The 144,179-nt window shown below is 35.1% G+C and overlaps 3 protein-coding genes and 1 long non-coding RNA gene across 7 annotated transcripts; 2 read left to right on the forward strand and 2 right to left on the reverse strand.

Moving 5' to 3' along the window:
• The first annotated feature begins 3,674 nt into the window (after window positions 1-3,674).
• On the forward strand, window positions 3,675-38,193 carry LOC121408212 (ras-related protein Rab-35-like). Of its 2 annotated transcripts, none has more exons than XM_041599599.1 (6): window positions 3,675-3,861; window positions 26,895-26,945; window positions 27,726-27,849; window positions 30,859-30,983; window positions 32,000-32,124; window positions 37,017-38,193. In XM_041599599.1, the coding sequence occupies exons 1-6, from the start codon at window positions 3,810-3,812 to the stop codon at window positions 37,149-37,151; spliced, it is 612 nt and encodes a 203-aa protein (XP_041455533.1). In that variant the 5' UTR covers window positions 3,675-3,809; the 3' UTR covers window positions 37,152-38,193. The 2 variants fall into 2 exon arrangements, with proteins under 2 accessions (XP_041455533.1, XP_041455532.1); XM_041599598.1 differs by lacking the exon at window positions 37,017-38,193 and adding an exon at window positions 34,592-36,250 and having other exon boundaries at window positions 3,679-3,861.
• A 5,125-nt stretch (window positions 38,194-43,318) lies between these two features.
• Window positions 43,319-46,277, reverse strand: LOC121408214. Its single transcript, XR_005969015.1, has 2 exons — window positions 45,533-46,277; window positions 43,319-44,928 (listed from the first exon to the last, which is right to left on the reverse strand). It is a non-coding gene; the product is annotated as an uncharacterized LOC121408214 (long non-coding RNA).
• Window positions 46,278-47,163: 886 nt separating this feature from the next.
• Window positions 47,164-63,766, reverse strand: LOC121408215 (trichoplein keratin filament-binding protein-like). Of its 3 annotated transcripts, none has more exons than XM_041599603.1 (11): window positions 63,668-63,766; window positions 57,747-57,967; window positions 56,554-56,764; window positions 55,298-55,354; window positions 54,487-54,729; window positions 53,930-54,109; window positions 52,840-53,012; window positions 52,089-52,170; window positions 49,618-49,803; window positions 48,282-48,425; window positions 47,164-48,006 (listed from the first exon to the last, which is right to left on the reverse strand). In XM_041599603.1, the coding sequence occupies exons 2-11, from the start codon at window positions 57,938-57,940 to the stop codon at window positions 47,791-47,793; spliced, it is 1,686 nt and encodes a 561-aa protein (XP_041455537.1). In that variant the 5' UTR covers window positions 57,941-57,967; window positions 63,668-63,766; the 3' UTR covers window positions 47,164-47,790. The 3 variants fall into 3 exon arrangements, with proteins under 3 accessions (XP_041455537.1, XP_041455535.1, XP_041455534.1); XM_041599601.1 differs by having other exon boundaries at window positions 57,747-57,990; window positions 63,668-63,764; XM_041599600.1 differs by having other exon boundaries at window positions 57,747-58,001; window positions 63,668-63,760.
• Window positions 63,767-121,567: 57,801 nt separating this feature from the next.
• Window positions 121,568-135,598, forward strand: LOC121408216 (glycolipid transfer protein-like). Its single transcript, XM_041599604.1, has 5 exons — window positions 121,568-121,735; window positions 124,319-124,377; window positions 126,664-126,794; window positions 128,938-129,079; window positions 130,709-135,598. Exons 1-5 carry the CDS (start codon window positions 121,624-121,626, stop codon window positions 130,886-130,888), a joined length of 624 nt encoding a protein of 207 aa, XP_041455538.1. The 5' UTR covers window positions 121,568-121,623; the 3' UTR covers window positions 130,889-135,598.
• Window positions 135,599-144,179: the final 8,581 nt, after the last annotated feature.

The following is a 144,179-nucleotide window of genomic DNA, read 5'->3' on the forward strand; positions in this document are numbered from 1 at the left end:
GGTCTCATCTATCCAATGAAAGTAAAAGTTTTGACAGAATGTTACACTTGAGTGAGCACTGTCCATTTTTGTGAAGCTCGCAGAAATCTGTTTGCGCAGATATGCTCGTTTTCACGCTGTGTCATGGGGAAAGGGCGAAATCAAACTTACCCTGCGAAACATTTCTCATACATTTCCCTTGCACTTTTAGTCAACTGAAATAATAACGGATACATTCAAGCATTTTTGAACAATTTTGCCACCTAAATTGAAATTTCAATACTTAGTAAGCACAACCTTTACCCTTATTGTGCCATCTGGAGGATTATCTCAGACATCTCAAGCATTTTTTCACTAAGTTTTTATCAATTAAAGTGGGTTTACATTTCATATTTTTATTACTTGTTTCTCCACACTTATCCCAAACTTGACAATGATTAACCAAATGAAAATCAAGCCTAAGCTGTTTCATGTAAATCACAGCTCAGTGTAAAGGAAATATCGTCACGATGGCATCGGTGTGTGGGGGAGTAGGGTGGGGCGCAATGCACTCTTCAAAGTGTTTTGGGCAAGGAAACAAGTTTAAAAAGGTAAAAGATATCTTCAAATAAATTTTACTAGCTAAATTCCACGTGTTCTTCATGATTAAGGTATACTTTTATTAGCATAATAAAGGCATTTAATTTTAAATCAGTGGTGGACTGGGGCGCAATCAACGTAACATTTAAATCATAGAGGGCGCTATACCATCTGATAAGCACATCTCTGATGATAACCCCACTGATCTGGGGAGCGTTTCATCAATATTTTCATCCGACAAGTTGTCAGATCTGACATCATTCCATGATTTTGATTGGCTGAGAGGCACTGTTCCTATGGTAACTGTCGGATAAAATGGGACTTGTCGGATAATACGTCCTACAAGTCCTTTCATGAAACGCCCCCTGGATTTAATTAGCTTTCACATTTACTCAGGATAACCATAGGTCCATGGGATAACTCGGGAAAAACTTTCTACAACACAATTCCTTGGAAAGTACATTTCCTTGTAGGCCCTAATCAGGATGGGTATAAATAAACAATATAAATAAATTTATTTATTTATTTATTTATTTATTCATTTAGTTTTTATTCATTTTTATTTTCAATTCAAATTTATTTATTTATTTATTTATTCATTTATTTATTTATTTATTTATTCATTTATTTATTTATTCATTTATTTGTTTATTTATTTATTTATTTATTTTTATCTATTTATTTGTTTATTTATTTTTTTATTTCACTTCTTCCTTTTCTCTCCTCTCCTTCGAAATCATCCTTTTTTATTTTCCCTTCATAATCTATTTATTTGGTTTAAGAGGAGGTCAGCCGTCGATCAGAATATGGTAAAACGGTCTAACTCGAAAATTTTGACTTATTGAAGTAAATTTACATTCCTGGTAATGTGAGGGCGCTCTTTCCAGTCTTGTTTTAGAGATAATTTCCGCTATCTTATTACTCCCCCCCCCCCCCTGCTCCCCCCCCCCCTTCTGCTTTGATGGTAAAACTGTTTATCTTTTAGGTAACCAGGTAAAACGTGATATGTTTACGTAAACCTTTTATTAGTCTTCTTAACTGAGATTTTTTTCCGTTAATCATGATCGCTGTCAGATTGTAAACTTGGATATCTTTGAGTTTACTAGTAGACCACCTATTAAGTAGGTTATAAGTTAGGCCATTGTCGGTAATATTGTTTGGAGGTAAAACGAGCTATCTTGCTAATGCTAAATAAACATTTAGGCCATTTTGCATGTAAACACTTTATACATAGGCGGATCCGGGGGCGAGGGGCCCGGCCTCCCCCCCCCCCCCATTGACGGAGCAAAAAAAAGAAAGTGGGGAGAAAGAAAAAAGAGGGGGAAAGAGGGGAGAAAAAGAGGAGGAACAGAAGACGATTTAACAAAATAAGGAAAGGGGAAGACTTGGAATTTCCAATGTATCTCATTATCGGAAAATGCGAGCGAAAACTTTATATATTTATAGTGTCATGAAAGATTTTTTTTTCAAAATGAAAAGCCCAAATCTTTTACGACACTTCATAAAGTTTTCACTCGCATTTTCGATGAGATACATATCTCGCTCAATAGGCTGATATTTTTTGAAGTTGTACAAAAAATGTTTCAGCTCGGCCGGACAGCGAACTTTAATTATTTTGTTTACAAATTGATTTATAAAAATACTTTGTAAAACTCCGTTTTATGTTCTGAATATGAACATTTTTAGCTCGCGCTACGCGCTCGCGTTATTTGATTTGCCAGGTACCTTATTGTCTTCATGATTTCCTTCAAATTCTAAAAATATCCCTTTTTAGGTCTGATTTTCCAAACGTATCAGCTAGCTGCGCAATCTCATTTTGATTGGTAAGTTATGTATCTCTATTTTGATTTTATAACAAACTATTGAAAATCCCCTTTTCATGACACCAGTTAATAAAAAATTTCGGATCGCAATTTGCGCTCAATGCATATCAATAAATATTGTGCTGTCCAGTGGTTAGAGCGTTGGACTCAAATCGCAAGGTTGTGTGTTCAAATCCCCACTACTCTGCCATTGTCTCCACTTTGGTAAAAAGGTCCCAAAGTAAAATCTATCGTCAATAAGATCAGCGACTAAGACTGATTTACCTAGACGTAAAATGTTTTCTAAGTAATTGGTTCTATACCAGCTTTGCGTTTACTAGCAAAATGCTGTCCTGCCGAGTTGCTACGAGAGTTAACAGAAACTAGAGAACAGAAACAGAAAAATATATTAACAAATGCATCCTATTCGTAATTACAAAAGTGCTTAAAATGTCCAGTTTTTGGGCCTTAATATCACAAAATTTCGCACTCGCAATCGTCAAGTCTACATCCTGCGGGGGACAACATCTCGGATCTCATGTCTACATGCATCCTGTGGGAGAGATGATCAGATGACAAGATCTTGGATTCCGTCATGTCTGCATCCTGTATACATGTGGGGTATGTGGGAGAGATGAAGATCTGGATCTCACCATGTTTACATCCTGTCGGGGAGAGATGATCATATGACAAGATCTTGGATCCGAGATCTTTCCATTCATCTTTTCTTCTGTAAGATGTATATGACGAGATCCAAGGTCTTGTCATCTGATCATCTCTTCCAGGCGGATGTAGACATGACGAGATCTCGTCATCTTATCCTTTTCCCTAAGAGATGTATTCATGACGAGATGGAACATCTGGGTGGCACTTTTAAGCTTCCATAGTAATTACTTCTTACTTCCTGTCTTCCCTTCCCTCCTCCTGTATATTTATTCAGTTATAGCTTTTATTCATTCATTTATTTCATTAATTAATTAATTGATTTATTTTTATCTATTTATTTCATTTCATCTATTCTTATTTTATTGATTATTTATTTATTATTTATATTATCATTTTTTTTTTTTTGGGGGGGGGGGGGCAGGGCCTTTTCGACTCCTGGCCCACATAAATCCGAATCAATGAAAACAACGGCAACAATTAACACCACCACCACTAGTCGAAAGAAAAAGAAGAAGAACAACAACAGCGACACCAACAACGACAACGTTACTACAATTAACTCCAACTCGCATGCCGTCGCATCGCCGCCATCGAGTTGACGCGACGTCTTCGAGCTCGCATTCAATGGAGCATCATTGTAGCTGGGTGACGTCATTGCTTAGGAGGGGCAATTTCTCTATTTCGTGTGTCACTGTTTCCGGAGTCGCGGTGAAGAATCCCGGCAAGTTGACAAAAACACACCAGATTTTTCAGTTTGTTCGGGAATTATAAACATATCCCAGCATGGCGAGGGAATATGACCACTTATTTAAACTACTTATTATAGGTGATAGTGGTAAGTTTGTGAATTTTGTGTTATATTTCGAGTTATAATTGCGATGACAGTGCTGTCAGTGAGACATGTTAATCGCCATGGCTTTGACTAAACTTCAGTCCCACATATTCCGTAATTTGTTAGTATTCTTAGCCTAAGTCATAGTTGAGAAATATTCTTGATTTTATAAGTTTGACTGTAAAAGTTTTATAATATTAAGAAATACAAATGAAAGTGAATGCATCTTGGAAATTACCATCGAGATATTTGTGTCAATCAGCTGTAGATCTTGTTCTATCACAATGACTTGATTGGATCATTGGTGTTATTGATCAATCATTTAAATTTTTAAAATTTAATCATAATTTATTCATTCACATCGTGTTCATGATGTTGTTGAAGTTAAATATGAATCTCTCAAAGAAATATTGTTGATGTTAACTTTTCACGAGAATAATGATGAATTAGCCAATGAAAAGATCTTTAGCCTCCATGGTCTGATAATATGCTTTTTTTATTGTGTAGGCCTATAGAAAAAAAAGGATTGATGAAAAGTTGATATTAAAGGAGAATGAAACCATTGGATCAAGATACCGGTAGCTTGTGTAAAAACAGAAAAATCAAAGAAACAGATCAACGAAAGTTTGAGAAAAATCGGACAAATAATGAGAAAGTTATGACAGGGCTCCACATTAACTTTTTTTGGTGGTGGCCCGTTCGGGCCACCAAAACCTTCAAATAATTTTTTTTGGTGGCCCATTAGTAAAGTTTGGTGGCCCGAAAAATATAAAGAAAAACATTAATTAAAAATGAATAAAACAAACTAAAATATTCTGCAGTCACTACCACGTACCACTATTCTTTGTGCATCTTGTATGTAAATCGTGCTTGCTATTATTTTACTTTGCTTATTTTGTGGTAATATATAAATTGTTCTATCATTGTGAATATGAAATGATTGAAAGAGAATAAAAGAATTGTATTGCTCCCAGGTTGTGTGGACTTTTAATCTCTGTATAGACACACACTCATAATGGTAAAGTAAATAAATAGTGCATATAGCAAACTCAGATTGATTTACAAAACAATGATTTTTCCTTCCTTTTTGATCGTAAAACCTAGATTATGCAGGCCCCAAATCCAGTTTATTTTCTCTTTTCCAGCATATTATTATAGCAGGAGAAAATCACAGAAGATATGCTGCAGAATTAGAACAATGTATGAAAGGGGGAAATAAACAAAAATAATTTTTAGAATAGTATATTGAAAAAAAATGGAAAAATGAATAAGTGAAATAAGACAAATAAAAAAATGAAGGAAGAAAAGACAAAGAACAAGAAAAAAATTGAGAAAAAAACAAAAGAAAATGTAAGAAAAATGAATAAGACAAAATTATCAGAAAAAATGGGGAAAATTATTATTATTATTCAGTAGAAACATGTTCTTTAATCAGCCATATTCAATGGGAAGGGGTATGAATGGTTTAATCACTGTAAAAAAAAATGACAGAAAAAAATAAGAAAACGGCAAGTTATCTGGAAAAAACAGTGAGAAAATTCCTTCCCTATATTTGACAAAATGATGGAAAAAAATCACATTTCATATCAATAAAATACCTTCCCAAAGTATTTACTTCCTTAAAGAGTGGTTTAAGAAGTCATAAACAAGAAAGAAAGAAGCTGTCTATTCAAGACAGCTTCGAAAATAAACCAAATATCAACATACATACAAATTCACATGTGGGACTGTGATGTACTCACCTATGTGTTTTATGTGTATTAATGCATTTGGAAATCGGTCTTTTTGAGTCAAAAGAGAGGTCATAATTCCTCCTTTTAATGCTTGCAAAATATCAGGTTTCAGTAATATGGACTGTAGAAGGGCATTTCATTGATGTAAAATGTGACTCTGACGTAGATTTTCAAAGTTCTGGGGAAGATTTCTTAGCAGTAACATTTCGCATCGCAGCTCCCTGAGTCTGAATAGTCTGCTAGCGCACAGCCAGCTGCAGTGGTTTCACGCATGCAAAGCTCAGCCAGACAGCCGGCACGGCCGGCTGAATAATAGTGTACCGTACTGTATGCTAGCGGTAGGCCTACATACTGTCATGACTGTGCAATCTTTGTGTGTGTGTATTTGTGTGTAGATTACCAAAAAAGGCGCATGACGAATTGACTTGCTATTTGAACTGTAGAAAGTTGATAAATGCATGCAAAATCGGGAGAAAAATTGTGCTACTTTGAAAATTATTGGTTGCCCGATTCGGGCCACCAAAACTTAACATTTTTTCAATAATGGTTGCCCGAGATGAATTTTAGGTGGCCCCGGGCCACCGCTAATGTCGAGCCTTGCTTAAAGTCAATAAGAATGCAAGTTGATGTCATTTCTCATATCCCCAATCATGAATTTTACATGAAATTTTGTTTATTAAACTTTATTTGTTTGGAAAATGAATATGAACACTGCTTCAAAGATCATCATGACCATACACATGTTTGCAAGTAATGTTGAAACATATACCAGTTCACGGTAAAACCAGAAAAAAGGGGGGAAGGAGGTGATAGGAGTTGGCATCGTAAGTATATATGGTGGCATGTAGGCATAACTGTTTTCAAAATAATGCAGTGTTCACTTTATTCAATTCATTTAATTATCTGTCTTACAAATCTTCCATTGAAGAATTCTGTTACTTTTCGTAAAAAATTATTGGAATTAAAAGTCTTCCCATCTTCTTTCATTCTTTTAACTCTAGAGTTGGGGTATCCCTTTAATAATTCAATCTACATGTACATGTAGGTCTATTTAAAAACACTTGATCTATAAAAATGGAGACAAGTTTTATGTAAAACATGCAAGAAATATTTACATTGTCACTATCAGTGCCCTTGGCACTGTTCGTGAATAGTTCAAACATTAGCGCTAATGTTAGCTTCTGTGAGGCCTTGTATAAATGTTAGTCTAACAGCGTGCAGCACTACCTACTACCTAGTGATTCGGCTTACATGCTTCTGTGCACCTCGCTAACGGTGCAAAGTGCTCTTTTAGTGATAACAAATATTCTGCACGGCCGGTACAGGACTACAGTACAGGTCACTTTCACACATGTGAGCACTAAAAAAATGGAGGCATACTTTATATGCACACTGAATTTGGGGGGAAAAAAACTTTAATAGGCTGTAGGGCTGTAGCAGAGCTGCCAAAATTATGACATGTATGGTAGACAAAAGAATCCAGATTTTGTGTGAATGGACGATCTTGCAAGAGAATGAGTGACAAGGCGGAATAGAGAATGGTATCCCCCCCCTCCCATCCTCTTCTATGGTACTATACAAAGCTTTATTTTAAAGGGGAATCCAACCCAAATAAAAACTTGCTTTTATAAAAAAAAGAAAAATCAGACAAGTCGATAGGTGAAAGTTTGATCAATATTGGACAAACAACAAAAAAGTTATGAATTTTTAAATGTTGTAAATATTAGTAATCACTATACCCATGGAGACTTCAAATTGGCCGCATATGGGATGTCATAGTGATGTAAGGCAAGGACTACTCTTCCATGTACTCCAATACATATTATGGCTAAAATGTCATTTTTCCAAAAAGTTTTATTTTAAATTGTATTTTTCGTTCATGAAAACATAAAACAATATACTACCTGGATTATAATTAGATTACTGCCCCAGGGGAATGGGTACTTAGGAGAAAACCACAAGTCCCTGATAATAAAGTACATGGCCTATGGGAAAGTTGTCCTTGCCCCTTGTCATAATTTACTTACCCAGTTGCCAATTTGAAAATCTACATTCTATTAGTGATCTCAATTTTAAAGCAGCTATAACTTTCTTATTGCTTGTCCGATTTCTTTCAAACTTTCGCCATTCTATTTAATTTATTTTTCGCCTTCCCAACACAACATTTTATGGCCAAGGCTGGTATGCTGCATATGCATATCAAAGTGAATTTTTTAATCTTTGACAATTGACATACACTACAACAACCAATTGTTCAAATGGTGGAACAAACATCTTTCCATTCAGTACCATGCTTTCCAATTGGTTACAGTACATCTTTGTAAAATTAGAAACATTAAATTATAAATTAATTTTCTGAAATAGTCTCTGTGATTTTAAGGGGAATGAAACCTTTGAAACAAATAGACTTGTGTAGAAACAGAAAAATCAAAGAATAAGAATAAAGAAAGTTTGAGAAAAATCGGACAAATAATGAGAAAGTTATGAGCATTTGAATATTGCAATCACTAATGCTATGGAGATCCTCACATTGGCAATGCGACAAGGATGTGTGATGTTACTGATGAACAACTTTCCCTTTGGTGGACTACAAAATACCCTCAAAATGTCTCTTTTTGCTTTTTCTTATGATGATACAAACTCTTTATCCATGATGTATTCTTAAAAAATATGCATTACATGCCCTCATGTAGACAGAACACATTATTTATGGATAGATGTGATAAAAGAGGCAATTCTAGTGAAATACATGTATATACTAAAGTAATGGGGAGAGTTGTTCACAAGTGACATCACACATCTTTGTCGCATTGCCAATTTGCTATCTCCATAGCATTACTAGTGATCGCAATATTCAAATGCTCATAATGTACACCTCCATAGACGGAAGTTATTCATCCACTGTGTACTAGGTGTCTACATGTACATGTAGGAACCTACATCAAACAGTTATTGTTTTTTTGCGATTGATAGAACATTTTTTTTGTGAAATTAAGGTCTGAATTGTATTTGAATGATTATAATTCAGGAAGTACATTGTAATACTGGAGTACAATTTCATCACAAAGTAAGAATCAATGTACTAAATCTGAGCCCTGGTTTAATTGGAATAATACATTCAGCCTTTTAGATACATGTAAAGGCATCTCACTTTTTATCTATCCATACATAGATCACTTGTACAGTACTCTATGGCTCAAACCCACTTTTGCTTTTCACACTGCACTTTTTTTTCCTTAGCCAACTCTTTTTTCACACTACGTTTTAGCAAAATGGGCTAGCTCAGTAATTTGTACGGTACTATCTGGCCCTGCAAAAAAGGCAGGGTTAGCCGGCTTATTGTGGTGCCAGCACGACAGTTGTGATGCTAAGAGATGCAGTGTGAAACAAAACTGGGCACAGGAAATGTGGGGCTAAGCATTAGCAAAGCACAGAAGTCAAAATTGCATGTTAGTAGTGCTCTTTATGGTGAAATCATCAATATTCATGAGCTGTGTGATACAGTAGTCTAGAGTTAGGCGTTAACCCCAGCTAAGCAAATAGTATAGGGTTAAGAAAGATAGTGAGAATTCAAAAATAGATGGGGTTAATGCTAGTCCGGGGTTAAGGAAATACAGTGTGAAAAGCATATAACAACATTTGCGTCTATCAGCTCTTTCCGTGCGATCATTCTGCTCATGAATGGTGTTAGTGACTGGTTTTCAGTTCATTGGGCCCGAAGGTCCAGATGAGCTTATGCCATGGCGTGGCGTCCGTCGTCTGTCCGTCCACAATTTCAAAATGTTTCTTTGTCGCCATTTCAAGTCCGATTTCAACACTAGGTGTGGGATTCAAAACTTCTACGCAGAATTTTGAAACTCGTAAAATATGCTAATTCATGCGCATATTTCAAAATTCACATAAAATGCTTCTTCTTTATTTGTTGACCAATTTTGATTTTTGTTCTTCCATCTGGTAGAGCTTCATGGGGTTCATCAAATCTACACAGAATTTTTAAGTTTGGAGTAGAAAATTATTTATACTAGTTTATGCAAAATTCATAAATCACAGAAAATGCCTTTTCTTTATTTGTTGACTGAATTTCAAAATGCTTCTCCTTCATCATTTCAAGTCTGATTTCAATTCTGTTTGATATGATAGCATTAGGTGGGGGGTTCAAAACTTTTACACATAATTTTGAAACTCATGAAATATGCTGATTTTGTGTATTTTTTAAAAATTTACATCAAATTCTTCTTCTTTAATTGTTGACCGATTTTGATTTTTTTTCCATCTGGTAAAACTTCATGGGGTTCACCAAAATTTTATGCAGAATTTGGAAATTTTCAGTAGATTATTATTTATGCTAATTTATGCGAAATTTATTCAAAAATCACAGAAAATGCCTCTTCTTTATTTGTTGACTGATTTTGATTTTTTTTTCTTCCATCTGGTAGGGCTGCTTAAGGTTCACCAAACTTGTACACAAAATTTTTTAATTTTGTCTAGGAAAATATTTATGCTACTTTATGCAAAATGTACATGTATGTCACAAAAATGTATTTTCTTCTTCATTTGTTGATCAATTTCAATTTTGTTTGCTTTATATGATAGCTTGAGGTGGTGATACAAAATTTCAACTCAGAATTTTGAAACTCATTAAATATTTTTTTTCTATCATATATATTCAAAACTCACAAAAAATGCTTATTTATTTGTTGATTGATTTTGATTATTTTTGTTCCATCTCAGAGCTACATGAGGTTCACCAAGGGTCTACACAGAGTTTAGAAATTTTTGACTAGAAAATTATTTATGCTTTTTTTATGTAAAATTCATAGATCACAAAAAATGCTTGTATGTCATTTCTTCATCAATTTCAATTCTATTTCCTCAATTTAGGTCACCAATATAATTCACTACAGTGTCAACTGTGCTGAAATTAAAATTGTGTTAAATTTTGTTGTGAGATGCCGGATGAGCTCCATATCATTGATGTGCAAGTTTAGTGCCTTGATAGCGCTAACAGCACTGCCACTAACAGCGTTTCTGTGCGGCCGTTACTGGATAAAAAAAGCAAATTTATATTTTATGTTATTGTGAAAAGTGCCTATCGTTCACTTTTGCAATGAATGGACAAAAATATGTGTGTCATCGATAATTTGATATATAATTTTCAGATTAACATCATGATCAAGGTCAAAGGTCAACAGGGTTAATGGACTTAATACCACATGTCTGTTGTGGTATCAATATCAAAACTCTACCAAGGTTTGAGATTTTGAATGACCTTTTTGAAAGTTTAAATCCCTATTCTGGTGTCAGCAATTTGGTGAATTTGATATTGGGTCACTTGGTCAGGAGGTCAAGTGGGGTCAATACTGGTTTCAAATAAACAAAGAACATCGTCAAATTTTAAGCTGTTGTAGACTGTAGAATGTATGATTTCGCTAGTATAACGTACGGCTTCGCGTACATGTTTTACAACATACAGTGTAGACTTATGTGGACTCAGTCTCCAAAAGGTTTAAGATTTTCAATTTTATGTAATTCTGAAATTAAAGTCCCTATTCAATTATAAACTTGGATATAAAATATGCATCATCAATTACACGAGTACATGTATATCTTAAAGATCACTGGCTCAAGCCAGGTCAAAGTAGTTTCAGATCATGAAATGATGAAAGTATAAAACTATTAATATTGTTCAATCATATCAAATATGAAACTTTATAGTGTGAGATGGTTTATGTAAATGTAGGCCTCACCTGCGTACAGTACATGTATTCACACTTTCCAAAAGTACATGTAGGTCTAGATTTTTTTTAGTAGACCTGTGCATGTGGGGGTACATAATAACTTTTCAAACTTCTGAGATCTTTTGCAGCCCTGATTTCTCCAAGGTTGTGGAAGTTTTTTAGTATATATTGAGAGCTTTTTTTTTGTCTGAACATGAAAAAGTGCATTTTCCTTACAATGTGGATGTCTAGAACTTTGCAAACATACATGTATGGACCATGGGCATGTACATTTGTTTATACAGACTTTTACATTAGTTGTGGATGCATTCAAATTATTTGTAGTCTGAACAAATTTTCATCAATTTCATCAAGTTGTCATAAAGTTTTCATAAATTTGCAAAGGGTACAATGTATATTTTCAAATGGGTAGGCCGTGTATTTTTTTCTTTCCAAGAGGCAGGTGTGAATATGGCTACTGTGTACATTGTGTGCTTGGTAAAAAAAAATCAATTCTATACAACACATTCTCCTCAATTACACACAGTGTTTACATTGATTGCTTTTCAAGTTGTAGTCTAGTCAACCCTATGACTCACCATAAATTCTCAGCACAAAGTTTATGCAAACTATTATACATGTACATGTATGCAGTATCATGCACTGTTTCCCCTTTTTAAGGCTTTCTTTTTGTATGAATCATAATTTGATAGATGTTTGTATTAAAAGAGGGCCATTCTCTGAATAGACTATAAATTGAAAACCACATTATTGTTCTCGGGCCTGCAGTTGACTCTCTATATAGTTCGCCCCTATGATTCATGTTTCTTGGCTATTGTATTGTGTACAACCATGGATCTACATATACTACCATAAGTCAGGCATGACAGACACATTATGCATGCACTGTACATACTATCATATGTGCATTGACTGTTTTACTTGTCATGCCTTCAGGTCCATGTCAATTACATTCCACACATGTATTCACATTTGTATGAATGGAGGCCTACATTATCATGTATGTGCTGTGTTCAGACTTCAGTAGCATGTACAGTTGTACATTTATGCTTTTCACACTGTACAGATTTTCCTTAACCCCAGGAAATTGGTAGGGCTAAGGGGGAAGGGGGGGGGGGAGGTCTCACCACAATTTCGGTTTTAAGAGATGCAGTGTGAAACGAAACCGGGCTATTAAAGCAAAAGTGGGGCTAAGCATAAAATAGCGAATCACAAGTCAAAATTGCACGTTCATCACGCCCTGTTATCAATATTCATGGGCTGTGCGATAGTCCGGGGTTAAGGCGTCAACCCTGGCTAAAAGCAAATAGTATTGCATGTAATTAGTACATGTATGGGGTTAAGAAAGACAGTGTGAAACTAAAAAAAAGATAGTACTATGGGGTTAAGGATACATGTAGTCCAGGGTAAGGATAGTATGGGGTTATTAAGGAAATGCAGTGTGAAAAGCATATTATAGGCCTACAATGTGTACTTGCACTTGTACTTGTATCTGTGTATACATGTATTTACTGACTATCTACATGTACCCTTTTTCACATACATGCAGAATGTTTAACAGAGACTCCAGTTTTATGCCATATGTACTGGAATAAAAATCACAGAAATCAGGGAGAACACAGAAATCATAGAATTTCACAGAAAACAAAAAATTTAAGCCCCCCACAAAAAATGAAACAAAAAAATGAAAAAAAAGGGAACAGAATTTCAAATAAAAACAATTTCTCTTCTGTTTTGCATAATTCAGCCTGTACATGTATGTAGACTGTGATTGGCTCATTATCTCCATGCAAACTTATATTTTTTCTAATATTTTCACTATATTTACATTGTACAATATCTTTTGTAGAAGTTTTGTACATTGAATCTGATGTTTACACAGAAGAACACAGTAGCGTTAGGCCTATTTTTAAAAAAATGGAAAAGTGGGGTCTCTAGCAAGCTAGCCTACAGCAATACTGCAATTAGCGTCACTGTACTTTTCAAAACCCCTGGCCCGAGTCCAGTGCATACTGTAGCAAGTACACTTGTACTGCTGCTTTGCAATACATGCATTCTATGTATCTTGGGTGTAGTGGAGGGGGGGGGGGGGGGAGCACAATCTGTACCCCTTTTCTCTGTAAAAAAAAAACCTTAACTTTATGAAAACATGTGGGAAAATAATAATACCTATAAAGGTAAACTACACTGTACATGTAGCAAGTATAAAGAGAAACAAAATCACATTTAAATACTCAGCTTATTTCATAATTTTTGTTTTAATTGATGTAGCTTCATGTACAGTGCCCAAGAGACTCATTTTGCTTCATGGAAATGGGGGTAAAATGGACCCCTTATCAAAACCATACTGTGCAATTGATTAAGCTGAAGCAAACTTTCATATACACTATACATGTACATGTAGTGTCAGGGTGACCAGATTTCACAGAATGAAATACGGGACAATCGACAAAAAAGATTAACAAAGAAGGCTACACACTGTTACACCTGTGACAAATTATAAAGAATTGGAAGGGTGAACGAATTAAGAATGAAGGAGAGAAAGAAAAGAGGTGAATTGAGAAGAAAGAAAAAAAAATTAAGGGAAAAATGAAGGAGAAAAAAGAATAGACAGAATAAAATGATGAAAGAAAGAATAAAAGAGAGAAAATGTTTCCGTCATTCTTTAAATTGAATACAGAAAGAAAGAAAGAAAAAAGGAATGGAAGAAGAATACATGTGTGAAAGACAAAATAAAGGAGAGAAAAAAAGTAAGAAAAAGGAGGAGGAAAGAAAGAATGAAGGAAAGAAAACTGCTTCCTTCATTCTTTGAAAGAAAGAAACAAAGAATAAGGGAAAGAATTAGAAGGAAAAGTAAAATAAAGAATGAAAGAAATGAGGAGAGGAAGAATGAAGTGAGGAGGGAATGAAAACATAATGGAAGAAGAGAAAGAAATAAAAGAAAAAGGATAGGAAGGGAGGGGGAGAAAAAAGTTTTTAAGAAAAAAGAATAAAGGAAATATAAAAAAAGGAAATTTAATAAAGAAGACAGGTAAGAAAAAGGGAGGAAAGAAAGAAAATGAGCACACAGAGAGAGAAAGGATTAGGAAAGACAAATAGGAAATAAAGATAGATGGAACAAAAACAAGCAAGCAGAAAGGATATAAGGATGAAGAAAGGATAGAAAAGAAAGAAAAAGGAAAAGAGTTCAAACTTCAAGCACAAAAATCTAATCATCTAAAAAATCATAATGAAATTTGGTGTTTTTCAAATATATTTTTAAAATAAAAAAAAATGTTTTAGAAATGAATAAAATTTCAAAGTGTTTTTTTTTTACTTAAAAATTAAATGAAACATCGCGGCATCATACACAACAAGACTCAAAACGAAAGCTGAAACAACTAAATCTAGGTATGAAATCTCAATGACTTGTTCCTCCGATTACATCTCCAAATCAGTAATCTGAGAACTATGGAAGCTTAAAAGTGCCACCGAGATGTTGAGATAATTATCTTGGGAAGTCGACATCATGATAGCAAAAGATCAGATGACGAGATCCCGGATCTCGTCATGTCGACATCTTGTAGAAGAGATGATCAGATGACAAGATCTTCTATCTCGACATGTCTACATCCAGTGGAAGAGATGATCAGATGACATGATCATGGATCGAAGATCTTGTCATCTGATCATCTCTTCTAAAGGATGTCGACATGATGAGATCCGGGATCTTGTCATCTGATCATCTCTTCTACAAGATGTCAACATGACGAGATCCGGGATCTTGTCATCTGATCATCTCTTCTACAAGATGTCGAAATGACGAGTTCCGGGATCTCGTCATCTGATCTTTTGCTATCATGATGTCGACTTCCCAAGATAATTATCTCAACATCTCGGTGGCACTTTTAAGCTTCCATAGAGAACCCATAATATAATCATACAAATTTCCCGCCGATTTTGTGATTATTTTGGCATGTTTGGTGGAGAGAATCTGCTCCGATCCTACATGCCTAGCTAGTAGCCTGCCACACAATGGCAGGAGGCCAGTTCGTTAATTGCGATGTATTGGGTTAGCAAGAAAATCACCGCAGAACTTTGAAAAGTTTATCGATATTATTGTTGTCTCTGCTTCGTCATCTATTGGTTATTTTGATGAAAAATCGTCACTTTTAAATACATTTTGTTCAATATTCTGAAATACGGGACAAATAGGCGTCCCGGGAAGGGTTTGTTGGGACGCCGGGACAAAGAAGCAAAATACGGGACAATCCCGGGAAATACGGGACGTCTGGTCACCCTGTGTAGTGTGCTCCCCTCATAGTTCTGAAGTACATGTGATGCATTCTGTAAGTACAGGCCTTCTCATGTATATGGCTACTTAACATGAACCAAACAAAGGAATTTATTCAAGTGACAGGGTTGATGGATTCCCCCACCCCCTTCTCATGTGGAAAAACCACTTATGAAATGAAATTCACTCATCCGACTCTCACATGTACATGTATTTGTTAATTGCTCCTCCTTGCAAAGTGCTAATTGAAAGTACATGTACACAGTGTACTGCAACTTCTCATCGTGAATTGTAATAGAGTTATAAAGAAAATAGACACTCAGTGCCAATGCTAACATACCACTCTCCACTCATCTAGCAGTCAGTTTGGCCTAATTTGAACAGTGAGCAAAACTTCTCAAGCCAGGGGGTTCAAATTGCCCTCCCCCCATCTCCCCTACATGTACATGTACACAGGGTAATCCTGAGTACAGCCAATTCACATAATGAATAAAAAAAATATGAGCATTATTCATACATGTACAGTATGTCACAAAGCAAATAATTTTGCAATATAAAATCAGAGCTACCAAGTCTCACGCATTGTGCGTGAGACTCACGCATTCAGGGTTCGTCTCACGATCTCACGCATGGCATCCATTTTTCTCACGCATCGGGACCCGACAGAAAAAAAGAGAAAAAGTAGCATTATTCGCCAGATTATACGACTGGCCGACCGCCTTCGCGTCTAGCCCGGCACACGAGACTAGGCCCGTTTCGGGTACACGTGTACACGTGTACACGCACGGTCAAGTCAGTGCACGTGTACTAAATTCCATCACCGTGTACACGGTAGCATCTGCATAAACAAGCTCACAGCCTCACATTAAATCTTAGTTCTCAGACACTGCACATGTTTTAATTACTAATATGTCAACATATTTCAATTAATCCAGAGTGAGTTCACTTCCAAACTCGCCAATTTAATCCACATTCTTTCTGGAGACTCACGTTTTTGTACCACGAAATCGGCACGAAATGGGTCTGCTCCGGTCTCAAAAGCTCGAAAGCGTTGCTCAATCACACTCAGAGTCAATTTGAGAATCACCAATTGCGATAGCGATCATCGCTACAACTTACGTGTTATACGCTCGCACACAAGCCTACAAACAAACGCTCTTCAAATTGGCAACATAATAATGAAAATTAATCGATAACTTCAGTTACACTTATTCTGCAGCGATCTGTGCATGCATGTACGGTACAGTATACAAAATGCGCATCCACCGAGCGTCGGCGATAGCTAGGGCCCTGCACTGATTTTCTTTTGCATTCTTTATTAATTTAATGCGCTGCTAAGCCGAGTAAACTTTTAATTTGCACCAATTTTTTGTGGATTGATACTTCAAACTTCTCAGGTAAGCTTTAAAACCGTGACTTAGGCTATATAGACCCCTTTTTATGACATATTGATGCGGGTCCGTGTCGACATGAAAACAGAACTCGCTCTCACAGTGTTTACAACGTGTACACGACCGAAAAACACGCCGTGTACACGTGCATCAAAAATGGACTTTCAAAACGGGCCTACACGAGACGAATCAAAAGTGCAGTTAGCGCACGGCTAGTACATGTACGTGATACGATGAATGGCGTGCGTGCATCGCATGGTTTTGAACGTTTTGAAGCCCATATCTCATGCGCGTGCACCTTTTCGCAACGTACGAGTGTAAGTACTGGCCGCGCGCGCACAGAGACGTCGAGTCATAAAAATCTCACGCATTACATTTTTTTGAACTTGGCATCTCTGTAAAATCAGTACTCACAAATATACACATACATGTGCATGTAAGAGTGAGAGATGAGAGTGATTGTAATAAAGAAAATGCTGTGCTAAAATTGAACCCTTCTTTAAGTTCTTGCCACAAAGTATCTCGATAGACTTTTATGATAAAGAGAAACTGGAGTGAAATTGATTAAATTGAAGAGAAAATGTAATATCTGAAACAAAATGTAGAACTACATAAAATGTACATTTATTCTTAAACATATCCTGTTTAGGCCTGTCTAGCTACTACAGTTCACATGGACTTCCTTGACCTACATATACATGTACATGTACATGTATGCCTTTACATGCAATACATGTATTGGACTTTAAGCAAGGAAAGTTGAATTTTGTCATAAATTATTATTGATAAAAGTAAAGTTTTGTTTGCTTTGTTTAAAAAGCTATACATGCACCTCGTCACTGAAATTTGCAAACTTTTGCAAGATGATGAAGTACATGTATGTATATAGGCCCACATGTACATGAACTACACACATACCGCTAATTTGTAAAACTGTCATAAACCACAAATGCAGATGCTATTCCAAGACCATAGGCCTACACGTGGACAATATGTGGACAAGTTTATTGTGTTTGTATATTTTTATAAGAATTATATCATACCCCAATATTGATTTATTTATTTCATTTGGTACAGAGTAGCCCCATCAGTAGTCTTGCACTATTTTCCAGGGGTCCTGGAATAGCTTATAGAAAAATACTTGTACGTAACATTGTACTGTAACTCTCACTCCTTTTTTGTTTTTTGGGAGGGGGGGGGGGTGCTGGCTTGATGATACATGTACAATGTACATACATACACGTGCATGTTCCCATTTATTTTTTTTTACTGCAGCATGAGCATCCTATATTTTAGTTTTTATTTGTGTGAATTGACTCTGCTCAATTACCTCTCCCCAGAGGGTATACATGTACATGTACATGTAGAGATGTCCTGCTTTATAGGCTTGAGTGATTAGTACTAAAGCTCTATTGTTCCCAGGAGAATTACAGTAAGTCAAGGGTCTGAAGGTGATAATAATCTGTTTACACTAAAAAAAGGGAAATTGACTTTTTAAAATCATTACCAATACCATGTGTGTATTGCCTGACATTTACAGGCTATACGTACATGTACATTGCGTACATGTACATGCAGATGCAGATCCCACATTCTACGTGCATTATGAAACATGAAAATTGTTATGAACAGAGTCAAGTTGAAATATTTTAACATAGTACATACACATGTATGGGAAGTTTGTGACCGCGACATAGTTGAATTTGATAAAAGCAGAAAAATGTTTACGTGTGCATTTTGTTAGAAGATTTTGCAAAAGCTGCCAAAAACTAATAATGAGTATAGTAGGCCCGGGAATTTCTGGGATTTTTGTCTTCGGGTACCTGCGGTAATTTTCGGGCAGGTACCTGGATACCCGAAAATCATGTCCCATGAAAAAGACTGGTGGAACAACCCCCATATTAAACACAGTGGCATGGGTGACATCATCCAGCCACTGCTGCAAGCCTACATGTATTTATGAATGAAAGTACATGTATAGTAAGCATGTACAGTGCAAGCCTCCTGTGCCCTATGCAGTATTTCATCAGAACAAGTCTGCAATACTATATCACCTTGTACCTAAAAATCGACCTAGAATTCCACTTTCCAATTTTTATATGAATTATGAAAGCTTTTCTTTGAAGATCTGTTTTCTCACTGATATCACTCGGGTAAGCAAATTTTGATTAATTCTTGCTTTTCCATCAAAATTTTACGAAGTAGCGTCGTATTGCGTCGTGTTCGTGAGTTTGTAGAATCTTATCGCTACGTGCACAAAGTCAAATGATTTCCTGGTTTTGGAGCGTCGAATGCGCCAGCCAATCAAAACCGTGTTACCATTTTCGGTTAGTGATGACCTGAAAACGGTAACAGGAACGTGATTGTTTGGCGCTTTGTATGCTCAAGCTGCAAAACAAACATGGCGATGAATGAATGATCTCAGTCACAACTTGAGAAACTTGTTGATTTATAGATATTCTGAGGGTAATTGGTGAGATTCAAAATGAGACTTGTGTACCCGGGTTAAGTCCCAGCCCTAGAGTACAGTGTTATATATTTCGAAATTCTCATTTTGTGATGTCACATGCATGCATATGATAGGGCCTACATATTCCATAACGAAATATTTTCTCATAAAATTTAAAACAATTTCACCAACTGTCCCATTAATTCAATCAGTCAGATATGCTTGCATTATTTGTGTCATTCTTCTACAGTAATGGAAAAAAATTTTCTTCATTGTGAGCCATCTTGAGAGATTTGATTTGATTTTATTTTACATATTTCACAAGTACAAACAAAATTATGAAAACAATATTGATCAGAAAACTTGTGAGAATACAAATCAGACAAGGCATAACAATTAATTCAAATTAAAGAGAATAGCGATTTGGAATTAAAGACAAACTAAAGGAGTGAAATATGAGGGAACCTGCATAAAAAAGCAAGGCTTGTTAAGTTTGCAGGATCCAGAAAAATATTCGGTCTTAATGAGGAGAGGACAGGTAAGAAATTGATTATAACAAAGTAATGCCAAAATGTGACGATTGTGTAAGAAAAGAGATAGAAATTTATGGATTTTATATTCCTTTTTTTTATTTTGCCTGTTCATACTCCATCAGAGTAGGGACCTGTGCTATTTTTTTCCGCACTGTGCTGGCATTTACTAAATTTTGTGGGCTACATGTATTTCTTTAATTTTCAAGGGCCTCTGTTTGTGCAGCAAGCAATGATGCATTTCCCATTCTGTTGTATTTTGATTTTCTGAACTTTCTTGAATATTGTTTGAGTAAAACATGACCCTCATGTATTTCATACACTGTACTCCATTCATGAAAAAATACAGTAGGCCATATGTCTACGTCAAATTTCTGTTTCTGTTTCTGTTTGTGATAACTCCCGTAGGAACTCGGCAGGACTGCAATTTGCTGGTAAACGCCAAGCTGGTATATAACCAATTACCTAAGAAACATTTACGGTACATCAGGATACATTATAGTATCCACAATCCAGGTTGTGCTCTTTCCATATTTTGATGCCAGGGAGATTTTTTTATGTATTGTGTAGTTGCCTGTGAGATAACATTTTAAAAGTGTTTTATTTTTTCTTCCCCTTTTATACATTCTTTTGTCTTTGTGAATTTCTGCATCCTCTGAAAGTGGCGCTCTGGGCATCTTCCTGCCGCTCCCTCCCCCCCCGGCCAGGGTGAACACTATGTAATTGCAATATTATGAGAAGACCGTGACACCGTTCTCATTATACATGTACATTTACTTTCTAAAACTGGTTTACTGAAAAACCGATTCAGGAAACCAGTTCGGAAGATCGCTTTGCAAGCGTTTCCATTTGGTCACCGGAAAGTGGTTTACAAAACCACTTCACGTAAAGCGGTCTTGTTGCTATGGGTACACTCTCAGTAGGGTGACATGTTTTATGCTAATTTTGAAACTGCAGCATAGGCATTCTACACACTGTGTATGGATTAGTGCACTCGAAATGTGCGAAGATTGCTTCCCTATAAAGAATGGTTGTGTCCTCACTTTAATACAATAAAACCATTTCAATACAATAAAACCATTTCAAAGGACAAGTCTACCCCAACAAAAACTTGATTTGAATAAAAAGAGAAAACTTCAACAAGCATACATATGTAACACTGATAATTTCATCAAAATCGGATGAAAATAAGAAAGTTATGGCATTTTAAAGTTTTCCTTCATTTCACAAAACAGTTGTATGCACATCTCGGTTGGTATGCAAATGAGGAACTGATGACATGACTCACTATTTCTTTTGTATTTTATTATATGAAATATGTTTATTTTCTCGTCATTGTCATGTGAAATGAAGTCTCATTCCTCCCTGAACATGTGGAATTCCATTATTTTAACATTTTGTGCTTCAGGCATGGAGGTCCTAATCGTCAAATTCGTAAAAATTGAAATATTCTATCATTCAAACAAAAAACAAAAGAAATAGTGAGTGGTATCATCGACTCTCTCATTTGGATGTAACTGACTCGTTCATAAGCGAAACTTTGAAATGTCATAACTTTCTTATTTTACATCCGATTTTGATGAAATTTTCAGCATTGTGTTTGTCTGATTTTTCTCTATTGATTCAAATTAACATTCTGAGGTGGACTTGACCTTTAATGAGGCAAAGCGATCTTCAAAACTACATCGCAAGGTGGCTTTCTTTATATTAAACCAGTTTAGAAGATGGCTTCCAGGACTGCTCCAACAATGATTCTCATTACACGTTAAACTAGTTTCCAGTATAAAACTAATTTTAGGACGGTAGTGAGAACGGTGTCAGTAGTAACGTGTCAGTGTTTATGGTGTGGGTCATGATCAATTTAGTGTCATAGGGAAATCACCGGTGACAGAATATCCTCATTCTCCCTCCGATGGCCATAAATAACTCAATGCTGCGCTTCACATTATACCCTTCTCTCTGGAGGCTTGCTAACTGCTTGCCAGACATTAAAGGAAGTGTTTGAAGTTGGAGGAGTATTTACATGTACAGGATGTACATCTATTTAAATGTCAGATTCCTAGAAAAATCCACAGCTGACTGAGAGTTTAGGCCTACATTTTGTTACTTGCATGAAACTGTATGGTGATGATGATGATGATAATGATGATAATGTGAATGATAATAATAATGATAATTTGATAATATTACAGGTGATGATAATTCTATTTTCAAGAATAAAATCAACAAATTAAAAAAAACATGTCAGCCTACATGTAGATCTACATACTTGTAGCGTTTGACTGCTTCATACACTGCATTTTAGAAATAAAGTTTTATATGTGTGTATAAACACTTTTTTTTAGCTATTAATATTGTATATTATTCACCAAATACAAATTATAACATTATGTGACATTTGCATTTTTTGCCAGATATTTTTTAAGTCTGTGCCTTTTAATATTTTTACATCATGGTGCCATAATAACAGAGTTCCTAATTATTTCACTAGTCATAAAGGTATAGCAATTCATGACCCAATTTGTCATTCTCATATCCCCCCAAAAAAAAAGTCATGCTGGATGGGCACTAAATGGAGCAGTAAAGTGCACATTTGTATTAATCATGTGCACAGCTCACTATGAAACCTGCTTCATGTACTCTCTTAGATTTTTCTATTAAACTACATGTATACGGTAATTGTCCGAAGTGTTTGGTATTAGTTTTTACATGTACATATAAAAGTGCATGGCGGAAACAAAAAGTGGACTCCCTACATTTTAAAGGGGGGGGGGGGTGAACTGTGTGTGGTCATTCATTGAATGTGTTTTATACATAGTCTTAAATTATATACGTTTTCAGATATCTGCTAACACTACAGAGAATAAATGGACCTATAATTCTATTTGTATAGAGAAATTAAAATGTTTTGAGAGGAAAAATAATTGTTTTGCTACACTGTACTTTGTAACATAATTATTGCGGTATACATGTACATGTAAATGTATTGAGTGGCTAAAGGACAAGTCCACCCCAACAAAAAGTTGATTTGAATAAAAAGAGAAAAATCCAACAAGCAAAACACTGACAACTTCATCAAAATCGGATGTAAAATAAGAAAGTTATGCAATTTTGAAGTTACATGTACATGTATACGCACATCCTTGTCGGTATGCAAATGAGGAGACTGATGACGTCATCCACTCACTATTTCTTTTGTATTCTATTATAAATATTCTAATTTTCTCCTCATTGTCAAGTGAAACAACGCTTGATTCCTCCATGAACAGTTGGACCTACATGTAGCATTGCTTAAAACTATATGATTCAGTCGAGTTGGTTCCAATTGTCAAATCTGTAAAAAATGAAATATTGTATAATTCAAACAAAAAAACAAAAGAAATAGTGAATGATGGACATCATTGACCATCACATTTGCATGTCGCTGAGTTGTGCATATCTGATTAAGTGAAACTTACATTGTAAAAATGTCATAACTTTCTTATTTTACATGTACATCTGATTTTGATGAAATTTTCAGCGTTATGCTAGTTTGATTTTTCTCTATTTATTCAAATCAACATTTTTCTGGAGTGGACTCGACCTTTAATTATTATCACATGTTATCATTCAAGTGGGTCTATATCGCTAGACTACACTAGCATTATGGGTCAGGAAACTGGCCAGGTATGAATAGTTAATGACTCAAGATGGCGCTATTGCCTATTGGTTCATATCTGCTTTAAAGGTCAAGTCCACCTCAGAAAAATGTTGATTTGAATCAATAGAGAAAAATCAAACAAGCACAATGCTGAAAATTTCATCAAAATCGGATGTAAAATAAGAAAGTTATGACATTTCAAAGTTTGGCTTATTTTTAACAAAATAGTTATATGAACGAGCCAGTTACATCCAAATGAGAGAGTCGATGATATCACTCACTCACTATTTCTTTTGTTTTTATTGTTTGAATTATACAATATTTCAATTTTTACGAATTTGACGATTAGGACCTCCTTGCCTAGGCACAAAATGTTAAAATAATGGAATTCCACGTGTTCAGGGAGGAATGAGACTTCATTTCACATGACAATGACGAGAAAATAAAAATATTTCTTATTTCATATAATAAAATACAAAAGAAATATTGAGTGATGTCATCAGTTCCTCATTGCATACCGACCTAGATGTGCATACAACTGTTTTGAGAATTGAAGTGAAACTTTAAAATACCATAACTTTCTTATTTTACATCCGATTTTGATGAAATTTATAGAATGGCAACATTATTATTATAGGCATGAGTCTTTGGGCACATGTACATGTAGGACCTGTATGTACATGTAATAGTGACTTGGCAACTGCACAATATTCCAGTGTGTTGTACAATATAAATAAATGCAATGAAGTTCCTACATAAATATACAGTACATGCCACACAAGCTTATGTGCTGCATGAAGATTTACTGTTATTTTCATGTAGGCTGACTTGTATTTCCTTTAGCATGTATGTTAATTTCCCATTCATTCTACATGTATCACCCTGTATCTTTTCATATACATGTACTGTACATACATGTACATGTATAGGCCTATGTATTCCCATAAAGCCCCCCCCCATTTCCCTCTCCCGGTTTATTTCTTTGTTTTTCCTTCAATCTTTTAATGTCCCCTTTCTTGATTTTTATTTTTTCATTTATTTTTTATTCATTTTTATTTTCAATTCAAATTTATTTATTTATTTATTCATTTATTTATTTATTTATTTTTATTTTTTATTTATTTATTTATTTTTTTATTTATTTATTTATTTAATTTATCTAAATAGATAAATAATGATTAAATAAATAAATAAATGAATGAATGAATGAATAAATAAATGAATAAATCAAATGTCTCATTGCCATATCGACATATTTTGCATGCAAGCCTATAGACAGATCTATTTTGCATAAGCAAAATTGTGAAATATCAATTATTTATTTATTTGGGCATTTTCAAGACTATGTTGTTTAATTTTCTCTTGTTAGATGAGATGTCCATCTAATGTGATTTGGGTGTTTCCAAGTCCAACATGACACACCCCATACATGTACATGTACATGTATCTGAGTATTATTAAAGTTACATGTACAACTGCTAATTCCTGTATGCCCATTTTGCTGCATTTGTAATTGATTTCAGCGAAAGTGCCACTAGTTGATATTTGGCAGTTTATCAAGGCTACTTTGCTATTAACAGCCAAGTACTTCTTAAATGTCATAGTTATAGCCAATCTGTTCAAAATTTGAGAAAATAATGAAATTAACTTGCTGCACCTCTAAAGTTTGTGGAGGAGGTTCAAATCCATTGAAAACATGTTCAACTTTCAAGTTTCACTGTACATGTACTTGGCTCTGCATTATTAGAATTAAACAGAAAATTATGATGCTGGAATCCTGGAACCCAAAAGTGTGTGCCTGATGTTACTGTTCATTCAATCAATAAATGTATTCTTGTGACCCTTCAACTAGGGGGTTCCCCTGCCTTAATGCTACATGTAACTATTAATTTCATGATTATTATTATATTTAGAATTAGGAGGTACATGTAGATGTCCTAAATTTATTCATGAACACAAATTAGACATACATGTATATACTGTGGAAATTCTCACTCTTTAATTACAGTACATCCATGTAGGTCTACATGTAGAAGCCTACATGTACATTGTACATGCTCAGTAGTGTAGCATATTGAGAGAGATAGATCTACCATGGAACTATCTGTTAATAGCTCTATGGATCTACACATGTGTGTAGCTACGGTGCAAAAGATTTATTGCCCTGTCCACCATAGATTACAGCTGCACTATACTTTTGTTTCGTATTGTTGGGATAAGTCGGGTATCAAAGAAGTCTTAAAGGACGAGTCCACCCCAACCAAAACATTATTTTAATAAAAAGAGAAAAATCCAACGATCATAACACTGAAAATTGCATCAAAATCGGATGTAAGAAAGTTATGACATTTTAAATTTTTTGCTTAATTTTACAGAATATTTGTTTATATGCACATCCCGGTCAGTATGCAAGTGACATCACTCACTCACTTTTTCTTCTGTATTTTGTTATAAGAAATATAAAATATTCTAATTTTCTCCTCTTTGTCCTGTGAAACAAAGTTTTATTTCTCACTGAACATGTGGAATTACCATTGTTTAACATTATATGGTTCAGTCAAGTTGGTCTTTATTGTCAAATCTTTAAAAATTGAAATATTGTATAATTCAAACAATAGAATTAAAAATCAAAAGAAATAGTGAGTGAGGGACATCATCATTGCATGTGATAAATTGTGAATATGCCCTATAACTACATGTATGTATTTTGTGAAAAATAAGCGAAAATTCAAGATGTCATAACTTTCTTATTTTACGTCCAATTTTGATGAAATTTTCAGCATTATGCTTGTCTGATTTTGTCTTTTGATTCAAATCAACATTTTAATGAGGTGGACTTGACCTTTAACAGGCACTACATGTACATGTAAAGTCAGCAGCTGAGCTGAGTATTAGTGAACCCAATCCTGTGTAGTTGATTCAGCCACAGATCATTGTACTTTATATATATATCATGGTTTAAATTTGTTGGAAAAGTATTTATACTGAACTGTGGAGTAAAGCAAATTTAGGGTTGCTTTGTCAGATGACATTATCATTGATGATACTATTGGTCAATTAATCTAAAGAGCTGTGCCTTTATTATGTAGCCCCTAATTTGACATGACATGTTTCTTTTTTCTAACTCGTTCCCACAACTTTCTCTGGCTTGATCCCCTGACTTATAAATTATTACATCTATTAAATAACTTGTTCTCTTGAAATATACTCTTTCCCTCATGAATTATTGTATTACTCCACTTTAATAAAACTGCATTTTTTATCTGTGTTTTCTGATCGCAGGTGTAGGAAAGAGTAGTCTTCTTTTGAGATTTGCAGACAATACATTTTCAGGTAAGTTGGATACCGGGTATATCACTTGTACACATGCAAAAGTGTAACCATGGTTTTCTTTGGCAGGAGGGGGGGGGGGTGGGTGGTCAGTATGGGACATTCCTAAATATATTTAATTTGATAAAGGTAAAAAATAAACCTCCACCTCTTAGGAAGATCAAATAAATTATCAAAGAAGAAAAATGTGCAAAAGATGTAGTTTGTATGTTCAGGTATCAATATAATCCTGTTCTATACTTCTTTTGGAGTGCCTTTTAAAAACAGATTATAAAATGTGATTATGATTGCATTTTTGTTGATATTTACCTCCTTTCCTCTCATATGTGTAAAGATTTGTCAGAAAAAGTTTTCTTTTCTCATAGGCTACACACATTCTATCTAAACATGTATCTTCCTGGGTTTTTTTTCTCCCCTTCCCTATTCTTGCCCAAATTTGGCAGAATGATTTTTTTTATCTGGCTTTATGTTTGTCTCTTATTCTTATTTATTAAATCTCTCTCTTGGAAATTGCATGTACACAGTGTCTTTTCTATTTTTTTTAAATAATAAATTTCCAAATTCGTAAAAAAATTAGGCTATTATACTTTTTAGAGGTATGGTTACTGGTGTGATGTGTTCTAGTAGCAATAAACTGATAGTTTGCATAAGTGTGTACCACTATCGAGTTTGCTTTTTTATGCATATCCAGTTTCCTTTCGTAGTTTCGATTATCCCCTCAACAGTCATTTCATTGATTCATTCATACAATCTATGTAATTTTTCCTCCTTTTGTTTTTCCAGGTTCCTATATTACAACAATTGGTGTAGATTTCAAAATCAGGACGATCGATGTCAAAGGTGAAAAGGTCAAGTTACAGATCTGGGACACGGCGGGACAAGAGCGATTCAGAACCATCACATCAACGTAAGGGTTTCCCCCACAGTTGTGGCAATTGTAGGCTGGGACCAGTATTCAGTTCAATACTTAAAGGTCAAGTCCACCCAAGAAAAAGTGTTGATTTGAATAAATAGAGAAAAATCAAACTAGCATAACACTGAAAATTTCATCAAACTTGGATGTAAAATAAAGTTATGGCGTTTTAAAATCTCGCTTATTTTTCGCAAAACAGTGATATACACAACTCAGTGACATGCAAATGAGACAGTCGATGATGTTCCTCACTCACTATTTCTTTTGTTTTTTATTGTTTGAATTATACAATATTTCATTTTTTTTACAGATTTGACAATAAGGACCAACTTGACTGAACTGTATAGTATTAAACAATACTAATTCCACATGTTCGGGAGGAATTAATTGTTGTTTCACTTGACAATGAGGAGAAAATTAGAATATTTCATATAATAAAATACAAAGGAGATAGTGAGTGGATGATGTCATCAGTCTCCTCATTTGCATACCAGCCAGGATATGCGTATAACAATTTTGTGAAACTAGGAGAAACTATAAAATGTCACAACTTTCTCATTTTACATCTGATTTTGATGAAATTTTCAGTTTAATGCTTGTTGGATTTTTCTTTTTTCATTCAAATCAACTTTTTGTTGGGGTGGACTTGTCATTTAAGTATTTTACTTGAGCAGTATCCTGCTTTTAAAAGTTAAATTCCATTTGCTATTCAATTGCCCTTTTTGGCCAAGTATTCTAAATCTGTCAGCCCCATACCAGGCTTAAAGTTTGGCTAGCATGCAGTTTACAAAAGTACATACTCTGTACACATTGTCACCCATGCTGCTTAGTCTGCTGTGCAAACCCTTCACTCGAGAATAAGGTTCTGAATGTGCACCCTACTCATGCCTTGTGTACTGAAGGCCCTCTCGCTCAGGATTGAAACAGCAAGTATTGTATGTGCTAGTCTTTGCATGGAGACACTCTTGCTGATCAAAATTTCAATCAGGGTCTGTGCGTGCAGACTATGTGCTGCTCACAGGCGGATACATACACGTATGTACATTTTGTATAATTAGCTGTGATAGTTTGATGTTACAATGCTTTGTATGTCTTGATAGAGTAAAAATACTCTATCTGAGTACATGTACAAGTATTTACGGATGCTCTAATATCCAAGTAAAATGCTACTGTAAGTAAAATAAAAATCAGTAAACTGACTTGAATACCGGCCTGGGTTTTCTCTGGGTCATGTTTCACATAAATTGATATCAATGTCAAATCTCAAGATAATCTTATAACTAGCCATTGAAATCAGGGTAATTGCCCGGGGGGGGGGGGGGGCAGTCAAATGTATTGTTGTACACATGCTTGACTAAATTATTTCCAAGCACCCCTAAACAAGTTTTTTTCTCTGTGTGCAAAAACCCCTAAACAAGTTTTTCGCAGACTTCATTTTTACACAATTTGGCCCCTAAACAAATTGTCGCCAGAATATGACCTCGGGGGAAAAAACAAACCCTAAACACGTTTGGCTAGTCTTATAAAAAACACTTTGGAAAATAAAATACCCTAAATACGTTTGACCCTGCAATTGACCATTGACCAGTCTTTCAAAATCACCCTTTTTCTTGAAAATAAGTGTTTTTGATACCATTAATGAGTGCACGCTCACAACTCGCGTCCAAAAGTGAAAAAAGCACCCCTTTAAACACATTTTTGTGGTCATGCATGTGTACAGCAATATATTTGACTCCCCCCGCTGTAATTGATTGGATGAGAGCAAGTTGTGTACTCATATCAACTTTTATGTAACAAGAGGTTCTTATGTCATTTGTATACGGTTTATGCTTGAGTTATAAAGGATATCTTCTGACATGATCAGTGAAAAGTGGTTCTTTAGGTCAAGTGAATTGCTAGCATGAGTCAACATATCAATATTCAATGAAATACACTCTGCTATTAAAACATCATGTCATTTGGGACACTCAACTGCATGCATACATTGTACGTGTAAATTCATGTACTGATGGCATTGAAACTGTATTATGGGGAAGACATTGCAAAGAGGAGCTGCCTCCTCCACTTCTATAAAGGAAATAAAAGTTAAAAAGAAAATTGTGATGATGCTTATGATAATGAGAAGTAAGACTTCATAAAGTTATTAATTCTGGTGCAGGTTTGGTTCAGCTGTGGCATATGGCTGTACCTGTTTATTTGAATAGTGGGAGAGTAAGGGCAAGATATATGAGAGCGACGGCATGGGGGAAAAGTCGGGAATTATTTAGATAACTCCCATGGAAAGATGTGGAGAATGTTGAAAGTCAACATTTCAATCTCATATTCTCTCTTCTCCATCTCAAAATACATGTACTCTGTAGAGGGTTGTGTTTGGATTGGGTACACTATGATGCTGAACCTAAAAGTGCACTCACATTTCTGGTTATTTTTTCTTTAAATTCATTATCATTATCAAGATGGATGAATGACAAAATTACTTTATTTGTTCTACCAGAATCTTCTGTACATTACATTCAAGGATACAACTTAAGACTAAAATCGTAATTCCTATTTTTTCCAATAAATAAACACCTTATTTCTGTTATTGTGTGTACAATAGGCCCATTCTTGATAGTTTACCCCACCTATTGTCATTGATTGTGGCATCTGTGAACATTTCATTTGGTCTTGGTGTAAAAAATAAATTTTATAGTAATCACTGTTTTTTTTTTGCCTCAGATACATATTAACTTGAAACTCATCCTTAACCATTGAACCAATCACAATGGCCGTGTGCTTGTCAAAATACTGTTAAGTCTAAATAGAGCAATGCAATGCGTACATGTATCGATTGCCTGAAAATACAATATATGGAGAATATCCAATTTATTGTATTAATTAGCATGTATCTGAGTTTGAATGGTTTATTTTAATGATATATTTTCATAGATTTTGTATCTTGTTTGAAATGAACGAACTGGCATTATATAATGATGTTTATATTGATGATGTGACTGTTTGCAGGTATTACAGAGGGACACATGGAGTGATAGTAGTCTATGATGTATGTAGTGCAGAATCATTTGTCAACGTGAAGAGATGGCTCTATGAAATAGATCAGAATTGTGAAGACGTCAGTAGGATATTAGGTAAGTATGACACTTTACTTACAGAGGGGGTGTCACACCTTGGCCGCGTCGAGTTACGATTGATCCGATCAACCACAACTATGGAAAGCCAGCAATGCCAACATCTAAAAGACACGTTTGTTCAAAATATTATCTATATGCTGTATATTCTTACATTCATTGTTTTTTTAAGTCCTTCATGTGTGCATTGTTTTCAAAGGACATTGTGTAAAATTCCAGAAGAAAAAAACATGGCATTGATGGATTTCCATACATTTGAGGCTGGTGAGTTTAATCTTAACTCTTTGTATAATAAAGACAGGGCCCTGCATGATTTAGCCAGCGTATGCAAGAACGCCCGTAGCAAAACATTTTGTGCACTTCATGGGTGCAGAAACGCCCTCGTGCAATGCCTTTATGCATGCTGCTAAGGGCATTTTTATGCACATGTGATACACAAAAGTGTTGTGTTAAGGGCGTCCGTGTACCGACACGACAAATTAATCCAGGTATGACTGCCCCTTTGAAGATAAGCGATATTAAGATTACCACTGGTGAAGTTAGGACAAATTATCTCTCTTGATAGCAATGAATCATTCTAAAGAGAGGTTGAACTTCAATCATATTTTGTTCTTCCTTTCTGTTTGACAGTTGCGTACATGTATTAAACATTTCTTTTTTGTGTGTTTCTATTGAAACTATTGTAATAGGACAGACTTCCCATTCCATAGGTCCCTGGGAATGAATGGTCCAACTATAAAAAAGCACTTGATAACCATTCATTGTATTAAGTTCCGAATCACTGCTGTTATGCTTACTTTTGACACGAGTACCATCTATCCAAGCCAAACTAAAAAGTATCAAGGACAGGATTTGAATTAAAAATGGATTATTTAGCTGGCGATAATAATAGTAATAACACAACCACAATGATAATAAATATAACTAATGATAATCATCCTTGTTGTATTGGGCTTGACGTATGCAGTGTACATAGTACTCAGTTATTCTTTGCATCATTTGTCTGTCTTCCTCAGTTGGCAATAAGAACGATGCACCAGACAGGAAAGTGGTTGAGACAGAAGACGCCCAGAAGTTTGCAGAACAGATGAATATTCAACTCTATGAAACTAGTGCAAAGGAAAACATTAATGTAGAAGAGGTATGCTATATCAGAAAAAGCTTCAAACACATGTCTATACACTAATAAGCTGTATAATAGTCTCCATTTGTATATAATCATTCATGTAAAACCCTGCATGCAAATATTGTATATTCATATAGACGTAATTTATACATGTAACGGTAGTTGCCTTGTTTGATTTGTTAGGTATAAAGTAATTGTTAATAAAAAATTACAGCATCAGTTTTTTTTTAGTTTTTTTTTTGCGAAACCCAGTGAGAGGGAGGGAGCAGGGTGAGTGAAGTTTATGGAAATAGGATAATTCTCAAATTTAAAATATATGTATTTTTTAAAGTATGGTATTTCAGTCCATTAGTTTTTTTTAAGCTAGGGATTAGGAGAGAATTAAGTTTTTAGTTATTTTACTGTAGTATATGGACTTTATTTTTAAATTTTAGTTCGCTATTTTGCTTTTCACACTGCATTTCCTTAACTCCATACTATCCTTAACCGGGACTATCCTTAACCCCATACTATCTTGATTTTGGTTTCACACTGTCTTTCTCAACCCCATACTATTTGCTTGGCTGAGGTTAACGCCTTAACCCCGGACTATCGTACAGCTCATGAATATTGATGATTTTTGCCACACAGAGCGTGATTAATGTGCAATTTCGACTTCTGTGATTGGCTAATGCTTAGCCCCACTTTTCCTTAGCCCGGTTTCATTTCACACTGTATCTCTAAGCTCCGCAATAAAGCCTGCTAACCCTGCTTTTTGCAGGGCCAGATAGTACTGTACTATTTACCGTGCTAGCCCACTTTGCTAAAACATAGTGTGAAACTAAAGCTTAACCCTGGGAAATTAATGAGGCTGAGACCCCCCTTTTTTACATAGGGTTAAGGAAAATATGTGCAGTGTGAAAAGCATATATTTTTAAAGATACCTTCTAAGGATGAAGAAAAATATCTACATCATTCAAAACAACTTAAGTAGGTTACATTTAGGTGGGAGCGAGTAGAAAGTATTGTATGAAGCATTTTTTGGACTGGATGAACATTATTGTTGTGACTGTCAAAAAAGGTTAGTAGTTTAAAGTGGAGAAAGGCACAATACCATCATCTTTCAAGAAATCTGGGCAAAATAAGAGGTAATATATTCATTTTATCTTGAAGATATCATATTTGGTTGAAATTGGTAGGTTCTATTTCTTAGCCAAAATTAGCCAAACATTCTTTGAAGCATCAAAGGAATCTGATGTCTTAGATTTATATTGTCAATATTATGTTCATAAAAGATTTCACAATGATCAAGGGTCTAAATTCATTTTTAAATGATATTTTTCAAGGAATTAAAGAAATAGCTTTTCTTAATAACATGTCAAACTGCAATCTGATGTGATAATAAAGTTTAGTTTTAGTTTCAGTTGTAGTAGATAGCTCTCTTCTGTTGATATTTATCCTGAGTCAATCAGGCTGCATTCATACAAATTTATAAGCTGCAAAATGCAAACATGATAAAAAAAAAAATCACCATTCCTACTGGGCAGTGTTCATATGCGCTTTGTGCATCGCCCTGTTATTAAAAGAATATTTTATTTAAAAAAAAGCAATGAGGGCTCTTGCAAGTGATGATCATCGCTCAATGCATGCTTCCCTAATCTTTTTAGCATAGTGCATAGTTTTGATATTCTGAACCATGTACTGTAGATCACTTTTGGTGTTTTCATTTCATGGCAGTGCATAATGATTACAATCTGTATTGAGTTTTTCATTCCATCAATTCTGGTAAGCTTAATATTGAGCTTCAAATACATTTTTAGTCATTTTAAATGAAAAAAATTGTATGAATGCTGTATTAAAGTCATTGTCTTTCCAAACCCTGAGCCTGGGCAGAATGATAATTATTTAAAAAGCTTGCTCATAGGGAATATTAACTGGGAGTATTCTTTGATGCTCTAACAAATCAATCAGGACACTTTTGCGTGTTTGCTCTTTCTAAGTTTTCATATATGTATTAGGATAATTCTTTATTAATGTTTAAAAATTATTGTATGTCTTTGGTCTGATTCAGATTATGAATAAACCGTAATGTTATTAATAGTACATTAGAAGTAGAATCTAAGCTGTATTATGCATGATAAGATTCACATAATTCTTTAAGTAGTTATAGCATGTACTTGTAATTAATATCATGTTTTGCATGTGTAAATGTAACATATATATTTCAAAATTATGATAGCCATTATTTTAAATTATAATTTTGATTTTATAACAATTGAGTTCGTTATGATTCAAACTTTTTTTTTCTGTTTTATTGCATCATTTATCTAACTCCTGGTTACATTCGTCATCAATAATAGCATTAATTTCAGAGAAATTATATATCTCGTAACAATAGTCGGGGAATCGAGTAATGTGCTTAACTTACTTTCATTTGATCTTAAACAGACTTACTGAATCCATTGCTTCCCTTCCTGTTGTTTTCTTTTCTCTGCCTCTCTAGATGTTTAATGGAATCACTGCATTAGTCTTAAAGCAAAAACTTGAAAATCAAGCAAAGCTGAATGCTCCAAATGACAACGGCAAGGTTGATCTAGTTAAGAGGGGGAAGGGCAAGAAAGGAAAATGCTGTGGTAAATGAAAGCAGCTTGGACCTCCTAGATATATACCGCCCCCATCATACTCTTTACGTTTTTGCCAGTCTGTGTCGAAACTTTACCTACGAACAAGAAATCTTTGATTGAGGTGTCCACCCACCCGCTCTGCGTTGCATCAGTGAAAGCCCCGTCGGATGAAGCCATGATCACATGAGCCTTAAAGAGCTATGATAGAGATCGGCGTCTGTGCGATTGTGTAGGTTGCAAGGTGCTTTTAGGATTAAACACAGTGTGCGTGTATGTTCGTGTTCAGCCCATCCAAGGAATGGAGTCAATAGAGGATGTCCTCGAGAGCTGAAGACAACAGTTCAACCTGAGATCAATGACTGCAGGTGAACCCTTTCCTCTACATGCTTGATACTTTGAAGTATGCTCACCCTAGCATGATATGCAATTTGTTTTCTTCAAGGAATGTGCCAGGCTGCAAGCAAGATCTTAATCCTGAACACGTCAACGAGGCCTTCAAAGTCTATTCCCCTCAAAGTTTATCTAGTGGAGTCCGAATATATTATCTTTCATAGGTCTGAAGGATTGCTTATCAGTGTAAATGTACACTATTGGGATGTGCTGGGAATGGTTGAGAGTGAAATGTAGTGGATTCTTTACATGCAATCTCTGTATATCAGCAGGGTAGACTTTATTTCATTTGACTAATGTGATTCATTCTCTTAGATATCATTTGCATAAATATTTACATGCCATATGAAAAGACCAATAACATTCAGTTTATGTAACAGCATTTTCTTTTCTTTTTATTTGCAAATTTTACATAATTCACTTCAGTATGTATTTTCAACATCATTTACATGTATGTAACTTTTCTCTCAAGACTAAAACAATAACTCATGGCAAAATATTGATGCTTCTTTGGTTCGTTTAATTGTAGCAAGAAACTTGCTTTGCTTTCATTTTTCCAAAGTTCATGTATATACATTTTAAATAAAATGCCATTGTTGAATGTATTGAAATCATCCTGAAGGATATTTGGTAACATGTTGTAATATCTTCAGTGCGCCACATGTTCTGGAAGTATTCTTAATATTCAAAATAAATTTTATAAGAATTACACTGGTGGAAACGGGTCAAATCAGAAAGCAGAATGGCAAAAATGTGAGAGATATCAGACAGCAATTTAAAAAACCTGGCAATTAAAAAAAATGTACCAGGAATCATTTTTGTACAGGCATTGTACTTTAAAAGCAAGTTCAGGTACATCTTTTGCTGTGGCCATTGGCAACTTTCCCCATTTGTTGCAGTGAAAACACAAAAGACTTTATACTAAAATAAGAGTCCTCAAACTTTTGCCACTTCAGAGGGTGTACTCCTTTTCAGGAACATGCTGAATGCCAAGAGTTATCGGAATAAAGTCATATTTGATTGGCCAGACATGTTGTGTTCTTCAAATATTGATAGCTTTCTTATTATTGGTCCGGTTCCTTTCAAATTTTTGCCAGTCTCTAAAATGTATGCGGTTCCATGAATGATTACCTCTAATTGCAGTGTTATCCAGACAAAATTCCTCCTGTAAACAATGTGAACTCATTTTCAATGAAATTGCAGAAAGACTTTATTTTACAGAATAACCAAAAGTCATTGTAAAGTTAACATGAATGTGCATGTAAGAGTCCAATATTTTTTTTTCTTATTTTTGAAGAAATACTGTTTTTTTTTCAAATCCTGTATGATGGAAACAAATTAAGAGACCTTTAATATTAATAGTGATTTTTATAAACCACTGATAATCTCAAATGAATGATCGATTCTTATATTAAATTATTATGAACTTGTACAATGATCATTATAGAACTATTTTCATGGTGTGGGACATTAGATTATATGAAAAATCTTAGACAAATGGCACTTTTTGTGATTGAGAAATTGCTCTTTGAGTTAATAGCTAAAAACAATTTAATGAAATGGATATCTCAGTGTACAAATGATAAAATTCTACTTTTATCTAGCATTCTCATTATGGCAGATGAGAAATAGGGTAAGGCATCAATTTACAGTGTTCCACTCTCCACCCAGGTGTTGAATAGTTTCCTGGTACAGTGTAATCACCAATGTTGTATCAATTTGACCGTCTTGACTGTTCTTTGCTGGTATACTCCTAAGGAAGGGGAGATTGTGTCACGCATAACACTCTATGGTAAAAACCAGAATCCGGCTGCAATGACAAAGCGCTTATAGTGCTGTAGAAAAGCAGATCACTTTCATTATTTTATTGTATGATATGAATAGCATTATTTCTATGCATGTATTTCTGTTCAGATGTTCAGCGCTGTCACAACATTGGTGTTACTGGATAAGAAAGAGAAGAACCTTGCTCGCCAGAACTCTCAGCACGAGGGCAACGTCTTGAAGATCAAAGAGGGGGGCAGGTCGCGGAAAGGGGGCTGTTGTTAGTGCTTTTTTTGTGTTTTGAATCTTCACATCTTCCAAGAATCGGGCTCAGCAGGGCTCCGTATGGTTTTCAGATTTTTTGTTTTTACAAGTTGACTTTTGAGACCTGGGCTAGGATACAGTATCAAAGGTTTCTTTTTAAAGAATATATCTATGTATAAGTGTCTGTTTTTTTATATAGAGAATCGTATTTTGGCAATTGGCTAGAGAGAAATATATCATGAAACAATTCTTCTTTATATTGAAAATACAAAGTGAGTCTACCAGTAATGAAAGTAGGTTAACGAATAGTCGAATGAATTGTAAATTTGCATTTTATTGTAGACCGTGATGAAGAAATATAAAATGATTTTGCTATTATTTTCAAATGTATATTTATTGCAATTCCACAAATATGTAGGTTGCATGTATACCTTGGCACTAATTGAATGAATATCAAGATGAAGAAGAAATTAGTGAAAGGATGGGTCTTGTTATTAAACCAAGAACCATAAGATTTTCTGTCCGAGAATCACTTGGGAATCACATGAATAAAGAATGAGAGTATTCCAATGAGGTGTCAATTTTGTCTTTGAATGAAAAAATATGATATGAAATGAAAGCAAAAAAATTATTTGACATCTGGCCTTGTTAGAATGTTACAGCACATGGATTATGCGGTCGGCTGTGCGTTTCAGCATGCACAACTTTAGCCCGCAAATAGAAGAAAAATTATTTCTTGGTATATTTCTGTTTTCTTAACTCATTCATTGCCAAACTACTATTAGATTTCTTAATTGGAAACACACAGTGGGAACTTTCTCTCTTGTATTGTGAACTTCTGTATATGCACACTATATTAGAAAAAAATATACATTTCTATTCCAACAGGATTGCATCATCGCATTTGTGGGATCAGTAAAGGATTGCTTGAAAAGGACTTTTACGATTGATTATGCAACTTTTTTGCAACAATTGAACTCAGTTGTGATAATTTGTCGGATCAGTAAATGATTGCTTGAAAAAGACTTTTACGATTGATTATGCAACTTTTTTGCAACTGTTGAACTGTTGCAAAAAACTAAAAGTCTTTTTTCAAGCAATCCTTTACTGATCCGACGAATGTGCTGATCACAACTGAGTTGTGATCGTGTCCACAATATATTGCAACCAAGTGGATGCCAAATATTGAATGACCAAAGCGATGACATCATTTGCCGTGGTGTCATAGCGGCCTGGTTCTAAACAAATGAACCTGCTGAATGATAGCATGTGTTTCTCATAGGAGAAAATGGCTGCTATCGTAATTGCCTGCCTCCTATTTTTTCAGACAAGCCGAAGTCATTTGTAAATACAAATGCGTACAGCTGCGACTCTGTTTAGAACCAGCCCGCCATGACACCATGGCAACTGACATCACACTCCGGTACTCTATTACAAAATCCCTAGTAGATCCACAAGTAGTGAATTTCAGAAATGCCTTTGATCATGGTGCACAAATGCAATGCATGGTAGTGTCGTGCTGGTAACCAGGGGGCGGATCTGGCCATTGCAGACTCAGGACTGTGGATTGGCCCACCATTGTCTTCAGACGATGTGGCCAGTGAAATGGTAGCGTATCATACCCGGCTTGATACGCCAATGCCTTGAATATTTCTACTCTGAAAAGTTTTTATCGCATGTAGTGTGAAATATATTCATGCTCAAAATAGTGTATAGACTAACGAGTTGGTATAATGGTACATTTTGTCTTAATAATTGCTGTGTGATAGGACTTGCACATCAACCTGTTGAAAATAATGCTGCATTAATATCCATAAAGATATGTTAATTAGTCTTTGTTTATAATTACATAGATATTTGGAGTATTTGAGAAGTAAAGATAAGATGTATCTTAAAGTTTAATCATTTATTCAGAAAGCCCCTTTATCATGGACCAACTTTTTGTGCATTCCTTTCAATTTGATAACTATTTCATAATCTCACCCAAGTGATATTTCTTTAAAAATCAGTACCCCCAAAAAATGAATTAAAAAGGAGAAAAATGTGCTTTATTTGAACATGTTACGATTCATAATAAACCTGTGTGTGACTTCATTCAAATTAAAGTTTTAAGTATATAAAGGGCGTACTGGGTTTATATGCATTTGCCTTTGGTAAAGCTGACCATCAGATCATTGTTTTAAAATTTCACCCTTAGTTATGGATTCATTTCCAGATTCAATGGGTCTTTGCACTTTCTATCAATCTGGGGATGTTTTTTCAATGCCAAGTCCATTCCAACAGCAAGTTGATTTTAATCAACAAATGCAAATCAAACAAGCATAAAATTGAAAATTTTATCAAAATTAGTTTTAGAATGAGGAAATAACTTTAAATACAGTTATATGCACAACACAGATAAACTGCTAATGGGAGAGTAAATTAAAACATGCACAAACTATTTTTTGTATTACCACGTTATATTTCAGATTTTGTAGATAAATTGGAACACATGTTTTTGTAATAGTTTCACCATGTTTCCATTATGGGAGAAAGGAAATTGAATTCTTTCATGTAATAAATAAAAAAAGAAGTGTATGACTGTGACATTAATCTTCTCTACTCGCATATTAATTTTTGTAGAGTTGTATGACTTTATATTTGACCAAGTGGAATTTAGCAGGGGAAGTGGGTCGCTCATTTTTTTTTTTTTGCATCTGTTAAAGATAAATTCTTCAATTAACAATGTCATGTATGTTAGGGTTCAGGAAATTATTTCTTGCTATGATCCAAATGAAATTGTTTGATACACCATCATTGGTAACCCTTTTGTTGTTCAAATTTCCCATACTACTATATTCCGGCCATTGATTAAATAGTTATACTTGACTTTCAGACAACCTTCATACAACACGTCTCTTCTTTCATAATGTTGAATGTCTTTTGACTGGATTTACGTTTATTTTTGCTTTAAAAAATCAAATTTCAGTTAATCACAAATATTAAAAAATGTCAGTTTTGTAGAGAGTATTTCTAAACTGTCACATCTAGTGTTCAGCCATCTTTATGTGTGGGTGTGTGTGAGGGCGTGTTTGTGTGTGTGTGTGTGTGTGTGCAGGGGGGGGGGGGGTGGGAGATAGGTTGGCAGTATCACAGGGTTATTCGTTCATCCAATTACATAATCATCTTATTTCATCCCTGCAATTATTTTGTGTCCGTTTCAACCTTCCCACTGTGTGTTGACAGTTCACTGTGTTTATTGTATATGTATAATAATAAATGTGTATCATAATATGTATGTATTATTGAGAAATATAATGTATTAACCTAAAGTTTGATAAATGTATCAATGAAAATATTATTGCTCGTAATAATTGATCATGTTATTAAGGGAAAGGAAGAGGCAAGTCGACTGACATTTTGGAAGTATTTTGCAACTAACTTTTGAATATTTGTACAGTGCACAATAGAATGTCATTTGATACTCAATGTTTATATATATAAATTTGAATGTATAGAAGGTCAGTCCGTGGTGATCTCTTTTTTCATTATTATTTTATACTTATTGATAGTTAGAATCTATAGTATATTCTTGTATGTGGAAGATGGTACACAGATGGGTTGGGGGGGGGGGGGAACAAGATACTATTTGGAATATATGATTGTACATGCATGTGCAAATAGGTCAATATTTATTTATTTTCTCCTTCCCTCGTTTGCAATGTAAGTGAAGCAAAATGTAGCCTCTTGTCCAGCTATCAGGAAAAATGCAATCTACCTTTGAAACTTATTTCGCACTTAATGAAAGGCAAAAGTTTTGATTTTTTTTAAATTTTGATTATGTGACATCACAAATGAGCAGCCCCTCTGTGTGTCATGTGGCATAAACTATAAAGATAGAAAGAATTTTCTGAAAATTTTGAAAGTGATTGTAGAATTGCAGTGGATATATCATCAAACACATCATTTCATATCCCTTTCTATAAGAACAATATTTCATTCATCATATTATATTAAAACTGGAATCTATGGAATTTATATTACATATGATGGAGCTACTTGCTTATGACAAATTCAAAATTTGGACAATTTGTAATTTCTCATTCTTAGGATTCCATTAAATTTGACCAACATCTTCCTCTTTTTTTGTTTTGTTTTTTGCTTTCATTAAATCCAACTTGTCAGGGTGATCTTCCCCTTGAATATTCATCAACTTTTGCCAGTGCCACACCCTTCCCCACCTCCGTGCTGTTTCTTCTTGTGAATTTTCATCAACTATTCAGGTTCACAAAAAGAAGTCTGTCTGACATAACATAAATATATGGGCATGTGCTTTGGGAAGTACATATAAATACGTGTGAAGTTTTTGTATTTATTGAAGCAATGGGTACATAATTTCCAAAATGATTGTTTACTTTTGACCGAGAATTGTAATTGTAATGTATACTTTCATGTTTTTGATATGTATAGAAAAAGTTTAAAACAGGAAGGGGTGTACATTATATTGGGAAGGGGAGACCTATTTTTATGCTGTACAAAAAATGGTACTTTTTGTGTCTATCAAAACGTAATTCTTTGTCTTTGTTAATGAAGTCCTTATGATTATACTGTATTTTGGGAAAGTTGACTAAACTTTTATTACATTCTTGTGAGGTAGAATTTAGTTTCAGTTTACATTCTCTTTCTCTGCAATCCATTCAATTATTTTCTGTTTGTGATTGGAGGATTGTCTCTCAGATTGTAGATCAAATGTGCTTGCCTCATACAAATAAAATATTCAATGCATACTTCTGAATGAAAACGACTATCGTATGATTGCCTCGTTGTTTTTTGTGCACACCGTTTATATTTGTGAGAGAGGGAAGGTGGGCGGGGCAAATAATCATACTGTAGTTCACAGCTGCAACCACAAGCTTTCTTGACTCAATGATGCTCTATTTGCAAGTTTTCCTGATTTAAAAAATTTCCCATAAAAAAATTAATTTTACATGTCATGAAAACCAGACCATCATTTCAGGGTTCCCAGGGAAATCAGGGAAAATTATTTTATTTTTTTCCAGTCAGGGAAAAACCAAGGAATTTGATTTAAAAATACCTAAATTCAGGGAAAATGCCTCAAATGAGGGGAAAAGTTAGGAATTTTGATCAGCCCAAAGGTCGAATGCATGGTAGTCAGACTCTGTTATATTTTGTTGTATATCAAAACAGCATCCATTGAAAGACTGATTCTGATGGTACTAATTAGTTTTACATTATTTTATACTGAAAATACATGTAATTCACTGCAAGAACTTAGAAAACATGCAAAACTAGGAAACTTCATCAGGAAAAAATCAGGGAATTTTGTTTTCCTTAAAAGCTGGGAACACTTGATTATTTTGGGGGAGAAAAAAAGATATCTAAAAAACATATTTTGTGTGTTTCCTTTTTTAACCAGAAATCACATATTCTTACGTACACCGATACTAAATGGCCTCCTGGAACACTTACATGTACACCCTAAATGAGGTAATAGAAAAGGAGTGTTGAATGGTTTAAAGGGGAAGTTCACCCCGACAAGTTAATTGTAAAAATAGCAGAAAAATGATAAAAATATTGGCAAAGGTTTGAGAAAAATCCATTAAATAAAAAAGTTTTTAGAATATTAATTACTCGATTTGAGCAGCTTTCCTACATATCAAATGGTAAAAAATCAAATGCCATTTTCTTTGAAAATTGAACATAGTCTTTCCTGTACCTTCAGTATATCAATAGACAAATTATTTCACACCTGTTCCGAGGAAGAAGAAAATTAGTCATCACGAACCATTAAAAATTTGAAATGCATTTTATATCACATAACATATGGGGCAGCTGCTCGTTTATGACGTCATAGATCCAAAACTTAGAATTCTGATAACTTAATCTTTGATGGAATTTCCTCAAACCTTCACCAATATTTTTTTATTATTTTTTCTGCAATTTCACAACAAATTTTTCTTCAGGGTGAACTTCTCCTTTTATAACTTCCATACATATCACACAGGGAAACATGATTCCACATCTACCCCCATCCCCTCAGTCTTTCCTATCCCCCTTTTTGTCTCTCTATTTGTTCTAAACTTTTGATCACTTATCTCCCTTTTCATCTCTCTCCTTCCCTATCTCTATATTAAATAAGAAATTGTAAAAACAATATAATTGCAATTAGAAATACACAACAATCTTTATGTTTATATATATTTCTATAATTTGTTATTGCCACACAATACAGTACAATATGAATAACGATAGTAAGAAATATAAACACATCCATTCATATCTACAAAGAACAGGATAGCGGTCTATAGGCCCTATACATTTCATAGCAACAAATACAATTTATATACAAGAATGTTGACATGAATTACATGTAAGTACCGGTAGCTTTATCAACAGTAATAAAAAGATAATCCAAGGGCCTCTTTCAAATATTGCAAGATTAGTATACACCTTTTGTAAACCAAATACACATGTTCTTTATGAAAAATTCACAAATACTAAATGTAAGTGTATTTCAATGGGATGTCTTTGAACTCAGCATTAGGATATTAATGGGAATTGGGTCATCATGAAATCCAGACAGGAATTGAAAGAATTTTCCAACACATGATCCAATCAAATGAATAGCTAAGTGTTATACTTATGGTGTTAGTTTAAAACCCAATGGTGTTATAGCACATTGTATGTTTTCGACACTATGTAGTATGTTCAAAGTCTATAGTGTATTTTAACACCCGAGTGTCTGGTCCTCTCAGAATATTGATCTTCTAAACACCGTTGGGCTGAGTGAGTAAGCACGAGTCATATCTACCACAAGTTCCACAAGAGATGAAACATTGCCTTTCATGCTACACAACTGACAATCGGTGTACAATCAACCTTGCACATAAGTCATCGGTTGTAAAATAAAAATGATTGTCTGATCAGGGTTCCTTCTTTATAAAGAGTTTTGATTGATCCAATCAAGTTAGAATATGGCAAGCCATGGATGTCACCATTCTTTATCCAAGAGGTCTATAAAATGCCACTTTGGAAAAAAAAACACGCATTTTCTATATCATGATGTGAGTAACTTTCCATTATTGAGGATGATTGGATCAATCAAGTGTTTCTCAGAAGGGGTCCTGGATGTAAAATAAAAACTGAATTTTTGCCCATCACAGCAATTCTACAATTATGCGATAAACTCAACGTACGTCAGCAGGTTGGGTGAACATGTATTATTAAAAAAGACCCTACATCTATAAAATATTTTTAAAAATTGTTGTTAAGCATTACATATTAGAAGGTGCATAGTCCTGTTAATGAAGAAAAGTACTGTTATACAAATGCATAAAGCGAGTCAAGAGAAAAATCTTACTGCTCACTGAGCCAAGCCATTAATTCATCAACATCAACACTACCATACGTAAAATCGTCATATAGCCTTCATTTACAACTCACTGAATTGACAGAATCACAACTTTCACAAAATTTTAGTTGCAGATCACCTGCGTTACCACATCTCATTTGAAATAGAGAATAATCAAATTATGTACATTCAAGGTTTTGTAGTCTGGAGATATAAGTTCATACAAATAGATGTAGTATCAATTGCAACATTTTCATTAGACTCGTACAAAAATTTCACATCAAGTGGGTCCTAACAAGAATCTACACAAGCTATTCTACAAACTTAATGTAATTATAAATAAATTATGCAGCTTGCAAGTACAAGACCTAAAAAATGCTGAAATTCCATTGCATTGTACAATACTAAGTCATAGTAGTACATGTAACTTTGCAATTATTACTACATCTTTAAAGGACAAGTCCACCCCAACAAAAACTTGATTTGAATAAAAAGAGAAAAATTCAACAATCATAACACTGAAAATTTCATCAAAATCGGATTTAAAATAAGAAAGTTATGGCATTTTAAAGTTTTGCTTAATTTCAACAAAATAGTTATATGAACGAGCCAGTTACCTCCAAATGAGAGAGTTAATGACAACACTCACTATTTCTTTTGTATTTTATTATATGAAATATGAAATATTGTTATTTTCTCGTCATTGTCATGTGAAATGAAGTTTCATTCCTCCTGAACACGTGGAATTCCATTATTTTAACATCTTGTGCTTCAGGCAAGGAGATCCTAATCGTCAAATTTGTAAAAATTGAAATATTGTATAATTCAAACAATAAAAAAACAAAAGAAATAGTGAGTGAGTGACATCATCGACTCTCTCATTTAGATGTAACTGGTTCGTTCATACAACTATTTTGTTGAAAATAAGCGAAACTTTGAAAATGTCATAACTTTCTTATTTTACATCCGATTTTGATGAAATTTTCAGCATTGTGCTTGTCTGATTTTTCTCTATTGATTCAAATCAACATTTTTCTGAGGTGGACTTGACCTTTAAAAAATCGATTTCATTGATTAATCAATTGCCCTTTAGGTCCGTTTCATGCAGATTGAATTACTACAAATTACAAACAACGGTTTCAAATTTGACTTTGATGATAGCATGTTAAGTAGCCCTGGGCCCTATTCCATAAACCTATATATTATTAATTCCAAGAGCCAAAATCTGATAATTTAAGTTCAACCGATCACTTTATCAGATGTATTGCGTGTCAATACTTCTGAGATCAACGCAAATTTGTATCTTTATTCCGGAACTTCACAGAATTTGCCATCTTTGCCTTTCGTATATTGAATCAAGCGTTTACACAATACAGCAAAGTTAGGAAGTTCAAGTGTTGATAAGTTAATTCTGTACTATTTTTGGAATTTTTAAAAATTAAAAATTAATTTTCTAAAAATTAATTCTTCATAAATCATATGAAAAGAACCTGAAAAGAACCTTAAATCTTTCAATCAATGCTGTCACTTTTCTCACAACCAGAAGTCCCTTTCACCATGATTACCATAGCAATAACTAAGGTACATCAAATGGGTTATTAATCTATATTCAACACCACACCTACCCTGTTAAATCGGCAAACATACAAAGTACTCTAAAATGCAATATTAACAATGCGAAAATAATATCTTACAATCCACTCAAATATGAAGTGATCGGGGCCCCGTCTTGCAAAGAGTTACGATTGATTGATCCGATCAATCACAACTATGGATGGCCAGCAATGTCAATATCTAAACTGCAAATTTGTTCCAAATATTTTGTAGATATGATGCATATTCATTAATTCATCGTTCTCTTGAAGATTTAGTGTGATTTTCTTTGTTTACCAAGGAGATTGAGCAAATTTCCTGTTAAAAAAATATATGGATGGACGTCCATATAGTTGAGATTGATTGGACCAATCGTAACTCTTTGTGTAAGACGGTCCAGTACCATGGATCAAAATTTACCAGGGTTTCGAGCGTCACGATCCAATGATGGGTGACCAGAATTAAATGCCCAGTTGTTTTATCTGTAGTCTCCAAAGAAACGGACAAACATGAAGGAAAAGGCTTTGTGTAATGAAGGCTTAAAGGACTAGTCCACCCCAACAAAAAGCTAATTTGAATAGAAAGAGAAAAATCAAACAAGCAAAACACTGAAAATTTCATAAAAATCGGATGTAAAATAAGAAAGTTATAACATTTTTAGGTTTTGCCTAATTTCTTAGAACAGTTATATGCAAATCCTGTTAGGTACGCAAATGAAGGGACCAATAACATCATCCACTCACTATTTCATTTGTATTTTATCATATGAAATATTTCGATTTTCTCGTCACTGTCATGTGAAAATAAAAATCAATCTCTCCCCCAAAACAAGGAATTCCATTATTTTAACATTTTGTGGTTCAAGCAAGGGGCTCCTAATCGTCAAATTCGTAAATATTGAAATATTGTATAATTCAAACAATAAAAAACAAAAGAAATAATGAGTGACATCACCAACTCTCCTATTTGCATATCACTGAGTTGAGCACAGATCTGCTTTGTGAAGAATAAGCGAAACTTTAAAATGTCATAACTTTCTTATATTACATTTTATTACGATTTTCATGAAGTTTTCAGCATTATTCATGTCTGATTTTTCTCTATTTATTCAAATCAACTTTTTCTGGGGTGGACTTGACCTTTAAAAATCAATCTGTCTAAGCTAGCTTTCATGGAGGGTTGATTAAATTCATTGTCACCAATCTCTGGAAATACCTGTATACATCTTCTTGGGTCAGACAATTATACTGTCTATATATACAAATTTTTTTAGCCTATGTGCACCTTGGGCATTGTCGAGCTGGGAAATATAACCGTATAACCGTAACCAATGAAACCCAGAAGATACCTGTTTCATAAGGCTGTTCGTAAGCTAAGAGTGACTTCAAAAACGACTGGTGATCCGTTCTTGTGGTAAATCATATCCACCATTAAATGTTCATTGGTGATTAATTTAGCGCGTAGGAAAGGATCACCAGTCATTCTTAAAGTCCCTCTTAACTCACTAACAGCTTTATGAAACGGCCCCAGATTAGATGATGGGTGGAATAAAGGGAGCATCATTTAGCATATAATGGTCATTGAATTTACATTCTACTCTGGATGATAGACAACACCTGCTAATGGACAAACCCCCAACGGAGTAGAATTCCCCATGTAAGCTGTTTTAGAGATACAATACACAGAATCACTAGATCAGATGACATCTCCGCGCTCTCATTCCCAAGCCGGTATAGGTCCCGGTCTTCGCCAACCACTGGGTGCTGCTCCAGGTCCTGGACTAGGGCCAGACTTTGGTCCTGCTCTCGAGCCTGGCCTTGAATTGGGTCTGGACCCTCCAGGAAATGGTATAGTAGATCCTGGTCTAGAGGACATTGGTGGAATGGTGGATTCTGGACGACTACTCAATCTAGATGTGGTGCGTGGATACGACTATAACACAAAAAGGAAGAAATGGCAAATACTATTTTGACAGTGGCATACTGAAATAAATAGTTTTTAATTTACTGGGGCTTTTTCAAATGTTTACTGGGGTTGGGTAAAATTAAGTGGACAAAAAAAGGTGGGAAATGGTTTATGGATTGTAACACATTGGCATGAAGAACTTTGACATTAACCCGATTTTAGCTGGGCTTTTTTAGGACTAGTTATACGGAAGGGGGGGAATTGGATACCCCTTCCCCTCCCCACCCCTTGTGAAAACCTACCTTTGGCTCATAATCTTCAAGAGCTAGGCGAGATGCCTCTTCTCTAAGCATCTCCTCATAATCTTCTTCTGCCTGTCTCTCAGCATCAAGCTCTTCCTGGAATCTCAGCTTTGCCTCCTTCTTTCTCGAATCCCTCTCCGTCATCTGAAATTAAAAAAAAGGTATTGTTGCATTCATGATGAAAAACTTCCATTTGAGAACACTATACCCCAGTTCCCCTTCTCATCAATTCTCTTCTCCAGCCGTAACTGCCTCAAGAAAGCAATTTAAGTATCAAAACACCTGTTTCTTGACGTTGGTCCGAAGATAAAACAACAGCCTGGCATATACAGTCACAGTAGGGGGCCACACACGATGGGATGCATGCGCAGCGCTGAGTGCGGTCCCTGTAAGCATGCCGTCATTTTTATTCGCTTACTTTCCTTATTCCGAGGTCTATTTTCTTCGTTCGAAATTGAAACTGGACTAACATTGGGTTACTGAATACAATATGCCTTTGAAAACGTGATTAAATATGGAATACAATAATTTAATTCCGAAGGTCCTACTACAGGCAGAGAAGTCTTACGTAATAGCGCAGCTGCATTTTTGTTTATCTTTTCGTCCTTTGCTCAACGCTCATATACTGGCCTGTGGGGGTGAAATTGAGACAGTGGGGATTACCCCTGGATTACTTGGCCAAGCGCGGTTGATAAGGGCTTGGAAATAAGTTTTAGGAGATCCAAATGGAAAATGGGGTACAACACCGCAGTTCGCAATCCGAACTGCGGTATTGTTTCAAAGGGAAGTTTGACGTAATGGTATCGTTTCTGGATTTCCTACTCTTCCTATCCTTTGGTACATCTTGCACTGCCATCTTACTTCTTTTTTCTACCACATGAGGATAGCAAAAATCCTGTTTTTATTCATTTTTCGTTCGTTCTCACCGTATTTCAAACACTGCCTATTCACTTTCTCCTCACCACTTCTATAACTACATTTCCATTTCCTTAATCTTCTCCTGCATCTTATTTGATATTTTTTTCTCAAGTGCATTTCTTTCTTTCTTTCTGTTTGAACTTTCAGGCAATCTCTCTCTTGCTCTCTCTTTCTTTCCTTCTTCATCATTGATCAATAGAGCATTAAAACTTTCTCTTAATTTCAGTGTAATTTGATTGCTCTCCTGAGTTTATAGCATCTGGGCTTTCTCCTTGTCTATAACTTAAGGAGCCAATCAACCATCACCCCCTCTCTCCTTCCTGTCTCCCTCTCCATTTGTATGTCTCTTTCCCTGTATATGTCTGTATGTTTCTCTCTTACTCGCTCTCCATATCTCTCTCTCTCTCTCTATCCTTACCTGAGATTCAAACTGTCTTCTTGTGGATGCCTTTCTTCTCTCTTCCTCTTCTTTCTCTCTCTGAGTGAGCTGTTGTGCAATCTCCATATCTCTGAGGAGTTCTTCTCGTCTTTGTAACGATTCTTCTTGTCTCTTCCTGTTTGCCTCCACCTGATCTTGTAGCTGACCTTGCCGTTCTTGTAGAACCTACACGAAAACAAAATATACATAGAAGAAGCTTTGTATAGTATATCATAAACCCCTCAAAAAAAGTAACGCAACTCAAGTTTGAGGGAGGATAACTTTTTTATCATTAATCTATAAAAGGTGAGAGTGGTGTCATTGAAAAGCTCCATTATTCCTCTTACAATGATTACAATGATTGTCCTGATTATGCAATCGTGGGATGTTCAGTACACCTGACAATGAGGCAAAGTCAGAAGTGAAATGTTGCAAAATGCATCATTTTTCAACCAAAGTCTGCATTTCTTTTGAATCTGCACATGGGTTTACATTTTGCCCCTTTGAATATTGTTGTTTTTTCAGAAATGTTTATGTGATTGTGTTCTTACTTAAATAATAAAATGCGTTTGAATGCTGTCCAGGTTGTAATTGATGAAGTAAAAAAACATGAATCATGTGTGTTAAGATTTACTATTGGTTTGTGTGAGATAAACCTGTGGTGTGTTTTTTGTGGTTGCTTGAAAAAGGTTTCCATACACCCGCTTATCAAATGTCCTTAGGGCCCAAGCAATTGGCCAACTCCAAGCAGGGGTATCCCAAAACGATGTTGCAATCCGGTTTGGTGTGAGCAAAAGCACCATCTCAAGATTGAGTGCCAAATTCATTGAATCTGGGGAAGTTAAAGACAGGCACCTTTTATGGGCGTCCAAAGCAGACAACACCAGAGGAAGATCGCTATATCACCCTCTCTGCATTAAGGAATCGAAGGCTATCGGCAAGAAATCTCGAAGAAAGGTTTGCACGCAGATACGGCAGAAGACTGTCTGATCACACGATCAGAAACCGGCTCCACGCAACCAACTTGAGCGCCCGTAAAGCTGCAAGAAGACCTGCAATGACTGCCCTTCACTGTCGTAACCATATGCGCTGGTGCCGTGACCATTTACAATGGAACCAGGCGATGTGGAGATCTGTCCTTTTTTCTAATGAGTCAAGATTCTGTCTCAGGAAGCTTGACGGCAGGATCAAGGTCTGGCGACGTCCTGGTGAGCGATTGTTGCGTCGACAGAGTGACAGCATTAATGGTTTGGGGAGGCATCTTCATGATGATGAAAACACCACTCATCCTTGTTGATGGCAAGATGACAGCTCAGCGCTACAAAGAAGAAGTGCTTCAACCAGTGGTACTTCCATATTTGCACGGTAATCTTGGCCCAAATGCTATCTTTCAAGATGACAACGCTCGACCCCATAGAGCACGCATTGTCAACGAGTACTTGAAGAATGAGGGCGTTGAGAGGATGGAGTGGCCAGCGAACAGCCCAGACCTCAACCCAATTGAACACTTGTGGGATCAGCTTGGCAGGTCTGTCAGGCAGAGAGTGACCATCAGTTGAATCCATGGTTTATGTTGATTTTCTGTTTAAATTACGCTTATTTACCGCGTGTATTAACAAACGCCAATGCTGATGTGCGCTTTTGTCACAGTGCGCCAAATTGACGCCTGTTGCAATGGTTAAATATGCTATTTTATTCACGAGTTCACTGTTTGAAGAGTAGAATCATTAATTCAAAACACTGGACCCATGAATAAAATAGCGTGGATAACCACGGCAACAGGTGTCAATTTGGCGGACTGTGACAAAAGTGCGCATCAGCATTGGACATTTGTTAAATATACGCGGCAAATAAAAGTGTAATTTATACAAGAAATCTGCATACACAATGGGTTCAGCCGATGGTTTTAAAAAACACCTTTGTGAATTTGGGACATTGGGTTCAAGGACCTGAAAAAGTCTTGACGTTTTTTGGTAGGGGGGGGGGGAACCCAAGCAGGGTCCAGGGACAGCATCCTAATGGAGATCAATAGGGACTCTGCTCACCCTTTAATCTGGAGTTTTTTTGACAATTAACCCTACAAAGGCTGGGGAGGGGGGCAGTCATTAAATCAAAGCAGAGTGTGTAAAAGTCAACCTTGAATATATAGAACCTACTTGTACTAAAACTTAACTAAAGCTTGCTACTGGAGACATGCCCTATGCACTTCATGTAACTCATTCCAGAAAAAAAAATCCTTTTGCCCCCCAAATATTACAATATTCCTTTTTTTCTTTCACCCCCGTGGGCTCCATAATACAAAGGATTGAAATCAACTACTAACTGCCAGTGGCTTTAAAATCAAGATCATTCTATTCAAACAGTGACCAAGAACCAATCTTGTGTTATAGTGCCCTTAACATTAAACATATCAAATGTTTTGTCGCCCCGGTGGTAAAATATCACATCTGAAGAGAAAGACAAATTCTCACCTCTGACATAAGCCTTTCTCTAGCCAATCTTTCCTTCTCCCATTCTGCTTCTCTCTTGGACCACTGACGTGCTGCTTCCTCCCTGTAGAAATGATAGAGATGTGTCTTATCAAGAAAAGATCCCACAGTATTTGGGTGGCATTTCATAAATCTGATCATAATTTATGCACAACAGCACGAAGTCCTGGGGGGTGTTTCACAAAGATTTAAGTATGACTTAGGCCACACTTAAATGTTGACTCGTACACGAAATGCAAAGCGCAATCTTATTGATCAATACGTAGCAGTGCGCGTCCTTTTAGCATGATCTGACCAATGCTGTCAAGCCTTTTATACTGCTCGCAACTAGACATTTAAGTGCGACTCTACGTCATACTTAAATCTTTGTGAAACATCCCCTAGGTTAAATCTTTGTAAAACAACCCTCAGGTCTAATTCTCGCTTAAATATGAATCTAGTTCGGTCTCCTTAGCTTTCTGATTTAAATGACTGACATATCTACGCAGCCTGTAATAATACCCACTTGAATAATGAATCTAGTTTGGCCTCCCTATCTTTCTATAGTTTACAGTAGCTAATCATGAATGACTTGCTTCAACTGACTGACATACCTACGCAGCCTGTAATAATACCCACTTGAATAATGAATCTAGTTTGGCCTCCCTGTCTCTCTATAGTTTACAGTAGCTAATCATGAATGACTTGCTTCGACTCGACATATCTAAGCTGCCTGTAATACTGTAATACTCACTTGAATAATGAATCTAGTTCAGCCTCTCTTGCTTTCTCTAGTTTTAGCTGATCCTCAATGACTTGCTTCATCCATGCAGCATCGGCCTGTGCCTTCTCTTTTCTCTTGATGTTCATTCCTTCTTCTTCAGCCTGCTTTCTTGCAACACTCTCAAGGATCTTACGATCAAGTTCCTATCAAAGCAAACAAAGAAGTTAACATGGTCCACATTAGGGCTGAGTGGTACTGTATATTTGGGTATTTTGATTACCATCCACTGTGAAAACCATGAAATTGCCAAATATAATCCCAAATGAATAATTTTCAATCTTTGACAAGTAGAACACGTTTTTTTTGCTAAGCCTAACACATATCGATATAGGGGAATGAAATATTTATTTATATATATATTATTTTCATGACCCCTTTCCAGTGACTCTGGTAAGTTGGAATGGGGTTATGGATTGTTTCTGGTTTACAGCATTTCAAGGCAGAGTCTTGTCTGAATTACATTAAAATACAATTTGTTTTCATCATCTATATTCTGTAAATTTCCAAGTGTCACAATATTTTTATATTACATTCATATTGTGCAGAACCTGTCAGTACCTGGCAGTTCTCTTACTTTTGCAAGATTTAGACAACAGCTACCCCTTTCACAATTGCAATAAATCACAAGTAGGACAGCATTGCATATATGCCGTAAATTGATTATAACTGATAATATAATAAATGAATGATATTAGAAAGTTTTGTCACTACCCAACTTTCTCCTTGTTAGAATTTTCAGACCAAAAATATTAATGGCTTCAACTTGAGTATTAACTTCTTAAACTAATTCCTTCGAGCTAATCTAAATTAGGATTAATTGCAAACATATTATAAAATATGTTGAATTAGAAACATTGATTGGATAATGATATATTGAATGAGGTTTACTCACAGCTAATTGAATTTAATTTCACTTTCACCTCCCAGAAATTTCACATTTGCCTCCCAGAAATATACAATGACAAAAAAATATTAGCTTTAACCTATTAAAAATATAATACATGTGTACAGGATCAAGAAGAATCTTCATAGATAGGGCCATTTGACTACCCTGACATACCAAAGCTTCTTGGACCTGTCTTGCTCTCCGTCTTAGTTTTGCCTTGTACTGACTGACAAGGGCACGCCCAAACTCGGCTTTCTTCCTCTGCTCTTCCAGCTCTTTTCGCTCTTCTTCTAACTTCTCAAGCTCCCACTGTTGTTTGATCAGCCCATCCTGCTCGGCTTTCAGGGTCTCAGCCTAACGAATCAAGAACGAGAAAACATGGAGACAGTTTGAACACAGGATTGAAAAGTGGGCAAGTTAAGGGGAGGATCAGAGGGGTAGGTACTTGGAAGGGGTGAAAGAAAACGTAAAAACGGAAGTGTGAAGGGGAAGGGGATAGGAAAGGGTTAAGGAAAGGGAAAACAATTTAACAAAGGTTTGATGAAGCTCCATAGGAGACACTGAAAACAAAGATATTGATGCAATAAATATGGGCACAGTATCTGTAGCTTTTCTTAATCTTTCTCATGTCTTCTGAATAAATTTTTACAGATTTGCATCACGAGTAACAAGACCAAAAGTTGAAATTGAATTATATGGTCATTTTGTTCAGAAAAGGTTTCAGACCTCACCTCTACTTCTCTCTCTCTGAGCTCCTTGACTTGATCTATGAGTTGTGCTGCCACTGCTTTCTCCTCCTGGAGACGAGACTCCGCCCTCTGCCGGTCCAGCTCCAGCCCCGCCTGCCGCTCCCTCTCCATGGCCTCCTCCATCAACCGCTCCTGCTCCCTGGCTGAAGCCAACTGCTGCTCCTTCTCCTCCTTCTGCCCCTCCCATGCGTTGGTCACATGGCGTTTGTGCATATCTGACTCAAGCTGATGTCAAAGGTCAAGATTAGAGCAATGAGAATAATACATAGAACTAGAATTATACAATAATCTGCCGTGATATAGCGCTTGGAGAGTTTCAATCAAAGGGGCTTATGCTTGGCCTCCTCCATGGCAATGTTTCAATCTTTAGTTTTTTTTGTTTTTTTTTCCTACTCCTCATTCAGATATTGAGTTGGGTATCTGGTAGAATGTGGGGCTATCATGCCTAACAATTTTAGCATGTACCTCTTGCTTAAATGGTCCGAGAGAGTGGTAGATTGTAATTTGTGCAGGAAAGCCAGAATCAGATGACTGGGATAATGGTATATCATTAAAGGACTTGTAGAGTAAGCTGATGTATGAAAGAAAATAAAATTATATAACTAATGTGTTGTACATCACTACTTATGGGTCTTTGTTATGAAAGAAGAAAACCTTGCACACACACTCCAGAGTATGCACAGTGAACATTTAGATTATCAAATTAATTCAATGAAATTAAAATTCTGCACACCCATTCATCCATGATCCATAATTTGAATGGTTTTGCTTCAAGTAAATTGACAAGACTTACTTTTCTGAGATCTGGGTTATTTTGCCTCCAGTGGTTGTACAATCTCTCATCAGCAATCTAAGAAATTCAAAAGGAAAATTACTCATATTGCTATTCTTATATTTATGTTTCATTTTTCTTTTTTTTTACTAGGGTAGGAAAGGGGATATTTTCTCTAATAGTCAACATTTAAAATGTGGCTAACAAATTATTTACTACTTTACCAATGATATATAAGCAATTCCATTTTCATCAATCTGACTCAAGAGTTTTGAGGTTAGGTTAAATGATCCCATCCATGATTACTCCCTTCTGCTTCATTCTTTGTGTCAGTGTCACAAGATAAAAATTTCCGCTGAGCCCGAGAGAGTTCAAGAAAGCCTATCTACAAGATCTCATGTCAAACAGACTGTAATCAATCCGTAACAAGCCAGTCAATGACATCTGCCATAGTAGGGAGTTTTCTTAACCACTATGCAGATGCTTTCTGGAACATAGGGAATCTATTGTCAAAAGCCCTTCATGACAAAATAGTCTTTGTCAAAGATCGGTCAATCAAAACAGCAGTTTCGCAATTTTTTGTCAGCTCTGAATCTTAGGACGATCTGCTGCTCCGGTTCACCCATTTTCGACAAAGACCTCTCAGTTCTTCATTGTGGTTTGACACGCATTTTCAGTGCATTTACTATGTTCTAGAATCTGTCCCTGACCCTGTTGCAATTGCGAAAACTTGCTTTTGACTTCCTTTTTCTACCAGTCGACACTAAAGATTGGATTTGAGTTGATAAATCCTTCAAGACATAGGGCCCCAAGAGTGAATAAAGATTCCTCCAGACTAAATTTTCTTCCAATATTGAAGAGATATCACTTTCAACCAAAGAGAAAAAAAATGAATGTTTGCAATCACAGTGGGGGGAAAATAATTGGGTCAACGATTTGGTCATTTTTCAAGGTTTGAATAAAAGCTTTTTTTTTCTTGTGCATGCTACAGAGATTCCTGTATAACATCGAGTGGAGATCGAGTCAGTCAGACTGTCAGACATGAGCATGGCGATGCACTATAATGCTATATTGCCTCTATGGACAAAACAGATGGTGTACTAGCAATCCATTTGTTCCTTTTTTATCAATTTTTTTTTGTTAAATAAAGAAAAATGTAGAAAAATCTAATGAATGATGGGGACATTCAGCAGTCTTACAGGTATGGTCATACAGCCCCTTTCTCCCCAACCCCCCCCCTCTCCAACAAAACCAATGTTGTTAATTTTTTGCCTTACCTGTTTCCTTGATGTTTCCCTGCTGGTCTTCAGGTCATCACTCCGCTCTTTCATCTCTTGAAGTCTAACGTAATTGTCTCCAGACAGTCCTCTTAGCTCAGCTTCTAGCTCGTTTCTCTCACCATCCAGCAGGTGTCGGAGCCTCCTCCTCCTCTCTTTCAGCTCCCGGGCTTTCATCTCTTTATCGTGCTTTGCCTTGAACGCATCCATGCTGCAAAGAACAATTGAAATCTATACGATGTACACAATATTCATACGATATGACCTTATCGATATTCAATGTCTTGTTAGTACCCTGTACCAACGGTCCTATCTCCAATTCCCCATCATCACAATGCAGTCTGTGTGTAATTATCTGAGTACATGCCTTCATCGTGTAATTTGTTCATCTCAGTGTGTTGTTTGTTATCTCTCTAGGACAGCTCTTCAATCAATTAGAATATTGCAAACATTTGCATTATGTTTTGTGTGGTAATAAATGGGAGAGTATGCCATCTCCATTTCACCTATTCATGGTTGTTAATTTGTTGCTTTGTTTTCTTTGCAAGAACAAGTACTGCTTTGAATTCTTTTGTGATAGTTTGTATCAAAGAATGGAATAAGTTACCACAAAGCTTTAGATCCAGTCCAACACTGCCCATATTTAAAAATTTGTGTCGAAAATTTTTATTTGTAAGATTACAAAATATCTTAAATTGAATCTTGATAAACCATATATGTCTGTGTCATGTAAGTGGGTGTGTGTGTGTGGATTTTTTGTATGTATTTCTCTTGTTTACTCTCTGATTATCATTGTATATATTTTTCATCTCATTCTTGCTGTAATGTTAAGGGGCCCCTTTCAAAAGCTCAGATTCTATTGGGTCCCAAACCTATCATGTATTCTATTTTTTTTTGTTAAACTGTGTAATATGTCTCTTGTTTTGATTGGATTAAATAAACTTGAACTTGATTGATTTTCCTGTTCTACCTTTTAACGTTATCATTACCATTGACATACCATGATCATTCCATCATACTCCTTTTCCAATCTTTACTAATGGTTTAACACATGATTATGAAGCTCTAGTAAAAATAATACCCCCCCACAAAAACCCCACAAACAATAGAACCTTCCGATTATCTGCATGTTTGGGGACGTGGAGGAGGGGGGGGGGGGGGATACATGTCTTTCACATGTAATCTTGTCTTACCTATCATGAAAACTTTGATCAGATGTCCAGGCATTCTGCTTGGTCATCTGAACCTCACTTGTTTTGAAGTACTCTGCTCGACTGGACCACTGCTCTCTGAAATCTTCTTCATGATTCCGCCGCTGCACCATCGCCCTCTCATGAATATTCTTGTACCTCGATGTCCAGTAGGACGGGAGGGTAGGCAGAGCCATCTCTTTCTATTTCTTTGTTGTTCAACCCTTTCAAGAATTATGACGTATTCCTTTAATGGTACTGTAAGATTAAACCATGAATACTTTGAGTAATTTCAGAACAGTCCAAACATGAAAATCAAATAATACTAGTTAGTCTATTAACAAATTATATTTAGCAATCAACCAATAATCAATCAGCACTCAACCAAAACAATTTCTGGTTGTTTTAGAGAAGAAGGCAATCATGAAAAACACTTCATACACCACCTATTTCAATTGAAAACTGTTTCAAACACAAAGTTCTTCTTAAACTTTTTCTTGCAAAGAGGAATTGCACTTGTAACCATTTCCATCTTTAATCTCGTTTTACTTGTATTCTGAATAACATTAAACATTCTTATATTTGATAAATATTCGGTTATTTCTAAAGAGTTGCTAATGTCAGATTGTTAAATTACATTGATCTTCCTTCACTTTTGACATTAAAGGACAAGTCCACCCCAACAAAAATTTGATTTGAATAAAAAGAGAAAAATTCAACAAGCATAACACTGAAAATTTCATCAAAATCAGATGTAAAATAAGAAAGTTATGGCATTTTAAAGTTTTGCTTATTTTCAACAAAATAGTTATATGAACAAGCCAGTTACATCCAAATGAGAGAGTTGATGACATCACTCACTCACCATATCTTTTGTATTTTATTATATGAAATATGAAATATTTTGATTTTCTCGTCATTGTCATGTGAAATGAAGTTTCATTCTTCCCTGAACACGTGGAATTCCATTATTTTAACATTTTGTGCTTCAGGCAAGGAGGTCCTAATCCTCAAATTCGTAAAAATTGAAATATTGTATAATTCGAACAATAAAAAACAAAAAAATTGTGAGTGAGTGACATCGTCGACTCTCTTATTTGGGTGTAACTGGCTCGTTCATATAACTATTTTGTTGAAAATAAGCGAAACTTTGAAATGTCATAACTTTCTTATTTTACATCCGATTTTGATGAAATTTTCAGCATTGTGCTTTCTGAGTTTTCTCTATTGATTCAAATCAACATTTTCTGAGGTGGACTTGACCTTTAAGAACCACTAACTCTGCCTGAAAGAATTGTAATGCCCAGAAATAGCGCCCGCCACAAAACTGGGTATAGCTACATGTAGAACACTGCTAACAGCTCTTAGAACTATTTTCAGAGAGAATAAACCAACAGTCTTTTTCAGGACTACCTGACACTGAAAACTTGATAATAATCTATTTACTATTAGCTAGTGCCAATTCATAGTTGACAAATTCTTATAAAAGATAAAGCTACACTGTAGTGTAATTTGAGTAGAACACTTTTTTTTTGGGGGGGGGGGTTACATTTAGAATACAATGCAACACTCACTAGAGCTTTGCACACTAGTGTAGACAGCTGAAATCTGTTTGTTTGGAGTAGCTTTTAAAAACATTTTTACAACTTTTTGTTTCTCCTTTATACCACTACATGTACATACCAAAAGCCTCATTGCTGGTTCCCCAATACCCCACAGGCTCAATTTTACATTCCCCTAAAAACCTTTGGTTCTGATTTCACTAAATCAGTTCTTATTCTTTATGAAATTGTTCTGAGGTAGTGGTGTTCTGATTATGTTAAAGTTCTTATTATATATTTTTATGAAATAAAGACAAAAATCGATGAGCCCCGTCGGGGTGATTTCGCATTGTTTTGTTAACGCACTAATGGTGGCTGCACGATCGATCTGTGTTTGAGGAGAATTTTTTTTTAAAAAGATGTTAAAAACCCCTCGGAACAGACGGCTGCCAGCTGTCTAGCCTAGACTCACCCATGGGTGCATTACTGCCGTCGTGTACAGGAAAATTGAAGGCACGGCGCATGCAAAATTGGAACAAACTCCCGCAAATTTCATTAGAGGATTTAGAGAATCAAGTCCTCGTACAAAACTTACCGATTGATGTGAAATCAATCCCCCCTAATATGATAAATATCCCTCAAATAGCGTCATTAAAGTGTTGATTTTTCTTCCCGTTGACAAAATACAAAGCGAGCTTGCGATTTCCCAAATTTTTTGTCTATGAGCTAAAGAGGGAGCACGATTATCTTCATATCAAAGACACTACAACAAGGGAAAGACTAGGCACAAAAGCTATTTTACATGTAAATCGATACAAAGTATTACGCGAAGTCAGCAAAGTGTCCAATCTTTTTACTGTAAAGACTTTGGTGGAATTTGCGGGGCTTCATTCAACTTCAAGGTTCGTAGAATTTTCTATATTTGAATATTTTCAAAACAGTATTCATCAGCAAAAATAATATAAAAACTATGTTTTTTAAGTTATTGCATTTATTGGTGTCTCTACTTTGTCAAACAAAGACCTTATTGCCAATGAATTTATCAAGAATCTTGTTAAAAAAATACCAACAAGCTGAATTGTATATCGCCACAAACGACCTTCCTTTATTTCCGTCAAAGTCAAAGAGACATGCCAAGCCACTTTCCAGGCTGAGGTAAGCAATTTTGCTCATTTTTATGTGCTTTTAAGATTTAAAAATATTTTTAAAATTGAAAATGGAACACTTCGTGCTTTTCACCAGAAAAAGCCCTGGGGCGGTATTCTGAGGTCATTTTTATCTTTAAAATATTTTATTTCATCTCTTAAAATGAAATTAGTATTCTGAGATGTCATTTTATCTCTAGATAAAATCTAAAATTTTATCTTGCGTGCAGCGTTGCTTGCTTGTCTATGATGATACGCAACAGAGTAGTGGCTGCGTAGACATACCCATCGCGTATCTGGACATTTGAACGCGGATGATGTACTTGCGCCCAATTACTTCAAAAAAAAAAAAAAAACTTAAAAGAGGGTAGGGTCTAGCTGTGATGTTGATTTTGTCAATATTTCTACATGTAGGTGAATTACATGTAACTACAAATGTTGATATGAAAATGAAGAAATATTATATGTTCATTGAGAACAACATTCCTGTACAATCAGGAAGTATTTCATTATACTTTTCTTGACTAATATTGTCTTTGAAATGATGCTTGAAAAGATACGAAATAGACTTCGAAAAAAAGATGAGAGTATTGTCACTTTTGTTAAAAAGAAATCTCTGGAAGACGCGCAAGCGTATTTGAAGTCAATAAATTGACGCAATCTCACTTCTTTGCTACACCTCCTAGCGGAATGGATAATGATTGGTTGAGTGATATGAGAGAGCTATAAAAGCGCATTCCAATTGGATATTGATTAAAAAATAGGTGTGTCTTACAGAGAAAAATGAAGATAAAATTGTTCTCAGAATACCAATTCGGAGAGATTTTATTTCTAAGGGTATTTTATCTCACTGATTTTAACGTAGACAAAATATTTTTATTTTATCTAAGATAAAATGGATCTCAGAATACCACCCCGACCCTGGCCTGGTCAGTGGTAACGGAATGAGTTTTGCCTTTCCGCTCACAATATTTGCGTTATGAACTTATGAATCGATGCGCGATGTTATTTGTTAACCTCTCTCTCCTGTATTCTTCCTCCGCTAAGGTCGGAGATCAACGGCACCGTTGGAAGGGCCGCTATTCATTTAACCGACAACTAAAAAATCCACTGTTGTTAGTCACTACGGTCTACGAACATGACATAAGATACTTAGAAATTAGAGTCGTTAGACACGTTCGCAGTTAGTCTTGAGGACGCAATGATGATGATTTTTTTAGATATGTCATATACTTCTTCATCATTGACGTCTTGACACTCTCTCCATAGTGTCTTCAGCGAAGGACCAAAACAAAGATGGATTCCCCCCAAAAAATCCATCTTTTTAAACCAAAGTTAAGAGAATTCATTTAATTTTATTAATTCTTACACCTTCCTACGCTTAATGCGTAGGAAGGTTTTAAATATTACTATTTAAAAATGTAAAAAAATGAAGATTTCTTACCTAACTGATGCCGCGTAGACCCCTCGTTCCACATGTAAACAACGGAAATACAATAGCGTCGACCCTTGAATCGCTTATGTATGACGTACTTCCGGAAAGCAATGCCGTCTTAACGAACAATTTAGAGATAAAAAATCTTATTTAACAAATATTAAAATTTATTTTGTGATCATAAATAATTTATATGTATTGATATGAATTATTTATGATCACGAAATAAATTTTAATATTTGTTAAATAAGATTTTTTATCTCTAAATTGTTCGTTAAGACGGCATTGCTTTCCGGAAGTACGTCATACATAAGCGGTTCAAGGGTCGACGCTATTGTATTTCCGTTGTTTACATGTGGAACGAGGGGTCTACGCGGCATCATTAGGTAAGAAATCTTCATTTTTTTACATTTTTAAATAGTAATATTTAAAACCTTCCTACGCATTAAGCGTAGGAAGGTGTAAGAATTAATAAGATTAAATGAATTCTCTTAACTTCGGTTTAAAAAGATGGATTTTTTGGGGGAATCCATCTTTGTTTTGGTCCTTCGCTGAAGACACTATGGAGAGAGTGTCAAGACGTCAATGATGAAGAAGTATATGACATATCTAAAAAAATCATCATCATTGCGTCCTCAAGACTACATTCGCAGTCATCATCATCCGATTCGCGTGCTGTCGCCAAGCGGAAGACAAAGAAATCAAGATGGCGACGTAAACACGGCTGTAAGCAATTCCCATCTCTATTAATTTCATAACAATTTTCTTATTTTTCTAATGAATTCTTCTTTAAAAAAATGAAATAAATATTGCAGAAATGTTGGATTCTTGGAAATGAAGTTGGACCCACTTGTTCACTGCTACCACCCTGCCTGTGGGGAATCTACAGGTAGGACTATGGTATGCCAATGTTGTAGTGTACAGAGCACACACTTTAAAAATTCATTAAAATATCACTTTTGTGACCAAAATTACTAATTTTCATACAGTTGCAATTTAGTTTTCATTAGTAACTTGGGAATAATTTTTGTATTCACCAGAGCGCTCAAAAACTTGAATTTTGGGCATATGTTTGTGTACGCCCTCTATTGGTGGAAAGTAATATGGCAAGAAAATTTTCATTTTTTGATCTCTATTTTTAATTAAGAAAAAAATTATTTAAGGAATCAAATTTAAATAAGAGCCAAGTTGTATGAATAATAGGTGTAATGGAAACTGTCAGTGTAAAAAAATCAAGCATTTGCCCCAAAGAAAAAGAGAAAATAAGCCAAACATTGCCACCGTTATTTTGCCACACATGGAGATATAACTGAGAACAAGGTTATATCATAACCTTGTTCATTGAATGAGTGGTTGGACCCCATCATGTTGATAAGTTATGTACGGTCAGTGACGGTACATGTACTTTTAGACATGTTAGAGGGAAAAGTAGAAATCTCGGGGGCGAAAGTAAACTTTCAGGTTTTGTACCCGGCCGTACGTGGGTGAATATAGCTTGGGATCCTAGGCGTCAGTGGGGAGTAGCCACACTGACCTTTACTCCCCAGACGCCTCCAGCCAGGCTAGGCCGACGGCCTCAATTTTTCTTCTCTAAGGAGAAACTCCACGGCGAGTTGACCCGAAGTCCCGGTGGGAGTGCCCGAGAGAGACCGGCGATGAAAACGAAAATGACGAAGACCCGAAACGAAATAAATAGGCCTAGGACTTATTTAGTTAGGAGTCTGTGTTTTAACAGAAATAAACATTTATATCAACCATGTAAACATTCTATCACATGAAATATCAAATAAACGCAATTCTTACCTTTCACAGGCTTGTAATTTTTCTCAAACATGTACCGTACCGGTACTCAACTCAAGCGTCAATAAGCAACTCAAGGCTATTATATTGTGTGTAAATATTTGAAACAAAAGTCTATTTTCAGAAATAAGTATATGAAATTAAAGATTTTTGTTTTATTGTAATCATTCTTTAGAATATAATTTGATATTAAATAAAATAAACAAAAGTGTTCAAAATTTATATTTAGTTTATAAAACGAAAAAAATTCAAAATAATTGGATAAATATAATTGTATTGGAAACAAGACTCGGCCAATGAACAAATTCTGATCAAAATCGTAAAAATCAGTTTACGTCGTCTGCTATGACAATACCTGCAATACAATCCAAACAAACAAAAAACAACAATCATTGCAAACTAATACTTGCGTTAGCATTTTAATGTCATTTGCTGATATCTTATTCCTTTATGGATTTATAGGCATGTGTATTACCTGCGCACCACAAGAACAAGAGCTTTTAATTTGAAATAGTAGCACACTGTATGTGAAAAGTTCTACACATACACACACTCACAGAACCATGTGGGTTTATCTTGAAGCAGCACTTACAGTCTGGAAGAAGAAGAAGACATATTTCCTCCTTTTCAATACTGTCCATATAAAATCATATACAAGCCCAATAAGGGCCTGTTCATATTATTGTATGTAATTTTGTATTGTTTTGTAAAAAAAAAATAAAATCATCAAATTGACTAATTTGGCATTAATTTGTTTTCCCTTTGCCTTTTTCACTTTTGGTTTGGTAAATTTTGAAGAAAAAAAACCTAGTTAAGATAACGCCAAGAAAAGAATATGAACAAACGGAACTGAAATAAAGACAAATGATAAGAAATATGGGAAGGAAGAAAGAGGGAATGATCAATTTACTACACATGCACTGTACAAAAAAAATCATAAATCTGTATAAACGCTTAGTGAGCGTTTTTATTAAAGGGGAATGAAACCTTTGGAACAAATAGGCTTGTGTAGAAACAGAAAAATCAAATAATAAGAATAAAGAAAGTTTGAGAAAAATCGGACAAATAATGAGAAAGTTATGAGCATTTGAATATTGCAATCACTAATGCTATGGAGATCCTCCCATTGGCAACGCGACAAGGATGTGTGATGTCACTGATGAACAACTTTCCCTTTGGTGGACTATAAAATACCCTCAAAATGTCTCTTTTTGCTTTTTCTTATGATGATACAAACTCTTTATCCATGATGTATTCTTAAAAATATGTAGGCCCTATTACATGCCCTCATGTAGAAAGAACATATGATCTATGGATAGATGTGATAAAAGAGGCAATTCAAGTGAAATATATACTAAAGTAATGGGAGAGTTGTTCACAAGTGACATCACACATCTTTGTCGCATTGCCAATTTGCTATCTCTATAGCATTAGTGATCGCAATATTCAAATGCTCATAACTTTCACATTATTTGTCCGATTTTTCTCAAACTTTTGTTGATTTGTTTCTTTGATTTTTCTGTTTTCACACAAGCTATCTTGTTCCAATGGTTTCATTCTCCTTTGAATTTACACAATTTACTCTGCATGTATTGTGCAGGTACGGTATGTGTGGAGACCGATAACAGGCTTCACTTTTTAAAATTCTGCCTAAATTTTCTTGGCGCTGTAAATTTTTTGAGATGTTCATCAAATTTCAATTTGTTTATTCAAATAAAACAGAAAACAATTCCCATATTATTATTCATGATTTTTTTTTTCATTTGCCCATATGAGTAAGGAAAATTACATTTTTAGGGGTGTATGTCTGATAATAATAATGACAATGATGATGATAATAATGATGATGGTGATGATAATGATGATGGTGATGATGATGACGATGATAATAATAATAATGATAATAATAATAATGATAATGATAATAATAATATCAATAATAATAATAATGATAATAATAATAATAATAGTAATAATAATGATAATAACAACAACGATAATGATAATAGATAATAAGATAATAGAGTAAATGTTGACATTAATGCGCCTGTATCAATTATGAGAGGGTGCTCATGGTGCAATAAGAAAAAAAAGAAATGGAAAGAAGCCCCCCGCCTCCGGGAGGGGGAGCTTAATTAGAATTACTTAAGCTTACGTGAATAACCGAGTTTTAATGATTAATTGGGGAGGATGGGTGCCATGGACCCCCAATTTTTCACAACCAAAGAAAGAGAGAGAAAGAGAGAGAGAGAGAGAGAAGAAAAAAAGGAAAAAGAAAACGGGTGACTTGATATTATTTTCTCAACATTTTAGAATCTATCACAAACTGATTTTTATATAATTTTTATAAAAAATGGCCTCATTGCTTGCTCGCTTCGAGCTCTCAGCTATTGAGAAACGTTGCCCTTATATTCGCAATGTTCGATCCCCTGAACATGTCTACTCATTACGTTAGAAGTTGCTTAACATACTGATCGTTGTATCAGATCATGGACCTAGAGGAGTATACGATCTACGCGTAGTCTGCAGGCCCAGACCCTGATTAAAATTTTGATCAACAAGTGTGTCTCCATGCAAAGACTAGCACATAAAAACTTGCGAGAGGGCCTTCAGTATACATAAGGCATGAGTAGGTTGCAATTCAGACCCTTTACTCGAATGAAGGGTTTGCACACCATACTAATCTACGCGCGCACAAACATCTCCCTAAATTGCAAGGTGACACACTCGACATTAACATTCTCTTGAGAGAGTCATTTGGATACAGAAACATTATTCAAGGCAAGCCTCGGAAAGAGTTGCAGCCTTTCTCGTATCGTATAACCTCTTAGTGATTTTATCAAGAAATGCGTATTGGTTAGATATTCCAACCAATCTTTTTAAAGTATAGATGATACTGTTTTTAGTAATCCCTTGGAAAACTGCTTCCATTTCAGATAATCTGGATCGAGCTACGTATATACCGTGAGTCTGTGATGGGGAATTATTATTTTTTAGATTGCATTGTGGTAAGTCAAAAGAAAGTATTTTAATCAATCTAATCAGCTATTATGGTGGAAGTTGCAAGTTTCTTTTTTCCACCTAGTAAAACTAGGCATCTAAGTAGGCCAACAAAGTTAAATAAAGAATTCATATAACGGGAAGAGCTTCATTCCGAAAGGTAATTAAATATATTTTTTCTTGTTTTCTTATTTTCCCATCTGTTTTTTCTCTGCTATTCAAGATTTAGGCAATAAGGTGGTATTTCTCAATATGGCATTAATTGAAGTAATAATCTGTTTGCTGCCATGTCAAGTGACTGATTTCTAAATTGTTCTACTTTTTTTTAGTAGTTTAATTTTTTGTTATTAAAAACATCTCTGGTGTTTATATTCCGATCTACAAGTTTTTCTAACTAAAGCAGTTCAATTTCAAAGTTCTATTCTACACATTCTTTCTGTCCTGTCTTATTGCATTCAAAATAGTTCTTGCTCGAAACTCCATCAACAGTGTATAATCATCAAAGAATAACTGACCATCATTAATAAATCTAAGTTCTTCTCTTCTAAATTTCGAATGGTTTACCAGTTATGATTAATATGAAGATGCGCAAAGTAATTTATTTTACAATCTCCTCATTACGATTAACATATTCAGTTTTCTTCAAAATCTAGTAATTGAATTTCTGGTAAAAAAATCTCATATGAAATTATCTTAGACAATTTTTAAACTGATCGTTCAATAATAATATATCGCTTTATTGACTATCACATTTTCTAACCAAAGAAAAAAATATTTGGAGATATCAAAACGTAATCTAATCTATTTTGCTTTTAATGAGTGCTGTCTCTAAGTATACCATTTCGTATCATAGGATTGAGCTGAATCAATGGATCAACTAAAAATGAAAATAATGTTTAAATTCAAGAACCTTCTTTCTCAGGGGCGGCAGAACCGAGGGGCGCGGATGGGGACTGGGGCACTTGCCCTCCCTCTGTTCCCGTAGGATTTTTTTTTCAAAGTGGAAAATGCTCTCTTTTCAAAATGAAATGTGCCCGTTTTCGAAATGAAATACCCGTTTGGAAGTAAAATATACATTTCAGGTTAGAAAATCACAATTTTTTGGACCTTTCTGGTCAGTATATTACAAATTTCAGCTCGCGCTTCGCGCTCGTGATATGATTTCTTCAGTTGGATATTACAAAAAATGTTCTGAATGTTTTATTTTAATTTCTAATTTAAATGTCGCGCAAGCAACATCTCGCAAGAATACCCTTTTAACAGTAATTAGCGCCATAATTGACACAAAAGGCGAGTTGAACAACTTCATATTTGAGAAAAAAATCCAAACCGCCTGCTAACCACACCCACTCACGGAAAATAAAGCCTAAATATATCTTATCAAAAAGGCTTCACTCAACTTGATTACTACAAAACCAAAAAAAACATCAACAACTACTTCACGCAGATGATAATGCCATGGTGAAAATATCCGTTTGACACTTTGACAAAATGACAATTTTGACATATAAAGGTGCCTTTTTTTGGCTTTGCCCCCCCCCCCCTCCCCCAGCGAAAAATACGTTCCGCCGCTCCAGTCATACCGACAATTAGCAGTTATAGGGACAGGCGCGCTACTAGCCGGATAAGAAAACAATATCATTTCAGGGGCCATTTTATGCACCACAGTAGGCCACAGCTAGTGGCCACTCAATATTTATCATAATGTGTCTAATCCGGGCGGGGGGAGGGGGTGGATATTATATTGGTATTAATGCGATAACGTTGAAGATTAGAATGTGAATATTAGAATTTAAAGAAGAAAGAGAGTGTTCCACAACATTGTGATTATAAGAAAAACCTTTTGAGTGAGTAGTGTTTTATGAATTGGAATATTCCTTTATGTTAATATGTGGAAGATTTACAGTGCTCAATGTATTATACCCCCACAACGGAGTTTTTAGGGGTACGATTGGTATTGGTACGAAATGCAACTTGTCTTTTTGCCTTTTTGCTTTCATCATCATTTGCATTTTCATTGATTAACGTTCCTTTTCTTAAGTCTTCATTGTCATGTTACATATCAAAGAAGGAAGAGAAATACAGACAGAGAGAGCGAAAGATCCACGCAGTGATGCACAAATGCATGGGGAGGGGTGCTTTCACCAAAAAGAAACAAGATAAAGAGAGGGGGAGAAGGAAAGAAGGGAGGGTGAAATATGGTAATATTTTTTTTGAGCATTATGTCAAAATCTATTACAAAATTGTTTTTTTTTTTGTAAAAATTTCGAAACTTTTGATCGCTTGCTTCGTTAGTTTTAACTTTTTTTCCGCGCATGTCGCATCTTGCCCCTTGACCTTTTTTGTGCTTAATTCAAGTGATGTCTGTCAATAGAGGCGGAAAAGAGAAATTTCTACACACGGAAAGAAAAAGCAAGAGAAGTGGGCCGGGAAGGGGCGGGAAAAAGAAAGATTGGTGTATATCGGCTTATAGAGAAGCACAAAGATAAGTAGGAAGAAAATACTCAATTTATGTCTGTCGTCGTGGCGGTAACTACATTGTCAATGATTTCTGCTATTACTAATTTTGTTTTTTTTCATTTGATTATTCAACTATATACATCAGACGGAAGAAAGGGAAAACCGAAGGAAAACGATTCAGTGGACCTTAATGTTCTTCATATTAGGTTTGTGGTAAAGTATTTGTATATATTATTGTGCAAATTGATGCTTTCGCCACTTAAATCATCATCTTAGGAACCCATCAAATTCTTGATTTGATTTTGAGCCTAAAGATTCATTTTGTTATACATCAAAGGATATAAATTCAAACCCCTCGAGATTCACAGATAAAACTAAATTCCGAATTTGATTGTTCCCCGGAACAGTCCATCTGGAATTATTTCAAATTCTTGCAAATCAGAGCATTTTAAGACTCTTGAGATCCCGGAGCAGGATTGAATTTACAAGGGTACTTAAATATATGTTTTTTAAAGGGATACACTGAGCAAAATGCCGAAAATTTCTCTGATAACAAATAATAAAGTTATTGAAGTTTAAAGTTAAGCAACATTTTGTGAAAACAGTCTGCATGAATATTCTTTAGGTGGGCTGATGATGCCACATCCCCACTTTCCGTTTTCTTATTTTATTACATAAAATCATATTTTTTTTCATTATTTCATACTTGTGTGAATAATAATAACGTCTCCCTTATAATGAAATAATTTGCAGCAATAAGTGTCTAATGCACTTTACTTGTCAATCCAATCTGTCTAGTTCTTGGAGGAAAAAATTGAATATATCTAATTTAATATAATAAAATGCAAAAGAACAAGTGGGATTGTGACATCATCAGCCCATCTAATGAATATTCATGACGACTGTTTTCACAAAATATTGCTAAACTTTAAAATTCAATAACTTTTTTATTGGATTTTGATGAAATTTTCGGCATCTTGGTCAGTGAATTCTACCATATTTATCAAGCTGTAAATGTACTTTCAGCCCGGACCATCCCCGGTTGATATAGCATTACCCTATACAGTGCGTCCCCCAAAAAACTATACACTTTTGAAATGGCTGCCAAATAAAAAAATGTAGCACTTTGGGGGAAACGAATTATAGATATGGAAAGCCAATAAAGTCAACTTTCAAATGACACAAAAAGTTGGAAAACTATTCATGCTTGAGCGAGCACTGCCCTCTGAAACAAAGGGTATGAAAATTAGGTGGGCTGGAATATAGCCTTCCAATTTATGTCAGTTTTTGAGAGGCGAATCCTTTCGAACTTGCAAAGTTAAGGGCGTTGTGATAAATTAATGATAAACCGTGACCAGTTTTGGGTGCTTAAGCAAATTTTATGAATTATTAAATTGAACTTTAATGCATGAGTGAACACAAATTATACTTTATGGCAGCATTTCAACTTTATCATTTGGATCTCTTTTGGGGCAGCGTTTCAACTTTATCATGTGGATATCAGCAATGTGTTCAGCATGGGAGTCGGGAGAATAGGGGGTGAGATAGGACTTAAGTGGGAGAATTACTGATGGAATAAGGGTCAAGAGAACATTCAGCCCCCGCCCGGCCCTCCCTCTTTCCCGCACTCCCCTCCTATTGAGAGACTGATGGCTATTGTCATGTACGCAAAGTTCAATTCAATTCAATTTAATTCAATTTTATTCACATCTCTTTAAAAACAACAAAAGATCAAGTATACAAATCAATACAAAATACAACATACATTATACATAATACATTATGAAAAATACGAGACATTTGGCTTCCTCCTGCTCGTACGCACGGGCGTCCGTCGATATAACACATGATATTTTTATGAAAATATGCACCCTTTTTCTTAAAAGTTGATGGAGAGGGAGAAAAATTAATCGTATCAAGTCGGGGTATTCAGTAATGAGTACAGGAGAAACTATATTTCACTGATTTTCATGATTCATCCCATTTGATTAACTCATCTATTCGTGTTTTGGGGCTAATCTTTCCCTTACGCATTGCTTTTTGGCATAAGTTCTATGGAAATTGCACCTTTTTTCACACAAACTTTGAGACACTCTGTATTCATTCCCCCATTGCTCGAGAATGAATGGGCAGTTAACGACGGGGTGAAAGATTTATTGAAGAATGGAGTGTATATTTCATGAAAATGAAAGCCATTTCCCCATTGGATGTTATCTTCAATACGTGTTTTTTAGATGAAGTTAGTTGTCGAATAGGCTCTCCTGGCATTTGAGGTCTCTATCGGTGACGTCACTCAGGATCGTCATGCCTGAACCATCGGCCGGGCAGGGGTCGCAATGGTAGTATGATTTATGCATAATGCACTCGATATATACAATAATCTTGTCCTCCCGTTCAAATGAATGTGAAACTCATATAATTTTCATCAGAGCATTCAACAGGAGTACTGTAGTACACATTTCTTTGTTATAAGTGAATTAAAGTCCCTCCAGTGAGTTTGATCACCCCTATTGTGAAAATGTATCACCCCTATAGTTGTAACACAGTCAGCTGTTTGCACTCAGGGTCACTCCGTGACCTGTGTGTGCGTTCAAGAGTTGTACACGATTTTCTGTCTCATTTAGGCAGAAATCTTAAAAAGAAATGGTAAAGATGAAGTGAGGAGGATGTGGGGGATAAACAAAAGGCCATTGGCCTGTCAAGGTAAATCCCCGATTTTACCCCACTTCAAAAAATAATACAAAATAATACATTACAAACACAAAACTAACAACATTAAAACAACATAAAAGGCAATAAATTAAAAATTAAATTATTCATATTCAAACTTAAGTAAATACAATTTATATTTCCTCCTAAAAGAACGAGTAGTTTTACTTTCTTTGAGGTCATCTGGCAAGATATTCCAAGACTGTGGGCCTTTAAAACTGACAGTTGTTCTTGAAAAATTATAATGGTAAAAAGGTACATACATTTTATTGGCATTTCTTGTGCAATATTTATTTATGTTGACGTTATATTCAAAGTATTCATTAAAATATTTTGGGAGCAATTGTTTAGAGTAAGAAAACATAAAAGATGCTAGTTGTAATTTATTTATATCATAAATATTCAGTATTTTCAATTTCTTGAATAAAGGTTGAGTATGTGCTAAGTAATTGGCATTAGTAATGACTTGTATTGCACGTTTCTGTAATAAAAATAATTTCTGTAGTGAATGAGATGAACAGCTGCCCCATACAATATTGGAAAACATGAGATGTGATAAAATCAAGCAATTATATAATTTAATTAAAATTCTCAATGGTAAAATGTGTTTCAAACTATTAAAAACTCCTATGGATCTTGATATCTTTAAAGCAATGTGATTTACATGTTCCTTCCAATTCAGGTTTTCGTCTATGATTACGCCAAGAAATTTAGTACTAGTTTCTCTCTTTATTAATACATCATTAAGTTTTATATTTATTTCACTATCTTGTATTCTGCAATTCCTACTTTTAAAGATCATGTAACATGTTTTATTTTGATTAACATAAAGTTTATTGACAGTAAACCAAGTTTGTATCTTTTCCAATTCTAAATTAAATAAATTGTTCAATGCCACCGGATTATTACCTGATAGAAATAGACTGGTATCATCAGCAAACAAAATTATTGATAAAATATTACTAACATATTGCAGATCATTGATATAAAGTAGAAATAAAAGTGGCCCGAGATTTGAGCCTTGCGGTACGCCTACCGTAACATTTTCATATTCAGAATTACAGTTATCAATAGTCACATACTGTTTCCTGTTAGAAAGATAGCTTTCAAACCATTTTAATGCACTTCCCCTTATTCCATAATATTTCAGTTTGTTGAGTAAAATCGAATGGTTAATACAGTCAAATGCCTTTGACAAATCTAAAAAGAGCCCTATAGTAATATGTTTTTTTTCAAAGGCTTTGGCAAGTTTATCTGTTAAATCAATTAATGCATAAGTATTACTGTATCCTTTCCTAAAACCAAACTGTTTTGTACTTAATATATCATGTTTGTCGATAAAAGTTAATAATTTCTCATAAACAATTTTTTCAAATAATTTGCTAAATATTGATAATAAAGATATAGGCCTGTAGTTGCTCATTGTATTTTTACAACCATTCTTATATATTGGTATAACTTTCGCTATCTTTAATTCATTTGGAAATATGCCCTTTTCAAGGGAAGAGTTAAATATATTGCACAAAGGAGATACAATTGCATGAATAGAGGATTTGACGATTTTAGCACATATTCCATCATGACCAGGAGACTTATTTACATCAAAATGCGAAACAATATTAATAATAGTAGATTCAGTAATAGGGTTGAAAAAATTAATGATTCACACACAGATCCCTTTAAATAAGAATCAAATGATGTTGAACCTGTGTTACCAATCATATCATGTATTTTTTGTCCAACTGTACTAAAGTAATCATTAAATAAGTTTGCAATATGTGATTTATCCTTCGTGGATTTACCTTCATATTCAATCTCATCAATAGAATGCTTGCTTTTGCTTTTATTTAAAACTTCATTTATAACTTTCCAAGTTTTTTTTGCATTGTTCATAACATCATAAAACTTATTGTCATAATAATTACGTTTTGTATCGCGTATTATATTATTCAATCTATTTCTAAAGTTAACGTAAGTAGTTTTGCGATAGATTGTGGGATTTTAAAGGTATTTTTTATATAATATATGTTTATGTCTACTCATTTTTTTAATATCTATTGTAATCCACGGTTTGATATTTGTTTTTTTTTTCTTTATTTTCATTCTTTTCTCTGTGAAAGATTCATTATATAATTTAATGTATATTTCAATAAAACTTTCATACTTTTGATTTATATCATCAATATGATCTAAGAAATTCCACTTAACAGACATCAATTTAAAACAAAAATTATCTATGTTGACATCACTGAAATCTCGCGTTGAATAATACATTTGAGGATAATTTGTATCTGGTTGAGATGAAATCATAATAAAAGGAGTGAGATGATCACTCACATCTGTTGTGATAATACCACTCATTTCTACTTTTTCTGGATTATTACAAAAAAAATTGTCTAAGGTAGTTGCAGAATGTGAAGTAATACGTGTGGGATTAAATATTTGTGGTATATAACAAAATGATATAAAGTTATCAATGAAATCATTAACATATGATATAACGTCCAGTTTCAACAGATCAACATTGAAGTCACCCATAATGATAGCTTCCTTCCTCTCACCCATAATAATATTTAGAGGTGCTTGTATATCATTAATAAAAGATTGCACACTATGGTTAGGTGGTCTATACAGCATCAGTATATAAATACTTCCAAGTCTGGTCTTCAGAGCAGAATGTTGATTTAATGATTAATTCTGAATTGGGGCATCAACTTTTTCCTATCATTTAATCAACAATTTATCAGTAAATTAACTCATTCAATGTGCAATGTGATCAATCAAACATTCAGTTTTTTTTCAATGAATTGTTTCATTAATCATCATAATCATTAATTTTCTTGGTAATCAATAAAAAACTGACCATCAGCCACCGGTCACTTGGCAGTTAAATTTTGATTACAATCCAGGAAGTGAGACAGAGAGAAGGGAGGTTGGGCTGGGAAATGAGGGTGGAGAGGGGAGGCTACATCTGACTTTTAAATTGTAAAAGGACAAAAAGAAGAGGAATGCCCTTTACCCAAGTCTTAGCATATCTCGCCCTCTTGCTTGTAACAGGTACCAACTCATTACTCTGTCTCTCACGAACACACTTCTGAGGTCCACAATTACACTAAAATTACAAAAACTGTTCACTCGTGCATTAAATTTCAATTTAGTAACTCATGAAATTTGCCTAGGAATCCAAAAGTCTCACTCATTAATTTAGCTTAACAAGTTCCAAAGGACTAACCACTCAGAAAAAAAACTGTAAGGCTAATTTCTGCCCAGCCTAGCCGAGCTTAGTCTCTCAGGAGAAGAGAAGGGGGGGGGGGTTGAGATAGAGAGAGGGGTTGCTAAAATGTTCTGTTGACCTTTATCTCATCAACGTACTTCACTTACCTAAGTCATATCACCCCCTCTTCTCCAGACTGTCATGAGCACATTGTTGAGATCCACATAATAAAGACAAAATGCTGCACTAAAAATTGCCATTCATGATCACCCATGCATTAAATTTCAATTTAATAACGCATTAAATTTTCACAAACAACAAACTAATCACAACTATTCTTTAATTCACCAAATAACCCTCAACTTTGCAAGTACCAAACAAACAAACCTGAAAGAAATTGGACGGCTAATTCCAGCCCACCCTAATTTTCATACCCTTTGTTTCAGTTGGCAGTGCTCGCTCATGCATGAATAGTTTTTTAACTTTTTGGTGTCATTTGAAAGTTGACTTTATTGGCTTTCCATATCTATAAGTCTTTTCCCCCAAAGTGTTACATTTTTATTTGGCAACCATATCAAAAGTGTATAGTTTTTTTTGGGACGCACTGTATAAAGAACAAAATAATATTAAAAACAGAAAGCACGAACTTGAATGCAGGTATACTTTAATTTTATTCTGAGTTGTTTTTATAGAGTAATGTAATATCATTTTCACATGTGAAGTGGGTATTTTATGGTATTTTAGCCAATTTCATCATTTTTCTTGCAGTCCTGCTTGAATCATCGGATGGAGGAGGAAACACGCAACCATGTAATGATAACGAGTACGGTGTGAATTACAGCTTTCCAATCTTCGTGAAATGTGGAAAGAAACGACACACAAACGGTAGCACGGTCATGGTGCAGACTATTCCAAAAATCATCACTGCTTCAAGGAGTATGGTCGACCATTCTGTATGTCCCAGAATACAAAACAAATCAGGAATCTCTCCCGCCGGATATACAATTTGCAGATTCCCTGGTACAGTGTAGATACTCTATTCTGTATGCCAATAAGGCAACACAAAAACACTTGTTAAGGAGGGAGAAAGTCCTATTTTTTCATTTCTTTGAAAATTTCCGCCAGTTGTTGTTGTTTTTTAGTCAGCACTTTTTTCCCCCAAGTCTGACTGCTGAATCAGCAGTCGGAAATTTTTATTCATCCAACCAGTGTGATGAGAATTTTGTCCTTTTTTTAGAGTAATTGCTGCTTATTATTTAAACCCTGCTGAATTATGCTTCCCGCATTTGGTAAAATACTCCCCCAAAATGGTTGGACACATAATCACCCTCGTGGTGGTATTTTTTTTTTACAGTGTACAGCTTTTATGAATTAAAAGCTCAGAAGAAAACAATAAAAGGATGCGGATTCCCCACCCCCCCCAAAAAAAAAAGAGATCAGGGACACTAAATATTATATAGATTTCAAGAATTGCCCTTTGTTAACAACTCTATAACTATATATGATTCTTCATGTGAATAATTTGAATTATAAATAATTAAACATGTGCATTCTTGATATTAAGAATGGAAAGTTTGATATGATCATGAATTAATAGGGGGGGGGGGGGTCACTGGCTAATACTTTCATGTACCTACGACAGTCTCATGACTATAAGTTTCAAACAATATAGCATTCAATCGTACATTGATTTGCAAAATAATATAGGATTATGAACACTTTGGATTTATCTCAGAGTTGATTTAGCTCTAAACAGCGCTATATTCAATAAACAAAGCAATAAAATTTGATAATATGATATTGTCATGTGACTACATAGAGTAGACTTGTGGATTTCTTCTTTTATTTTTAAATAATTTCAATCCAGACATCATACAATGAATATACATACAAACACTGGCGCCACGCTAAAATTACATTAAGCTGCGATGAATGTCAAAAGCATCGATCGAGTTTTACATTCGTAAATGGCTAAGTGATCACGAATCATTCTCTGGTTGTCATGGGGTTGAATGTAATCTTTTTTATTTTATCACCTTTTGCAGAGGTGTTAATTGCGCAATAATGTTCATAAATCATTAATAAATGAACACGTTCATGTCACACAATGCGAAACATGAATACGATGATTTTAATATGACAATACATTGTTAATAATACTGAAAAGACTGATAATTAAGAATAGTGGGTTTGGTAAAACACAGGGCCAGCTATCATAAGCCCAGAAGTGCTTGAAGCAATAGCACCATGAGAGGGGAGCTACATGAAAACAATCATTTTGATAAAATGATGTTACGAAATATAAAACAGTGAAAAAAAAAATCTTGGTTGGGAAAATCATTTATGGTAAAAAAAAAGAAGTGCGAGTTTGTGCATGGGTGAGTGCAGGTGAACAAGATTGGGTATACCCCAAAATAAGAAACTTTTTCAACGAAGCTTTAAAAAGAAAGAGAACCTATTGTAACTGTCGCATAAAACAGATAAAAAAAATATCCCGTGATAATTCCTTTTATGAAACACTCTTCTTTCCTTGATTATCCACTGAATTCTATTAACACATTTAAAGGTCAAGTCCACCTCAGAAAAATGTTGATTTGAATCAATAGAGAAAAATCAGACAAGCACAATGCTGAAAATTTCATCAAAATCCGATGTTAAATAAGAAAGTTATGACATTTCAAAGTTTCGCTTATTTTCAACAAAATAGTTATATGAACAAGCCAGTTACATCTAAATGAGAGAGTCAATGACGTCACTCATTCACTATTTCTTTTGTTTTTTATTGTTTGAATTATACAATACTTCAATTTTTACGAATTTGACGATTAGGACCTCATCATTGCATGAAGCACAAAATGTTAAAATAATGGAATTCCACGTGTTCAGGGAGGAATGAAACTTCATTTCACATGACGATGACGAGAAAATAAAATTATTTCATATTTCATATAATAAATTACAAAAGAAATAGTGAGTGAGTGATGTCATCAACCAAAGACCTTATAATATATTACTAGACCGAAAGCTGCGCGCGCGTTCAGCACAAAACAAATGAGATTAGACTCCGCCTACCGCGATCATTTGAAGACAAAAATAAGCCCCCATTGACATTCATGAGCGTAAATATATTCATATTCCGGCCTTGTCATTGGCTAAGAGCGTCATTAATACGCGATTTCCCCGATTCTTTGTCATCGATACTAGTGGTATCGTGTTACAGAAGTAATTATTCATTTGACCTCATTACGTCATCTAATTTATTCATTCTGAAACTTTTCTTTCCACACAAAAATGGACCTACGAACACTCCGGTGAGTACGTATAAATTGATATAACCACATGAATTCAGTGGACTATTTACAAATTTCACACTGTATTTTGTGATCTTAGGTTATTTCTCTACCAAATTAGAGAGTTTACTATCATTCTTCTGTTAAAGGAAAGCAGGATTTGGTCTTTGAAATTGAAGTTAGATTGTCATCGTCGCCCAGTGCAGCCTGTATGTTGCTTGCAGTGTTGCGGTTATGCCGCTGTGTTAACCACATGTATTTTGTACGGGCTCCTAGCCGATTGGGCATCGAGAGAATTTCGGGCCGGTTTGGTTCACCTCCAATTAACAAGGACCAACCCACGATTGATTAAAGCAAGAATGAAGCTTCTTTTTGTACACTGTAACGTTAGATCTAGAGGGAGATCTGCATCTATCTTCAGTAGATCGAAACCCAGTCAGGAATAAACTGTGAAGTGGAGTGTGGATGAAGATATATTGCCTGTCATTGTGTCAATCCTCACTTTCACTCAGTTTCAGATATCAAATTTATTTTGCATAACTTCAGGCTTCTTCATTTAGCCCCCACCCATTTTAACTTATTGTTATTTATAAATAGGGTCTATAGTTAGACTCCTATAGACCAAAAGCTTCAGTCTCTCTATTTTGGTTGTTCCGCTGAACTGTGTTGGCTCACTCACGAATAGTAAAAAAAATGTCAGAAATTGTTGAATAAATCCCCAGAAACGACGGTTATTCCTGTATACGAAATAATATGCTGCTCTGCATGTTTGTCTTATTATCAATAGGCTAGATCTAGATAGGCCTAACGTTAGATCTAATTTCTAACTTGGTTAACAGAGGAGACTAGGCCTAGTGTTACTGTTGCTTCTTATTAATATTATTTTAGACTTAGATCTAGGCCTACGGTACTTCACTTTTATTCATCGATGCTTTCTAATTCTAGGCCAACCTAATTCAAATCGAGTCATCTAAATTATACTTTCCCAACCCGCGACACTTACCCCAGGCCCAGGGCTTATGATCTAGGTCTGTAATTTAGGCCTAGATCTAGGTCTGGGGCCGGGCCTAAACGACTCCATTTACATGTACGAGTATGCCTGTCAGTGGACCAAGGACTAGATCTAATCTTGGTCAATAATGGCAATGAAGTTTAAACTTTTAGCCAGGAATAAAAGACATCAAATCCATATAGGACCTAGCCCTAGATCTCAGTTTACAACCAAAGCTTTACTTTCTAGGTCTAGATAGATCGAGCGTCCATCGTTACTATCTAGATCTAGAACTACGAGTAATTTAGATACGCGAATGCTGTTGCACAGCTCTGAGTCTTGGACTAGATCTATACTTTCTTACAAATAGATCTAGACCTAGTGCATGAGATGAAATTATGTTAAAGTCAAATGAAATAAGATTCGGAAATAAAAAGATGCAGATGTTTCTTTTTTGGGGGAGGGCAGACATTTGAAAAAAATTTAGAGAAACCTAAAATTCAGAAAGCGAGGGCCAGAAGTAACCAATATTACCTATGGCCGTTTTGTGCATTTTCTAAAATAAAATTGAAGGATGTCATGCAATTCTTTTTTTGATGAAGGTTTTCACATTTCATCTCTTACCCAAATTCCTCCCCTATACATACGGCCATGAAAAATATCACTTCTTATTATTGTACTCTCTTTTCTTTCACAAACAGGTTGAGTTTGAAGAAAAAGAAAAACAGGTTGAGTTTAAGAAAAAGAAAAACAGGTTGAGTTTAAGGAAAAAGAAAAACAGGTTGAGTTTGAAGGACAAGAAAAACAGTACAGAGGTCTACCTATATGGTACAAGATGATGATCATAAGTGCATGCATCATTTTGCAGATTCTCATCCAGGTATAAAAGTTAAACTAACCCATTCAAAATTACAGATACATCACATGCATTGAATGTTAACCATGTTTACATTAAATAAAAATAACCTGAGCCACAAAGAGGTAGGATCTGTACGGAACATACACTTCTTAAATATACAGGCTCTCGAGTCTAAAGTAGAACCAATGTCAAAAGTTATGTACTTTGGGCAAATTTATAAAATTAGGACATGTCCTTGATCTACTAGTAATTAAATTGCCTTTTTATTTCCTATTTGTTTATAAACAAAGCAATATTTATTTTTCATGAGTTATATTTTATAAAATTCATTTTATTCATTCTTTAGTGTGATATTCATATTTCATATTTGTAGATTTACGATTTTTTTTTGGTTTTACATTTTGCCTAATAGGATGATGCAATTTGACAATTTCCATGGAGGTGATTGATGATGATAAATAATTGGTGAAGTAGGCCTAATAGAACAGTGCCTGGACCACAGAGAAATACAAACTACAGCAGTTATATGAGTGAGTGAGTGAGTTAGTGATTATTTTTGATAATGGAGGTTGTTCACATTTTTTTGGCAACAAATAGACCTGACTTTGAAAAACCCATTTCAATTTTGTTTCTAGATTATAGTTAGTGTCGTTTTTAATTACAGATCAAAATATTCTGTGCAACAAAACATATCAACTTTAATTCTGACTATTCATATAATTTACATATGTTAATTTATATATTCATATTTACAAGAAATCTCTGTCATTTTTTCGAAGAGTACATGTAGTTAGAATGGAGAGTGGTATGTAAACTGCAGAGAACATTTTTAAGTGATATGCTTTATAGAAGTACAACTTTATAATTAGAAGTAAGATTTCCTATGGTATGTGTTGAAGAAACATATATACCTATGCATAGTCTCACTTTTCTTAAAACATTTGTTTTATAAATCATGACAATTTAATTGATTTTCTTTCTCTATTTTTTTCAATCTGCAGGACTGGTGTAACAGATGTTTTCATTCAAGAAATCCAACTATTCAACATTGAAGACTTAGGAACCACGTGATGAAGATGGAAAAGGTTTTTTTTTCCAAGTCCAATTAAAAAAAAATTATTATCACAACCCAAATTCATGACGTATGAAATTTCTTATTGATTTTCATTAAAATTGGTTGCAAAAAGAGAAGCTATAAACATACAAATAGGAGCAGCGGATTGAAGTTGCTTGAAAGTGGGGGGGGGGGGGGGCACAGGGAAAATGCTGTTTTATGTGAAATTTTTAAAAAGTTGCGAGCAAGCAAAATTTTGACATTTTAAAAACAAATATCCCATTTTGTGATAGATTTCGACAAAATATTCAAAATGATGTATTTCACCCTTTGCTTTCCTTTTTCTTTTTTCCCCTTGGTCGTAAGTTTTTTTTTTTTTGGGGGGGGGGGCAAGAGCATTGGCGGCGGAAGGCAAAAAATTTAGGGGGGTCCACCTGAATTTATCGCATACATTCGTAATTCCGAAGCTTCGTAATTCCGAAGGTTCGGTTATTCCGAAGGTTCGTATTTCCGAAGGTTCGTAATTCCGAAGGTTCGTAATTCCGAAGGTTCGTCAATCCGAAAACGAAATAAGGTTCGTAATTCCGAAGGTTCGTTAATCCGAAAACGAAATAAGGTTCGTAATTCCGAAGGTTCGTTAAACCGAAAACAAAATAAGGTTCGTAATTCCGAAGGTTCATTAATCCGAAAACGAAATAAGGTTCGTAATTCCGAAGGTTCGTTAATCCGAAAACGAAATAAGGTTCGTTAATCCGAAAACGAAATAAGGTTCGTTAATCCGAAAACGAAATAAGGTTCGTTAATCCGAAAATTAAATAAGGTTCGTATTTCCGAAAATGAAAATAATTCATTTTGGTAACAAAAACGATGTTGTCATTACAAGATTACACGATATTATGCAATGATAGTAATAACGATCGATGATGTGTGTTGGGGCCAAAGCATGTATTTCATTAAGAATGGCGCCCTGATCAAGCATAGGCTAATTTCGATTTTATCTGAGCAATTGCTGCCTATAAGCAAATGGTTTAATTAAAGATGCAGGGGATCAAGTGTGTTGGAAGCGTGCGAGCAACCTCTAGATAATAGGATTTGTATTGGAGGGGATGTCATTTTTAATAACAGCTTCTGCTGGTAATAAAAATAAAAATAATACTAATAATGATCCTTGTGAGATGTTGAAAGCGCGAATAGCAAGCTGAAACTAGTAGACATTTCATGTAACAAGACGTGAAGTGAGCATTCGGAGCATTTTTTGTAATCGTGAGAAAGATGTGTATCTTTCTAAAGAATTAATGCGAGGGCGAGTTGTAATTTGTTTATATACTGACCTGGGGCCCGTTGCATGAAACTTTTTACCTGAGAAAACTCAGGTTGTTTTTACAGGAGTTTTTGCCCTGTGCTAAAGTAATTGGCGGAAATCAGACTAACCTTAGTTTTCAGTTTTTACCAGAGTTTTCTCAGGTAAAAAGTTTTATGCAACAGGCTTCAGAAAGTAATCTTTTAAGGACTGCATTTAGTGACTCATGAATAGAATATATATCTCACGAACTAAATAATGAGAGCGCGAACCGCAAGCTTAAAATTTGTGATATTCCAACCTGAAAACTGGACATTTCATACTTCTTTTTTGTAACCAGGAATAGAATGAGTTCCTCAATAAACAATACTTGATGCGAGCGAGAAACGTGAGCCAACCTGAAAACTGGACATTCTATAGCATTCTTGTAAAAAAAAATAATAATAGCTGGGAGAATAGTTTTCAGAACTGAAGTGGCTTCCCTGGGTAAATGATATCTTTATCAATATCATCATTCTAGGCCCACATGAAATTTCCAAAAGTTTGAGCACGTGATTCGCTCACAACATCTCACAAGGATGCCCTTTTCACAGTATTGACCAAAAAGGTGAATTTTACATCTTCAGATTTGACTTTTTCCCCCAAACCGCTTGCTCTCTACGCTCGCAGAAATGAAACGTAAATATATAACTTTAGCATGTTTAGTGATCACTTAAAAAATTGTGCTCAATTTAGTTACTACAAAAACACACAACCTCTTTACACAGATGATAATCTAATGGTGAAAATATCCGTTTGCACCAAATTGCCCCTATTGGCCCCCTTTTTTTTTTTTTGCCCCCCCCCCAAAAAAAAAAAAAATACGCTCCGCCGCCATTGGCTAAAACACGCATCGTCTTCATGGCTAACTGCAAAAAGTTCTTAAAATGTCCCCTTTAGATCAGATCAGAGCTTATCAGAGCTTTTGTTACCAAAATGAATTATTTTCATTTTCGGAAATACGAACCTTATTTAATTTTCGGATTAACGAACCTTATTTCGTTTTCGGATTAACGAACCTTCGGAATTACGAACCTTATTTCGTTTTCGGATTAACGAACCTTCGGAAAAACGAACCTTATTTCGTTTTCGGATCAACGAACCTTCGGAATAACGAACCTTTTTTCGTTTTCGGATCAACGAACCTTCGGAATAACGAACCTTTTTTCGTTTTCGGATTAACGAACCTTCGGAACAACGAACCTTATTTCGTTTTCGGATTAACGAACCTTCGGAACAACGAACCTTATTTCGTTTTCGGATTATCGAACCTTCGGAATAACGAATCGTCGGAATTACGCCACAAATGTTCGGATTAACGAACCCTTTTTCGTTTTCGGATTAACGAACATCGAGGTATAGGCAATTTACGTGTTTCGGAATTACGAACCTTCGGAATAAAGAACCTTCGGAATTACGAAGCTTCGGAAATACGAAGTGTAACCGAATTTATCCACCTAAATCTTAGAAGGGACCACAAAAATTTCCAGCAAAAAAAAGGTTGTCAACCACAATTTTAGGGGGGCACAACAATTTTAAGGGGGGGTCTACCTGAATTTAGCGGGGGGGGGGGCAGGAAAAAAAATTGACGAGCAAAAAAAAAAGATTCTGAACAAAAAATTTAGGAGGGGGGACTGTCCCCCACCTCAAATTTAGGGGGGACAGGTCCCCCTATCCCACCGCTTCCACCGCCTATGGGCAAGAGTCCTTCAAGCCCCCCCCCCCTCCATCTGTACGAACCTGCTTATATACCCCACTCACATGAATTATTAAACTTAATGCACACAGGATTTCCTTCAGAAGTATATTATAGAAATGAAAATATTGTTTTCTTGTTTCAAAGGGCACTCGTCATGGTGACCATAAAACAGATCCTTCTCAAGTGAAAGGGGCACAGAACAAATTCTTTAGAAGCGCTCTTCTTGGGTAAAAGGGGGCAGTGATTCAAGAAAGGGCACTTTCAAGAAGGCGAGGGGGCACTTTGTATTACATGAAACGGGCTCTCAGATGGAAGGGCACAGAACACGTGGGGGGCATTTTGGGGTGAAAAATTGCATAAAAGGAAGAGCACTAATTGGTATTACCTAAAACAGGTTCTGATCAGGTGAAAGGGACACAGTACACGTTCGTGAGGGGGCATTTTCTTGCATAAAAAGGCACTTTTCAGTGCTTCAAAAAGTAGGGGGAATTGTGCCCCCCCCCCCCAGCATACAAAAACACATATTTATTTTGGTTCAAACTATTAACATACGCTTAAGAAAAAGTAAAGCTTAATCCTCCGATAATGTGATTTTTTTTTCTGGATAATTAATAAAATTCACCACTAACCAGAAAATTCCTTCATGTCTTTCATTTGTGTTCATATAGTATTTGTACCGAGCTAAAATGAAAGGGATTTGGAATTGGCAAAATTCAAAGTGAGACGGAGATCGAGAGAGGGAAAGAGTGATGAGAAGTGGGTTGAAAAGAGATGAGAAAGAAATGGAGGGGCATATAATTATGAAGAGATAATTTAGAGGGGATGGTGAGAGAGCTGGTGTTGGAAGTAGGAACAAAAGGGGTGGAAGAGAAATAAGACGAGATTTTTGGAAACCAGGGGAGCGTTTCATGAAAGGACTTGTCGGACGTTTTATCCGACAAGTCCCATTTTATCCGACAGTTACCATAGTAACAGTGCCTCACAGCCAATCAGAGTCAGAGAAAGAAGTCAGATCTGACAACTTGTCGGACAAAAATGTTGATGAAACACTCCCCAGGAGACAGATAACAAGTGGGAAAATAAGAAGGAAATATTTGAAAAGTTAAGTTGCAAAAGGGGCTAGGGCCACTCCAAGAAAATCATTTTTTTTTATTCTCCCATATTGCAATAATAATAATATAGGATATTTATATTGCGCACATTTCCACCTTGTTAGGTGCTCAAGGCGCTCCTTATTCTTATGCGAAAATGAATTTTCATGATACCCTACCATTAGAAATTCAAAATTGGGTATAAAAGAAATCTACTTATCTTCATATTTTTTAAAGATATTATTTTCCAGAAAAATTATGAATGGACCTAACCCCTTTTGAAAAAGTGAATTTTCTTTTTTTAGTTCACTTTTTTATGGGAATTTCAACTTTTCTATGGTATCATCTTATAGAGCTACTAAAAATCAATTAAGACATAAAAATCAAATTTGATTAAAAATGGACCTAACCCCTTTTAAAAGTGAGCTCTTCATATGTAGGAGAAGGGCGGCACAAAAGAACATGAGTGGGAAAATGATTAAATGGAAAAAAAACAGAGTAAGAAATGCTGGAGAATAAAGGGGACAGGAAACATATTGAGCATGATAAACCGGGGCCCGTTTCATCATGAGTTACAAGTATGGTAACTACGAATACCAATCATAATCAAGGTTCCCACGGTTATCACAATAATAGCGATGTTTAAATAGCTCAGTGTAATTCATTATGAAACGGACGCCAGAAGAAAGCAGGCACGGGGATCCATGAAGATTTTTTTTTTACTTCTCCAAATTAAATTTGTAACAAGAAATGACTCTTTTAGTGGTGAAAGTTATTTTTTTCAGTATTCATACTCAACCAGTGAAAATGAATACCATCATTGTAATAACCATCATTTGCCCCCCCCCCCCCCCACCTCCACCTTTTTACCTAATCGCGACTTGATCTACTCTTTTCATCTTCCCTTTTAAAATTAGCATAGGCCTATAAGACGCAATACAAACATTGTTTTGTTTTTAAGTGATATCGCTTGTGATATCGATACTTTATAAAGCGCAACGTATCGTCTCAGATTTGCGCTTGCTTGATTCGCTGAATCCTTCGCGTCACGAGCGCGTAACAAAATGAATACATTAATAAATTTGCCAAGATGACCTTTGTCATTGCGCTGGTGTGCGTATAGTCTAATACACGTACAAAACCACAGTTGACGAGGGAGCATCGTACGAAATTAATATTAATGGGGGCTTATTTTAGCTTCTAATGGATTAAACAAAATGGCGGTAGCTTCGGGGGCCTGTCATCAACTCTCTCATTTGGATGTAACTGGCTCGTTCATTTTTACTATTTTGTTGAAAATAAGCGAAACTTTAAAATGCCATAACTGTCTTATTTTACATCCTGTTTTGATGAAATTTTCAGTGTTATGCTTGTTGAACTTTTCTCTTTTTATTCAAATCAAGTTTTTGTTGGGGTGGACTTGTCCTTTAAATAAAAAAATTCGGGTTAAATGCGATTAACTGTACATTTATTAAAAACCTCAGATTGTAGCCAAGTTGACTGTGTAAACGGCTGGTGTGAAGAGACCACGAACAGCTTCGAATGTCACTGTCAGTCTGGATATGGAGGGAAATATTGCAACGAATGTGAGAATATACAAATATTTCTTCACTATTTATGTATACATTATTCATATTTTGTCCGATTATTTCTTCCTGAAAATCTTACGACGGTATTGTCTGGATTCAATTTTTAGGGGTTTTTTTTAAACAATATATTACAAATAGGTTTTATACGTAAATGAAGACGCACAATCCATCATGTAAGTTGATGGACACCAATATCACAATTTGTCATTTTATATACAAGAAATGTTTGTTTGAATTAATGATAAAAGTGATGGCGGTGGTTAGTAAATTAATTAAATACATCTGCTGATAAAGAAACTGTGTGAAGGGATGATGATAACAATGTCGTTAATATAAATAAATATAGAAATTCATATTTGTTTCAAATGCTAGGTCTATTTTGTCTGATATTGTAAGAAACATATGCTTAAAGAGATGCATGTAAAATAATGTAAATATGATCATTGGCGGCGGAAGCCAAAAATTTTAGGAGGGGACAACCAAAACATTTTTGACAAGCAAAAAAAAAGGTTCTAAACCCAAAAATTTTAGGGGGGACGTAGGAAAATAAATTGACAAGCAAAAAAAAAAAAAAAAAAAAAAAGGTCATCAACAACAAATTTAAGGGGGGACATGTCCCCCCCCTGCTTCCGCCGCCTATGAATATGATAGCATGCACTGTCTTTATTGTCAGTCATTGTTTGGGTTTTTTGTGGGTATCATACTTTTAACGTTGCATTGAACACCCGAAAAGGTTAACAGGATTTTAATGACCTTTTTATGACTGTTTCCCCAAACCTGTGTTTTTCAACAGATTCAACTTCTGCCCAACATCGCGAAACTTTACCCATGTTGCAAACAGATTCGATGAAAGAGAAAAACAATTCTGAATCAGCAAATTTCACTGGTAAGTGATTGGGTCAAATCGTAATTTCAAACTATATTTAGGTCACCTTACATGACGTGAGATTTTGTTTCCTTCAGAGCACTGGCGGATCCATGCTAGGGGTGGGGGGGAGGGGGCATAGCCGGCGCGTGTCCCCCTTTTTGAGAGGCGCAATTAAAATTTGTAATGTAAAAATGCCGTTAGAACCGGGGTTAAAGCATATTGTGCCCCCCCCCCCCCTTTAAAGTGGAGACTTTTTTTTCCTAGTCAAATTTTTCCTCAGGAAAATGTGCCCCCTCCTTTTGGAAAAACCTTGATCCGCCCCTGCTTACATACGGTACATGTTGGCAACTGCACATCATAGTCGGGTAGATATGATAATTATTGCATGACCGTCAAGTTGGATTTTTTTTGCTGAAAGTTATTTTGGGCAGTGGTGTCTACTTCAAGAATCCGACGGGTGCCACTTGCATGGGCACCCTTGGGCATTTTTTTTTCAATTGACGTCTTAGGCCACGCCCGCTTTTTACATACCTCTTCGTATTTCACGAAATAAACACGTTATGTTTGGTATCAAATTAAAGCTAATGAAAAATCGAATGCAAATATTCGAATCACTGTGCACTAAATTCACCAAATATCGGTTAAAGGTGATTTTAGGTCATAAAAGGTCAAAATAATTGCATTACAAATGTAAGTATGCATATAAGGCGAAACATATTATGTTTTGAATAGAAACAGGTCAAGTATTATGTGATTTTTTAGCTTAAACATGTTAGAGTTAAGTTGAGGGTGTGCATATTAAGAATCTGATGGGTGCGACCTTGGCATCTTAAGTCACAAATGTAAGAAATGCAGCATATATTGCGGACTATCTCTGTTATGAATGTGCTTTAATTAGCTTTAATTAGATACCAAACATGACAAGTTATGTTTATTTCGTAAAATATGAAAGTCATATTAGTGGCACCCGTCGGATTCTTGAAGTAAACACCCTATACTACAACTTTCAGCAAACAAATTGCATACATACCCAACCTGACAGTCATTGTGGTTCTACTAGATTATTATTTATGAATTACCAAAATGTGCCGTGACAATTTGGTAAACTGCACATGTTTGGTAATTTACCAAAATGTGCCGTAACAGGCTGGTTTGAACATGGGGTACGCATATAATAAGTCGACTATAATTTCTTCATTTCCAAGGGGGATCCACACTTTACAAGCTTTGCTTTTTAGTGGATCCCCCTCATTTCCACTTATGCTCTATATTATTGGGGGGTTGTCTGTTTTACGAAGTAAGAATGCCCTTCTGTAAAATTGTACTTGATTTGTATTGTTTTATATTACTTGGTATTATGTTTTGAATGGAAATGAAATAAAAGAATTGAATCGCTCTCATGTATCGAGGTGCACACCATAGCAGACCACCGTGTTCCCCTATAGATCGATGTTTAAACACAATTTTTCAAATTTTACTGTATATACATACATGTGCGTCCCACAAAAAAAATTACAAGATTTTTCATTCACGCATGAGTGAGTAAAAACAAATTGAAGAAAAAATAGCAAAAAGTCATTTGGTGGGGGGGGGGGGCACCAAAATTTCAAAAGGAAAATCACATGCCTAAAAGTTGTTTGTTCTCTTTAATTTGATAGCTAAATCGCAGAAAATTGTCAAGAAATAACAAAGTTATATGTTTCTTCGAAACATTGCTTGTATTTCCGTAATTTCATACGTGTTTTCATCGGTTTCTCGGTCCCCTGTTGTCGAGGCCCTGGAGGCTGCTTCCCGAGCGAAGCGAGGAATTTACTAATTCGCAAAAGCGAATTAGGCCTGGCTATATATTCCTTGCTTCGCTCGGTAAGTAACCGACAGGGCCGACAAGAGGCTAGGTCCACCGAAGCTATCGCTAAGTTAACAAAAGACTTTCTGCATGGCTGATCGTTAACAAAACGGAAGATACTGTAAAACCTCCTCACTTTACGAAATTATTGGAATTCAAGCCTTATTTCAAATAATGAAAACCTTGTTATTCTTGTAATGAGGTATCAAATTAAAGAGCAGATAATGAACTATTTAAAAATGTGATTTTCGTGTTGAAACTTCTGGTTTCCTATCTTCAAATTGTATTTGCTCACTCATGCATGAATGAGGAATAATCTAAGTTATATAAAATGAAAGAGGGACCCCTATCAGCTTTATAATAATTGTATTTGCGATAAACTTTCTATAAATCTCATCAGTTACGTTTTTTTTTTTTTGGGGGGGGGGCGCACTGTATATAGGCCTATGTAGCGAATTTTAAATTGTTTGTTGTCAGCAATGCCTATGGTGAATTCAATATTGTTCATGATTCTCTTTATTAAAACCTTGAAGTATCAGCAACGTCCACTTCAATGTCCTGTCCCCAGTACTGGAGCCTTGACAATGGATATTGCTACCGGGTCTTTCAACATCGTGCGACTTTCGACGATGCCTCGGCCTATTGTCGATCAAGTGGAGCCGAGCTCGTTTCCGTTCACAGTGCTGAGGAGAATTCGTTCATTTTCGAATTATGCCGTAAACATGTACGTTGATTGTGATCGGGGAGGGGGGCACTTACATTGACGAAATGTAATGGCTGCTTCACCAAATGGCAATTTTCCTTTTATATTATCCAATTGGTGGTTGAACATACTGGGCATGACCTCTCCTTCAATTCGTTAACTCCATGATCCCATCCACGGGGGGGGGGTTATTCTGTTGTTGCTGGGGGTGCTTAGCATTGTCACAGCGCCCCCAGTAGCAATGGATGATCCTGCGTGGATTTGTTCACTCTTGCCACACCTTTGAAATAATTACTGTGAATTTGGTGATTGGTATTCCTGATTGTTTCTCAGAATACATAAAGGACCTGTGCTTAATTACGTTAATTTATCAAGCCATGCATGTCATATCCCTCACATGTTTCAGTATCTTGCAAGATCATGATAAAAGAGTGCCAAAGATATGCAAATCATTAACTACAAATGTCTTCAGTTTCGATTAATGCCATGCTTGACTTACTCCTATATTCTTGTAACATTAACATTACCCAATTATATAAAAAAGGTATATGTGTTTACTTGCTCTTAATCATGCCAAGCATGCTTGCATCACTTTTTATTGTCAGTTTTACTATGGATTACTAGTTGAATAATATCGACATTTTGTTTACACAATTTACTTGAAAAGGCAATGTCTGTCTTACTGGCAATCTTCCTTTTCTATTATCCATTTGATATTTCAACATATTGGGCATGGCCCCTTCTTTCACTTCGTTGACATTATTTTTGTTTGCTCTTGCCACACCTATAAAATAATTTTCGAGTATTTGGTGATTGATCGATAGGACTTGTGATATGTTCAATTATCATGCCACGTATGTTGTATTCCTTTATTCTTTATTCACTATACGTATATGAAATTATATCTTGATATTTGAATGTACTACTTGGGTGTATCTCACTACATATTATTTTATTTTGGAGCTTCTATTCTCACTCTATGTCCTCCGCCAATGTCTGTTTCGATTATATTCGTTCCGTTCTCACTGACTTTGCATCGTTCACACTTAGAGGTCTTTGCCCTACATTCTCGGTTTTGTGTAAGAATCCTTTGCGCCTCCTCGTCCTTCTTCATGTTCTTTATGTTTTGTGTTCTTCGCCTTCTCCCTTAGCCCTCGCTCTGTTACTTTGCTTGACTGCCTATTATATGACCTTGACCGACACTTTATTGGACATAACACAACACTTTCGGATATGTACTGACTTCTTGGCATAGACAATACACCCAAGTTTCCATTTACATCATTGGATAATGATGACCTGTTTAGCGAATTGAGACCTCAGGATACTGTACTTAGCCACCCAATGAATCCCTCATTTTATGATAATTTTGTTACTAATAATATGAATTTAGCCTCGGAAAAATTAGATCTCGATTTTGAACAGGATCATAATATATTGCAAAATCCTTCTTCTGAGTATATTACGCAACATCAGGTAAATAATCTTACAAAAAAATTTAATGACGATATATTCTGCATAATGCATGCCAATACAAGAAGTTTAAATAAACATTTTGATGAACTTCAGTTACTTTTGAATAAACTTCACATTCTAAAAAATGCCCCTTTTCTTTAATTGACCTCACCGAGACATGATATCGTGTGATTCTAACCATCCATTTTCAATTAACGGATATGATTTCGTAATGAATAACCGAGAAGACGGACCTGGGGGTGGGGTAGCGTTCTATATTTCACATGACTATTAGTATACGGTTAGTGACTATCTCAACTCCATGAACCCCACTGTAGAATCTGTATTTATTGAAATTAATATTCCTGGTAGCAAAAATATGATTATTGGTGTAGTTTATAGACCCCCAAACTCAAATACGAATGACTTTCTAACTTACCTTTCCGAAACAACAAATAATCCAGCTCTCGTTAATAAGGATGTAATATTTATAGGTGATTTTAACATTGATTTATTGAAACACAACAATATATCTCAAGATTTTCTTGAAACTTTTTTTTCGGCCTCCTTCTTGCCTCTGATTTCTAATCCTACTCGTGTAGTTAATGAAACTGCTACACTTATTGACAATATTTTCTGCAACATTCTCCCTCCTCCCGATTCTTTTATAATACTTTCTGACATTACGGACCATTTCCCGATTCTTACTCATTTTTCATTAAGACGACCAATTAGACCGATACACTCCAAACAACGAAGACGTAGACCTACGCATGAAAATACCGCATACATTCGTAATTCCGAAGCTTCGTAATTCCGAAGGTTCGGTTATTCCGAAGGTTCGTATTTCCGAAGGTTCGTATTTCCGAAGGTTCGTAATTCCGAAGGTTCGTCAATCCGAAAACGAAATAAGGTTCGTAATTCCGAAGGTTCGTTAATCCGAAAACAAAATAAGGTTCGTAATTCCGAAGGTTCGTTAATCCGAAAACAAAATAAGGTTCGTAATTCCGAAGGTTCGTTAATCCGAAAACGAAATAAGGTTCGTAATTCCGAAGGTTCGTTAATCCGAAAACGAAATAAGGTTCGTTAATCCGAAAACGAAATAAGGTTCGTTAATCCGAAAATTAAATAAGGTTCGTATTTCCGAAAATGAAAATAATTCATTTTGGTAACAAAAACGATGTTGTTATTACAAGATTACACGATATTATGCAATGATAGTAATAACGATCGATGATACATGCGTGTGTTGGGGCCAAAGCATGTATTTCATTAAGAATGGCGCCCTGATCAAGCATAGGCTAATTTCGATTTTATCTGAGCAATTGCTGCCTATAAGCAAATGGTTTAATTAAAGATGCAGGGGATCAAGTGTGTTGGAAGCGTGCGAGCAACCTCTAGATAATAGGATTTGTATTGGAGGGGATGTCATTTTAAATAACAGCTTCTGCTGGTAATAAAAATAAAAATAATACTAATAATGATCCTTGTGAAATGTTGAAAGCGCGAATCGCAAGATGAAACTAGTAGACATTTCATGTAACAAGACGTGAAGTGAGCATTCGGAGCATTATTTGTAATCGTGAGAAAGATGTGTATCTTTCTAAAGAATTAATGCGAGGGCGAGCTGTAATTTGTTTATATACTGACCTGGGGCCCGTTGCATGAAACTTTTTACCTGAGAAAACTCAGGTTGTTTTTACAGGAGTTTTTGCCCTGTACTAAAGTCATTGGCGGAAATCAGACTAACCTTAGTTTTCAGTTTTTACCAGAGTTTTCTCAGGTAAAAAGTTTTATGCAACAGGCTTCAGAAAGTAATCTTTTAAGGACTGCATTTAGTGACTCATGAATAGAATATATATCTCACGAACTAAATAATGAGAGCGCGAACCGCAAGCTTAAAATTTGTGATATTCCAACCTGAAAACTGGACATTTCATACTTCTTTTTTGTAACCAGGAATAGAATGAGTTCCTCAATAAACAATACTTGATGCGAGCGAGAAACGTGAGCCAAATTTTTCCGATTTTCCAACCTGAAAACTGGACATTCTAAGCATTCTTAAAAAAAAATGATAATAGCTGGGAGAATAGTTTTCAGAACTGAAGTGGCTTCCCTGGGTAAATGATATCTATATCAATATTATCATTCTAGGCCCACATGAAATTTCCAAAAGTTTGAGCACGTGATTCGCTCGCAACATCTCACAAGGATGCCCTTTTAACAGTATTGACCAAAAAGGTGAATTTTACATCTTCAGATTTGACTTTTTCCCCCAAACCGCTTGCTCTCTACGCTCGCAGAAATGAAACGTAAATATATAACTTTAGTGATCACTTAAAAAATTGTGCTCAATTTAGTTACTACAAAACACACAACCTCTTTACACAGATGATAATCTAATGGTGAAAATATCCGTTTGCACCAAATTGCCCCTATTGGCCCCTTTTTTTTGCTTTGCCCCCCCCCAAAAAAAAAACGTTCCGCCGCCATTGGCTAAAACACGCATCGTCTTCATGGCTAACTGCAAAAAGTTCTTAAAATGCCCCCTTTAGATCAGGTCAGAGCTTATATATTTAAAAATTCTCTTCGCGCTTCTTGCTAGCAGTTATTGTCTAATTTTAGTTACATAGGCATCTCGCTTTGAAGATCACAAACATATTGCCCATCATATTAACAAAAATATATAGCTCGCGCTCGCATTTTTTAAAAAGGGTTTATCATGTTATTACATATTTACTTTATTTTATAAGGATAAAGCTAATTATTGACTGTTAGGACTACCCTTTCAAAGAAACAAACAAATATCAACTTTAAACTGCCGATCAAGGAAAATATGGCTTAAAAAAATTGCCCCCCCCCCCTCTATTTGACGAAAGTTGGATCCACCGGGAGGGAGGCAGGGGGCATCAAAAATGGAATAAAAAACAGGGGAATTAATATTTTCCAAAATGGGAAAGTTCCTATTCAAAAATAAATATGCCGTTTTTCATGATTTTTTCGAAATAAAATACTCTTTTTAAAGTATACAAGTTAAGTTAAGTTTTCAGGATGGAATATTGAAAAATTTCAGCTTGCGCTTCGCACTCTCATTCGATTGGTGAAATATTCATCCTAAAGAGGTCACTAAATGCTTTCTGTAACAGGTTCCTTTTCTGGTCAGTATGTTTAAGCTCGCGTTTTGCGCTCGTGTTAATTCTTTAGTTAGATGCACATCTTTTTTAATGACAGCAGAAATCTGCTCGGATTTTTAAAAACTAATTTTCATTTTTTATTGAAATAACCTAAGGTTTAGCTTGTGATTCAAGCAACACCTCGCAATAATGCCATTTTAAGAATAATTGACCACAAAAAACGTTATACAACTTCACCTTTGAATTTGTTTGACCAAGCCGCTCGCTCATTATACTCTCTCCCGAAACATAAAGCCTAAATATACATTTTGCCATAATAAGAAGTCACTTCAAAAAAGTTTTTCTCTTCTTAATCACTATCAAACACACAATGACTTCAAGCAGATGATAATCTTAAGGTGAAAATATCACCAAAGTGCCCATTTCGTTCGTTCGGCCGCCCTTGCCTTCCCATCCTCATATGATAATTGAACGGCAACAGTGTCTCCCGCCCCCCTCCCTTGCCTCTGCCTCTGCTTTCCCGTTTTCATTTTTCGGATTAACGAACCTTATTTTGTTTTCGGATTAACGAACCTTATTTTGTTTTCGGATTAACGAACCTTATTTCGTTTTCGGATTAACGAACCTTCGGAAAAACGAACCTTATTTCGTTTTCGGATTAACGAACCTTCGGAAAAACGAACCTTATTTCGTTTTCGGATCAACGAACCTTCGGAATAACGAACCTCTTTTCGTTTTCGGATTAACGAACCTTCGGAACAACGAACCTTATTTCGTTTTCGGATTAACGAACCTTCGGAACAACGAACCTTATTTCGTTTTCGGATTATCGAACCTTCGGAATAACGAATCGTCGGAATTACGCCACAAATGTTCGGATTAACGAACCCTTTTTCGTTTTCGGATTAACGAACATCGAGGTATAGGCAATTTACGTGTTTCGGAATTACGAACCTTCGGAATAAAGAACCTTCGGAATTACGAAGCTTCGGAATTACGAAGTGTAACCGAAAATACAGCCAGTCTAGGTGCTTCTTTGGATAATGTCGACTGGTCAGTTGTATACAATTCTGTAGATGTAAAATTTTTAGGTGTATTGGACGATTCTAACGTAACATGGAGTAGTCAATATTCGTAATATAAGCATGATGATTGCAAGGGCCATAGGCATCTTGTACAAATTGAAATATTATATATCTCAAAGATCATTACTAATGCTTTACAACTCCTTTATTTTGTCACACATTTCTTACTGTAACATAGCATGGGGAAATAGTAACAAAATAAAAACAGACTCAATATTACGTCTTCAAAAGAAAGCTCTTCGTATTTGTTATCACTCTCATTATCTCGCCCATACTGATCCAATATTTCATTATTTTAAGACATTGAAAATTTACGATATTCACACTTATCAAACTGCCATTTTTATGTAAAATTTTCCAACAACACTATTCCAGCATCCTTCCGTAATATTTTTGTTTACAACAGAGACATACATTCATACCCTACACGACATTCATCTGACTTTCACCTAACAAATCCAAAAATAATAATTGCTCACAAAAACAATACGTCATCATGGTCCTGAAGTTTGGAACACTTTGCCGAATAACATCAAACAAGCTACATCTCTTTTTTCCTTTAAAGCTTTATTAAAGAAGTTTCTTGTATCAAAGTACGTGTAAAAATCTCACCTGCACGTGCACCCACATCTGTACCACTTCACATGACCCCTTTACCCTCTCCCCCCTTTTTTTTTCTTAACATTTCAAATAATTATGTGACATCATTATTTTAGACCCGTGATTTTTTTTTCTACAATGGTTTTCATGTAGCTGCCTTCCTTTGGCCTCTATTCTCTCAAGCATTTTGCTTATGATAGCTGGCCACTGCATTTTATTTTATATAATTATTATTACTTACATGTACATGTATATCTATGTAATCGTCACAATTTGTAATTATTTCCTTTATTTTTGTATTTCTTTATATTCATTATGATTCCTGTGTTTGATATATTGAATTTTCAATAAATGCAGAAACACCTGCCAAAAAAAAAAAAAGAATGAAGGAAGGAAGAGTATGAGGAGAGGTTTTTATAATACCACTCATTATTGAGAAATAAATCTGACGTCACACTTAGTCCCCGGTGTAAGTGTTATGCATGCTTGCCGGGGGCATGCGTGCACGGTGCACAATACTGTCTGAATTAAACTGCTTTGGACCTATAGCCTTGGGCTTATATACCATACGTTTTCCAACAACAAAAAAATCCGACCACCTTCCCCCTATGCTGGTTTCGACCCTTTGTATGATATTTTTAACTCGTATTTTGTTTGATTAAAAAACAATATATACACAACAAAAAAGTAAGTACCCCCTTGAACAAACATCAATAATTTCCGAACCAATGCGAGTTTTTGATATATTTTTACACCATCTATAGTAAATGTTATGGACGTATTTTTACGTCATGCTTCATTGATCACCGTCAGGAGGAAAAATTGTCACTTTTCAAAAGTCACAAGCCAAATATCATGACTTTGATTCCATTTTATTGGAACTGATTCCACACTCTCATCATGAAAAATAGTCAGAAGGCTTGTAAAAGGTACTTTCTAAAAGACGATATATATACTATTTGGCTAAATTTCACGGTTGAATAAACACAAGTCCAAATTTACTATAATTGGATTTTTTTCACAGAAATTTTTATCAATAAAAATGATAGAATATGATGACAGTTATTTTTGGGAAGAGTATATTCAACAATATTCATCGTTTCACGGTTCAATGAACATTTTATTGAAAACAAAAAGGCGATTTTCAAATATCATAGGCAAGTATTATTTCAATTTGGTAACTGAAACTGATCTTTTATCAACTTTTTCGTTATGTTCATGACCAATAACATACTTCAATGATTCAAAGGCGTTTAATTAAACATTCACGCTTGAATGAACATGTGGAATGTGATAAGCTCTTTTTTGGGTTATTGGAAAAAATTGCAATTTGTAACTATGGATATCTGTCATAAACCTCCTTGCATGGTTCATTTGATTTGATTTTTATGAAAATCCCGATGTTTAATGCGTCAGTGAGCACGCAATATTCGAAAATTATGCAAATGAGAAGAAAGTTCAAGGCCTTGGCCCCACTCTGTGCCGTATATCGAATTGTTATTTTGGTGTGCGCACCTTTTGGATAATGTTACTCTGAAGCCATGTGCGAAGTTTCATGAAATAACTGTTGGCAGAAGTAACAAAAACAGTCCATGAAACATATTTCATATTTGTTAAAATTTTGACTTCCTCCCTCGTAAACTTGTGTACATTATGGGTGCATATGTTTAAGAATAAGCAAACCCTTATTCAATATGTTGGAACTTTTTTCAAGGCTGTCTTTAGCAATGTCATTTGGTAGTCATGTTTATCAACCTATGGGCAGAATTCTGTGCAAAAATGAAATCGATTTGTTTATCTATGGATGAGTGAGCACGCATGAAACTGGGAAAATAGGTATTTTCAATGTCACAGACTCATTTTAAAGGGTAATAAGGTGAATATTGGGGGCAAATTCGGTTTCAAATGTGACTTGCATTGCTGTTGTTTTTATCATCCATCATTTTTATCACCACACACTTACCGAACTTTCAACATCTTCATGGTTGAGCGAGCACATTCGAAAATACTGCATAAATGTATTCTTTTCCTAGCAATATTTCATGATCAGTTTAATTTATTGACAAATCAGGGATGAATCCAGAATTTAAAAATGGGGAGGGGCCTATAATCGGGGGGAGCCACCAACATTTTCACATTTTAATATGACCTAACAAGTTGTAGAGGATACTACCAAAAACCCCTATGATCATGATACGTCACAATACAGAGGCCGCGGAACGGTTTTCAAAGTATGGGAAGGGACTTATCCAAAAGTGGGAGGCTGAACATGCAAAAATCACAATTTTATGGTCATTTTTACATTTTTGTACATGCTTTTGGAAAATAGTGGGGCCCCCAGCCCCCACCCACCCGCTTCTGCGGCCCCTGCAATATTGTGCTCACTCAACCATGAACATACGATAGCTAAATTGTGTGTGGAGTGGCTAAATATGGATAGTAAAGCAGCATTAACACCATAAAATTCACCTAACAACAACTTTTGCCCAACTTTGTATTTGCACAATCTGAAAAACGACTCTTGTGACTTTCAAAAATGGTGATTTTTAATTCAATCTTTGATTACTCATGCATGACTCAACCGATCGATCTCATCTTTCCCTAGGAGTTGCTTAATGAGTGTAGAAAACCACCTACGAAATATCGTATCTCAAAATAATTCCGTTCAAAAGTTACAGCAATTTGATTTAGGGGGAACTTACTTTTTTGTTGTGTATATCTCTAACCTTACACCATGCATTTATTCATTTATCTCTTTGTTTTTTAATAAGAACAATTGTTTTAGACCTTGGTTGGGACTCACTGATACCCATCATGAGGGCGAATGGCAATGGACCGATGGCACACCTGTTGACTATACCAACTGGGATGATGATCAACCAGATAACTGTAAAGAAATTGAGAATTGTGGGCACTTAAGTAAACCTACGCATGATAAATGGAACGACCTCTCTTGCACCAGCCGCAAGGAATTCATTTGCAAATTTCCTCTCGAAAACTAAAGGAAGGCTAACCGAATTAGTTATTTTGGAATTACCCCCACGCGACGATCGTTTAAGATTTTATAAATCGGAGGCACGAGTATTGGATCAGCCTATATTTGTTGTTAAAGCCCGACCCCGCCCCCCCCCCCCCCCTCGGCAATCAGTATATAATGCATAGTGGGTATGTGCCGCGGAGGGGACCTCCATTTTCACACTCAGATTTCCGTTCCAAGGCATAGCATTTTTGTCTTATTGAGAAAAAGAACAAAGAAAGTCGCTCCAAAGCATAGCATTTTATTCTTATCGAGACAAAAGAAGAAAGATATCCGCTCCAAAGCTACACATATTTTCCATTACGCCGTTTCGTCCTCATTGATCTGCTACAATAAGCCGCATCTTTGGTGAAAAGCGGCCGCAGAGCGTTGTCCCGCTCCAAGGATCCCCGTTTTTACAAACATTTGTAGTTCCGAAGCCCGTTCCGAGGACCCTCCTTTTTACAATAAGCCCGCTCCAAGGCCCCCGTTTTTGTCTCGCCCGGCCCGCGGCACACCCCAACAACTTTTTTGGTCGAGTGCCCCCCGGGCCCCTCCCCTCTCCCTCTATTATGCTCACCATGCAGAGGAACGTTTCATCCGCATTCTTTTTTGCCCGACATGCCTATTGGCCTTGTCTGAACACTTTCCTTGCTATTCATTGGCTGAGAATTACTGTTACTATGGTAACAGTCGGATAAAACGTCTGACATGCCCTTTAGTAAAACGTCTCCCTTATACCATGACAAAACAAACAAGTTTCCCGCATTACAGAGGAAGACAGCAAGTTAAATTTTCCATTAATAGTTTCTAATAACAACAAATGTGTTTGTCATAACAAAATAAATCATGAAATATCAGGTATAAACTGCCAAGATTGAATTACGAAACATTGAGGATAACGAAGATTGAAATAGTATTTGAAAGAAGAAAATGTATACCGATTTTACATTTAATTAAAGTAATCTCGAAAAAATTATCTTGTTTATCAGAAACATGTTATATACGATGTTTGACTATTTCCCACTTTTCCCTGTTTTCTATTTGTTTTCAAATGATAACTTACAAAATATTCTGTGAACTTTGAAAAACACGTTATTAAGGTCACACACTTAGTCCATTCAATCCAATTCTTTAATCCATTTTCATTTAATTCAAAACAAAATACAAAGAAGTATAAAGTAATACAAAATAAATCAAGTACAATTTTACAGACGAGCATTCTTACTTTGTAAAAAAAAACAAAAAAAAAACAGTGTGATATTATTATCATTATTTTGTACTGCGCTTTTCCCATTAGGCCCAAAGCGCTTGTATTGAGGGATCCACTAAAAGCGAAGCATGTAAAGTGTGGATCTCCCTTGGAAATGAAGAAAATATAGTCGACTTATTCATAATATATGCATATACATTTACAAGAAAGAAAAAAGAGAAGAAACTAAAAGGTGTTAATCATATTTCTTTTTACAATAATAATGTTCCCTGATGTAGTAGATAATATTCTCTCAAGGCCACCACAAACCTTACGACTGGTCTGCGATCCGATTTTATAATATCCCGTTTTGAAAAGCAGATGCAAATGATTAAATAATGGGATATTTTAGTTTCTAAATCATCTTCTTATTTTCAAATCTGTTGCAATGCAGCTAGCATATTCTTATCATAATACAAGCGTATTGTTTTATAGCAATCGTGCGATATTGGTTACGATTTGACACTAATATGGCCTATACTCCAAGATAATTGTCTGTATTATCATCCAAAACGGTTGCATTAGTATTATTACAGTTAATATGAACTTCATATAAAAAGATGATTTTCGCTCAGTGTTCTCATCATTTTCCAAAAATACTCAAAATGTGATTTGTTCCAAAATCGGACCCGGCGTTGCTGACCAGTCGTAAGGATTTCGGAGGCCTTTTATCTGTGGGTAGTACACTTAACACTGCATTGATATGATTTTGAAATCACTAATGCTGAACATGCTGAAAAAATTGTGAATTAAGCAGAATTCAACGTCTATAAGGTAATTTGCATTATCATTGTCTGTATGTAGGTATACATGTATTCTATTCTCCTTATAACATTGAACCGTATTACAAGAAACAAGAGAGAAATAATTGAACATTGAATATGATTGTAGGCTTATGAGATGTTAAACGAAAAGCTATTAAATCAATGGCTTATAACTAATTCGATCAATCGACTTTATCAAGTGAAAATTGTGAAAGTGGTGAATCAAGTGGCGTAGCTAGGTTTTTTTCCCGGGGGGGCACTGGGGGGTCCTTGCTTTTTCAGGGGGGGCACCGGCCATTTTCCGGTGTGTGTCTATGTGTCCACAAGGGCGGATCCGACTTTCGCCAATAGGGGACCAGGCCAGAAATTATCTTCACCTATATCAGTCACTTCTTAGTTTTATTCTTATAAAACAACATAAACATAAAATAATCTCATAAGCCTTATAAAAAGTGCGAGCGCGAAGCGCGAGCGATTTTTTTTTTTACTTCAATGTATTTTTTCCTGAAAATTTAATTTTCTGGGCAATGTTATGTGTGATCCTTAACAAGATTCATATGTACCCCCAAGCATGAACATAATTTTTTATCAACTTTCTAGCATTATCGAAAAGGGACCTGTTAAGGACTGCTTACAGTTACCCACGAAGACGGTATATATTTCAATAATGCGAGCGCGAAGCGCGAGCAAATTTTTTTGACATTCTGACCTAAAAAAAAATGGTCATTCTAAGCACTTTTTGTATTAATTAATGGGATAGGTATGTAACTAAACAATTGATGCGAGCGCGAAGCGCAAGAGGAAGAAAATTGAGATTTTAGACCTAAAAGCGGGACACTCTATTCATATTTTGTAAGTCATAAGTAGGATATAGTCAATTGGGTATCATTAATAATGCGATCGTGAAGCGTGAGCAGACAATTATTGATATTCTGATGTAAAACTGGATATATAAAGAACATGCAGGCTATCGCGCATGTTTTATATTTAGACCTAAAATCTGGGCATTCTGAACACATTTGTGTAATGGAACATTATGGAATACACGTAGACACTATAAACTTGGCAAATCAAACAATGTGACCACGCAGCGTGAGCTTAAAATGCTGATATGTAGACCATAAAACGGACATTTTACAGAGCACCTTAATTTGTAAATGAAAAAAAAAATAATGAAAGCTCGATGTCCGAGCTAAAATATGTTTTGCATATTGACTTCAAAACTTGCTCCACATCAGCTTATTGAGCAAGATATGAATCCCATCGAACAGGCAATTATGGCGCGAAGCGCCAGCAAAAATTCTATATAGTAACATGAAAATATTTTTTTGTAATTGCAAGTCTTCCCCTCACATTAATTATTTCATTCACTCGTCTTCCTCCTCTTCTTTTTTCTTCTGTCTTTCTTCTTCTTTTCCTTATTCTTTCTCCCTTTTTTCTTTTCTTTTTTTTTGCTCTGCCAATTTTTTCTGGGGGGGCACCTGGGGGGGCACACCAAATCTCAGGGGGGGCACGTGCCCCCCAGGCCCCCCCGTAGCTACGCCACTGGGTGAACCATTGATAATTTGAGTCAGCCCCCGCGTTTCCGCGGCTTCTGTTAATAATGCTGCAATCTTTTATAATCAGAGAGTTTTCTATTTTTTAAAACAAAGTATAAACAGATTACATAACGGTCACAGGGTCAATAAACAGTTCCAACTTTGGGAATTGATTATTGTTTTTCTGCTTTTCCAATCGCCCATTGTTTTGTTAGTGAAGAAATTAGAATGTTAACCCTGTAGACGGGGAGGGGGGGGGGGTTACCCACCCCCACTCAGTTCTCAGATGTCGATAATTGTGCGATCACGATCACGACGAAACTTGGATCTAATTACCTGGAAGTACTCTAAATTGGATGGTTGATGTTACCAAAATTATTCAAATTTTTTCGGATTTTTTATTAGTCAATTGATGTGCTCATTATAATGCATACGCTTTTAAGTCTTTAAATATAGCTCCAGACTGCTGAATTTTTGTCTGGGAACTCCTTTTGATAAATATTGATTCTCATCACAATGTATTAAAATATGGCCATATAATATATCAAAGTTTCTTTTTATTAGAAAAACACTATTCTTTATTTCTTCGACTTTATGATTTTAATTGTTTTTATATTAATGGAAACACTTGGCGACACTATTTCAGTCATAGATAATATTGATATTAATCAATGAAAATGAAAATAATGATATATCTATAAATTGTGATTACATGCAGAATTTGTTTTTTTGCGGCACACTGTGAATCATATTTTTTTCCCTCTAACATGCACGCACTTTCGAAATGAGGCGTAACTTATGCTGGAGCTGTGCATGTACCCCCGCGTCGCGAATTTGATCCAGTGGCCTATATAAGCCCAAAACTTTGAGGGAGCTAACAAAGAACTCCAAAACAATAGCTGATCATTAAACAGGAGAAATAAAGATAAGTGGGATTTATATCGGACAAAATAATAATGTGAGATTTATAGGTGTCATTTTAGATGAGTTTTTAACATGGGATAACCATGTATCTAAAATATTGACGTCTGTATCAAGATGTATATTATAATATTTAAAGTTAAATACTACTTACCTCCCCAAGCATTACTCTCAATTTATAATTCTATTTTACTTCCACATGTCACTTATTGCAATATTGTATGGGGCTCATTCAAATAAAAAAAATCACCATATCCTTTTACTTCAAAAGAAATATATTGGGTTGTGTGCCGACGCTGCATGGGTATGAAAATACTGGTCCCCCCTTTGACCGTTTCAAGACTTTAAAAATTGATGACATACATAAATTTCAAATTGCTTTGTTTATATTTAGGTTTCACTGTCGCCAGTTACCAATAACATTTGACCATAATTATGTTCCTTTTGAATTCATTTATTCATAATTATCCAACGAGAACCTCAACAAATTTACATTTATCAAACACGTTAACCGCCTTAGCCTAGGCATATGTCAATAAGACATACTGGTCCAGATACCTGGAGTGATATAAGATATAAAAATACGTGGTGCTCCTACATTGAACAAATTTAAGTTTGAGTTTAAGCATTCCATTATTAGCACTTATTTGAGTTAAAATATTGTTCTATCATCAGTTTCATCACACTGCATACTGCATTTTTGTATTATTTTATACGACGTTTCTGTTAAACAGTACACGGCTGGTGTGTTGTTATCATTTGGTTTATTCTTGACATGCTTGATGTGTTTTCCTTTTGGCCCTGCTTTTATTGTGATTTTTAAATATGACTTGAGGGGCGTCCTTTTCAAGCCTTTGTGCTTATGACTGTCCCCTCCCATGCAATGATTGTTTATTGTTATTTTAACGTGAAATATTGTCAATATATTTTATGTTGTATGATTTATTTTTTGCATGGAAATAAATCAATAAGACGTATAATTCAATTCAATTCAAATAAAATATTTATTTTCTTCCATGTCATTACATTTTTCGTAAACATGAATTCATACATAAATCTATTTGTTAATGAAAAATATAAATATGTACATATTATAATATTCTTAATTCACGGTAGGTTGCATCAATGGCGATCGCTTATTTACGTTATTGGTGATGGTGGTTATTGCTTATTCGTATTGTTCTTAGAAGTTTGAATAGTCGTAAAAGTTGTTATTTTAAAAAAATTAGGAATTGAATTTGATGTTGATATTGCTATACGTTGAAACTGATATGTGATGAAAGTGAAAATAGTAGTAGTAGTAGTAGTAGTAGTAGTGGTCATATGAAGAGGAGGAGTTGCTGTGTAGTATTTGTTGTTATAAGTGCAACAAGGGCCTCAAGACCATAATATTTCCAGATTTAGCACCTATGGTTATAGTTGACGATTTCTCGTGTATCTCTATACAAAATATTTAGTTTATTACGGCGTTTTTCCCATTCGATTGAATGTAATGTTATATATTTTTTGTATTTGATTTGATTTCATTTTTTTCTTCTGCATTCATATTCGTATACAATACAATTTTCATTACGTAACGAACATAATATATCGGTACTTGATTAAGGTATGAATCATAAAGAAAAAAAATACACATAAAAAAGTCATTCTAAACAAATATGATCTACAGCCAACAAAGAAAATTTAACATTTACAGTTTGCAGGAGAAGGATTGTCATTACAAGCAGATTGCTTGAAAAAAATGACGAGCCCGGAATAAAAATCATTAAATTATTACATATATTTATAAACATGATAAAGGAGAATGGAAATGTTATTTTGTTCATAATTTTACAATAATGAAGATGGAGATGAATGAGGATGATGGTGATAATGGTGAAAATGAAGGCCATGGTGGAGATGGAGATGATGATGACAGTGGTCATGGGAGAGTATTTGGTAATGATTAAATCACAAGAAAATGAATTAATGATTAACTGAAATACTGACACAGAAAACTTACTCTAAATATTCTGATAATAACATGGATTTAACATTTGCTTTGGATGATTGAAGAGATGAATATTTTTGTAGAGACTCTGGTAGAGAGTTCCATAAATGGGGACCGCGGTGTCTTATGGATCTCTGTGCAATGAGCAATTTGGGGTTGATTAAGTGAAAATTTTAAGAGTTTGGTGTATATAAATGAATAGATGTGTTCATTGTATACAAATTGTGGAATGAAGATGGAAACATGTTATTTGTGTACTTGAACATCAGCAGCAAAATTTGGTGTCAGAATTTATGTCAAACATTGTTAGAGTCTTTAGTTTATGGAATAATGGGTTTGTGTGTGCTAAATACATGCGAATCAGTAAAAATTCGATATATATAGCTTTATTTTTTTTCTGTAATAAATATGAACAGTTTAGTTCCAAAAGGGGTTAGGTCCACTTTGGACCATTCCGAGAAAAGCCATGTTTTTTAATTCTCACTTATTGCAGTATTCTTATGAGAAACTAAATTGTCATGATGTACTACCCTATCATGTGAACATAAAATTGGGTATAAAAGAAATCTACCTGTCTTCAATTTTCTTCTATATATTTTTCAAAAAATTATTATTGTGGACCTAACCCCTGTGCAACTAAACTGAAATGAATCCAATCTTTTTTGTATTAAAAAAGTAATTTTTCTTTGCCACTTTCATTCACACTTTTATTTGAATTTAAAATTGTCTTTGGTATCATCAGAGTGACTAATGATTAAAGGTTTAGAGACAGAAAACTATAAAAAATGGACCTAACCCCTTTTGAAAAATGAGTCCTTCAGAAAAGTTTAGTTGCAAAAGTGGTTAGGTCCACTCCAAAAAAACTGGTTTTTTTAATTCCCCCATATTGCAGTATTCTTATGCGAAACTGAATTTTCATGATACCCTACCATGAGAATTATATTGGGTAAAAGAGAAATCGAACTGTCTTTATATTTTTTAAGATATTCTTTTCCAAAAAAAAAATCTGTGTGGACCTAACCACTTTTGCAACTAAACTGAAATGGACCTAACCCTTTTTGAAAAAAAAGTGATTTTTCTTTGCCATTTTAGTTCACTTTTGAATAGGAATTTCAACTTTTCTTTGGTATCACCTCATAGAGATACTAAAAATCTATACATTAAGACATAAAAATCAAATTGGATGAAAAATGGACCTAACCTCTTTTGCAAGTGAGCTCTTCATATATTGTATTCATTTTAGTTTCAGTATTTGTGATTATTCGTTTTTTTTTTCATTTACATCTAGACAGCGATGTGAAATAGGCCTACTTTCCTAAAGAACGATATAGGGCTTATGAGTTACACTCTAAAAAATATTCGGTAAAAGTGCTCTATGAGGGTATGTATCCAACCAACATTGGGCATGATTTATCTAGTGTTATGAAAATTTTACCCATTCTAAAGTAATTGCTGCTAGTTTTTTTTTAACCTTACCCGACAATATACTTCCCGCATTGGGTGAAATAGTGCCCAAAATTGGTTGGACACATAATTACCCTCGTGGTGGTAAAATTTGAAGACTACAGTACAGAACAGCACAAATAAAGACATCACAGACGATACATGCCGAAGCGTTCCGTTCTTTTGTAAACATTGGCCCAAATTAATAGTAAATCCTTTCATTGTTTTCTGCGAAATCGATATCCCCATACTGATACTATACTTGTTTCATCAAAATACTGAACACGAAATTATAGTAAAAGAAAAAAAAAATCGGTGAAAAAAGCTCTGGTTATTTTTTATGATGGTATTTCGTGCAACACTTAACGCATTAATTGACTTTATGTGGCATTGTCCATCATGTCCATGATTAAAGTTATCCAATAAAAATAATTTATTTCAAATCAAGATAATTCTGGGTCCATTGCTAGTTACTTAACTAGGCGTTGTGTGGTGTGCGCCTGTTATCCAAGCTGTGGGAAAGTTACAAATTGATGCAGAGGTTCGAGCCCTTGTCACTTCTTTCGGATGGTGACGTTAAAGGTCGGTCCCAGAGGTAAATAATCATATCTGATTGATACACGTCTGATAATACTCAAATACACACACACGCTAGCGATTTTCAAAAACTCATTCTTTTATTATGATCAGTTTTCGCAGATTTTTTGTGTCAGGATTGGGTACAGGATAATTATTATATCTAACTTAAAAAAACCCCAACAAAATAATTTAGTTTTTAGCCCCTAAGTTACACACTTTACCGGGTCTAGTTTTTTTTACGAATAGTCATGTTATAGAACAATTTAAATAGTACGAAATTCCTTAACTGAAAATTCACATTGATCACCTTAATATACTGCTCTCAAGAAATATCGGATTTATTATTGAACTTCATTTTCCGCATCATCTTTATTGTCACAATCACAAATATCTGAGGCGCGGATCTATGGGGCCGAAGGCCAGAGCCCCCCAGCCCCACCAAACATGCGCGCCGGAACACTTTCAGTTTTTTTGGGGGGGCAAAATCCCGAAGGGGGCACAATATATTTGACAGCGTGAGATACCGAAGCGATCGTGCGGGAGAGGGGGTTGGACCCCCCGTAAGGACTTTGTGTAAAAATGGAGTATAAAAGTTGCGTTTCTAAGAGAATTCAAAAATAAATTTCTTGAGAATTAAACATAGAATTCACTACGAAAGACTATACTCAGAGTTTATGAGAACCTATAAAATCTACGCGCAAAATGTGTTTTTTGTGTCTGATCAATTAAATTACGTAATACGCTTATATTGACTCAAAATACCAGAAATTTTTCATGCATTATCCTTTCAGAAATATTTATTTATGTACATTTACATACACGGACGACGCGAGAGAGCACAATTATCATAAGTTTCAAGGAGTGTATTAAGCAGAAGAAGCGTAACAACAGAAACAACATACATTCTAATGAATGTCTTTTCAAATTCAAAATGTCATACTGTTCTGACGTGGCAGACGTCGATAAGCACTTAATATATCCCCACTTTATGCAAATCATTTCTGAAGATAGTCAGTCCCTGATTATCCATGCATAGCGGATGCGGTTGACGGTACACCTTGTGGAGTTTTCGAAAAAGTGGATAGAGGAAAAAGTGAAATTGATAGGAGGAAGTGGACAGTTGATAGTCGAGTAATTTTTTGTTCAAATGGGCGTAGTCTTGATAAAGACAGTAAACCAGAAAAGGTTGAAGACTTGAAGAGGCTTGATTAGTAATTAGATGAGTACTCCTGCTCTGCACTCAATTCGCCGACTCAAGCTAGCATCTTCTCATTATCCAATAAGCAACTACTCAAGCCTCTATAACTCAATAAACTTTTCGGTTTTACAGCTATTTTCCGATTCCATATGCTGCTCGAGTAACTAGCGTTCACGCGCGTTGGTGATATCGGGTCCAGGGAGCATTTCATGAAAGGACTTGTCGGACGTTTTATCCGCCAAGTCCTGTTTTATCCGACAGTTGTTATGGTAACAATGCTTCTCAACCAATCAGAATACAGGATACGAAAGTTGTCAGATCTGACAATTTGTCGGACGAAAATATTGATGAAACACCACCCCGGTCTGAGCGTTTCTGGGCGACGCGCGTTTGTTAGCCGACACAGCATTGGTGAACCACTTTCAATTTGCCATTCGGTTTTAGTCTGAAATGTAAAAGGTTAAACGTTATCACACTGTAATAAGATGGAAAAGGCGCTTATCAAAGGTATGTTTCACAGAGGGACATATTCGTCAATAGACGCAAGGCTTACTATGATGTGTAATTGCCCCGTCAGGGGCGAAATTTTTTCATTTTTGACAATGGAAATGACAATTCTTAGGCAGAAAAGTGCCTTCATCGTTTACTTTTGTCCTTAAATAATATATATATTTTTTTACTTTTAGGGGGGCACATGGGGGGGGGGGCAAAATCTCGTTTTGCCCCCCCCAAAATTTTCTTTGGGGGGAGGCAAGTGCCCCCTGCCCCCCTGCTTCCGGTTATACTGACCTGTTAGAGACATTTTAAGGACAATGCCACTCAACGGATATGCATCTCACTGATCAAACAATGCGAGCGCGAAGCGCGAGCTGAAATTTTCGTATTTTTACCCCAAGGAAGCGATATTTTAAGGAATATATTTTAGGAATCCATTAAGAGTATACATATCTCACCATAGTCATCTAATGCGAGTGCCAAGCGCTTTCTGATTTTATTAGAATTACATCTGAACAGATGAAACATTTTTGTAGTCATTGTAATCATGATTATCATACGCATCTCACTAATCAAATATTGCAAGCGAAAAATTTTTGACATTCAGATCACACAAGAAGGCTGGGACATTTTAAGGACTGATTTTAGGAATTCATGAAGAGCAGAGTTATCTCACCAATCCACTAATGCGAACGTAATCACGGACAGGAAATGTTTCATAATTGTATACGAAGACCTTAACATGGGGCAATCACTTTTTGAGTCATGTAAAATAAGCATAATTATGTCAATGATAACTCACGTGCTAGAAAATATATTTGGTTTATATTGACTTGAAAACGGGATGTTTTAGTACAACATGATTATATATCTCGTTAAAAAGACAATGCGAGCATCAGGGACAATGAAGACAATGAAGAAAATTATGTTTCATAAAGTTGTAACATAACTATAATATAACGTTATAATTAATAATATTTTCTTCTTTCCCACTATTCAATTCAATTCTTTTATTTCATTTCCATTCAAAACATAATACAAAGTAATATAAAACAATACAAATCAAATACAATTTTACAGAAGGGCATTCTTACTTCGTAAAAAAAAAACAGTATAAATGGATATGGAAATGAGGGGATCCACTAAAAAGCAAAGCTTGTAAAATTGTGGATCCCCCTTGGAAAAGAAGAAATTATAGTCGACTTACTATATGCGTACATGCATGTATTACAGGAAAGAAAAAGAGAAAAAGAAATCATATTGACGGAAACATAAAAACTGAACAAATGCAAAGCTTTTCACACAAAGAGGTCTTCGTTGTAAAGGATATGTTGCGCAAGACAGGAAAAAAACAGAGAGAGGGGATGACAAGACGTAGAAGACAAGACAAAACAAGAGACAGGACAGTACAAGACAACTAGTTTTTAAACAGGAGTAAAACTAAGAATGGGAAAGGGCTGACCATGAACCAGCTTGATCTGGTGAAATAACAAAGGATATGACTGGACAATATAGATGAAAAAAGATAAAATAAAAGTGAAAAATGTAAGGATTATAATCAAGATAATGAAGTGTTAGTTCCGTTGCGAATAATTATATGAATTAAGCAGGATACGTTTGAGTTTACGTTTGAATGAATTCAAGGAGACACTGTCTTTAACATTATTAGCGAGTGAGTTCCAGAATTTAGGACCGTTGAAAAGGAATGTATTTTTGGCCAGTAAAGTTCTGTAAAGTGTGATGTGAAGTTCGTCAGAGTGTCTCGTGGGGTAGTTATGATAAAATTGATTTTTAGGGAACATGGCATCAAAAATATGGGGAAGTGCATTATTATTATAACTATACATGAAGTGCCCTAACTGTAGTAAATACAGGTCTTTGACTTTCAACAGTTTACTTTTTAGAAAAAGTGGGTCCGTATGAGAACGGAAACATGTACTATGAATAATACGAAGTGCTTTCTTTTTCAAAAGCAACAATTTATCTAATAAATATTGATGGGTATCACCCCAAATAAGAATTCCATAGTTCAAATAAGGCAAGATTAAGGATGAGTAGAGCATGATTAATGATGTGGAGGGAATGCAAAATTTTAGCCTATTAATAATACCAATATTTCGTGAAATTATTTTGGATATATTTTCAATATGATTTTTCCAAGAAAGTTTACTGTCAACTGTTATTCCAAGAAATTTGGTGTAAGGTACCATTTCTAATGGGGTATTATCAAATATAATGTTCATCGGTAACTTGTCTATGGAATTACTAAATAACATGTATTTTGTTTTGTTAAGGTTCAAAGATAATCGATTGGCTCTTATCCACTCAGTAACATTAATAAGTTCAGAATTAATAACATCAACTAAAGTTTGTGGATTCTGATGAGAAAAAATAAGGTTGAATCATCTGCAAACAAGATAAGGGATAATATTTTGGATGATCTACAGAAATCATTTATATAAATTGTGAAAAGAAGTGGGCCCAATAAGCTACCCTGGGGGACTCCACAGTTAACATATTTCATATTGGAGTTATGATCTTTAACAAACACGTATTGTTGTCTGTTAAGTAAGTAGCTCCTGAACCACTCCAAGGCCTTCCCTCGCACACCATAGTGAGATATTTTTTTAAGTAGGATTTCATGATTAATGGTATCGAAGGCCTTGGAGTAGTCCAGGAAAATACCCACAAGGTGACTAGATTTGTCTAGAGCATTGACTACTTTGTTGACAAAATTCATCAGGGCATGAGTGGTGTTGTGCTTGTCGCGAAACCCAAATTGAACATCAGATAAAATATTATGCATTGACAAAAATTTTTCTGTTCTGACGTATACTATTCTTTCAAGGATCTTAGAAAATGTGGACAAAAGAGAAATAGGTCGGTAATTACCGACATCCAACTTATCACCTTTTTTAAATAAAGGAATTACCTTGGCTATCTTCATTTGATTTGGTACTGTACCATTTTCTAAGGAAAGGTTGAATATATGCACCAGCGGGGAAACAATAGAATTTATTACGGATTTTAAAATAAAATTATTAATTTCATCAAAGCCAGGGCTTTTTTTATTTTTCAAACCAGATACTATATCAATAACTTCTTGATTATATGTTGGAGCAAAAAATATTGAATTTGGATTAGGCGGGCCGAGAAAGTCCGAAAAACTTTTCGTCGCGGGAGGAATATCTTTAGCTAGATTTACGCCAATGGAAGAGAAATGGTTATTAAAAATATTTGAAAGGTTGTCACCATCATCAACAATGACATTATTAAATCTAATTTTGGAAATACTTGATTTATTATTGGAGAGATTCATGGTCTGTTTTAGAACCTTCCATGTGTTTTGCATGTCGTGTTTATATAGAGCCAACTGCCTCGCAAAGTAATTTTTCTTTTCAATGCGTAATATTTTAGTAAGTGTATTCTTATAAGATGTGTATTTTATTTTTGATTGTTCTGTACCTTTCATTTTGAATTTATAAAATAAGTTATTTTTCTATTAATCGAACGTAAGATAGATGGCGATATCCATGGTGACTTAGAAATCGTTTTGTATGTATTACGCTTATCTTTTTTTAAGGGTATATGCAGGTCTAATTTCTCATTTATTATATTCATAAAAAGGTTAAAGGACGCATTAACATCTACAGAATTGTATACAACTGACCAGTCGACATTATCCAAAGAAGCACCTAGACTGGCTGTATTTTCATGCGTAGGTCTACGTCTTCGTTGTTGGGAGTGTATCGGTCTAATTGGTCGTCTTAATGAAAAATGAGTAAGAATCGGGAAATGGTCCGTCATGTCAGAAAGTATTATAAAAGAATCGGGAGGAGGGAGAATGTTGCAGAAAATATTGTCAATAAGTGTAGCAGTTTCATTAACTACACGAGTAGGTTTAGAAATCAGAGGCAAGAAGGAGGCCGAAAAAAAAGTTTCAAGAAAATCTTGAGATATATTGTTGTGTTTCAATAAATCAATGTTAAAATCACCTATAAATATTACATCCTTATTAACGAGAGCTGGATTATTTGTTGTTTGGGAAAGGTAAGTTAGAAAGTCATTTGTATTTGAGTTTGGGGGTCTATAACTACACCAATAATCATATTTTTACTACCAGGAATATTAATTTCAATAAATAGAGATTCTACAGTGGCGTTCATGGAGTTAAGATAATCACAAACCGTATACTCGTAGTCATGTGAAATATAGAACGCTACCCCACCCCCAGGTCTGTCTTCTCGGTTATTCATTACGAAATCATATCCGTTAAGAGAAAATTGATGGTTAGAATCACACGATATCCATGTCTCAGTAAGGCCAATTAAAGAAAAGGGGCATTTTTTTAGAATTTGAAGTGTTATTCAAAAGTAACTGAAGTTCATCAAAATGTTTATTTAAACTTCTTATATTAGCATGCATTATGCTGAATGTATCGTCGTTAAAATTTTTTGTAAGATTATTTACCTGATGTTGCGTAATATACTCAGAAGAAGGATTTTGCAATATGTTATGATCCTGTTCAAAATCGAGATCTAATTCTTCCGAAGCTAAATTTATATTATTACTAACAAAATTATCATAAAATGAAGGATTCATTGGGTTGTTAAGTACAGTATCCTGAGGTCTCGATTCGCTGAAGAGGTCATCATTATCCAATGATGTAAATGGAAACTGAGGTGTATTGTCTATGCTAAGAAGTCGGTACATATCCGAAAGTGTTGTGTTATGTCCAATAAAGTGTCGGTCAAGGTCATATAAGAGGCAGTAAAGCAAAGTAACAAAGCGAGGGGAGAAGGCAAAGAACACAAAACACATATAGAACATGAAGAAGGACGAGGAGACGCAACACAAAGGATTCTTACACAAAAACGAGAACGTAGGGCAAAGACCTCTTTAAGTGTGAACGATGCAAAGTCAGTGAGAACGGAACGATTATCGAAACAGACTATATTTCTCTTCCCTTCTCCCCCTTTTCTCCTTTTCCCTTTTCCCGTTTTTTTGTCAGCCGATGGGGGGTAGGGGGTATGCACGTGCCCCCCAGCCCTATTAAGCTTCCCCGTTGTTACGCCACTGTACATATGGCAAGTACCCCAGTATCAATTATTATCTTTTTTTACCCCATGATGGTTTAGATGGAAGAGAAGAGGGAGGAGGAGAAGGAGGAGCTAGAGGAGGAGGGGGAGTGGGAGCCCGGAGTGGGAGGAGGGAGGGGGGGGGGGGGCATTGCCAGGCCTAATTATAGGGAATCCTTCGCTTCGCTCGGTCATGTCGACAGTCGAGGCCAAGGCGCGCGCTCGATCGGATCGGTGCTGTGATTCCGCATTTGGATTCCATGCATCCACCAGCCAATGAGATATCTCCTGTGTACCTCTCTCCAGCTCCTTGATCCGGCCAGCATTCCAGGCACAGGGCGCCGCGCCAGTATCAACGAACTTGATGTTACCGTATTCGTAAGTATTTTTTGGGAAGCATAATATTTCTCATAATAATTAAGCCAAGGCATGCCCATATAGATCTAGATCTAATGTAATATTTCACATGTTTTCTCAGTTAGAATTACTAGATCTAGTACCGGTAAGAAGTTTTGGAAGTTAATTTAAAATCTACCCTCGCGTTAACCATGTTATTTGTTAACCTAGGTGAGTAGGCCCAAGAAGCTCCCGGCCGCGCCCGCGAGCGGGCCGGAGCTCCCTGGTTCAAGTACCCTCGCGTTGATGGTGCATCAGCATGAACAGGGCCAGGGGCAGGACTAACCCACTTGTTCACTGCAACCATCCTGCCTGTGGGGAATCTACAGGTAGGACTATGGCATGCCAATGCTGTACATACCACACACTTAAAATATCATTAAAATATCACTTTTGTGACCAAAATTACAAATTTCCTTACAGTCATGACAGTTGCAATTGATTTTTCATTAGTAACTTGGGAATAATTTTTGTATTCACCGGAGGCGGAGCACTCAAAACTTGAATTTAAATTTGGGCATATTTTTGTGTACTTCCTCTATTGGTGGAAAGTAATATGGCAAGAAAATTTTCATTTTTCGATCTGTTTTTAATTAGGAAGAACTAATTTAAAGAATTAAATTTACATAAGAGCCAAGGTATATGATGAATAGCTGTAATGAAAACTAACAGTGTAAGAAAATCAAGCATTTGTCTCATAGAAAAAGAGAAAATAAGCCAAATATTGCCACCCTTATTTTGCCACACATGGAGATGTAACTGAGAACAAGGTTATAATTATATATAACCTTGTTTATTGAATGAGTGGACTAACCCAGGGAGTGCCGGCCCGCGAACCGTGTATTAACCCATTAAAAAAACAACACAAAAAACGCCATAGTTATTTCCTACCCCAGTCTCGATCGGCCATTTTGTTATGAATTTTGAACATGTTGAAAGACTTATAGGAGAGGTACCGTATCGCGAAAGACATGACAGAACTTTTTGGTGTCTATGCCTCAATGTTACTAGACTCAGGATGAGGATTAACTTGGCAAGCCATTAACTTTACTGGATAGGATGGGGGGGGGGGGTTGGGGGTCCGGACACTTTATTTTTGAAGCCTTCTTCTTTGTCTTTGGATTACACTAAAAATATGAATTAATGGATGTAATCATCTTACTACTTTGTTCTCTATTTCCTAATATTTTGTATTAAGATATTTTTCCAAATGACTTTCTAAGAAGTAAAATTGATCGTCCGGACACACAACAACTGGGTAGGCCTATACGGCATATGATAGACCTTCCTACCCTAACCTGCGAAGCGGGCAGGCATGGCAGGAGCTCCTTGGTTTAGGTTAGGGGTGATACCGTGCTGGAGTTGAGTGACGGGACCAGCCGCACTAGCCCGGCGTTAGCAAAGTTGAATTCCAATGAATGTGCAATGAAAAGATGGGCCTTTTGACAAAAGCGTTATTATGGGGGTAAAAGTATGTTAAAATGTCATTTTTGTGTAATTGGGAACCAGTTCCTAAGTTCCACAGGAGTCACAACACTTTTTCACAACAAGACATGACCTACATGTACCTACCTTATCAAGCTTGTTCTCTGCTTCAGGTGGCGCGCTGATTCTAAATATCTAATCCTTCAAAGAGCTTTGATCAGAAAGAATGATTTGTGATTTTCGTTGCGTTTCTCGACTTGCCAGAATGGGAACCAGGGTGGCAAACTCACTTAAGAGTTGTTCACTGCGCTGGTTAGTATGTGTAAACTAGTTTACTCACTAAAAAATTCTCTATAGAGCTTTACATGCTGGTTCTCATTTCAGAGATTAGATAAAGACAGATTACTAGTTATGTTTGTAATGATCGTTTGTAATGATGATTGTCTGACAAAATAAATATCACATATAAACTGTCATTATCTACTTGTGAAAATGGGAACTAGCATGTATAATGCAGGAGAATTTTCTAAGGTGGTTCCCATTTTGAAGAGTAGTCTATTAAAAAGAGAGATTGCCAATGAGATTTATTTTGTCGGTAATGATTCTGATGACGAAATAAATCTGACTAATAAACTATCTTTATCTACTTGTGAAAATGGGAGCAGCATGTTTAATTCAGGAGAATTTTATTTAATTATCTTCTCTATATTTTCCCCGATCCATCACTTCTTAGTTTTATTCTTATAAAACAACAAACATGAAATAATCTCATGAGCCTTATAAAAAGTGCGAGCGCGATGTGCGAGTGATTTTTTTTTTACTTTCATGTATTTAGTCCTGAAAATGTAATATTCTGGACAATGTTATGTCTGATCCTGAACAAGATTTGTAACTAGATGGCTACTGCGAACGCCAATCACGAGCAGAAATTTGTATTAACTGTTCTAGCATTATTGAAAAGGGATCTGTTAAAGACTGCTTACGGTAACCCACGAAGACGGAATATATTTCAATAATGCGAGCGCGAAGCGCAAGCAAATTTTTTTGACATTCCGACCTAAAAAATGGTCATTCTAAGCACTATATTTGTATTAATAAATGGGATAGGTATGTAACTACACAATTGATTCGAAGGAAATTTTAGAAAATTGAGACTTTAGACCTAAAAGCAGGAAACTCTATTTATATTTTGTAAATCATAAATAGGATATAGTTAATTGGGTATCATTAATAATGCGATCGTGAAGCGTGAGCAAATAATTATTGATATTCTAATGTGAAACTGGATACTTAAAGTACATTGTACATTTTAAATAAAGAACATGCAGGCTATTGCACAATTTAGACCTAGAATCTGGGCATTCTGAATATATTTGTTGATTGGAACATAATGGAAAACACGTAGATGATATGAACTTGGCAAATCAAACATGTGACCACGCAGCGTTAGCTTAAAATGCTGATATGAAGACCATAAAACTGACATTTTACAGAGCACTTAAATTTGTAAATGAAAAACAATAATGAAAGCTCGATGTTCGAGCTAAAATATGTTTTGTATATTGACTTCAAAACTTGCTCCATATCAGCCTATTGAGCAAGATATGAATCTCATCGAACAGGCAATTCTGGCACGAAGCGCAAGCAAAAATTATATATAGTAACATGAAAGATTTTTTTTCCCCCTCACATTATTTCATTCAATCATCTTCCTCTGATTTTTCCTCTTCTTGTTTTTCTTTCTGTCTTTCTTCTCCCTTTCCTTTTTTCTTTTCTTCTTTCTCCCTTTTTTTTTGGCTCTGCCAATTTTTTTCTGGGGGGCAAATCTCAGGGGGGGGGCACGTGCCCAGGCCACTGCCCCCCCTCCCTGTAGCTACGCCACTGATTACCAGTGAGATTTTGTCAGTGATGATTCTGAAGAAATAAATTTCACTAGTAAACTGTCTTTATCTACTGTAAGTAACGGTCTATTAACCGCACCTTTTTCTTGGCGGGATAGAAGCAAAAGTCAGGGATGCGGTTTATACACAATGACGGGTCTGAGCCAGCCCGTCGTAACCCCTCCCGAACATGTAAGACATCTGCCAGTTCACAGCACATCGAGTGGCCAGGCGTAGCCGCCCAGGGCAACGTCGTTTAGAGGGGTATGAGCCGCAGGTAATGGGAAGTGATTATTACAATCTGAATCAAATATTCCCATAACAAATGCACCCACCTTCATGACACTAATTTTACTTTATTCTCGATTCAAAGCAGCGAAGTTCCCTGGCTAACAGTCAGTCGGCAAGCCCTGAAAAAGTAGCTTCTTTTATCCAAGTGATATTCATGACTATAGGGTTTTTGCATTATTAATGAGCTTGGTGCGAACCAAAACACCTCTTTTTATTCTGCCATTGCTGCTCTAAATATTAACCAAATTTCATGTTTTTGGTATCTTTGTAAAGAAGAAGAATCATTCTTTCAGGTCATGTGTTTGGAATTTTTAAAAAATGTTGTAATATAGGGAAAACTTTTGATATAAAACATGAAACAAAATGATTTTTTTCATGCAACAAATGTTGTTGTTTTCACACTTGATTTCTGTTTGAGCACAAATGATTTTTAAATCATAATAAAGCTGAAGATCTACGCTTTAATATGATATAATTTGTATAAGAAGATGTATCTTAGATGGGTCAGCAGCCAGCTTTTCATAGGCCAAGTACATTTAGCAGCTCAAAAACAAGAATACTGCACTCTGATTGGTCACAGAGACCACACACCCACGCAAATTCCAATGTTCCCCACACTGGGCCTCTGCAAGGTCACACTCACCATGTGGTAATCTCTTCAAATAACCCGCGCCTGTTGTTGTGAAAACATTATTCAGCCAATCAGAACTCTGGATTTTATGTTACTCAGAAATTTTAGAAATCTCGTCTTGCATCTTGATGGAAAAAGCTGGCTGCTGACCCATCTAAAAGATGCCACATATCAAGAGTGACATTGTAAGAAAGTATAGAGTTTGAGATTTTTGATGATATAAATAATGTTGGTACCTAAAACACAAAATGTTGCACAATTTGCAAGTGAAAACAGAGGAAGAAAATTCTGTTTGATGCATCTTTTCTGGTAAAAAATTCACTTATTTATCAAAATATTTTATTCAAAAGAAATAACCAATATGAAAGAGTAACATTTACTCTTCCCAATGGTACAAAAATAATCAATTTCACTCCAGGAGAAAGTGGTTAAATTCTTTGAGAAAAAGTCTCACAATTCACGAGATTTTGCAGGGACATGAATTCAGCCACGAGAGGACTTGGATAAATCTTGCCCATTTGCTCATTAACACAGGGGCTTGCCGACTGACTGCTAAGTTCAAAGAGACGCCAAGCATACTCGGTAATATTTTGTCACAGCTAAGCGAGAATGGAGTGAGCTTAGAGCTAGCTTGTGTTGTAATGTGGTTATGTTGTGATGCCAGAAATGTGAATGTTTCTTTCTCCTACGCCAGGGAAAGACACAGATCATAATTGGATAAGAGGGATAAGATGTACTGGTACCGTATCGTAGTTTGCAATGTACAAGAACGGCAGTGCTGTGTGTGTGTACACTGACTGTGAGGTGAGTGAGTGTGTAAATGGCCAATATTGTCGGGACCTTTCTTTCTTGCTAACGTTACTTTGTAGATGAATTGATCAAGAACAGCAGATTTCCGCATACTGGTAAACAGTGGTAATCTCTTTGGAAGTTTGGATACTTTAAAACCTTTAACTTAGTTTTTGTTTCTTCGTACCTCAAATATGCAAGTAAATGTGAGAAGAATTTTTTTTTAGTCCAAAGTTGGGGGTGCGGTTAATCCACGGGTGCGGTTTATAGTCTGTTACTTATGGCACTTGTGAAAATGGGAACCAGCATAGCAAAAAACACGTAAAAATTGTTTCTTTTTCAAGGGCATATTACTAAATAAAACTTTAAAATAATGAATAAAGGGTATCTATGTTGCTAGAAATCTATTGTGATTAGTGTCAAATTTGCGAGGGTATAAAAAAGACTTATATTTTATAAAGGATGTTATTTTTGACCCAGTCAACACTACGTGTTTAGAGTTCGATAACATGTAAGTAAAGGTAAAACTGACGTCAGTGACATGTAACAATTAAAATATCACTGTACTTGTTTAGCGGTTCAATTCAGGGAATACTTGCCGAGAGTAGCCTATTGTTTTGTTTCCAACACTTGTCAAGGGTAGTCTTGAGGACTCCATGATGATGTCTTTAAAAAAAATTGACATATACTTCTTCATCATTGGAGTCTTGAATCCCCTCCCATACGCATAAGAGACACATGTAAACACTAGGAAATCCATCTTCTTTATTAAAAATCATGTTAATGATCATGATTTTATTCTCTACACCTTCCTACGCCTAATGCGTAAGAAGGTTAAAAAATAGTCAATTAAAATGTGAAAAAAGAAAGGTTTCTTACCAGACCGAAGTCATGTAGATCCCTTTATCCAAATGTACACAACGCAAATACAATAGGGTTGTCCCTTGAATCGCTTACTTATGACGTACATCCGGTTAGCGATGCCGTTCTGAAGAACAATTTTTAGATAAAAATTATTATTTCACAAATAACATTTATTACGTGATTTTAAAGAATTAGCAGTACTATAATTCTTATTATTTATAATCCTGTAATGAATTTTATTATTTCAAAGTTTTAAAAGTACTTTTTTTTTGTCCAAAAACCCTTTTTTTCCTTAGAGGAATACTTTTTTTGTAGTAGAAGGTTGGCAGGTCTGTGTTATGTGAAATGTTAATGATATAAATATAAAATTTTTCTTTTCTAACTTTTCTGCTGTAGATCAACTCAAAGTCACCTACCTCAAAGATGTCCTTCTATGGTAACTTGGAAAAATGCTACAAGATAGTACCGCAAGATGGAGGGATAGAGACTCTAACATTCCTTGAAGCAAGCCGGGTTTCAATACTTCCACTGCTTGGTAAATCTTCTTTGTTAAAGGGAAATGAAACCATCGAAACAAGTAGGCTTGTGTCAAAACAGAAAAATCAAAGAATAAGAACAAAGAAAGTTTGAGAAAAATCGGACAAATAATGAGAAAGTTATGAGCATCTGAATATTGCAATCACTGATGCCATGGAGATCCTCCTATTTGCAATGCGACAAGAATGTGTGATGTCACATGTGAACAACTTTCCCTTTGATGGACTCTAAAATACCCCCAAAATGTCTCTTTTTGCTTGTTCTTGTGGTGATAAAAACTCTTTATCCATGATGTATTCTTTAAAAATCTATGTTACATGCCCTCCTATAAAAAGAACATACAGTATGATCTACTGATATGTGATAAAAAAAGAGGAAGTTTAAGTGAAATTTATACTAAAGTAATGGGGAGAGTTGTTCACAAGTGACATCACACATCTTTGTTGCATTGCCATAGTGAGGATCTCTATAGCATTAGTGATCACAATATTCAAATGCTCAGAGCTTTCTTGTTATTTGTCTGATATTTCTCAAACTTTCGTTGATCTCTTTCTTTGATTTTTCTGTTGTCACACAAGCTATCTTGTTCGAAAGGTTTCATTCTCCTTTAATTTATAATATTTTGTCTTCAATACTGCAGGTCATGGAAAAGGGGTAGGGGGTCAGTTAAGTTGTACTCTCATATTTATGTAGTGTGTGTTTGTGTGGAAGAACATATTGCAACCTCTTGAGGGTGATTCCATGCTAGAAAAATCAGCCATTTTCACATCATTTTTCAACCTGCTGTCCAAACGGAGGAAGAACTTCAATTTGCTTTGTGGTAATATTAAAGTACTACTGGGTAGATACGCAAAAAAACTGACAACCAACAAAAATATGTTGTTCATAGGTGAATAAGAGCTTGAAATGTTTGCATGTCGTACGGGATACTTCTGCGTCCCGTACGACACACAACATTTTCACCTATAATTTACCCATAATCATTTTTTTTGTGTTGGTCATTAGTTTTTCATGTGACAACTCACTATAGCTTTATCATTGACAAAAAGAATATTTTATTGCTCAAGCATTATGCTAGGAAACTAGAAATTGTTGTCAAAATGTCCCGTACGACACGTATGGAATCGCCCTTGAGAGGAAATACATGTACTGTAGATTGGGCTAAGGGGAGGGAGAGGGTGGTGGTCTTTCCTGGGGCTAAGCTTAGCTCACTTTAGTTAAGACTACATGTACAACATGGCCGAGCACCGCACATGGTATTATCTAGTCGTACTTATTAAACTAAAGCAAGGTTATTATGCTATGAGCTGTTAGTCTAAAACCAAACCAGGCTAATTACCTTTGCTTAAGCATTAGGCAATCACCTGTAGACATAGTGGCAGAGAGACAAGGTTCATGTTCAAATTTTTCTTCCTGTTCCCATCTTTTTTTGCTTCATTACATCACCGATATGAAACATGTTAATATTCTGCCCATAGTGAGATAGTAATAACCCTCCTTCCAGAAATCTTTGAACCCATTCCTTAAAAGGATGGTCACACCCATGATAACAAATGCAAACAATATGTATTTGTGTAAACAACTTGCCTCTTGTACATGTAGTTTGCGCATTTTATGTAGAAGAAAGACTCGTAGGTTAGAGTAAAAATATTGTAATGCAAGCAATCAATATTACCATGTACCAGTATTTGTTACATGTACATGTAGATCTTGATTTTTTTTTCAAGGTTAGAGTAAAATATTGACATACAAGCAATCAGTATTACCAAGATCTATTTAGTATTTGTTACATGTATGTAGATCTTGATTTTTTTATCAAGGTTAGAGTAAAATATTGACGTACATGATACAAGCAATCAATATTACCAAGATCTATTTAGTATTTGTTACATGTATGTAGATCTTGATTTTTTTATCAAGTTCTGGTGAAAATGTTCATCTACATTCAGAAGGAAGCCTACCAGTTTGCAGGGGCTTGGTGGGAAAAGAGAAAAGAAGGGCATAAAATCACAGTGTGATGATGACATTGATTCTTGAAAGTTGTGAGGACATGCTCTCAAGTTTAAAGGTTGATTAGGCTGCATCAAGTTGCTCCTTTCATGTGTGAAGCAAAGTGGGCATGAAAGGACATGTCGGACGTTTTATCCGACAAGTCCCATTTTATCCGAAAGTTACCATAGGAACAGTTCCTCTCTGCCAATCAAAATCATGGAAAGATGTCAGATCTGACAACTTGTCGGATGAATATATTGATGAAACGCTCCCCCAGAATGTTGAAGGGATGTAGTCTATGCAGACATTTAATACATTGATTGCGGTCTTATTCTATCTGATTTGAACTTTTTAATAAAAATTATTCTTGGAAGTCATTGAAATTTCAATGTAACTGTGTGGTATACTTCAGGTCTTGCTCAGGCAAAAGCCTTAGTTTCAACTAATTCAAAATTGTAGTTAGATATATTCAATGTTGACATTCTTATTTGAAATGTTTGATATACTTTGCTAATATTTTTCCCCGATATATTAGAGTTATTTTCTCTATGAATTTAGAAATTAAAACAGAATTTTGATTTTTTTTCAGATATACTTGGAAAGAATGCTTTTGCCATGGTTAGAATGGATGTGAATGGCAACATTGTGGTAAGTGCTTTTTTCCCCTAAAATGTGGTAATTATAAAGAAAGAACTACCTAATATAATCAGTAAAGGGGGACAAGGAAAAGGTGGTAGGGCAGGGAGTAATTTTCCTGGTATCGCATTGCAATTTGCTCCACATTTTTGAAAGACTCCTGTGTATAAAGTCTCTTGTATAGCATATTTTTACATAGGACTGTACATTATAGGATTTGAGTATTTTTTTTTAATATCAAACATTGACCAATTATATTTTTAGAAGTTCTAATTTATTTACTTTGACTTTTGAAAACAAAACTAGGTGCTGAAATTTAATAAGTCTCGTACCAATTAATTGTGCTTACATACATGTATGGGACAATTGCCTTTATGAATGTCCACATGCACTGATTTTTTTATTGAGCTACATGTACTCTTCTCAATGTTCTTAACAAATTTCCTTTTAAAAAAATGTAATGAAAATTAATTTCTTACCGGCAGTATGTATTCTTTTTTTAGAATTTCTTTGTTTTTCGACCTTTTCATTTTTCAAATTTTTAAAATGATTATTATTGGTGACACTATAACTTATCATGAATTTTGGCTGAAAACACATGTTGTATTGAAAATTGTAGTTGTACATGAAATCGTGTTTTGAGCCTAATTTGACCTGACGCTTTTTCTTTTTGAAAAATATGTGTAACTTCAGAACCGTGGCCCAGATTCTAGCGAATTTAGTCTCAAAGATTGTCTAAGAATACAAAAAAAAAAAAATTATAAAATGTCACTTTGATAACTTTTTGAAATGCAAACTTATGGGAAATGTTGCGGGGTGTACACAAACAAATTTGAGTATAGAAATAAGATTTATAATTATTTTTTGACTTGACAATACAATGAGGAGAAAATTGGAATACTTAATATTTCATACAATAAAAATCAAAAGAAATACATGTAGTGAGCGGATGACATCATCAGTATCCTCATTTGCATGCCAACCAGGATGTGCATACATGTATTGTGAAATTAAACAAAACTTTCTTATTTTACATCCGATTTTGATGAAATTTTCAGTGTTATGCTTGTTGGATTTTTCTCGTTTAATTATAATAAACTTTTTGTTGGGGTGGACTTGTCCTTTAAGCAATACGTTATTGAAATATACATTATTTCAGTATTGCACCTTTCTTCACAGCTAGACACAAGTTCATCAGTAAAATACTTTCAGAAAATTTTTAAAGTAAACTTTATTCTTGAAAATCTCATTTTTTCTGGTCACATATGTAAGTTGAATTATTTTTGCTGATAAAATATTTAATCCTAAGTCAAATGTCATCAAACTTTAATGGGCGATTCCAAGCAAAAGTGGACATTTCCCCAAAATTTATATTGGCTCTATTTCAAAGCTCAAATTTTTCTATCAAAACTCATATGGAATACAAACGAGAAATTAATTAGACACAAGTTTTTTATGCATCTCCCTATAGGAGAATCCAAACCATACATGGGACTACATACATGTAAATTGTTTCTTACTTAATTTCAATTTAACAGAAAACTATTGCTTGTTTTGTAAAATTTTCTTTTGGATAATCTGAAGGTTATGATTTTTCATCATATCAAAAAAAATTTTAAAATATAATAAAGTTCATTTTACATTGCATGTGAGTGGATATTTCTGATGTCACTCCTTAATCGGGTATGGGTTTATGTTTTATTAAAGTCGTAACTAATGAAATAATGCACCAATTTTTTTAATGTAGTGCAGCAAAAGCTAACATAGAAACCAATCAATAAATCAAAATAAGCAAAATTTTCAGGAGCGAGTTCACAGAGTTTGAGCAATATGTTTTCTCCTCAAATATGCATGTCCATTTTGTGTCACTCCGTAACCATGTTTATGAATATTCATATCTCATTAATTCAGTGGATCAAAATAGCAAATGTTATTATTTTGAAAAGTGTGTTTCAGTAACTACTGTCAGGTACTATTTCTTTGCAAATAACTATTCAAATATGGGTGATATCTTTGTTTGAATGCAAAAAAATGGTTTCCGAATGTCACTACGTCAGCCAGAACAGTGGAATTGCCCTATACTTTTCATAAGTATCCATCATACTGCAAAAAAACACAGAAAAATCCAAATGCTTTTGAAATATTTTTCAGAGGTTGAAAATCTCTTAAAGTCCAATACATATTAGGTGCATGATACTTGCCCTTTAAAAAAAAACTTGTAATATTTGACAAATACTTGTAGCAATGTTCAAACAAAATTTGTATTAACACTGTTCTCTTATTCTTTTCTAAATGTAGAAACTGATGAATAAATACAATGAAAGACCAGAAGCTTTCCGTACACTAACTGCCATTGTTGATCATGAGATAGAACAAAATACAACAAATGATAACAACTCGGCCACTGATGCCTTAATTTGGTTAACAAGGTAAGGGGAAAAAACATTTTAGCTGTAGTTATAGAAATAGTTGTAGTACTCATTGTAGAATTAGTAGTGGTAGTACATATGTAGGAGTAGAAGTAATGGTGGTAGAAGTACTAGTAGTAGTGGAGTATCAGTAATAGTAGTACCACCTACGTGTGGCAGCAGCAAGAGAAGTGATGACAGTACAGGCAGCAGTAGGTTTGAAACCTGGGGGGGGGGCACTTTAATACATTGACGAGTGGATACCATGCGCGACCAAAAAAACAAGTAAAAACACAAAAATAATGAAAAAGGGTATCTATTTCGCTAGGAAAATTACGTGTTTAGGGTCGATTTGTGGGGATGGTAAAACAAAATTAAAATGTTTTATAAAGGATGTCCTTTTTGCCCCAACACTTCGTGTTTAGCGTCCGATTTGCACGAGGTGTAGAAGGTGGGGTCGTACTAAACCAAATAAGGTAAAGGTGACGACCGAAGGACCCATAACAATAAAAGATTCCTGTACTTGTATACATGTAGGGGTTCATTTCAGGGAATATTTGCCAAGAGTATCATTTTGTTTCCAATAATTGTTAAAGGTAGGGTTTCACACGCCAATACTTGTTAAGGGGTGCATTTTCAGAATATAGAAATTACGTGTTTAGGGTGCTTTTCGAGACCCCTTGGTCGCGCATGGTATCCACTCGTGAATGGAAGTGGCCCCCCCCCCCCCCCCGGGGTTTGAAAGCAGTATAGTGTTCTGGCATTAGCAGATCAACTGTCTGAAAAAACGCAACATTTATCATTACAGCTCAATGGCATATCCCGTTCTCTGGGACTGTATATGTGCTACATGTATAAACTAGTGCTCTTATTTCTGGCCAAGCTTACAAAAGCAAGTTTGAAAATGAATAATCTTCATATTGAGCAAAATTTGATAAGGAATTGACAAATTATTCAAGATAAAGGATACCAAAACCCAAGAAGAGAAGAAATCTTTGGAAAGAATAAAATGAGAGGGACAATTTAAAACAAGGTTCATCAAAATCGGTTGTGAAATAAGCAAGTTATGGACGTTCAAAGGTCTTGTACTTTCTATGGGGATCATCGGGCAAACATGCTACAAAATTGCTGATTTTGTGGACAACTCTCCATTTGTTTTGTACACAATTTTTCAGATCTTTCAAATTGCATATTGCCTTTTGCCTTCCATGGACTTATCCACGGAGGATTATTCTATTGTCACTGGGGGTGCAGAGTATTGTCACAGCACCCCCAGTAACAATAGATAATCCTCCGTGGATAGGTCCATGCATGATAAGTCAAGGTCAGGAGAAAATGATGTGAAATATGTAGAATAAAGGGGAAATCTGAGAAATTGTGTACAAAACAAATGGAGGGTTGTTCACAAAATCAGCCAATTTGAAGCATGTTTGCCAACTTGAGGATCCCCATAGAAAGTACAAGACGACTTATAAAACATCCATAACTTGCCTATTTCATAACCGATTTTGATGGAATTTGCTTTAAATTGTTCCTCTTGTTTTACTCTTTCCAATAAGATTGTTTCTCTTCTTTGGTTTTGGTTTCCTTTAATTCAACATAATTCAGTTTTGTCATACTTTGCTGACCATTTCAGGAAATGTGCAAGAAGTAACATATGATCAATTTAGATTTAACTGAAACAAACAAGTCATTTGTTGAAGAATCTGTCAATGGTTTATTCAAATTAACATAATAGTAATAATCATACTGGTACATTTACCCAGGGTAGCCACTTCAGTTCCGAAAACTGTTCTCCCAGTGGGCCCTGCTGTTAATATTACCCTGGCTTTAGCTTGGCTAAGTATAGGCGCTCAAGCATTTAAGGAATTTCTTGCTCCTGGGTACCCATTCACCTCACCTGGGTTGAGAGCAGCACAATTTTGGTAAATTTCTTGCTGAAGGAAAACACACCACGGCTTGGAATCAAACCCACGTTCTCGAATTGAAAGATGAGGGTCATAACCACTAGACCACGACCCCCCCCATAATCAGTTGTCAACATCAAATTTTTACCATTTCAAGAAATGTACATGACGTAAAATATAAGTTATTTGCATCTTAACTGAAAGAAACAACATTTTTAAATTATTTGAATATATTGTTCTCATCTTCATTTAACCAGGGGCCTCAATTTCATCTGCATCTTCATCCAGAATCTGTTAGACAAGAAGAATGACGGTGATGATATAAAACCATGTATATCAGGAGCTTATGATATTACACTCAGGAAACATCACAACTGGTTCATACAGAAAGCTGTTCAGGTAAGTTTTCTACCCTCTTCTGTACATTTTATGCAAAATGACACCTCGGCTCATACAATGTAACCCACAATAAGACACCAGAAATGAATGTTGAGATTTTCATTAAGTTTGTAAACATAAAATGTAGAGCCCTAAAGAAAAATAATACAATAAAGAAATGTAACTAATAATAATAGAAAATCATCATCATAACGGCATATTATCCAGGGTACCCGCTTCATGTTTAAAAACTCGTCTCCTAGCGGGCCCTGCTATTATTATTACCCCGGCTTTAGCTAGGTTGCCTGGACGTTCAAGCATTCAAGGAATATCGTCTTACCGGGTACACATAGACCTCACCTGGATTTATATTAAGTGCAGCACAATGCTGATAGATTTGTATCTGAAGAAAAACACAATAACAGCTTGGAATTGAACCCACATCCCTCAGATTGAAATACAAGGTCATAACCACAAGACCACTATATGTATAGCTTGTTAAAATTTATTGACGATAATTCTCTCAGGTGCTTGATGCAATGTAGACTGTGCAAGAGCTTCAAAGAATAAGGGGAAAAAGAGGTTGAAGTTAAGGGTCACTCAAGCATGATGTACAGTGCAAACTGGGTTAGAAAACTTTGAGATAAACCTTCACTCAAATATAAGAGGAAAACACATTAGTGAATATCAGACTTATAAGTAGGGGAAGGCGGGGTAAGTTGAGCATAGGGGCAAGTTGAGCCACCAGCCCCAGGCCAATAATGAATGAGTCAGACATTGTGGTGGTGTCATGTATTGATGACCCATAGCATAACCCCTAACCCCACCATATTGTTTTCAACTTTGAAACAAAAAATAGTTTTTTAGAGGGAAAAATATGAATTTCAGCCAAAAAAGTAAAAAAGAGTGTGAAATAGATAAGTGCTTTATAAACACACACGTCTTTATATATAATAAAGACATGATAACAACATTATTAGTCCAGGTATGGATCTTTATTCTTGTCATAGTCTTTTATATGATGGATGCATAATAAATGTGTGGATACAAAATTATCACACTAAGTTCAGACTGGGGTAAGTTGAGCCAAACAGCATGGGGCAAGTTGAGCCATGGTAATTCCTATGGTAATGTATCTTAAAAAACAAACAAACCATAAAAATCGATTGAAATGCTGGCTGAAAGGAGCAAATTTACATGACTACTCTTTTCCTTTTAAAGGATGTTAGTATTTATAGAGAATTAGCAAGTGAAAAGACTTTAAACTAAAAAATTGACATGCTGGTTCTCCCCTCATACATTTTGTACATAGTTTTTGTGGCTCAACTTACCCCAGAAGGTGGCTCAAACTTACCCCATATATGGGGCAAGTTGAGCCATTTGACATCGGTTTTTTCAAAGGTCACGGTGACTTTCAGTGTGGGGATAGAAAGTTATATATAGGTGGAAAATATTTCAGAAGAATAAAATTTCAAGGCAAGGTACTTATTTCGACAAGATTATTAATCATATCAATTCTAACATGCAAAAAGCAAAAACTGTCACAACTTACCCCGCCTTCCCCTACATGTAATATAAAATCTGTTTGGATACAATTACGACATTGCTAAATCTGTTTAAACTGCTAATCATATTTCTTTGTATTGCCAGGTTGCATTTCGAGCTGCTCCCTACTACAGTGATCTAATGAGAATACTACAAGGAGAGGAAAAGGACAAGGATGTGTTTCTAAGTCAGGTCAAAGGTTACCACACATTGCTGAAAGATCATGTCAATGCTATTCAAGAAATCTACACAGCTAGGGGCCTCGACCCCAAACCTTTGACGTAACATCATCATATGAATATAATCATGCGTTTTAATATATTTTCTCTACTAGATCTTTCTGCTTTTGAGTGGGTATTTGCCAGATACGTTGTGCCTTGTTCATTGTTTAAAGACTTTGCTGCAACACCATGGACACCTTCCCCAGAGCATATTATCAATTGCAAAACTTACAAAAAATACTATCGGTTTTCCTGTCCAATTTCATCAAGAGTTGCATTTAAAAAAATGTATGGGTATTCAAGTTTAAACAATTTTTGTCGACTGTCTGCACCCGTGGTTCATTTTTATACAAATGTTATTCAGTTATGCTTTAAATCATTCTTTTAGATTTTTTTAGATATTCAATTTAGAGACAAATTCATTCAAATTAATGATCTGAAGTTTGCGCTATTTGGTCGGTCAATGCCGCCCCTAACACTCCCTTCTAATTCATTTATTTATTTTTTACAAATTGTAATTTATACTATGTGTGGTTTGGATTGATACATTATATTAGCCAAAGTCATGTGTTAATTATGTAAAGAATAGAAGCAACAATGAAAAATGCTACCCATACCCTGCAAAGTTATGAATATTCATAAATTTGGAATTTCTTTACATTCTTGCAGAGGGTGCAGGTGTGAATATGGAAACTCTTCTTTTGTTTTCTGAATTTGTGAGAAAACCTTGAAATTTGCATGCCAATAAAATGAAATTGAAATAACTATTCAGCTTTTTAAGTTTTGATCTCATAGGTCATTCAAATTTGTTCCAAGTTGAGTGATTACATCATGATATTGGTTGATATTTTGATGAAATTGGATGGGAAAACCTAGAATAAGCCACCGATTGGTTGAGGAGAAATCTCTGTTAGATTTCAAGCATTTGTTTGATGATTTTTGTTTTTATGAATTAAGGCCAAAGTGTGGAAATATTTCTGTCTCTTTGCGCTAATTTTTTTTGTTTGGTATGTTTTGAAAATTTTTAACTGTATTCATATTCAAAATGTCAACAATATATATGATTAATGATGAATACTTTGAAAATAGTGGTTAAAAAGCAGTCATTTATCTTGTATAATTATGTATGCAGAGGTGTGAAATCCACCCTAGTTAAAGTATTTGAAAAATTTCTGAAGTATCATTCATGTTAATTACAATTTGCATATATTTATATTTGTTTACCTCATCACCACAACCCTGTATTTCAAACCAGAAATCTTGACTTTACATACATTCCATGTGATATGAATAGAATATATTAGCTTCACGTTTTGAATCTAATAAGTACAACAGATACAGGCAGTTAAATAGAAATTGATGAATATGACATATTTCATCAACGTTTATTTCTTTCTAATGGTGCTTTTTGTGAAATTGGACTAAAGCCTGTGTGCTTTGGAAAAGGGTGCGTAATGAAGATTGGACTCCAGTATCATCTCACGTTCTCCAATCTTACAAAAGAGAAGTGGTCATGAATATTTTTTTTAGCTGTTTATTTTTCATCCATGAATTGTAACTGTTTTTTTCTTAATATCTTACTTCCTTAATTTTCAGAAAGTTATTTGTAGATAATGCTTATTTAGAGCAATTTGAAGCCTTTTAGATGCATTATTTAGAAATGTATAACTTGCCCATCACGGGGTTATAACGAACAAACATTATATTTATTCCATGTATTATTATTGCATCATCTCCCTTTATGATACAAAAAACTGTCAAAAGCTCAGGTGAAGAATGTCTTTTGCTGGGAAAGTGCAAATGCTGTTACCTCTGATGTGAATATAGCAGTTATTGCCAGCTCTTTACACAATTCTGTGGTCAGTAGAGTATAGCTGAAGATGGTATGTCTTTACAACTTAGCTGACCCCATTATGAACATTGTTATTGTTGAACATTGCCAATTCTTTCCACAATGGGGTAAGTTTATTTGGAGTTTATCTTTTACAACTCAATAGCGTTCAGCATCTCACAGTCTCCAGCTCAAGATCTCAACTCCTCTTACTGTGCAAGTTGATAATCATTGTATATCCCATGAGCTATAATATCAAAAGAAGCCATTGGAGAGGTGTTGTGGCTCAGTGGATATGTCTGCGGACTTTGAACCACAAGGTCCGGGGTTCCAATCCACTGCAGCACTTGTGTCCTCTGGCAATGCATTTATCTAAATTTGCCACTCTCCACCCAGGTGGAGTGAATGGGTACCTGGTAGGAAGGGATTCCTTGAATGGTCGAGCGTCCGATAAGGGAATCCATGCTAAAAGCGGGGTAATAGTATACAGCGCTTAGAAAAGTAAGTGCTATGTAAATGTTGCATATTATTATTGTCAATTCACTGTGTTCCCTCAGGGCCCCTTCTACTAAGAGCTGCGATAGATATAAATCTATTAAAGTCCAATTGACATTTACCTGAATTCCTATTTTTAAACTAACACAGTATGAGATAAATCTCTGTTTGTGTTCAATTGTAATCTATTGCAAACCTGTGTAAGATGGGGCCCCAGCTATCTTTGAAATGAAGTTCACTTTAATACAAAACACTATTATTGACCATTTTTTAGCTTAAATATGTAGCCTTAGCTTTATATTGTTTTTTTTTTTTGGGGGGGGTTCTTTCATTCCCCTGTGAAAAAGAGAAGGAGATACATGATATTTTCATATATATTTCTGAGCACATTTTTCTATACAGTATATTTAATTATTTATTTTATTTTAAGCATTACTGCTTTGGGAAATTGAAGTTTTACGGTATGTGCTTTTCAAAGTGTATTCAGATTATGAGAGAAAAGTGCGTACAGGGACAATTTTTATCTTGATACCTTTGTTTCTTGCTTTTTACATAAAAATCATTGTGGCACTGGTAGCTTTCATGTGGCGATATGTTTTCTTTGAATGCAATGTCTTCCAATGTGTGTGAATTTCAGGAAATTTTAAGTTTCTTTAGAGTAATAATTATCTAGCATGTAATTTCTTTCAGTCTTTTCTTTTATATTGGTTTGATGGGGGATAGTGAGGTTATTCAATTATGGTAGTCTATGGCATGAATTTTTCCTTACATTCCATACTTATTTTTATTATTTTTTTTAGAAGGTTGGTATGGCAGTGCTATTGGTAGGTAACTGCCCACACCTTGCAAAAAAAAATAAGATAAAGATAGCTTTTTTATTTTCTGTGACACCGATCCCCCAAAGCTTTTCTTTTAAGCCCCTTATCACAAGTATTCGAACCTTATGTGATCGAGAAGGTTATGCATATTTTTATGAAGAGCTTTATGAAACGGCCCTTGGAATAATCAACCTCGATGAGTACGATGACCAAATCTCTTCCGTGTCACATCTTGCTACAGTGTTTGTTTGTTGGAGCCTATTTCCAAGACTGACACGTACTAGATGGTGGTAGAAACGGGGGCAGCGTGGATGTATTTAGATAAAGTTGGCATGGGGGCAAGATGAACTATTTGTTACATCATTTTTTTATTTGATGAATAGGGTTTTAAACGAGAGTTACACCACACATGCCTTTTTATTTTAAACTCTTATTTCTCCTCCCCTTTTTTCACTGTTGGATTTCTTTTTATTTTGTAAATCTCAATATTTGTTTTATTATTTATTATTTTATGTGTTTATTTTATTTATTTATTTATTTTATTAGTATTATTATTATTATTTTTTTTTTTTTGGGAGGGCGATGTCCCAGAATCCCCTGTGAAACTGCCCCTTGTTTGATCTCATAGTGTACACAATTTTAAATGTACCATTGTTGTAGTGGTATTAGGCTATAGAAATAGTTACTGTATTATTTGTCTTATGATTAATTATGGTCATTCACGATGATGATGATTGTTGTCATCATGACTTCTTTCTCAGTTATATAATTTTGTTTGTAAATAATGTGTTTAGGCCTATCCACCAAACAATCATCTTAAGGTTTGTAGTCTATGCTCCTGAAAGGCATTGCATTCTGCTTCTTCCATTTCCCATTCCCATTTCTATTGGAAAACACTTCAAAGAAAGAAATGTCTATTTATATTATTATTTATTATTATCATATGCATGTACTTGTCATCATTGCCATTTTATTGGTCACAATACGCAAAGTTTTATTTAATCAACCAACTGAAATTTGTCATAGGTCAGATTTTTGTGTCCCACAAAGAGGTATATTTCATTGTTGACTTCATTGCATTGCATTAATATGTATCGATTTTAATTATAAATTATAAAATGTATTCAACTCAAATTAACTTGATTGAAGTGCAATTGTACTATTAAGAACTTTTAAACTCTAGAAAAGTTTGAGTGAAGTTTACCCAATTTGGTGAAAAGGCACATCCACACTTGTTTGTTTATACATAGGTAAGAATCTGTAACTATACATTCATAATTCCGAAGCTTCATTATTCAGAAGGTTGATATTCCGAAGGTTCGTTAATCCGAAAGCGAAATAAGGTTTGTTCCGAAGGTTCGTTAATCCGAAAACGAAATAAGGTTCATTGTTCCGAAGGTTCGTTTATCCGAAAACGAAATGAGGTTTGTTGTTCCGAAGGTTCGTTTATCTGAAAACGAAATGAGGTTTGTTGTTCATATCGTTTTCGGACTAACGAACCTTCGGAATTACGAACCTCATTTCGTTTTCGGATTAACGCACCTTCAAAATTACGAAGTGTAACCATAAGAATCATGTCTTAAAATTTACACAACATTTGGCATTATTTATCCAACACAGGGATGAACTTCTTTATCCAATAAAAATGCCTTCTTTACCCAATATGAATTAAGTCTTATTTGGAGTGCAGAGAAGTTTAAAGAATGCAAATTCCGGCCATGAGAAATGAAGTTGAATTCAAATGAAAGCTTGAAATATAATACTATAATCAGATTTACAATTACCATTTCATGAATATATATCACTTTATGTATCGTCTTGATATTGAAGAAATTTATGATTAATAATATTTTGATACATAATAGACACAACTCAAACAACATTCATAAAATATGAACTTTGGATTTGGTGTCTTTGCAGTTTTGTCTTCCCTTTTTCCTGTTTTTAGACCAATGGAAAATCGCAAAGGTTCATTTGCTCTTCCACATAATTATCAGACTTGTATTCACGTTCAAACTTTGGCAATTTAATACAAGCAGTACTGCCTTTCTTCTTTTTGTGTATAAATTATGGATTATCATAAATGCCAAGGGTAGTCACCTTAGATGTACAGTACAGGCCAAAAGTTTGGGGCCACCCTCAGATTTGAAAGCAAATCATACAAAGACTGTATTCTGCATTCATTCAAATGTATTAATAGTGGATGGGCTATGACAGTTCCATCACACCACACAAGCATGTTTCCAACTTTTTTTTTTTTGGTCACTGATGTCGAACCCCGGTCAGTTTTCATAACATTCAAATTTTATCCATGGATTTGAACCCATGACCTCATGAGACATGAACACTACCACTGAGCTACCATGAAAGGTGTGCATTTGATATATATATATATATATATATATATATATATTGTTTGTTTTTAAGATTTGAAATGTGTTGAACTATGTATACATGTTGTGATTCATTGCAATGTAATTTATTGTGAATTTCACTCTGTTCAATCGATTTCAGTCTTTCTACAATGAGTGCAAACGTTATTAGCAGTATTGATTTCACTAATTTTACATCAATTTTACAATGTAATGTTTATTATGATGGAAAGAAAGGGTTGAAAACAATGATACAAGGAATTGTTTCTTGCCGTTTCCGAATTGAAATGTGGAATAAAGGCAATTTGGCTATCTAAACGCAAAGTGGTAATTGTCATTCTCTTTTCATATTTTGATGTTACAATTTCATTCGAGACAACATTTTCATGTAAAATTATATAAATGTATGTAACCCTCCCCCAGTTAACTATGGTTTTTGTCTCACCTGCGAAGCAAAGTGAGACTATAGGCGCCGCTTTTCCGACGGCGACGGCGGCGGCGGCGTCAACATCAAATCTTAACCTGAGGTTAAGTTTTTGAAATGACGTCATAACTTAGAAAGTATATGGACCTGGTTAATAAAACTTGGCCATAAGGTTAATCAAGTATTACTGAACATCCTATTAGAGTTTCATGTCACATGACCAAGGTCAAAGGTCATTTAGGGTCAATGAACTTAGACCATGTTGGAGGAATCAACATCGAAATCTTAACCCGAGGTTAAGTTTTTGAAATGTCATCATAACTTCGAAAATATATGGACCTAGTTCATGAAACTTGGACATAAGGTTAATCAAGTATCACTGAACATCCTACATGAGGTTCACGTCACATGACCAAGGTCAAAGGTCATTTAGGGTCAATGAACTTTGGCCGAATCGGGGGTATCTGTTGAATTACCATCATAACTTTGAAAGTTTATTGGTCTAGTTCATTAAACTTGGACATTAGAGCAATCAAGTATCACTGAACATCCTGTGCGCGTTTCAGGTCACATGACCAAGGTCAAAGGTCAATGAACTTTGGCCGAATTGGGTGTATCTGTTGAATTACCATCATAACTTTGAAAGTTTATGGATCTGATTCATGAAACTTGTACATAAGAGTAATCAAGTATCACTGAACATCCTGTTCGAGTTTCAGGTCACATGATCAAGGTCAAAGGTCATGTAAGGTTAATGAACTTTGGCCATGTTGGGTTTTTTTTTTAATAACCATCATATCTCTGTAAGTTTATTGGTCTAGTTCATAAAAAGTGGACATAAGAGTAACCATGTATCACTGAACATCTTGTGCGAGTTAGAGTAGTATTCAAAGTCAGCACTGCTGCTATATCGAACCGCGTGATGCAGGTGAGACGGCCAGAGGCATTCCACTTGTTGTTTTCACTTTTCCTTGATTTTATTTTTACCAGATTTAATTGGTGAATTCATTTAGACAACGAAATATGTAAGGCATGTCATAATTATAGGATATGATGACCCAGAAAAGAGAGAGAGTGAGAGAGAGAGAGAAAAGGAGTAATACGGGAGAGGATTGGGAAGGGAGGGAGGGAGAGACAGACAGACAGATCAAGAAGGAGTGAAAGAAATGATAAAAAGTTGATAGGTGCAGGGGCGGACCTATAGCTTTCTCCAACAGGGGAGCAGAAAAAACATTTTCATTCATACTTACCCAATCGGCTGCCCAAAACAGATATCTGCTGTTTTATTATTTTTGGAGGGGTTAATGCTAACTAAAACAGAAATTGTAACTACATCTTAGCTTTTACGTTACAAAAAGAAAGATATAGGTACTTCAAAACGTCCAAATACATCGGCGAATCCAGGGGGGGGGGAACTAGGGTCCCGGGGCCCACCTATTGGCGGGGCAAAAAATAAGAAAGGGAAGGAAAGAAAAAAAATGAAGAAAAAAAGAGGAGGAAGACGAGTAAATAAAAAATTTTATACTCGCGCTTTGCGCTTAATTACTCATCCTTTTCATGATTTACAAAACACGAATAGAGTGTCTCGTTTTTAGGTCTAAATCTCGAAATTTTCTGCTCGCACTGCGCGCTCGCATCAATTGTTTAGTTATATGCCTATCCTGTTTCAGTTACAAAAAGTGCTTAGAATTTCTATTCTTTAGGTAGAAATATAAAAAATTCAGGTCGCGCTTTGCGCTCGCATTATTTGGTTGTTGAAATATATAACGTCTTCATGGTTAACTGCAAGCAGTCTTTAACAGGTACCTTTTCGATCAGTTTAAAGTGTGTATTAAAAACTTCTGCTCGCGCTTTCTGTTTGTAGTAATTATTTAGTTTCATACACATCTTTTTTACGATAACTAAAATCGCCCAGAATGTTTATATTTTGGGACAAAAAAAAATTAGCTCGCGTTTCGCGCTCGCATTATATAAATAAGGATTATGATATTACAATTTTATGTTGATTTATAAGAATAAAACTAAAAAGTGATTATTGGGACTGCCCCTTCAAACAACAAACTATAATCATCTTCGAGCGGCTGATCGGGAAAAATTTGGCTGAAATAAATTCCGGGCACCACCCCTCCCCCCGCTATTTGCGAAGGCTGGATTCGCCCCTGCAAATAGATAATGTGATCGCGAAGCACGAGCTCAATTTTTTTTTTGGTTATTCATGTGAATAAGAAATTCATGGGAGCAGGATGCGCGAGTTTAAAGTTTTGATACAGGGCCTACTGATCTGAAAGGCACCTTTGGACTAATGATGAAGATAACATGTATTTGGTGAATGAGTTGTCAACCGGTACTCCTTTAAAGCGTAGTCTAATTTAAGAGGTTTAATTAAACCCCTTAAATTAGACCACACTTTTAAGAGGTTTTGCGAGGGGCGCATGTTTGGGTAAAAAACAATGACAAGCAAAGAAAAAAAGAAAAACGAAAAAGGGTTTTCGTTCCAAAATGAAGGTTACTTTGGTTAAATCATATACTAAGAGACAACGCGGATGAATCAACATGTTAAGGGTGGATTAAAATCATTATTTCACAACTTTAATATTCTACAACCATTTTCAATGAAATTTTCAATATAAGATTGTCTCAAGATTTTTCTTTTCTATCTAATGGGTTAAGGGGTGCGGTCGATGTTTGTGATGGTTATTTTACAAGTGTATGGTCTACATGGTCTAGGCGAGCGGTGCAAAAAATAGCGAGACTTTTGCTCAGAAAACGCTAAAAGCATGAAACTTTGCACAATCATGGGCGGAAATCCCAGGGGACGGGGGGGGGGGGCACAAATGTAGCCCTAATATTTTGGTCTTTTACGATGGATACATTATCATTCAAAATTGAAATAAAACATGTACTTTGGACGAGATGACCCTACATCTCGGGTGATACTGATAACCCCTTTTTTCTTGTCCAATTTTCCAGCCCATGGTCCCCCTACCTAATGGGAGAGATGTCCGCCCTTGCCTCATACTTATCATTTTCAGGGGTAGTGCCAGCATTTTTATACTTTCCTTAACAACTTTTGCTAGGTAACAAAATTACCCTATAGATAACGGGCATTTTAAGAGCAGATACCACTCTGCATGTGAACCCCACCCAAGAAATACAGAAATAACTTTATAATTTCCTAAATGTCTCTAAGACACGACCGGGATGGTCCTTAGACATTATATTCACCACGGCTTCCAGATGGCCACCAAATAATTAAAGTATTTCCTGTCATGTATTATTGCAACATAAGAATCGATGGTGAAATTCAGCTCGAGCAGTAGGGGATGGGGCGGTAATAGCAATATGTTGAACTGAAATGGCAAATTTCGGGGGCACCCACACATCAAGTTTTATATATACGGGGAACATGAATATGTACACAATGTTATATGATCTATCACATTTTGGGAGGGACAGTGATGGCCTATATCACTATTTTTTGTTGTTTTAACAGTGTGAAATACAATACAGATCACGCACATTAATATGCGAGAGAGCAAAGCAAGCGAGTAAATTTGCTGTTGTCGGAAGACTGAATGGTGTCCAAAACCGTGTTTCTTCTTAAACCAATACGAGAAATTGGAGGTTAAATGTTTGAAATGTATTAATTAAACTTATTTATTCATTGGTTACAGGTGAGATGAGAATGGAAGAATTATCAGAAATCACTGTGCCTTTAGAAAAACTAATGAATCACATGCCGTCCCAAACCCTGGAAAATAGCACATTGATGCAAATGAAGGGGAAAATATTTGCTGACTGGAATGTTTTTCAGCAGATTTTAAAATACGTTTAGAGATTATACGACATCAAACATCGTAAACAAAAACTCAATGAAATATGAATACTTAGTACATCGATTTGGTAAATAAAAGTTATTCTATAAGTGGAAATCGATACAGATAACGATACAGGAAATAATGTGCTTTTGAGTTAGTAACGGAATTAATTTGATCAATGTCAACATTCAGTGGCGTGATTAGTCAAATAATTTTAGGGGCCGACGTGGGGAAATGGAGCAACATTTTATTACGGAAGCTGTGAGAGAGCGAAGCTAGCAAGCACAATTTTTGACCATTTTCATCAAAAAATCTGATTTTGTAATATTTTACAAAAATTATAATTTTACAAAATATGACATCATCATATTTCATCATTTTTCTTTTCTTTCGTTTCCGTCTCGCCTGCAGAGAGGAGGTGCCGCTTTTCCGTCAGCGGCAATGGCGACGGCAGCGGTGTCGTCAACATTTTAGGTTTTTGAAATATCATCATGACATAGGATGAACCTATTTCACAATTGCTTTGACATACATGCAAGAGTAAAGTATCGCTGACGATCCTGCCTGAGAGTTAGGTGTCATGATCAAGTAAAAGGCCATTTAGGGTAAATTACCTTTGATCATGTTTTGGTAATCACCGTCGAAATGTTAAGCTATGTTTTTGAAATGCCATCATAAAGGACATAATGGAAATCAGGCATGACTGAGCATCTTGCACGTATTTCTGGTCACATAATCGAGGTCAAATTAACAATAAATGCAGAAAAACTTGCTAAAAATGCACTTTGAAAACCATTGTGTTGTGAGCTCTCAGACTAATACCTGCTGCTATACAGTGCGTATAAAAACGGGGCAGTTTAAAAAAAAGTCTATAAAAATTGTTTCAAATTATGATATCTAAATTTATATTTTGATGTAAATAAATGCTCTGAAATCTTATCTTTGAAATAAAATTTTAAGAAAATATAAAATTTGTTCATGCTTGAGCGAACACAGGACGTTTTTTGCTAAGGATTCAAAAAGAGGCTTGGGACAAAATGGCAGAAATGAGACATTTGATGATCTTGATCTTGCTAATCATCAGACTTCCTCTTAGCCTTTCCATTGTCTTTGCCATGATTTTCGAGTTATGCTCTCGAATTTCATTCACAAATTTATGATTTACTTGAATTATTTTGTTTCCTTCATAAGTAAAAAAATATGAATATTTGTCAACCCAAGCAAGAAGATTTGCTTTATTAATTGGGAGAAATTGTAATCATTCAAATCGTATTTTATTATGTGAAATAAATTATGTTATGATATACCTTTAAAATCATGAGTCCTATTTTCAAGTGGTTCCTTGAAGTGGTTCCTATGTGCTTGACAGGACAAACAGGAAGGATTCATGTCTTTCAATGGCAATGGTGAATTGAGTCAATTTTGAAGGAGCTAGGTATGGCAGATTGGATAAAAATGTATTACAAATGTTGTGAGCGAGCGAAGCGAGCAAGCAAAAATTTCCACTTTTTAATTAAAATATCAATTTTTTGATAGATTTTGACATAATATTAAAGAAATAAATCATATTTCACTTTTTATCTTTTCTTTTATTTCCTTTCCACTTTTTTTATTAGGGTGAACACCCCGAGCCCCCATCCATCTGTACAAAGGCACCATAACCTTCGTAGCACATAATGAAAGGATTTGAAAAAATACACGCTCTCCCATACTTCCGTTGAAAATTTTTGTTTTTGCTTAAAGAAGGAATATTGAAAGCTAAAAGAGAGCATATTAAAAAGAAATAACAACAGAATAGTTCAAGCAGATAAAAAGATTTGAAAATGAATTTTGACCGCGTAATTTGAAAATTATGGCAAAGACAATGAAAAGGCTAAGAGGAAGTCTGCTGATTAGCAAGAAGTCCGATCATCATTTTCATGCCATTTTGGCGCAAGCCTCCTTTTTAACACCAGACAAAAACATTCCGGCCCGTATTCTGATAGAAAGTTTACTTAAACTCAAGTTTAAAGTTGTAGTTTAAGTATGGGAAGCCAAAAGTATCAAAATATTTATTAAGTTGTATGTTTCTTATGTTTACTTTGCTCTTTCCTGATTCATCGATGGTGAAGACAATTTTTATATTTTTCTCTCTTATCATGTCATATATTTTGTTAATATTTCATTTTGTAATTGCTGAAACGCATTAGTATTAATTTCTAGTATTTTTGAAGTTTGATGTATAATTTGTATAATTTTATTGTATAATTTATAATTATGTTTCAAATAGTTTGTACAAATTGTTTATAGAATGTGATTGTGTATTTTGATTTGAGAGAATATGATAAAACATCCTTTAAAAAATCATCTATTTATACTTCCTAGACAATTATGAATGATTTGAGAGCCAAATGAGCTGAAGTATGATATCTCGACTGTTAGTGATTTATGTAACAATTGGCTGTCCATACTTGAGCCACAACTTTAAACCTGGGTTTAAGTTAAACCTGCTATCAGAATACGGGCCCTGTGTTTACTCAAGCATGAACGAAACAATTTTTTTAATTGCATGAAAAAGATAAGGCTTCAGAGCACCTATTAACACCAAATATAGACATCATAATTCGAAAAAAAATAGACTTTTCAAATCTGTCCGGTGATTTTGATACGCACTGAATATTAAAGGGGAAGTTCACCCTGAAGAAAACTTTGTTGTAAAAATAGCAGAAAAAATAGTAAAAAATATTGGTGAAGGTTTGAGGAAAATCTGTTAAAGAGTAAGAAAGTTATTAGAGTTAAAAATTTGGGATTTGTGACGTCACAAATTTTTTCATGATCGGGTGTGTAATGATTTGTCTATTGATATACAAAAGTTACAGTATTTATTTATGATTAAGTTATGATTAAGTTATAATAAATTATCGCTAAATCTCGGTTTCGTTTTTTCTGGGACGCACTGTATATATATATATATATATACAGTTACATTGTTGTCATGGTGATCACAGTCGTACGATCGGTGCGACAATCATGACAATGATGGGGACAATGATCACAACGCCTATTTCTTTTCTTTGATACAATCTTATGCCAATAATAGTAAACAAATAGAATAAAGTTATCATTTGCATGCATTAATTGTTACATAAGATCACTAAAAAGAAAAAAAAATCTGTACAAAACATTGAAATATACTTGTACACATTTTTGGTAACCCAGGGTACAGCGCAAAAAATAAAATGAATAATTCAACAAAATGGCGGATTATTATTTGGTACCCCAGGGTTATTTGAAATAAGGCTTGAATTTCAATAATTTCATAAAATGAAGAAGTTTTACAGGCTAGCGTTCAAACTCACTCGACACTTCGTTTTGTTGACGATCAACCATGTCAACCATGCATTAAATCTTTTGTTACCGGGCGATAGCTTCGGTGGGACACCGGTGAAAACACGTTTATTTAATGAAATTATGGAAATACAAGCATTGTTTCAAACGTTCATAACTTTTTTACTTCTTGACCATTTTTTGTGATTGAGGTATCAAAGAAAAGAGCAGATATTGAACTTTTTAGACATGTGATTTTCTTTTTGAAATTCAGATACCCCCCGCCAAATG

Source organism: Lytechinus variegatus, chromosome 2, assembly GCF_018143015.1.
Source record: "Lytechinus variegatus isolate NC3 chromosome 2, Lvar_3.0, whole genome shotgun sequence".
NCBI lineage: Eukaryota > Metazoa > Echinodermata > Echinoidea > Temnopleuroida > Toxopneustidae > Lytechinus > Lytechinus variegatus.

Bases quoted from the DNA above. Each gene is read 5' to 3' on its own strand.
- LOC121408212 (XM_041599598.1), top strand. From the start codon at position 3,810: ATGGCGAGGGAATATGACCACTTATTTAAACTACTTATTATAGGTGAT. The intron at 26,946-27,725 runs GTAAGTTGGATA...TTGTTTTTCCAG, and splicing joins TGCAGACAATACATTTTCAG to GTTCCTATATTACAACAATT. The intron at 32,125-34,591 runs GTATGCTATATC...CTGCCTCTCTAG, and splicing joins AAAACATTAATGTAGAAGAG to ATGTTTAATGGAATCACTGC.
- LOC121408215 (XM_041599603.1), bottom strand. From the start codon at position 57,940: ATGGCTCTGCCTACCCTCCCGTCCTACTGGACATCGAGGTACAAGAAT. The intron at 55,355-56,553 runs GTAAGGCAAAAA...TGAATTTCTTAG, and splicing joins GGGAAACATCAAGGAAACAG to ATTGCTGATGAGAGATTGTA. The intron at 54,730-55,297 runs GTAAGTCTTGTC...CTTTGACATCAG, and splicing joins ATAACCCAGATCTCAGAAAA to CTTGAGTCAGATATGCACAA.
- LOC121408216 (XM_041599604.1), top strand. From the start codon at position 121,624: ATGTCCTTCTATGGTAACTTGGAAAAATGCTACAAGATAGTACCGCAA. The intron at 121,736-124,318 runs GTAAATCTTCTT...ATTTTTTTTCAG, and splicing joins TTCAATACTTCCACTGCTTG to ATATACTTGGAAAGAATGCT. The intron at 129,080-130,708 runs GTAAGTTTTCTA...TTGTATTGCCAG, and splicing joins TCATACAGAAAGCTGTTCAG to GTTGCATTTCGAGCTGCTCC.